The sequence below is a fragment of the Eublepharis macularius genome, chromosome 2 (assembly GCF_028583425.1).
Source record: "Eublepharis macularius isolate TG4126 chromosome 2, MPM_Emac_v1.0, whole genome shotgun sequence".
NCBI lineage: Eukaryota > Metazoa > Chordata > Lepidosauria > Squamata > Eublepharidae > Eublepharis > Eublepharis macularius.
The window spans coordinates 212,214,550-212,325,869 of record NC_072791.1 but is presented as its reverse complement, the minus strand read 5'-3'; the positions used below and the strand labels follow the sequence as shown (position 1 = coordinate 212,325,869).

At 46.1% G+C, this 111,320-nt stretch overlaps 1 protein-coding gene across 1 annotated transcript; it reads left to right on the top strand.

The window, feature by feature from the left end:
* Nucleotides 1-2,545: 2,545 nt before the first annotated feature.
* Nucleotides 2,546-106,580, top strand: PLEKHM3 (pleckstrin homology domain containing M3). Its single transcript, XM_054972020.1, has 8 exons — nucleotides 2,546-2,769; nucleotides 14,288-15,133; nucleotides 25,705-26,628; nucleotides 43,647-43,792; nucleotides 59,416-59,609; nucleotides 78,842-78,905; nucleotides 92,510-92,667; nucleotides 105,602-106,580. Exons 2-8 carry the CDS (start codon nucleotides 14,536-14,538, stop codon nucleotides 105,777-105,779), a joined length of 2,262 nt encoding a protein of 753 aa, XP_054827995.1. The 5' UTR covers nucleotides 2,546-2,769; nucleotides 14,288-14,535; the 3' UTR covers nucleotides 105,780-106,580.
* Nucleotides 106,581-111,320: the final 4,740 nt, after the last annotated feature.

The following is a 111,320-nucleotide window of genomic DNA, read 5'->3' as shown; positions in this document are numbered from 1 at the left end:
ACAGTCACATAGGCACCTGGACACCAGTTGTAATTCTGGGAGATCTCCAGTCACCACTGTGGAGGCTGGCAACCCTAAGTGATGCTATGGCATTATGCACTGCGATATCAGCATGCCTCACTCCCAAAAGCTTTTAGGGGTTGTTGGAAGACAGGTGGTATGGGGAGATGGGGGTAGGGCAAATGGCACTGCTGTGGGTGAGACTAAGAAGACCTGGACTTTCCTACCTGAATGGGTGCTAACCTGGGTTTGCTTCAATTACTCCCAAACCATTACAACAAACCTGGTTTGGAAAAGATCACAGGAAAGACGGGGAAAACTCAGGAGGTGTATGGAAGCACCCTGATGCTGTGGGAGGAACCCACTTCCAAAGAGTATGCAAGCCGTGCAAGCAACCCGTATGTAGTGTAAATCACCCAAATCGCCTTGCTTCTAGAACTCCCTGTTTACCTTTGGACAGGTCCACTATATATTATGCAGTGGGTTAGCATGTGGTCAGTTCAGGACTGCCTGGACTTTGGAATGGAATTGTTACAAACATGCTGCTGGCGCTGGTTCAGAAACTTCCATAAATATACCATGCAGCAGCACATCTGGCCTGACCCACCAGCTGGCCAAGCATCATGCCTGCCTGTATTCCACTGATGGATTTCATTCATTCATTCATTCATTCATTCATTCATTCATTCATTCATTCATTCATTCATTTTTAACCCGCCTTCCCCGCAAGTGGACTCAGGGCGAGATGCAACATTGATTAAAATACAACTTAAAATCAATTATAAAAACAGATCAAATACTGTGCCCCTTTCGGGGCAACCAGCGGGAGTGGACTCTCCATACCCCTTGTAGAGGGAGACTGGTGGAAGGCTCGACAATGATGGGCTAAAATTAGTCTCCACCATATGCCTGGCAGAACATCTCCATCTTACAGACCCGCCTAAATGATACAAGATCCTGGCAGGCCCAAGTGTCGTCAGACAGAGAGTTCCACCAGGTTGGGGCCAGAACTGAAAAGGCCCTGGCCCTGGTAGAGGCCAGCCGAGCCTCCCTAGGGCCAGGGACCACCAGTAGATGTTTTCCGGTTGAATGAAGTGCTCTCTGGTGCACATACAGGGAGAGACTAGCACTCTGGTACTAGTGAGATCAGACAGCTATCAACAGAGATTCATTATATAGTCTACTTGTGGCTGTCCTCATACTCAAGACTGGAGACCCATTAATGGATTAAAGATTACAAGTGAATGATTGTAGGCCTCCATCTCCAGGAGAAGGGCAATTGCTTGGGGACAACTCTATCCAGGCGTGCATTCTCTTCCCACCCTGAGTCCAATCTTCTATATGCAAAGTTCTGCATGTTCTGTGGATACTCAATCAAAAATCAAGGTCAAGTCAAAGAAGAATGATAGGACAATGTCATGTATCTACCAGTATTGTTCGGATACAGTGGCTGCTACCTCCCACGCCCACTCGTAATACCAGTATGACAGGCTCAAAATCAGATGACAAAGCCTCGCCTGGGAAAGAAGGCATCTCGATGCACTGCAGGCAAAGTTTTAGCTTACTGAAGTTCTGAAACTGCCAAAGGCACCGAAACTGCAATGGGCAGGTGTGGGGGGAGGGATAGAAATTGGCACTACAGCCAGAGCTTTGAATACTGTATTTTAGGACAAGTCTGTAAGTCAGATAAAGCTTGGTTCCACTGTCACCATTTCCCCACCCCACTACAAAAATATTGAGATTGGCAGTTCTTTGAGACCCCATGTGGTATAGTGGTTAGTGCATAGGACTAGAATCTGGGTTCAAATCCAGAGCTGTCATGCAGTTTGTTGGGTGGCCTTGGTTCCGCACACTTTTGCAGTCTAACCCACCTCACAAGGTTATTGTGAGAGTAAAGTGCAGAAGAGAGAACTGTGCGCTCCCTGAGTGAACACCTTGGAGCAAAATGTACTGGACAGATTCTTTGGAGAGGGCATGCCTTCAAATATTCCCTCTCCTTGGGACTCTAGGGGGATTCTCGGACATCAATTTGCTATATGCTCTCTATGCTTTCTTGCTTGTATAAACCAGGCTGATAACCACACCGAGCTGGCAGAGGCCAGGAAAAGCACCCTGCGTTCCCCTTCCTATTAGCAGGTCTCAAGAACTAAGTGCAGCTCCCTTCACTAAAGTTACGAGGCTCTCGTTTCCTTTTTAGGGCACATTTTAAATCGTTGCAGGGAGCAGGGAGGAAGAAAAGGCGCCATATCTAAAAAAATCCCAGGGAAGAAAATAGACGTTTAATTTAAAAAATGGGGGAGATCTGCTTGCTCTTTCCTTTATGAACTGTTCCTCATGTTTAAGGCTGTTTTTATAGGCGATTGCCGAGGGACAATGCATAAAGGAAAGGGTGGGGGATGCACACCGGAACCTTTTTTGTCGGCTTCCCTTTCCTGCGGCTGCACGGCGGCTTTTAGCAAGCGCACGGGCGCAGACGGATTGTAAACAGAGAAGTCCGAAGCGGCTGAGGGAGGTGGTTGCCGGAGGAGAGAGGGGCGGTCGGGGACGAGGCCGCCTGGCTGCCGGGAGGAAGGCCGCGCGGTGCCTCGGAGGCGGAGGGCGTTGGAGCCCGGGGCTGTCATTGTCTCCGCAGGGGCAGGTGCGTCGGGAACGCCGTCCGGGTGTGCTCCTGGCTGCCCTTGTTCTCGGGGGAACGGGCTGGGGGCGTTCCGTTGGGAGACCCGCCCTGCTCTCGAGGCCGGCCTCTGCTCGCCCTCCTCTGCCCAAAAGGTGGGTTTTTGTGGTGGGCTCATTTTGTTTTGGGGGCTTCTTAAATAGTCCCAGGTCCGGTCCTCCTGTGGGTGTCGTTCTAGCCGGGCTTGCTTAACAAAAGAGCCCTGACAGGGACAGGAGAAGCCCCACTCAGCTATAAAGTTATGTAGGTGAAAGCCTGGGTTTTATTCATTTTTCAGCCATGTTCTGTGGTAGCTGCCTTTGAGATGGGCGAGCAAGATCTGGGGGTTGGCCTTGAAGGTGCTCCTGGACCCGAGTCTTGCTCTTCCACTGCAGACCAACACGGTTACCTTCCTGAAACTGTCTTTGAGATTGGTGTGTGTGGTATAACAACAACAACATTTGATTTATATACTGCCCTTCAGGACAACTTTACAAAGTATGTTGTTATTATCCCCACAACAGTCACCCTGTGCCGTGGGTGGGACTGAGAGAGCTATGACTGACCCATGGTCATCCAGCTGGCTTCAAGCGGAGGAGTGGGAAATCAAACCCTGTTCTCCAGATTGGAGTCCTGCCACTATTAACCACTACACATTCAAAATCTTGAGCCAGAAGAACTCAGACTTTTTTTTTACAGTGCTTTCAAAGTACGTTCTCTTGGTATGTTAGGGCTGCCAAGCCCCCTTTGGGTAATTCCTTGAGATTTGGGGAGGGTGTGGGTTGAACAGAGCTCTCAGAGGAGTATAATAATAACTGTGCTTACATCTAGACAGATTAGTGCCACACTCAGAGTGGTGAACGAAGTTATTCTTATCCCCACAATACAGCTAGGGATCTGGGGCTGAGAGAAGTGGCTTACCCAGGACCACCTACAGATGTCATGGGAGTCACAACATTCTGACTCAACATTCTGACAGCAGCATTCTGACTCACAACCCAACCAGTTAACCACTACGTTACAGGAGTGCCCTTATAATAATAAGTACACTTAGATGCCACTCTTCTAGACGTATTAGTGCCAATTCAGAGCAGTGAACAAGGTCAGTGTTATTATTCCCACAATACAGCTCAGGAGCTGGGTCTGAGAGGAGTGGCTTACACCAGGCCACCTGCTGAACTCATGGCTGTTGTGGAAGTTGAACCAGCAGAGTGCTGGCTCACAAACTACCCCCTTAACTAGCATGCTATAGCGTGCAATAGACTCCACTCTCCAAAACCGCTATTTTCTTCAGAGGAATTGATCTCTGTTGTTTGGAGATCGCTCATAATTCCAGGAGAACTCCAGACACCACCTGGAGGTTGGCAACTCTTTCCCTCAGCTTAGCAGGTAATTTTGACTTCTTTGATGGCACATTTATTTCAGCTCCAGAGAGCAGACAGTTAAGAGAAAGACCACTTATGATAACTGTCCCAGAAACATCTGTAAATATGCATTTATTTTTCATCTGTAACTGTTTAGTGTTGGGCAATTTTATATGATTTCAGGAAAATGGATGTTTGGGACTGCATTTCTAGGTAATGTATATCTTACACACAGCGGTCATTTCGTAGAAAAAGAGCTGCAGGAATTCATTAGCATAACTCATTAGCTTATGTCATGCCCCCTTGCCATCACCGGAAGTGTCATTAGCATAACTGATTTGCATATGCCTCATCCCCTGGCATCACCTATCCTGGCTGTTTTGGACCCTATCCTGGCCATTCAGGGCTGAAGTTGGGCACAAAAGGGCAAAAGGGGCTGAAAATGGCTGAAAAGGGGCCCAAAATGGTCAGAATTGGGCCGCTGCTGAGTGGGAGAGTGAGCCACCACCTGACAGAGGCCCGATCCTGGCCGTTTCAGGACCAATCCTGGCTGTTTTAGGCCTGCTTCTGACCATTTGGGGCCCAATCCAGGCCAAAACGGGACCAAAATGGCCAAAAATCAGGTGGGCGGGGCCACCTGACATGTGACCTCTTTGGAGAACTACTGGCACTGCGTTCCTGTGCGTTCCCCCTCAAAATGAGCCCTACTTACACAGGACCAAATATGTTTTAGGGTTGGCACACAACTTAGTTCTAGCAGATTTTGTGACTTGGTTCCTAATATTTTTCACTGCCACAAATTCTTTTGTAATAACCAATAAAATAGAAAAATGCAAGATTAGCATAATATAAATGTATTTTTTTGCTTCCGTTATTTATAGTCTGCCTTTCTCATTGAGACTCAAGGCAGATTACAAGGTGTAAGTCAGTGTAAACAAATAGCATGAGACATCTCGGGAATCCCCCTGGATTTGCATTGCTAACTAGCTGAAGAATGCGTTTCTGAGGATGCTGCACCTCCAAATAGGCTTTGAACCACCCAAATACATCTCTGAAACCAGTGATGCATGAGCTGTAATAGTCCAAAACTGATAATGGGGCGCAGCCTCCTCAAATCTTATTCTTCAGCCACCTAGCAGCACAATACGGTGGAACTCCTAGTGTAGCTATGTTTGTGCAAAATCCAGGCTTTGCTGTTGGACAGGACAAGAAGGAATTGCAGACAGGGAACAGGAAATTAACTTTAGCCTTGCAAATAAAGATTTGATGGAATTTTATTACAGTTGATATATGTTATATTGTACCACTAGCAACCAAGCCCATTCTTTAAAAAATAGGTTCTAGAAAACAGCCTGCAGCTGAGAGCAGGAGCAGTCCAGGGCTCATGGCACCACTCTAAAAGCGCTAATGCATTCCACAGCATGCCAAAATTGGGCCGGTGCAGAGTGTCAGAGCACTCCAGGGCCCGTTGCGCTGTCCTGGCAGTGTTCCTGCGCTCAGCAGTGGCCCGATTTGGCCTCAAATGGGCGGAAATTGAGCCAGTACAGAGCGCAGGAGCACTCCAGGGCTCATGGTGCTGTTCCAACAGCGCTCCGGTGCTCTTGTTCAAGGCTGAATTGGGCCCGTTTGGGGCCGAAATTGGCCCACTGTGGAGCGCAGGAACGTTGCTAGGGCAGCAGGCCCTAGAGTGCTCCTGCACTCCACAGTGGGCCAATTTCTGCCCCAAACAGGCCCAATTCAGATTCAAATGGGCTGAAATCAGCTCAGTGTGGAGCATGGGAGTGCTGCTCCTGCGCTTTGCACCGGTTGGATTTCCGCCCATTTGGGACCAAAATCAGGCCAATGTGGCGTGCAGGATCACTCCAGGGCCCACTGCGATGCCCTGGTCTGCTTGGGGCCAGGCTGGTGGTAGTGTTGGGCTGCGCTGGACTTTCCCACGGCTGCTGCAGAGCCTAAGGAGGGGCACGCCAGCGCATCGAGCCTCCCCACATCCTCCTAAGCAAGCAGTATTGGTGATGACTCTTTATCCTTGTGTAGGCCAGAGTGTGCCTGCGCAGAGTTAAAAAGGGAGTAGTCGCCAATACGGCTTTTTATATAGTAAGATTCCTACAATGTGTTTTTTGGAGTTCAGAAACTAAGCATTGGACCAGGTCCCACTGAATAGCACCTTGCATGGTAGCATCTTCAGGGACATATGATCTATTTTGGGGTGTGGAGCTATTTAAATATTACCAGTATTTGTGGCTGGCTTGGAGAATAAAGAACCAGGAATTGCAAACAAGAAATTGGAATCAACTTCTGTCTCATCTCTTATTTATGGGCAGCTCTTGTGTAGATACCAGCTAAACTGTCTTGATTTATTTACCAATACAAAGTCAATTTTCTGCTGTGGAGACATGGCAAAGGAATCTATTTTTTAAAAGCTAATGCATTAAGCCCATAGAATTGGGGGCAAAGCTCTCTCAAGGGTGGCCAGAGGTAGGTTTATTTTTTAAAAAATTGTGGACTAGTAACCTTTGCTGTCTGCAGGCTGTTTGGATGTAACTCCTTTTCTTCAAGAAGGCTAATTCATGTTGACCATAATAAAGAGTTTAAGTTTTCTGAATTAGGTTCATTTGGAAGAGAGGATCCCTTTGGCCTTCCCCTCACTTGTGCTGCATGTGATCACTACCCATAAATCTGTCAATGTCATGATTTTTGAAAAACTTCCCTTGAAATAAGAACTGGAATAATCAACAAAAATGTAATGTTGGCATGTAATACTGGACTGTCACTTGAATACAGAGGGACTTACTTATGGGGAAACGTGTAGACGCATCCCTGTTAGTCAAAGACAAGAGGGAGTTACAGCATCTCTTGAAGTTACCACATTGATTAATTTTTGAGTTGCTCCTCTCTCTTAAACCAATAAAATACAAAAGCCTTGATGTTAATCTTTCACCCTTTGCCTTCTTTTCTGTGGCGGATGCAGAAACCATCCAACTGAAATGGTTAAAAAACTCTAGCAGGATTGTTCTCCAGTCTCTCCCTGGGGTTTAATGACCTCATCTCTAGTAGCTTCTGTTTCCATGCTTGTATAACTTGCTTTTGTTTTGTGCTGAGCTTAGATGACGCTTCAGATTTGCCTCTGGAGCCTGAAGAAAAACCATGCACGTGTAAAGGGTCGGTTTGTTTTTAATTTAAGTCAGCACATTTCTGCATTACTCAAGTGCACGTTCTGGTAGTGAAACAGGAAGGGATGATCTGGGAAGTGAAAAAGGCCACTCAGTGGAGGAAACACAGCCGTTATTTTCTCCTTCCAGAGTAGATGCAAGGCAGTAGAGGCTGTTGTTTGGCAGGGATGGGGGCAGGTTTCTTCATGCTTGCGTCCCACCAGCTCAGATTCTGGTTGCTGTCATGACCTCTCCTGACTAGCCGACTGATTCTGACTCACAGTACTCAAGAGGAAGAGCCTGAGTAGCCGGGACCCGGGGGACCAGAAAGGGCCTGACACTCCAAAAGCCCCTGCTGACCATGCTCCGGCTGTGCCAGATGCCATCCTGCCAGAGCCTGCAAGAGAGTTCCTGCCACCGGCCTTTGAGATAGTCACTAGCAGGGCCTTTTTTTCAGCTGGAACGTGGTGGAACGGAGTTCCGGCACCTCTTGAAAATGGTCACATGGCCGGTGGCCCCGCCCCCTGATCTCCAGACAGAGGGGAGTTCAGATTGCCCTCCGCGCTGAGCGGCGTGGTGGTATGGGAGGGACTCGGCTTCAAAGCTGCATCAGTTCTGGTAGATGATAATTTCAAGAAGGCCAGGTAAGGTACCGTACCCCCAGCCCTACCCAGCTTCTGAGCATTACTGTGCTTGTATATGTACTCAGGGTGAGGCACACACCGCCACTTTGGAAAGGTTGCTTTCCCCCATGAGTCATGGTTTGCTGCCTTTGCACTGAGCCATTTCTTCCTTTCCATAACTCCAGGCCGTCCGGAGCAGCTTCAAACTGGAAGTTGTGAAGGAGGCAAACTGCTAATCACTTGTGATGGTTTCTGTTCAGGAGGCATGAGGGCACATCCCACTGGTGCACAGAGAGAAAAAAGGCTGAGAAGTGTGGTCAGATCTCAGTGGAACTGTACAAATCGTTGTTTGGCAGCAAGGAGGAATACCTTTCGCATTGAACATGGTGTTGTTTCCATGTGAGGGGGCTGGTTTTCTTTAACGGGACCTCTTCTGTGTTTTGAGTAAGGAGACTGAAAATCCTGCTGTACTGTTAAGTTATTTTCTTATTGAGACTTCAGCAATTAATCTTGAGGACACTTTCCTCCAAGGAAGCCCCACTGAATAGACTTGAGTAGGGCTCTGAGTAAACCTGCTTAGAATAGCTCGTAGAGGGCTGCAGTAAATATCTTGTGTTCTGAAAGCTCCCGTTTTTCTATTTGTGCATCATTCACTGTTTTTTCTGCCCATGACTTGGCTAAGAATGTGGAATGCCTCCAGCCAGAGCTCATACCTTGGAACTCTAGTTAGTCTTTAAGGTGCTGTTGGACCTGGATCTTGCTCTCCAGTGACTCAGGTTCCCATTCCTGCCAGTTTCCAATGAACGTCATGTGGCTTCCCAGAAATAAACTAAGTGGATCCCACTTCCTAGTAGTTGAGAACCACAGCCATAAACTGCAGCCTGGGGTGGTGCAGCGATTAGAGTTTTGGAATAGGATCTAGGAGACCCAGTTGGAATCCCGACTCTGCTATGGAAGCTCACTGAGTGACTAGGGGCCAGTTGCACACCCTCAATCTAATCTATCTCACAGGGCTGTTGTGAAGATAAAAATGGAGGCAACGAGGCCCATATAAGCAGTTTCAGGTTTCCATAGGGGAGAAAAGCAGGGTGTAAATGAAGAACATGAATCAATAAATAATAGCGTCGCCAATGGATAGGGCTAAACTGACTCTGATACCAGCGACAGGGGTTCCTCAAAAGGGTACAAAATGTTTCTGAGTTTAGAACTGCAGGAGTTTGGCTGTAGTGATGATGTGGGCATATGTTTTTATTGGTCATCCTTTTTTTCAGAGGAAAATGGGTTACACACTTTTTCAGGATTTCCCTAATAAAAATAACAACAGTATGCTTATATACTGCCCTTCTGGCCAGATTAATGCCACACTCAGAGTGGTGAACAAAGTCAGTGTTGTTGTTAAGATTTGGTCCTTGGGACTCACTGCATCATGATGTCGTAGTGTATTTGTTATTGCATTACCATGCTGAGCCTCCACTTTGTCATTTACAGTCAGAATGTGTCTTCTGGCTGTGAAATTGTTTTGGACAAACTTGAATGAATGATGCAGCGGAACTGAAACAAAGTTTTATAAAGGAATCGGTAGGATACCTGCCAACCAAAGTACCAGATAATGAAAGGGGTTTGAAGCAGACCTGCGGAACTGATTGGTTTTGAACTAGCTTTAATTGCCTGTTTAAATTTGTGGGAATCAAATACAGTGTCTCTGTGCAGGGGATATTTTGCGACTGCTTGAGTTACTCGTTTTTGTTTATTGGCTGGAGCAGCACGTCTAGCGCTCTGTCTGAATTACAAGCAGTAAAGAGATTGTCACAGTTTCATTGACACTGGAATCCTTTCACAGGCAGCAGTTGAAATGAAACCATTACAAATCAGGCGTGTAGCTACTCACTGTACAGATCTTGACCCCATATTTATCCACTGGGCTGACTGATTAAGATACCTGTATAAAAAACTAGCTTGATACCCATGTTTTGCTACGGTATTTAACTACTTTAAATCCAGTTATAATGCTTATGGGTATGTAACATTTTTTTAGTTGGTTTTGTAGTATAATAGCATAGTACCAACTGTCTCTGGGGGGAGGGATGAGGTGTGGAATGTTGTTACCCCCAATCAATCTGCATATGCAAATGACCTTGAAAGGCTGGCCCAATCAGGGAAGAGTGGCCAAGCTGGTAGTGGGCGGGGGCGCAAGTGGGCAGCAGCTTGCCAGCCATTCAGGGAAGCTGTATCCCTTTGGGAAAACACATTTTATCCCTTTTTACCCCCTTAGTGGGGGGATTTCTTAAAATCCCTTCTTAGTGGGTGTTTACATCATGAAAGGAATGTTCTCCCCAAATTTCATGTTTTTAGGTCCAGGGCTGGGCATTGATGAGTCAGTCAGGACACTTGTCTTTATCTATCTATCTATATGGACTAGCTTGATGCTCGTGCTTCACTACAGTATTTAACTACTTTAACTCCAGTTATAATATTTATGGGTATGTAACATTTTTTGGTGGTGGGGGGGGGTGAGTTGGTTTTGTAGTATAATAACATAGTACACAAGCTTCACAAAGGTGTTTAAATAAAGTGAAGCATGTTGATGCCTAAAACTGATGAAGTGAATTTCGAAATGTAACATTTATTGAAGAGATTTTTAAAAGGAAAAGATTGTAGTGCAATAAATAAAGTGAAAAATACGTACAACCTTTTTTTTTTTTCCTACTGAAGGACCTCTTTGTAGATCTCATTGGTGATTTTCCCCTCAGGATCACCAGGCTGCTGGGTGAGCTCACTCTGGAGCAGGCCACATAGAACTGCCCATGTGAGAAGCAGTCCTCCCTCAAGTCAATTCTTGCCACCTTCAGTATCGGCCCCTGGGACTTGTTGATTGTCATAGCAAAGCAGACCTTGAGGTGGGACTGCAGTCTCTTGAACTTGAAGAGGTTATCTGATGGTATGAATGGTATGCGTGGTATGAACACCAACTCTCCCCCGCCCTCCGAGCACAGCCAATAAACAATGTTGCCTCAGTGATGTTCCTGTGGAGGGCTTTCACTCGTAGTCTGGTGCCATTGCAGAGTTTGGGTGAGCTGCAGTTCTGGACCAACATCACTGGATGATGCTGCCCACCTTGATGAGAAGCTTGTGGGCTGGGAAGCCAGGAGGGTTGAGCATGTTGAAGAACTTCACAGGGTAGTGGACCGCATCATCTGTTTGCACCACTGAATCCACAGATCTGTACTCCATTTCTGCCCCTTCAAGGGAGTTAAGTTGTGTTTCATTAATGATGGCAGCCTTGTCATTCTTGGGGGTCAGAATGGCAAGCTTGCACAGCCTGTCCATGGACTACTCCCTGATAGTGGAGATATCAGGGTATATTGTGGCTGTTAGGTCTGCTAGGGTCATCACTGCTGTGCCCAGGCCTGCAGGGATGGTCACCTTTCCCTTGGACTCGGGACTTGCTGGTACTTGGCCACTGCTGCTCAGTGCACCGCAGGAGTATGATGTGCATATTTCTTTGCTGCATCTCTAAGTTGCTTCCTCCTTTTAGCATCGGTATATCTTGCGCAACATCTGCCAGGAGGCTTCTTGGAGCAGTAAGAGATGATGGCTGCAAGAGTTGTGAGGTGGAGTTGGACTGAGGGAGGGATGGTGTGGTGGGCACTTCGGCAGGTTCATGTGAGGGATTTGCATTGAAATGGACCCTAGAAAGGTTGTGTACCATCTCCCCACGAACATTTAAAAACTCAGCTGCCATACTGACTTTTATATAAAATCCCTTTTCAGGAGTCTTGTACTGTCTTTCTTCAACTGTCTGCAATTTCCTTTGCCTAATTTTTACCTCAGAACACAGAGTTCCACAGCTGACCCATCAGCCTGCCAGCCACACAGGAAAACCAGGCCCCACAGGGAGATTGGCAACCCTAGACTGGGAGGTGTATTTTTACCTCAGGACACATTCAGTGATGCCCAGTAGCAGGTATATACTCTTTAGAATGTTGGAGAGATGACCAATCAAGGCCGCATATGCAAATGACCTCAGGGAAGAGTGGCAGTTGGCTGGGGATGGGGAGCACCCTGCCAGCCACACAGGGAAGCTGTATCCTTATGGGAAAACACTTTTTACCCTTTTTACCCCCTTAGGGGACGAATTTCTTAAAATCCCTTCTTAGTGAGCCCCTACATCACAAACGGAATGTCCTGCCCAAATTTCACGCTTCTGGGTCCAGGGGTTTGGGCTGGGATTGATGGGTCAGTCAGGACACTTGTCTTGAGAGAGAGAGAGAGAGAGAGAGAGTGCTGGCCTGGAGAAAAATGGCTGCTTTGGAGACTATGGCATTATACCTGAATTTCCTCCTTTCTCCAAAAGCCGCTCTTCTGAGGCGCTGCCTCCAAATCTCAATTTCCTTAACCAGACTTGGCAACCCTAGGTGCTACCAAGCAACGCAAAGTATTGGTTTCTTGCTCTCCTGTTTTCTTGAGCTTGTGAAACGTTCCAGGCATGAGTTTTTCCTCCCTTTCTGATGAGAATAGATAGTCTTTCCGTTTCCCTCCCTTCTGCTGTTGCTCTGCTCTATCTGGGTTCAAAGGAAGATATTTGCCCAGTGCAGTCCTAAATTTGTCTGGACGCCTGTGTCCCTTTTAACAGAGGTCTAGAATGCAAGGCTGCAGTTGTGCAGCTACGACTGGATGTCTGATGAAATCCTGATGTTTTAAACTTTAAAGAGAGGGAGTGCAAATGAGCTTCTAGACTTCATAGTGCAGAGGCGGGGGTATGGAGATGAAAATGTCAAGGGAATTTTTATAGAAGTATAGACTGTAGACAACAAATGGATTAGGATTGTATTAGGAAACCCCGAGAATGAGTGGAATGGATACCTTGGACCAGTCATCTACTCTTAGCCAGACCAGTCTCACAGGGGAGGGGCAAACCACATATGCTACGCTGAACAGCAGGCTAAAAGTGTCCCAAATAAATAAGGAGAAATAGCTCCTGCCTTTCTCCCCGTGGGTTCCTTCCAGGTATCGCTGATGGCGTGCCCTGGAAGTGCTGCTTCAGTTCTTCTGTTCTCCATCCCTGTGGCTGTGGGGTGTGTTGCCCTGGACTTGTCTTTGCGAGCCTGTATAGTTGAGGTTCTGGGATGAGTGTGTAGGTGCGTCTGGCCGGACACGTTTCCTTTCAGTGATTTCTCTTGCCTCTGGTCATATGCTTCAACAATCAGTCTGAAGAGCAGGAAGCTACTGACATGATGCCAAACCAGTGTGATATATTGGCGAGGGTGGCGGGTTTGTCCAGGAGGAAACTCGTGCAGTCCCCACTCAGCTATTTATTTCTGTAGCACATTTTTATTCCACTTTTCTTCCAAGGAGGTTGGAACAGCATACTTTGTTCTCTCCTCACAACAACAGTCCTGTGAGGAATATTAGGCTGAGAGCTTGCGATTGGCCCAACCTCACCCAGCAGGCTTCATGTCTGACTGGTGGTTTAACAGTGCAATCCTATGCAGAGTTACTCCAGTCTAAGTCAGTTGAAGTCAATGGGCTTAGACTGGAGTAACTCTCCATAGGATTGCACTCTAAATCTGGTTGCCAGCACTCTATTACCACACTAGTAATGAAGTTCACTGGATGACCTTCAGGCTAACTTTTGTCTCAGCTGGACCTTCCCCCACAGTGGTGTCAGATCAATCCCATTTTATCCTCTGTGCGTTATGGATGACTTGGTTAGCCAACTTGGTTGGTTGTGGCAAAAACAACAACGGCAGAATTGTGGAGTGCCTCTTGATTATGGCAAGAGACTTTACACACACGTCTGCTTCAAGTGTCTAGTCTGATTATGTAAATTAAACTCAGCATTTTAGGCAAAGGATGAAATATAAACCTGTCAGTCCCAGTCCTCCACACCCTGTCATTAAACAGCCTATTTTTTTTCTAACTCTGACCGTCTTCTTAATCTGCAAATTATTGCTCTTGTTCTGTCAATGCTCCATCCTTTACAATATAAAAAGCAAGAAATCTGGCAGGCTACTGACATGTGGAACAGTTTTGGTTACCATTAAAACAGCATTTCTTTATGAAATCACCGCTCCCTCCCAAACTCTCAAAATCTTCCATACCCCATTGCAGTACCTAAAACCCTCAGCAGGGACCGAAAGCAGCTTACAGTATGATTCTGCACTCCTCCATATCTATCCTCACAATGACAGCCCTGTGAGGTAAGTTGGGCTGAGAGAAAATGGCTGATTCCGCACATGCTGGATAATGCACTTTCAATGCACTTTATCAATCGTTTGAGGTGGATTTTTTGTTCCGCACATGAAAACATCCATTCCAAATGATCTATAAAGAGGATTGGAAGTGCATTATCCAACGTGTGCGGAATCACTCAGTGACTGACCCCAGGAGCTTCCGAGACAGACGGAGGATTCAAATCCAGATCCTAGTCCAGCACTCTAATCATTACACAAAAACCTAATATCAATAATACAATTTTGTGTTATGTTTTTGCAGGAACATCCAGATTGTGTGGGTCATTTCAGCTAAACAGCCCGTGCGCCTCTCCCCCCACCTTTGTTAGAAAGTTTGGAAAGCAGTTTTTCATGGGCACACTTCCGAACGGAAGTCGACTCCTCCTGACGTCACATGCCAGAGCTTCCGCTAGTTCTTTTGGACCCTTCCCTTCTAGATAAAGGCCGTTGCCGACTCTCCTGGAACTCGCTGAAAAACCAAAACTCCAATTCTTCTGACCCCGAAACAAAATGGAGGCTTTAGAAGTGGAGGATATCAGCCCAGCCTTGGAGGTAACCGAAGACTTTTTTAACACCTTCGATGCCAAGCTCGAGTGCGTGCAGCCGCCAAAGGTTTATGGGATCCAGGAGGTTCCGGAACTTGTTGGGCATGAAGTGTTTAATAAGATTGCAGCCTGTGGAGACTTCAGGAGCATGGCCTCTTTAGGGGAGAACAGCCTCGTTTGGGAACACTGCAAAAACGGCCTTCTGGAAGCCCAAGTGGAGAAAGCGTTTCCTGCCAAAGAGCGCCTTGGAGTTCAGAGGGGAACAGTTCCTGACAACCTTTCCTGGGTGGAGCAGAGGGAGGAGTCCACTTTTAACATCTTCAACATAGGCCAGAGGAGGAGGGAGCGGCCCCACTCGGTGAACGACATCATAGTGCAAAGCGAGGAGGTGGCCTTCAAGCCAGGCCATAACCGGTCCCGGTCCGATATCAGCCACATAGACTGGGGGGTGGTCTTAAATGGCACACCTCCGCAGCAACCCTCTAGTCAAGGCAACAGAAACCCTAAGCTTACATTCATGCCAACTGGATTTCAGAAAGGAGAGGACATTCAAGGGAACACTGGTAAGTGTCCGTGCCTCCCTGCAACTGGCTTTTCTGTTCAGTGTTTATCTTCTCTGTAATGAGGAAGGCAGTACAGTCAGGAGGAGAACTGGGGTGGGGAGGGGCCATGGCTCAGGTGGTAGAGGATCTGCTTTGCATGTAGAAGGTCCCAGGTTTGGGGGCATCTGAGGAAGCGGATGGGCTGTAGATTCAGGACAGACAAAAGGAAACCTTTCGTTATTCAACGCGTGATTAAAATGTGGAATTTGCTGACGGAGGATGTAGTGATGGCCAAAGGCATAGACAGCTTTAAAAGGGGATTGGACAGATCCAAATAACAGTGCCCGTAGGCCTCGGTGTTATGCTGTTGGCCCTCCATAGCAACTGGGGGGGCCGCTGTGTGAGACGGGATGCTGGACTAGATGGACCCCTGGTCTGATCCCGCGGGACTGCTCATATGTTCTTAAGGGTCTGACTCAGTATAAGGCCACTTCGTGTATATACGTTATGACTTGTGAAGCCAGGCTTTAGAACCCAGCTCCATCGTGGACTCAGTAAGTCGTTTTAGGCAAAATGTTCTCTCTCAAATCTTGATTTCCTGTTCTTGAAACAGGGAAAATAACTCTGTCTCTGAAAGTGTAATAGTTGTGAATATTTCTTTGCTGAGAGGGCCAGAGAAATACTAGTTTGGCTTATGTTTGTTCAGGTTTGGTACCAAGGGCAGCCAGTTCTGAAACCTGGATCAGGGACACTAGCCACACCCTTTAGAAGTGTTTGGCGAAGATTCTTTTCCCAGTAGTTTCTGTTGTGAGGACTGAAGAAATTATGTAAAAAAGCCAGATGCATCAGTCTGTATGGTCCCTTGGACGCCAAATCCCGAGAGATTCTGTATCAAGAAACACGGGGCGTGCTTTGGCATACAAAGGATCATGTTTTCCCGGTGTGTTCATGTTCTCTACCCTCACTCCATATTTACTGTGAGAGCTTACGTGTACATAGAATTGCCAAGAATGGCAGGGCTGAAATGTTTCTGTGGCTCTCCTGCCCAGTGGCCAGAGTTAATAAATGCAAAGAAAAAATCGGGGTAACAGCTGGCAAGGGCTTGTGTATGTTTGCTTCCTACTTCCTGAATTTTCTGTTCTGTTCAGAAATACTTGAAATTGCAAGCCCCAGCCTCTTGCAGAAGTGACTTAGCGGGGAAGGGAGAAGAAAATTGCTGTGGTGACATGAATGGGCCCAGGAGGAGGTGCTTGCTGCTAACTTAGGGGCAAGTGACCCAAACTCGAGCAAGGTTGGGGGGAAAGGGGACCTCCCATGGATCTCAGGTAACCTAGTGATGCAACATCACACAATCTAAAGGTTAGTTGCCACTTACACATGGGGGGTGTTCTCAACAGTGACAGTGGTGTGGGTCCAGCCACTCTGCTCAGCAAGGTTTGAAGCCCTCCTCCAGCCCAAAGATCCTGGAGGAAGAGCCACTTAGGTTGGTGAAAAGATCTCTAGGCTGAAGGAAGATTTCCAGTTTGGCTGAGCAGAGTGTCTGGATACACTCCAGTATTTGCAGTATAATCCGAAACAGAGTTACTCCTTTCTTAGGGGACTGATCAACTGGCCTTGATCATACCTTATGTCAGGGCTTTTTTTCAGCGGGAGCGCGGTGGAACAGAGTTCCGGCACCTCTTGAAAATACTCAGCGATAGTGCTTGAAAATAACATGATTTCAAAGACTCCCGTGTGTTTCTTCCTCATTTCCCTCTTGAGCGTTCCACCACCTCTTTTCCCAGAAAAAAACCCCTGCCTTATGTTCAGTCGTAAACACTATCCGCAGTGCATGCCTGCAGTGCAGTCTCCACTTGTGTAACAGCCCCAGCTCCTTGCCAGCTAGTCACTTTTTGGCACTTATGGAATGAAGGAGGCATTCAAGAATTGCAGAGGAGCAGGAACTTTGAAAGAGAGTTAGATGCTTCCATAGAGGATCAACTGCCGTTAGTCGTGTGATCGAAATGGAACCTGCATGTCTGAAGGCAGCGTACCTCTGAATATCAGTTTCTGAAGGACCAATAACCAAGAGAAGTGTCTTGGTCCTTTGGCAACTGGTACTCAGAGGTAGACTGAATACCTGCTGCTCTATGCCATTCTTCTAAGGCTGATTCCGCACACGTTGGATAATGCACTTTCAATGCACTTCATCAATCGTTTGAGGTGGATTTTTTGTTCCGCACACAAAAAAATCCGTTCCAAATGAACTATAAAGAGGATTGGAAGTGCATTATCCAACGTGTGCGGAATCACTCTAAGTTTCCCAGAGAGAGAACCCGGGACTAGACGGAGCTTTGGCTGGAGCCAGTAGGCCCTGCTTTACATCTTCACATCATTTGCAGACCAGGACACCAACGTAATAAGATAGCAAGCCCTAGAAACATCTCCAGCTTTCCTTTGACTGCTTTCTAATTTCTTCTTGTTCAGCACTGGGGGAAAAGAACATTAACCCCTCTGAGCGACTGTTTTCAAAATGCAGCCAGCACGCACACAGAAAATTATAATAAGATATAATACAAACAAGGCAAGGAGTATAATCTTCAAAATGAGAAATCCTGTGCTGTTCTTAGCCGGTGTTTTTTTCTTCTGTTTCTTCTTTTGGTCTCCGTTTCTCAAGAAATTCCTTTAATAAAAAAAGAAGAGGCCACCCTAGATGTGGGCTATTTACTGTGATTATCTCCTATTTGCTGTGATGGGCTCCAATTTGCTTGATTTAATTTCCTTGTGTAGCGATAGCAATGGGAAACGTGGCCCAGAAAGCACTCAGTGGGGAGGTATTATGTGGCGTTGGTACCTCAGGCAGGTGAGGTGGCTGGGCCGAGGGAGCGAGGCAGGCTGAGTGATGGCAGGCCCAGGGGGAGGGGAGGGAGGTGGTGGTTGTGGTTCGGCCTGCCTGCGCCAGCAAACCCTGAAGAATATGTCCAATTTTGAATTTTAATTAAGCTGGCTGCGGGTATTGTCCTGGTTTGAAGTGGGAACAGATGAAATCAGTTCCTGGGAGCTGTAGAGAAGAGATGGCAGAGAGAATGCTTGCCTGTGAACAGTTTGGGGAGGAGGGGGGGGGGTTCTGTTATTCAACAAAAGCCAGGCAAACCTCTTTAGTAGCAGGAGGGAGGGTAGCGGCAGGGGTGGGGGGGGAGAACAACAGTTACGAATGTGGGAGAAACTTGAAGTGTCATCTGTGCTTGACAGAAAGGAGAAGGCCCAGGCCAAGTTGATCGTGGGGCTGCAGCAGCCATGCTGTTTCGTTTATTGGATTAGCCGTGACAGAAGATGGCTGTAGAATGTGTACCCATTATCTGCACTACAAAGGGATTAGTGTGGCTTTAAAGGAAATTAATGGCTTTCTGAGCTAACACAGAAATCCTAATTAATATCGGGGCCAGAGATGGGAAGCAAATAAAATTGGTTTTTCTTTTGCACTCTTTTTCATCAGTCTCCTAATACACCCCCCCCTCTCTCTTGCATTTGGGTTGAATTTAATTACTCTCCCCCTCTTCTGCAACTTATTTGAATCAGACTTTCTTTTTAAACCTTTTTATGAGGCATACAGTACTATTCATGTGCCGAAAGTTGACTTTTTTTAGATTTCTAAAAACATTTCCAATGCCATATTGGCTTACTTATTTGATATTTATAGTCCGCCTTTCTCGCTGAGACTCAAGGCAGATTATGCCGTTTTAAGTCGAGACTATCAACAGCTGGGTCATTCTGTGAGCAATGTAATATGGTATGGATTGTAGAAATTTGAAAACAAGCAAAAATCTAATAACAGAGTTGAAACAATGCCAAAACAAAGCATAAACCATTTAGCATGGCGTATTTTACACGACACAGAAGCTTACTTGCAGCGGTATTACAGTTTGCAGTAGTAGTTTGCAGTTTCCGTACCATGCATCTGACGAAGAGAACTTGATTCTCGAAAGTTTATGCTACAATAAAATTGGTTAGTCTTAAAGGTGCTACTGGACTCTTTTTGATTTTGCAGTAGTGTAGTCTACAGTCCATGTCCCTTACCAAATGCATCTCTCTGAACCATTTCCTTACAATACAGCCCTGCTACCTGTGTTAAGAAAGGCCTCCTGAATAATCCCGTTTTGCGTAGTTTGCAGAAAGCCAGGAGAGCGAGAGCCTTCCTAGCTTCCTCGGGCAGGCCGTTCCATAAGGACCACAGCAAGAGAGTGTGCGCGGACGGGCAAATGTTGATTCTGAGAAGGCCCTGCTTCTGGTGAGTGAAGCTGCTGTGGCAGAGCACAGGGAGAGAAGCAGTCCTGCAGATACGAGGGGCGAAGACCCCAAAGGGCTGCATATGTGATGGCCAAAACCTTGAACTGAGCCCAGTAATAATGCAGAGAAGTTAGCCGTGTTAGTCTGTAGTTGCAAAATAGTAAAAAGTCCAGTAGCACCTTTAAGACTAACCAACTTCATTGTAGCATAAGCTTTCGAGAACCACAGCTCTCTTCATCAGATGCATCTGACAAAGAGAGCTGTGGTTCTCAAAAGCTTGTGCCTCAGTAAAGTTGGTTAGCCTTAAAGGTGCTACTGGACTTTTTACTATTTTGCAATAATTGATGGGAAGCTACTGGAGCAGCGGTAGAATGAGAGTAATACGCATGCTCCACCAACTTTGGTCTCTGACCTCAAGTATGTGACGGAAAATGTTGCCTAGTACCATACTAGCTCTGCCTAGTAACTGTGTGAACAACTGTTGACAACTATTTCTTCATAGACAACTTCTCATATATCTTTTTCTTATCACGTAAGGGAGAGACTTGAGGTGGCCATAGCATACCAGAGAGCCAGTTTGGTATAGTGGTTAAGAGCGGCAGGACTCTAATCTGGAGAACTGGGTTGGATTCCCCGCTCTTCCACTTGAAGCCAGCTGGGTGACCTTGGGTCAGTCACAGCTCTCTCAGAGCTCTCTCAGCCCTACCTACTTCACAGGGTAATTGTCATGAGAATAATGATAACACATTGTAAACCGCTCTGAGTGGCCATTAAATTGTCCTGAAGGGCGGTATATAAATCAAATGTTATTATTATGGTGGTAGGGCTTGCTGAATTTCTGGCCTTTATTTTAAGAGCTTTTAATTGGCCATGTAAAGTCTCTGTGCATCGTGCAGACAACTGCCAATCATGCCCATGTTTCAAAAATGAAATCCAGGTTTATAGGGGCGCAACAGGGAAACAAGAGCTCATTCCAAAGGCCGATCTTCTTTGTTTTCTGACATTTAGTAAGAAGAGAGCACAGAGTACTAGTCCTTTCACTTTAACTGACAGAGCTACAAGTTAAGTCTGTACGCTTGCAAGATTAGTTTTGTTGCAGGTAGAGACTTACTGTTGTGGGGGGGGGGGGGCCCTCACTGGTGATGTCACTTCTGGTGTGGCTCAGAAGTAGGGGTGTGCAAGCCAAAAAATTTCGGCGAAAGCCGAAAGCCGAAAGAAGAATCTCTTTCGAATAAGCCGAAAGCCGAAACGGCCAGCCGTTTCGGCTTTCGGCTTTGTTTCGGCTTTGTTTCGGCTTTCGGCTTTTTCAATGGGAAAATGCCTCCGTCTTCCCGGACGTCTGGGGGAGGCATTTTCCCACCGAATTAGCCCAAAATTGGTAGGGACCTTCCTCTAACCCCTCTCTAAAAACCCCCCAAGTTTCAGACCGATTGGACTTTGGGGGGCCATGTTATGGCCCCCCAAAGCAGGTCCCCTATCCTCCCATAAGAAAGCGAAGGAGCAGCATATTGTTAGCATGCTGCTGCTCATCTTCTTCATTATTTCCTATGGGGAAAAAATGAAGAAGCAGGCTTCCTTTGCCAGGGGTGGCATTTTGCATGCAAAATGCCCCCCAACCCTCTGGGGCCCTTCTCCCACCCTTCCTCCCACCCCCCACCAAGGCTCAGACTGCTCCCATTTGGGGGGGCATTTCATGGCCTCCCCAATAGGTGCTCTTTTCTCTACCACTGACAGCTGGGGGAGGCTTGTCTTGCCAGGGGTGGCATTTTGCATGCAAAATGCCCCCCAGCCCTCAGGGGCCTTTCTCCCACCCCTCCTCCCACCCCCCCACCAAGGCTCAGCCTGCTCCCACTTGGGGGGCCATTTCATGGCCTCCCCAAGTAGGTCCTCTCAGCCCCTAAAGTCCACCCCTTACAGCCCCACACAAACCCAATTCCCCTCCAGCTGCCACACACAGACACAAATCCCCACATTAGCCCCTCACAGACCCAAATCCACCCCCACCTGCCCCACACCCATAACCCCAGGAACAGGCTGGCAAAGGCCAGCCCTCTCCCTTTGTTCCCTATGCTGGGAACTTCACATCAGAGAATCACACAAACACAACTGCTGTCAAAAACGGTGAAGTGGGTTGTATTATTTTGTGTAGTACACTTCTATCATGCCCTTTGGTGCGCCCCCCTGCTGTGTATCCTAAAACTGTTCAAGAAATAAAGTGTTTTTGACAGGAATTGTGCTTTTGTGATTCTCTGATGTTAAGTGAGTTGTGTTATTTTTGTGTAAGATACTGCTGCCATGCCCTTTGGTGTGCCCCCCTGCTGTGTAACCTAAAGCTGTTCAAGAAATAAAGTGTTTTTGACAGGAATCGTGTTTTGTGATTCTCTGATGTTAAGTGAGTTGTGTTAATTTTTCTGTGTGGGGGACTGCTGGTGTAATGTGTCATAATGCTTTGCCTACTTGTACTTTGAAAGGGAGAAAATAATTTTTAAAAAACTTTATTTTGTTGTTCGTGTTTTATTCTTTGTTGCGCAGTTGGTTCCCATCATAGGGAACAATGGGGCTGGCTGGCCAGCCATCTCTGTAGGTGGTGGGGGAATTTGAGGGAGGGTGTCTGTGGTTCAGGTGCTCTTTCACAGGGACCAGCTGGCACTCAGAAGTGTGCCCACCATTGTGGCACCCCTGGGCTGTGCAGAATTGCCCAGGGAAAGAGAGTTTAGAAGTTCCCAGCATAGGGAACAAAGGGAGAGGGCTGGCCTTTGCCAGCCTGTTCCTGGGGTTATGGGTGTGGGGCAGGTGGGGGTGGATTTGGGTCTGTGAGGGGCTAATGTGGGGATTTGTGTCTGTGTGCGGCAGCTGGGGGGGAATTGGGTTTGTGTGGGGCTGTAAGGGGTGGACTTTAGGGGCTGAGAGGACCTACTTGGGGAGGCCATGAAATGGCCCCCCCAAGTGGGAGCAGGCTGAGCCTTGGTGGGGGGTGGGAGGAGGGGTGGGAGAAGGGCCCCTGAGGGCTGGGGGGCATTTTGCATGCAAAATGCCACCCCTGGCAAGACAAGCCTCCCCCAGCTGTCAGTGGTAGAGAAAAGAGCACCTACTTGGGGAGGCCATGAAATGCCCCCCCAAGTGGGAGCAGTCTGAGCCTTGGTGGGGGGTGGGAGGAAGGGTGGGAGAAGGGCCCCAGAGGGTTGGGGGGCATTTTGCATGCAAAATGCCACCCCTGGCAAGACAAGCCTCCCCCAGCTGTCAGTGGTAGAGATTAGAGCACCTACTTGGGGAGGCCATGAAATGGCCCCCCCAAGTGGGAGCAGGCTGAGCCTTGGTGGGGGGTGGGAGGAGTGGTGGGAGAAGGGCCCCTGAGGGCTGGGGGGCATTTTGCATGCAAAATGCCACCCCTGGCAAGACAAGCCTCCCCCAGCTGTCAGTGGTAGAGATGAGAGCAGAGCACCTACTTGGGGAGGCCATGAAATGGCCCCCCCAAGTGGGAGCAGGCTGAGCCTTGGTGGGGGGTGGGAGGAAGGGTGGGAGAAGGGCCCCAGAGGGTTGGGGGGCATTTTGCATGCAAAATGCCACCCCTGGCAAAGGAAGCCTGCTTCTTCATTTTTTCCCCATAGGAAATAATGAAGAAGATGAGCAGCAGCATGCTAACAATATGCTGCTCCTTCGCTTTCTTATGGGAGGATAGGGGACCTGCTTTGGGGGGCCATAACATGCCCCCCCAAAGTCCAATCGGTCTGAAACTTGGGGGGGTTTTAGAGAGGGGTTAGAGGAAGGTCCCCACCAATTTTGGGCTAATTCGGTGGGAAAATGCCTCCCCCAGACGTCCGGGAAGACGGAGGCATTTTCCCATTGAATAGCCGAAAGAAGCCGAAACGTTTCGGCTTTTTTTCTTTCGGCTAGCCGAAACGTTTCGGCTTTCTCTGAAACGTTTCGGCTAACCCAAAAGAATCCGAAACACTTTTGTTTCGGCTTTCTTTCGGCATTCAGAAAGCCGAAACGCACATCCCTACTCAGAAGTCATGTCATCGTGTAGGAGCAACATGTTAACATTAGCCCCAAATGGGCAAATGTAGGATGGGGCCCCTATATGATGATATCACTTGTGGCTTGTGCCGGAAGTAATGTCATGGAGTTAGCTGGGTGCCAATTGTGCCCCCCATCTCCCCCGTTTTCCTCTGCCGCTCAACTAAGGGCCAAACTACAAGTGACGCCTTACATAGGTTGGACACTTGTCAGCTTACCTCAAATTTTGATGGGAAATGTAGGCGTCCTGGTTTTACAGCTTGGTTCTCCATTACAGCTGCAAGACCAGGATGCCTACATTTCCCATCAAAACTTGTGAGAAGCTGACAAGTGTCCAACCTGTGTAAGGCGTCACTTGTAGTTTGGCCCTTAGTGACAGCAGGCAGCACGGGGGGGGGGCAGGAGCTGTCCCAATGAAGCAGGAAATCTGGTTTCCCCAGTTGCAGGCAATTTCCATGCAGGTTTTTTGGACACATTCAGTGCTGTTGGGAAGAAGGTAGGGTTTGGAGTGTGTGTACGTGTGGTTTACTTCCCTGTACCACTGTGGCACATTTCTGCACGTGGCCTTGCCCTCAATCTTTTCCAAAACTGAAGTATATCAGTGTGACAATTTTACAGCACCAATCCGGTGATAATCAGAAGTGAAATTCTATTTTATTATTCTATTGAGCTACAAATTAAGCTACTGATGCTACTGATACAAGTTTTTAGGTTTGTTTTGTTTTTAGGTTTGAAGCTTTTAAGTTTCTCCAAGATTGTTCCAGACTGTAGCATAGCGATGAAGTGGTTGGGTTGCTAATCAGTGCTCTGCTGGTTTGACTCCCACGACTGCCATGAGCTCAGCAGGTGGCTGTGGGTAAGCCAGTCCTCTCTGCCCAGCTCCCAGCTGTATTGCGGAGACAATAATACACTGACTTTGCGCGCTGCTCTGAGTGGGGCACTATTCTGTTTAGAAGAGCGGTATATAAGTTTTCACTGTTGTTATTATCCGTGGAGATGACCATCCCTTTCCCACTTTATTTCTGAAAAGTACTAGTTTTCCTATCATGGGACTGCATTGCTCAGTATATTCTGCTCTGCTGGAAATAGTTTCACTGGCAGTATGTCCAAGTTACTTCTAATATACTTTCTGATGTTCACGGCTGCAGAGAGATGTTGGAAAATGTGACTGGGAAAAGTTAAAAGATTAGGCCTCAAGAAGCAAATGGAACCCCGAATGCACAGAACCCCGAATACACAGAAACACAGAGCAGGGAGACCAAGGGTCATCTAGTCCAACCTCCTGCGCACCGCAGAATAGTCACAGTTATTTATTTATTTATTTATTTAATTACATTTTTAGACTGCCCTCCCCGTCAGATGGGCTCAGGGTGGTTTGACAACAAATTAAAAACAGTAAAAACATTACCTCCCTCCACTGCCCTAGTGACCCTTGCTCTATGCCCAGAGGAAGGCAAAAAACCTCCAGGACCCCTGGCCAATCTAGCCTGGAGGAAAATGCCTTCCTGACCCCTTCCTGAACATGACGTTCTCAGTTAGATGACTGGGTATTTCATGGGCTGACTTCACTCTCCCCCCCACCACTCTTTTGTGGATGATTGTTTCAGAATAAGTGTAGCATGTATACAATCTGTCTTTTGAAGGTCTTCAAAAAAGTATCCAGGTCCTGTGTTTCACCTACAAAGCACTGCATATTTCATATTGCTTCCTAGGCAGTTACTCCCCCTCCTTTGAACCCGTTCTGTATAGATCTGTGCAGGGCTTTTTTTCAGCCGGAATGTGGTGGAACGGAGTTCCGGCACCTCTTGAAAATGGTCACATGGCCAGTGGCCCCGCCCCCTGATCGCCAGACAGAGGAGAGTTTAGATTGCCCTCTGCGCATGGCATGGAGGGCGATCTAAACTCCCCTCTGTCTGGAGATCAGGGGGCGGGGCTACCAGCCATGTGACCATTTTCACTGCGGGCAATTTACATTTTTAAAAACTCCTCCCCTTGTTTCAGCTGACCCAAAGTGACGTCATTGTGTGGTCCTGGGAGCATGCGCGCACTTTGCACGTGCACATGTGGTACCCGGGGCGCCACCTCCCACCAGGAGTTGCCCCCTGTTCTGGCAGCCCACTGAGTTCCACCACCTCTTTTCCCAGAAAAAAACCCCTGGATCTGTGGCAGATTGACTTCTATGCAGACAAACCCATTCCCACCTCTCTGGACTACTGTGAAATTGGTGGGAATAACAGCCCATCTCCCAGACTGACCACTACAGGGAGAACTTGAAAGCATTTTATGTTTTGTTCTAAATTCTCTTTCAGAACACAAGGCAGCGTTCTCAAATATCTTGAAGAAAGGCTACCTAGAAATTAAGAACCATGATGGCTTTTGGCAGGCCTGTTATGCAGAGCTCTCTCCCTGCAAACTGTACCTGTATCACCTTGACAGAAGCGGCAACCAAACTCTTCCTACCATCTACCTGCTTGTGCATTTCCAAAGCATCAATGTGGAAACCAAGGTGGTTGACGCCGTTCTCTTCAACAACTCCCATCTCCAGCTCAAGGCGGAATCGCCGTGGGAAGCCTTGGACTGGGGACAGAAGCTTTGGGAAGCTGTGCGTTCTTCGGTGCCATCTTTCCTGAAGCCTCTGGGACAGGTGGAGAACGCGCAGAAGTTAGATAACGCTCAGTGTGGCCTCGCTCCGAATCCTGGCTCGTGGAAGGAACCTCCGGAATGTTTCCAAACGACTCCTTTGGCCCCAAACATGAAAGACTACCAAACTGTCCTCAAATCCGGGACTCTTTACAGACTGACGCTCCAGAATAACTGGAAAGCGTTCCATTTTGTGCTCAGCCAGTCTTTCTTCATGGCTTTCCAGCCTGGCGGGCTTGACGAAGACCCCATGTTCAGCTACAGCATTGACACGTGCCTCTCGGTCCAGGTGGATGTTCTAGACGATTGTGACTCTTGCTTTCAGGTGATCTTTCCTCAAGACGTGCTCCGCCTACGTGCGGAAACCCGCCCAAGAGCTCAGGAATGGATGGAGGCCTTGAAGTCTGGCGCCAATGCGGCTCGAAGCCTGGGTCCAAACCCGCAAGTGACGCTCCGAAACAAAGCCCAAGACCTCTCTAGTGGGAAAGAGCTGCGGAGCATCAAGCGCCATTCGGTGACCACCAGCTTTCTGAGCATCCTGACCACCTTGTCTTTGGAAAGAGGGCTGACGGCCCAGAGCTTCAAGTGTGCAGGTAAGCAAACACACAGAAGGTACGCAATGGCAGGGCATAAGAGCTCTCAGCTGACTTTCTCTTGATCTCAACCCCTTGTGGGACTTGTGCCTTTCTGTGTGGGACTTGTACGGACCTGTTCACGAATGCCTGTGCCAAGATTCATTTCAGGGCAGGGCAAGCGTGTAGTCTTGCGAACCATTCAGACTTGTATTCCAGTTTCTGTCCTGCTCAGCATCAGCTGACGTTCACTCAAGGGTATGGGCGACTGGGGAAAGTCCCTTCAGAGCATGTAGCAGGGGAAGCAGTGGCGTAAAGTCTCAGCCATGCAGAAGAGAGAGGAAGATTTATTCACCTCTTGCTGCCTGCGCGTGCATTCTTACCTTGGTCTTCCACCGAGGAACTTCGGGTTCTGCTTACCATTCTCCCCTTTCCCCGTTTTCTCCACACAAGAACCCTGAGCGTGGTAGGGCCCAAGGTCACCCGGTGAACTTCCATAGCCAAATGCCTGCGTTTCACCCATCCTAGTCTAGCTGCCGCACCAGCTGCTGTAGTGGTTCTGCAGAGCATAGTAGGCTGGAGCCAGCCGCGGTTTACCCAGAGTGCAAGGATGAGGGGCGTGCTGGGCAAGCGAGAAGGCAGCACTTGATGAGTCCCTTTTATTGGAAAGGTAAGCTTTAAAACCTGTTTGCCTGTAGCTCTAATTACAGGGTTTGCCTGTGAGAAAAGCACCAACCTTCTGAGTCGGGCATCGATCTTGGCAGACAGTTTCCAGAGCTTGCAGATCTCCCCTTAACAAGGCATTTGCACTTCTTCAGGCAGCCAGCAAAATAACACACAGACGAACTTTCCCCGTTGCTAACACCTTATGTCTTGAAATACCTTTGTTGTTTCATTCATCCTGGCTAATGCTTCTCACTTTGTTTCAGATTTCTGTAATCCAAGTCCTATTGCATTGCTTAGTAGGTGCTTCATCCTATGGATTGCATTGATTTACACTGTGTAATCTGCCTTGAGTCTCAGTGAGAAAGGCAGACTATAAAATATAAAATAAAATATAGGGAGTTTCCCAGAGCAGCAGTGGCTGGAGCAAATGACGGTGGCAGTAGAAATGGAACAGAAAGTGCTGTCCGCGCATAGAGTCCACTTAATCTCATATTGGCAGGCAGAGCCCATTGCAAGCCATAATGTTTCTGTTTTTTTAAGATGTGGCTATTGAGAGAGGCCTGATCCTGGGGAGAAACTGGGAAGGAAGCTTGTGCCCTGTTTGCTACGCCCAGGGTTGTAGCCATGATTTCTTCCAGCAGGGGGCAGTGTCAGTAAATTATTTTGGATTTTAAGGATAACCTATTTATGTCCAAGACGAGTAGCCGTGTTATGTCCAGTTAAGCCCAGTTCAGGCAGAAAGATTCCCCCCCCTTTTCTTTTGCCGCTACTCATTCCCTATACACCCTAAACAGAGAAATGTAGTGGAAACTAAGTGTACCCAATTCAGCCATCAACATAACAGGCAAACAAGTCATGCCGTTCTGTTAGCAAAAATCAGCCGGGCACATCTTCACGGAGCCCTAGTGGCAAGTCCATCTTATCTTATTTATTTACATTATTTATAGTCTGCCCTTTTCACCAAGACTCAAGGCAGGCGTGATGCCCTCCTGGCCAGGGGAGCCACCCCCCAGGGATGTGCCCTGGTGTATCCACGTTGTCGAAGCCACACTCCAGAGATGCCGAGGTTGCCCTTTTTATTGATTTGCTCAGTTCTGATCACTTTCCAAGGTTTACTGTCACCATGCAGCTGGGCTGGTTTGTCCTGTAGTACCTCCACCTGCTTTCCCCCAGGTTCTCAGGCCTGCTTCCCTGCTGAAGCCCTTTTCCTGGTCCCGGTAGCTCCTCACTCTGGCCACCTCCTCTTCTGGCAGGGTTGCCACCACCCGTAGCTAGGCCATCTCCCCAGGCCTGGCCCAGTGGTGGTTGTGGCCTCTCGTCCAGTACTGCCACTTTTCTGGTCCAGGGGGGTCCTGGGCCTCTGCCCACTGTGGAGAGCTCAGGCCAGCTGTGTGCTCTCCTTCCCAGTTCCTAGCTAGTCCCAGCCAGGCACTTCCGTGCTTACCTCCTTCGTCTGGGCTCTTTTATCCTCCTCCTCCTGGATCTGCCCAGATCCTGCTGCTCTGGGCCCGCATCTGAGTAGGCCTTTTCTCCCAAGGAGGCCTTTGCCTTTGCATAGGCGTTTTCTCCCTCGGAAACGGGCCCTGGTTGCGCTGCCTCCTGACTGCTCCTGCCCTGCTCTTACCGAGCCTCCAGGGCTCCTCTTTCTGCCCTGGACCAGGGCTCCTAGCATGCTTGGAGCAGTGCCCATGTTCCTCCCCTTCTCCCCTGGGGCTCAGGTGCCCAGGAGCATGGCAGCAGGTTACACAGGGTAAATCAATGCAATCAGTAGGCTCTGATATGCAGTGTAAAAGGACTAGGAGTGCAGAAACCTCGATCTCCTCCCTCGTCGTCTTCTGCCTCCAGCCTCTTAAGATCTTCTCCTGTTAAAGGAAAACTTCAGAATGCTTGGTGGGGTGGGGGGTGCGGGAGCTGGTGAAGGGGCGGTCTTGTTTCAGCTTGGATGGAAGAGAAGGAGGCTTGCTCTGCTTTCCTTATCTCGGTAATGGGCTCATTGCAAACAGGCTGCTGGGTCTGGATGCAGAGGAGTTAGCCGTGTTAGTCTGTGGTAGCAAAATCAAAAAGAGTCCAGTAGCACCTTTAAGACTAACCAACTTTATTGTAGCATAAGCTTTCGAGAATCAAGTTCTCTTCGTCAGATGCCTGATACAGAGACTGGTCAAATATAGAAGAGGAGGGGGGGGGAGGGGAGGAGAGAGAAGATGCAATTAGGGGGGGAGAGGGAGGATGCTTTTGGTTTTTGTTTTGTTCTGGTTGCATCTTCTCTCTCTTCCCCTCCTCCCCCCTCCTCTTCTATATTTGACCAGTTTCTGTACCATGCATCTGACGAAGAGAACTGTGAGAACTGTGGCATCACGCTAGCTGAGGTCCCTCCCCTTCCCCGGCTCTGCTCACAGATCTTCAGGAATTCCCCCAACCCGGAGCTGGCAACTCTGCTGTGTTTGGAGAAACGAAGGGTGCATAAATAACCCCAGGACGACAGAACAGCTTTTAGTGCCAAACAGGTCTTGAACCCGGTATTTCCACGACAAACCTCTTGCCCTCCAACCAGCCTTTACTTATTGCATAGCCTAAAATCACTCCCAACTCTGCAAATACAAGGACTGCCATATTTGCTGTCCTTCTGATCTCAGCTGGCAAGAGCCCTGTACGTCCCAGTTGGTGCTGGGGGCCCTTCAAAACTACTGCTGGATTTTATATTTTCACAAAAAGTAATAGGCTGTCTTTTTTCCAGTAGCCTTGGGTGTAGCTGGAAATTGGGGTGGGGGGGGGATTTGCATCCACCACTGATGCAACACCTCTGCTACATTTTAAGACTTTTCTTCTTTGTTTATTTAACTATTACCCTGACCCTCCCCCCACATACATATTGGGGAATCAGGCCCCCAGTCCTATCTTCAAGGGGTATATCCTGGCCTAGTGCTGGCTGCTGGCAGGAGGGAAAACCCAGAAGTGCTGTAAGACGCACCAGAAACTCCGGCAATACCATCGTTTCTGGCAATTTCTAGAGCCACCCTATGTCACTTCCAGGTTTTCTTTGGGAGTCACATGACAACCTGGCTGATGTTGCTGGATTTTTTTAATATCCTGCCACTGCTTGAGAAGAGTAGCAGGCAGTTAAGGCTGCCAGCCTGAGCTGGCACAGCTCTCGCAGGGGCACAGAATGAGGTTGCTTGAGAAACTCCTGGAGATTTGCAGGATTTGAGTCTAGTTAGGGCTTCCTTTTTGGGAAAAGAGGTGGTGGAACTCTCAAGAGGGAAATGAGGGAGAAACACATGCACCCCCCTTACAAAACAGCCATTTTCTCCAGGGGAACTGATCTCTATCTGGAGATCGGGGGGCGGGGCCACTGGACACGAGAGGTGCCGGAACTCCGTTCCACTGCGTTCCCGCTGAAAAAAAGCCCTGAGTCTAGTGGCACCTCAGAGACCAGCAAGATTTCCAGGATAGAAGCCTTCAAGAGTTAGAGCTCAGAGGTATCTGATGAAGGGAGCTTTGACTCTCGAAAGCTTATATTCTGGAAAACGAGTTGGCCTCTGAAGTGTCATTGGACTCAAATGCTGCTATTCTGCTGCAGACCAACATGGCTGCCTACCTGGCAACTATCCTGAAGATTTGGGGGTGGAGCCTGGAGAGGGTGGGGTTTGAGCAGAGGTGGGAGCTCAACAGAGATGTGGTGCCATAGAGACCACCCTCCAAAGCTGCCATTTTCTCCAGGGAACTGACATCTGTGGTCTGGAGACCAGGTATAATTCTGGAAAAAACTCCAGGATGTACCTGGGGGTTGATTGCCTTTCCACAAAGAGCTGAGGGTTGATTCCCACCCCCACCCCCCCGGGTTCTGGTGCACATGTCCCAAGGCTGAAAGTACACATGTTGCCTGCCTCGTTCAGACAAAATGGCAACCACATGTATCAAGAGAATTGCATGTAGTGCATTCTCCCCATACATACAGCCTTGGAAAAGAAGTTATGCGCTGGTACGGTCTGCTGTCTTACCAGCCTGCCCCGATTTTTCCCCTCTTCTCACTACTCCCCGGCCCCTCTTTTGTTCTACTGAAGAAGAGTTCTAGCAGACTCACTTTGTTGTCATGTATTAGTTGAACCGTACTGTTGCACTCCACGACCACTGCTCATGGACCAAGGCCCCTGCCTCCAAGTTTTGGCCGGGCCCAGCTTTGTATCCCCAGCACCATGTTGGCTTTCTGTGCTGGTCGTTTCTAGTGGTAAATTTGACCAAAGAGGAGTCTTGCGCAAGCGCCTTAGGGTCCGAGTGGGAATCAAAGAGGAGCTGTTGATTTGCTCCTACGGGAGCTCTGCCGTAATTCTTATCCTCCCACGTGCCTAGGAAGTGCTGGAGCATTTTCAATAGGCTCTTGATGCTTTTCCAGTGTTCACCTAAGAGGGGACTGTACACTTCCTAGATCGCGCTGATATTTCTTCCCACGAGAGAGTGTGTGTGGGGATAGCTTATGTGATTTACATGTTAGCAGACCTCCTCGGTCCTCTCGCAGGTATCTTGCACAAACAGGCGCATCTTTTGCTGATGCAAGAGTAGAAGTGGAACTGATGAGTGGGATCCGCGCCCCCTGTCTCCCTCTGGCCAGTAGGGAAGGGGCAAGGAAGCATTTCTGAGGTTCCCGAAGGGAAGAGCAGAATCTGGAGCTAGTTAAATCCCGACAGTAGTCCTTGTAAGTAAGAATGGCTCCAAACTGACTTCCTGGTCACATTAAAGCTCAGGAGCAGCAAGTCCCCACTGTGTGGTTGTGGGTCAAAAGTAGTTGCCGGGCTTCTGCGTTGTATCTTTTCTCCCCAGGTTTAAAAGCTGGCTGCTGATTTAACTTCACGGGGGTGGCTGTTTAACCTAGCCGGCCTGCTGGTGGTGGTTGGGCCTGGTAGGCCTCAGGTCTGCCTCTTCCCGCTCTCTGCCCACAGGGCACCCACCCGCACCCCCACAGCTGCAAAAAAGAGGGGCGAGCTTTGTGGAGGTAAGGAGGGGGGGAGGAGGAGGAGGAGGAGGAGAAAAGTTTTGCTGCAAATTCTTCAGCCCTTTAGTGCAAATTCCTGTAATTACCGTCATTGTGTCCCATCTGAATGGCCCATAAGGCAGCAGAAGCCTTTCCTAATTGAGACCTTACAGGAGGTACAAATCCCTCCTTTGTTCGGCCTGACAAATTAGTGCCAGAAAGTGGCAGGGTCCGAGTGGGAATCAAAGAGGAGCTGCACAAAGATGAGACTTAAGGCTACAGTAATAACCGCTCTTGTCCTGCCGGGGAAGGGGAGGGGGGGGGAAGGCAGTGTTCAATGGGGGGAAATGAAGGTTTTGTTTTGCTATGCATTCCCTTGACATGACGGTCCCTTAGGGCTGCTTTATTTATTTAGGAAAAGTGATTAAATAGTAATACAACAGCCTGCTATTGTCTCTCCCGCTGCCCCCCACCCTCCAGACCCCCCTTGGCTAATTGATTGACAATGAGACCTCTGAGAGAGGAGTTTGCTGGAAGGAATTGATGGGGAGAAGGGGTGTGTGTGTGTGTGTGTGTGTGTGTGTGTGTGTTTCTCTTGTTTTTTGTTCTTTCCCCTTTTCTTTCTTTGTCTCCGTTTGGGGAGGGGGGAGGGTTTGTGGGATTTTGGTCTTGCTTGAATTGCACTCTACATTTTCTCTCACTTTTTAAAAGATTTTTTTTTAAAAAGCTCCCAGACAAACAGCTGACGCTCAGAAGGGGGTAAAGAAGGACGTCTCTTTCGAGGAGTTTATCTTGGGCACCAGCGAGCATTTTCCAACCGCCCGTGAAAGCCAGGGCAGCCATGTCAGGCTGAGTGATAGGAGAAGAGAGGAAGGGGAATGCTGGTTATGGGCAGGGAATCAGAAAGGCCACTTTGAAAAAAGGAGCACAAGTCTTTTTTGGCCAGGGATCGAAGAACTTGAAGAGCCCCGGGGGATCAGACCAGCTGGTCCAGCGTCACACAGGGGCCAACCAGTAGCCACGGAGGGCCAGCAACCAGGGCGTAGAGGCCGAGGCCTTCCTTTGAAGTCGCCTCCTCGCTCTGGTATGCTGAGGGTTGCTGCCTCTGAATGTGGATGTCCCCTTCAGTCACCACGGCGAGTAGCCACTGATAGACCTGGCCTCCATGAATCCATCTCGCCCTCTTTTAAAACCATCTCTGCTCATAGCCATCGCCACGTCCCCTGGCAGCGAATCCCACAATTTAATTATCTTCTGCAGAAGTTCCTTTCGTCTGCCCCGTAGCATGGCTTCATTTACCTCTTTCTGCTATAACAAATGCCTTTTTTTTTTACTTCTGTGAATACATGTCATCGCTCAGAGGGATAGCCATTTTTCTCTGTTGCGGTCATGAGTCAGAGCTCACGTCATCAGGTGTACGAAATGTACATCCGTAGCTACGGCTGTACATTTTATGTATCTGATGAAGTGAGCTCTGACTCATAAAAGTGCACACTGGAATAAATTTTATTAGTCTTCAAGGTAGTTGCCTGGTATCCTCATCACATCCGATCCAGATGGGTTAGGACAGGGGTTCCCAACATGGTGAGGTTCCCAACAGTGGGTGGGGCCAGGTGATGCTTTTTCCCAGCAGGTCTACTGATTGGCCACTGGAGATCTGGCTGGTTGTGCAGCTTAAAAGGCATCCTGTTAAACAAAGCTTCTGCCTGAAATGTTGAAAGATTACTAGTAGAATTCTGCATAACCTAGCTCCCTGACATTTTGTGGTCGGCTCCATCTCCTGTAGCAGCCATTTGTTGCTGTGCTCACAGTCCTGTGTCAGAACTTCAAAAATGCCTGCAGACTCAAAAAGGTTGGAGACCCCTGGTTTAGGATCTTAGGATATGGCCCTGAGCAATTTAAAGTTATTTCGGTAGTAGGGTTACTTTTGGTATAACGAGAGAGCCTGTGGCATATTTGCTTGCTGTCCTTCCATCCATGGATTTATTTAACCACAAGCCTTTTTTTAATGAATTCAGCTATACTATTGAAGGATACTTTCTATGGCAAGGAATTCTGTAAACAAGCTCCAAAAACATATTCCTTTTACATATGCTCTAAAGGGAATTATAAGTAAAAATTGTTCTGGCTTTAGAGGTGTTGGGGACCCGTGTGAAACTTTATGGAGGAGCTACAGTAATGTTAGTGGCAGGACTGGTGTTAAGACATGCAGCAGTATGGTCCAAAGAATGTTTACTCAGAAGTAAGTGCCAAAGACGTCCAGCGGGACTTACTTCTTCGAGTTTGCTTAAAACGGCAACCTCAGCACTGCAGGAGGAAACGAACGTCTCATTGTATGTTTCGCTGGGTAAACATATAACGGAAGCCTTCGCCCACTGGTTTAGTCTCTCGTGAGTTCATACTATGGAACTCATCACTATATGACTTGTATGCTATTTTTATGTTGGTTACTTAAACGTTTTTGGATTTAAATGCAAAATGCTTCGTTCACACCCTGCGAAAAGCTTCCTGTTCCCCCGTCACATATTGCAGTAATCAGCAGGAAAGAAAGCGACCCTTAGAGAGAAACGAAAACCTCTTAAACAGAACGAACCCGGCAAGCCAAGTTCCCCTTCGGGAGAATCCACTTGGAAGCGAAGCCTTCGCTTACGTGGTTCTTTGGAGAAAATGGCTTCAGAGAGACAATGCATGACTTATGCTAAGCTAGTTGTCACCTGCAACGGGTGGCGAGTGTCAGGTTCGCTGGCTGCCCGCTGCAGTTGTTAGCTAGCTTAGCATAACAATGGTCTCTGTATTTTTCCTGATTAGATTCGAGTTTTGTCCTTACTTTTCACCTCGTAGTTCCTGCCTTTCTCATGTCTCCTCGGCCCTGCTGTCTTGCTTTACTTTCATAAAGTAAAGTGTGCCATGGAATCACAACCAGCTACTGCAGTTTCCCCCCTCGTGGGGTTTTTAAGGCAAGGCATGAGAAGAGGTGGTTTGCCATTGCCTGCCTCTGCATAGCAGCCCCAGTCTTCCATGGTGGTCTCTAGGGTTGCTAGCCTCCAGGTAGTGGCTGGAGATCTCCTGGAATTACAACCAGTCTCCTGGAGAAAATGGCTACTTGGGGGGGGGGGTGGACTCTATGGAATTATGCCATGCCAAGGTCCTTTCCCTCCGCAAACCTCACTTTCTTCAGGTTTCACGCCCCAGATCTCCAGGAATTTCCCAACTTGGAGCTGGCAACCCTAGTGGTCTCCCATCTGACTACTGACTGTCTTCTTAGTTTCTGAGGTATGACAAAATTGGGCTAATTTCACCTGTTAGGGCTGCTGGGTTTACTTGCATGTCTCTATGGGAAAAAGTCTGCATAGCGAGGATCGATTCATTGCATCTAAGGAAGCGGACCCTTGTCGAAGAAAGCTTTTGCAGGAACAAAATGTTGTCAGTCTTTAAGGCGCCACCTGTTTGTTTTTGCCGCAGTAGACTACTGTGACTACCCCATGGAATGATTGCCCAGTTCGAGTATGTATGAGAGGAGGGAAAAGATCTCTCCGTGCCTTAATGCTCTGTTAGAAAGAACCCTTCCTCTGCAGCTCAAGCACGTGAAAATTGTCCTTGCTCTCATTGGCTTGAACTCAGGCCAGAATTTCTGTGGGCACAAGGATTTCTGCCCACAGAGTATAATCCCCCCTTCCCGCCCCTGTGGCAACCTGGAATGCCCCCCAAAAAGTTCAGGGGAATGCAGAAGGCGGGGGAATGCAGAAAAATCGTGCTCTGTGGGCGGAAGACCTTGTGCCTGCAGAAATGCTAGTCTGGATCTGAGCCATTCTCATCTTCCGAACAGCGTTACTCCTGCATCCCTACCCCAGGCACATCCGGCAAGTGAGGAAACCCCTTTGGAAAGTGTTCCTCCTCACCTTGTGTCACCTTCTGTCATTATCAACAACCTTGCAGGTGTGAGTATGTGTGCGTGGGCAAGGTTGTGTGCAGGTTTTGCAAACCCGATGTTGTAAAAGGCCGGCAATAAAAAGCTAACTGGTTTCAAAGGTGAGGGTTTCCGCTGTAGTCCACTCACCTTTGCAAGATAACCAGGTGTAGTATTTTGTGCACAGATTTTTATTAGCTTGGATTTCAGAGTTTGCAAACATACCTTTGGGTAGGCTTTGATTTGTTTTCCTTGTTAAATGCAATGCAAATTGGGCAGCAGTAAGAATGGCAGCAAGAGATTGCCTGGCCATGGTTGCAGTTTACAAGGCAAAGCCTCTCGGGAGACTTTAATGCAGCAACGCACATGCCGTGCTCTATCCTTTCCCTTAGAAGTTAATTGTGCATACATATATCGGATCCTGTTATACAGAAATTATTCTGAAGATGCTTCCTTATATCTGTGGCTGCTTCTGCACACGTTGGATAATGCACTTTCAATGCTCTTTAGTGATCATTTAGAACTGGGAGTGATTCCGCACACGTTGGATAGAGCACTTCTAATCCTCTTTATAGATCATTTGGAACGGAGTTTTTTGTGTGCGGAACAAAAAATCCACCTCAAACGATTGATAAAGTGCATTGAAAGTGCATTATCCAACGTCTGCGGAATCAGCCAGGGTTTTCGTGTGTGAAACAAAAAATCCACTTCCAAAGGATTACTAAAGTGCATTGAAAGTGCATTATTCGATGTGTGTAGAAATGCCCTGTATCTGCTCAGCGCTACTCAAACATCATGTTCCTCAGGGACAAACTGCGCTGCTGTGTTTTCATTTCCCACTCCTGTGTCTGTATGATCAGATACGTGTTGTGTGATTTCTGTGCTGAAAACCTAATTCTCAGGTGTGGAGGGAGGGAGATTTGAATCGGGACTGCAGCACATCGGGAGAAAGTTGTAGACCTTCCCCACCGCGTTGCTTTCCTGGCCTTCGAAGGGTCCCAGGGTGTTTCTGCTGCTCTGAATCAGCCCCCTTCCATACCTGGGAATTAAGTTCCCAGCACAGATCTTGCAGGACGGGAGGAAAATGTAGCTAGGCCCTTGGAGCTCAGGGGCAGAGCCATGTGGCTTGTCCTCCACTGCTTTCTACCACTTTCCTGAGGAGCTGCTTCTTTTCTGATGCATCAGAATTTGGTGTGCCTGGGAAGAGAGGAGGCGAGAGGAAGCTCCATTCGCTGCCCTGCCCGGCCCGGCCTTTGCATCAGATGCCTCTTCCCAGAAGTGCTGTGGCAGGAACCGTTTATCCTTAACATGGCAGGTGTGACACTGAATGCTGGAGGTGAGAAGTTCGTCAGACATGACTTCCTCAGCTCAGAGCTGCCTGACGGGGTGAGGGTCAAGGGAGGAGGAAGCGCTGGGGTCCTCGACTTCTTGAATCAGCTATTCAACACGTTGCAGATTGGTATCCAGATACATGCTGGTGTTGCCCATTTTGCAAGCATGGGAATGCCAGAGGGTGCCACAGCCAGCCGAGAAAAGGCATTCCTTCCTCTCAGGAGGGAATCCTGCTTATAGCCTGGTGCTGGCTGTCTTGTCCTGGGTAAGCGCTTAAAAGACAGTTCACTGAAGAAAGCCCTTCTGGCCCATGAAAAAGGGACCCTCTCTGAATCAAACTACTTTAAATCAAATAACTAGGTGTTGTACAAAAAGTATAATCGGCGACATGTTGGAACCTTTGTTGTTTATACCTGATAACCAGGATTTTTTTTAAAAAAAATATTTTGGTAGACAGCTGGAATTCTATTTTTCTGAATATCTTTTTAGAATGTGTTTTTAATTTATTGTCTCTAAACATGACTCTCTCGGTTTAGAATTGCATAAGACTGGGTGATGGTCATGAACGATGTTCTAAAGAGATCTTTGTAAGATCTGTTGAATGGTTGAGCTTGGAAACAGTAAAGGACTTTTGTTTCCCTTTTGTTTTGGCCCTGGTGCTTGGAGAGACGCCTTTGGCAGAGGCAGATTATGCATTTTGAACTACCTGTGATTATTCTCCTGAAGTGTGCACACAAACACGACTGTATTAAAGGGGGAAGGATAACCCCAAGGAGAGCTCTTAAAATGACTGCTTCTTTGCAGTTTAATGTTGCATGCCTTGCCTTTGCCTTGGGAGAACTGTGTGTGTGTGTGTGTGTGCGTGTGTGTGTGTGCGTGTGTGTGTGTTCAAGAGTGGGTGTGGCAAAAGGAGCCCCCCTACCACTTAAGGTGCTTACCAGCAGCTCAACAAAGTAGGGGCAGGAGGAGGCCTTCATGGTGGAATGCTTATTGGGTGCTGAGCCACAGGCAAGAAAGGGGCCATCAGGAGCTGCAACGTGGCCTGGTGCGGCATGCCTAGGGTGGCCCTGGTTGGCTTGCACTGTCTGTGGGATCGAACACTGGGCAGGGCCAAGGGGAGCTGGGGGCTCGTGAGGGGACACTAGCACATATCGGGACACAACCTAAAAGGGCAGGTGAGGAAGCAACTGGGGCTGGACTGAGGGGGGGAGGAGAGGAGAGAGGAACACAGGAGCTGCCTTTCCAGCAGGCTGTGGCTGCTTTGTCTCTTCCACCCCTGAATAAAAGTGCAGACTTGATAGGCAGCCGGGCTCTGTCCCCTTATTGTACCAGCACTCAAAGAGACCCTGCTGCAGGCATGGCCCTTCTGTCTCTCCGTCACCCGCTAGCCTGCCCTGCCACCCCTCAGTTGCCCAATGGTCCCAGTCACCGTTAGCCCTTGACCTTGTGCGTGAACCTTATCCTGCCCCTTTCTGCTCTGCCTGACACTCCCAACTTCTTCGCTTACTGCTACTGGACCCTCCAGTGCAATCCCTGCACTGGTATCTCATAATCATTATTATTTTTCATTAGTCATTACTTTTTTATTACTCTTATGTGTCATGACACCTTCCTGCCCGCCTGCCTTCCGAACTGCCAATGGCAAGTTAGAAACTCTGGGTTGGATCCTAAGTAACACCAGCACATTGAAGCCTGTGGAGGGGGCCTTCCCTGCCTTCACCTCCCCCCCCCCAAATCCTGCTCCACAAAGTCGAGGATTTTGTGGTGTGAAGGTCAAAGTCGGGGTCTTCAGGAGGAGGAGGAAAGCGATCTCTCTCCTTTCTTCCGGCAACAAAAATGCCATTCTGTAAACGGCACCTTAGTATCCATCCCTATATTACAGGTAACTCTCTGGTTCAAGATCTCTTTGTCAAAACCCTGTATCCTCAGTCTGTTTGGGGTTCAGCCCAGATATTGGTACCTAAATGAATGTTTAACTCACGTAGAAGGTCCTGGGTTTAATCCCAGCCATTGTCAGCAAAAAGGATCAGTTAGTAAGTCAAGCGTGAAAGGCCTCTGCTGTGGAGACCTGGGAGAGCCACTGCAAGTGAGAACAGACAGTAGTGGTGGAAAGTGCCTCCACATTACATCCAACTTATGCCAACACTGTCAGGTTTTGAAGGCAAGAGATTTTATTTTATTTCAAATTTCTATTCCGCCCTCCCTGCAGGTGGGCTCAGGGCGGATAACAACCTATTAAAACACACTAAACATTTCATCTACATTAAAACTTTAAAACAGCAGCATATTTCTGTTAATACACATTTTAAAACAGGATGGTGGACAGCCTTCACAGGGAGGGTTAGAATTTTATACACCGCTTTTTTCAGGCCGGCGGAGGCCCAGCCTGAGCCATGTTCCTGGCGGAACAATTCTCTCTTGTGGAAGGATAATAGGTCCTGCTGGGCCTTGATCTCAGCAGACAAGAGCGTTCCACCAGGTGGCCCTGGCTCTCGTCGAGGCTAGGTGGGCCTCCTTGGGGCCAGGGACCACCAACAGCTGTTTGTCCCCTGATCGGAGTGTCCTCTGGGGAATATATGGGGAGAGATGGTCCGCACAGGGCCTTATCGGTCAATACCAGAACCTTGAATCTGATCCGGTACTCCACTGTCAACCAATGCAGCTCACGTAATATCAGTGTTATAGGCGCCTTATTTGGCACTCTTGTAATAACACGCGCTGTTGCCTTTTGTACCAGATGTAATCTCGAGGTCAGGCTCAAGGGCTGCCCCGCACAGAGCAAGTTACAGTAATCTAGCCTAGAGATGACCGTTGCCTGGATCACTGTAGTTAAGCCATGGGTTGGTAGGTAAGGGACAAGTTGCCTGGTCTGCCGCAGATGGGAAAAAGAGGATCTGACAACAGAACAATAGAAGTAGTTTGCCACTGCCTGCCTAGACTTTCTTGGGGGTGTTCTGTCCGAGTACTCACCATGGCCGACCCACAATAGGAAGAGATTGGGCTAGCCTGGGCCATTCAGGTTGGGGCAAGACTAGACGGTGCTGACTTTGAAAGATAAACAGGTCGACTCAGGACAAGGCAAGCTTCATGTGCCCAAGTTGGACTGTCTGAGCAGAGAGACGCTTGCTTACTCAGTGCAGGCAGGTTTCAGAGTGTCACTTACATCCCTAAAATTGGTGATGAGGAGAGAATATTTTCCATTAAATATAATGGTGTTAAAAAAAAAAATCGCCCAGGAGACAGTTGCACTCGAAGCGTTTGAATCCAGGCCGTGTGTTCTGCAAAAGCTCTCAGCCTTGTGCAGAAGCTCTGCCCCCATGTCTCTTTCGGTCGGGTCCTTCTTTATTTTTTTGCAAATAGCTTAATTGACGTCTGCTTCTGAATCACATTTATCACTGCGCATCACTTTGAACCTCGTCACATCAAAGGAATCAACTGCTTTCATAACTTGATATGAAGGGGGGGTCATAGAAATAAATGCCCTTGTAGTATAAAACCTGGAAAGGGAAGAAAGCACAAAATGTGTACGGTTTTATAGTTCAACGTGTTGGGTGGTGGGGGTGAGAGAGAGAGAGAGAAGTGGCCGCAGCAAATGGGAAACCGTTTTCTTGGTTTGGCATTGTTCTTCTGAATTAAAATTTTCTTTATTTAAACTATAAACTACACACCACAACACAATAAACAACAAACATAGAGAACAAGAAAAAACACACAATTCTAAACATAACACACTAACAATACATATATCTATAAAATTAAGAGGAAAAGAGAGAAAAAAACCCTAAATTACACTACAAGTTGCATTCCGATTTTCTCCGCGACAAGTATATATCATTTCTAGAGTCCTACTTATTCTAAGTTAGTCACAAAACCCCTCTTTTTTTCTATTGTTCCTGTTTCTTAATCCATAAATCCAGATGTCATCAAATCCTTGTTAACTATTTCATGCAAAAAGTCTATTAACGGTTTCCATTCAGTCAAGAAGTTAACTAATGTCCTTTCTCTAATTAATGCAGTAAGTTTTGCCATTAACGCAAACTCCAAAACTTTCGTCAACCATTCCTCCACTGTAGGCAATGTTGTAGTTTTCCACTTTTGTGCATAAAATACTCTTGCTGCTGTAATAAAGTATAAGAACAGAAGAAACTTTTTTCCAACTGGCTGCCCATTATTCCTAACACAAAAGTCTCTGGTTTCAGCTGAAGTTTAATTTTCAAAATCTTCTGAATTGGTGATTGTATCTGCAACCAAAAACTCTTTGCTTTCTTACATGTCCACCACATATCAAAAATGTCCCTTTGTGTTTAGCGCATTTCCAACATACATTTGACGCCCCCTTATACATTCTATCCAATTTTTCAGGAGTCATATACCAATGATACATCATTTTGTAAAAATTTTCTTTAATACAGGAGCTTAATGTAAATTTCAGCCCTTGCGTCATTCTTCTAAAGTTTGTCGTTTGTAAATCACTGAGCTACCCAGGCTGTTTCCACACGTCTTACCTGCCTGCAGAACAGTGTGCGAAAGACCCAGAAGTCTTCTCGCGCAAAATCGTGCCAGGAAGACACTGTTATCCGGAAGTTTTGCACAATGTTCCGCAGGCAGGTAAGACGTGTGGAAACGGCCCCAGCCTCTTGTGCACAGTATACTTTGCGACCCAGGTCAAAAATGTGTTGTCAAGGAAATGGAGGGCAAGTTACAACTCAAGTGATAAACAGATGGTTATGCTGCACGAGAACAGGTTTAGCAGACTTTGCTTGCCTGAAAGGGGTCATGTAGTAAAGAGGAAGAAGAGGGCCTTCAAGTAATGCAGAATGCTGAATACAACATGATATAGAATTTGAGTTTTAAAAGCACTGGTTTCTAGTCCTCATGGTTTCTAGTTGTCTCGCTTTGAAAACATGTATGCCATTGCTGTGAGAAGGTCCCTGTTTTACAGTGAATGTGCTCTCCAGTCGAGTTCTCACCTTTGCATACTAATCATCTGCAGCCATATTGCCAGTCGCCCCCATTCCCCAAAGAGAGATCTGTGAAAACTCAAATAATCTGGTTTGGAAAAAAGCAGATCTAATGCTTTCTTGGCTGAAAGGGGTACCATGAGTATTTTCAGCCTCACTACATACTTACCGAGTCAGATCAGGGTTCTCAGGTATGCATGTTCTGCAGCTGAAATTGTGCACATTTCCGTTTTCGGACAAAATGGTGATCACTCATATTGGGTTGATTGTGTGTAGCATGCACTCTTGATACGCACAGTTGTTGGGCTTGCAATACATGTGACCATAACAACTGAAACAGTCTAGAATTTATGCATAAAAACTAAAGGAACAGGTCACTGATTTGTATATTTGATTACCACAATTTGAATTTCTTGAAGCTGTATTTAATCTCCATGATGCTTGCTTTGGACCTTTTCTTAGCAGAGTGTATGACCTCTGGTGGTTGGTGCATACCGAACACAACTAGAACAGAAATAACTTCTTATTGGTAGACATTTACTAGCTTTCTGCTAAGAACATCCTTCTCCAACCCTCCAGTTTGCTAAAAGTCTGATGCCAGATTTGATTTCTAAAACAAATGGAGCAAGCTCCCTAAACAAATGCAGTGTTCTAACACTAGAGATGGTCATACACGTTGTGTAGTGGGGATTGAGGGAGTGAGAGAGAGAGTGGTTATTACCAAAGGGGAATAACAATAACAATAATAACAGCACTTATATACCAATCTTCTAGACAGATTAATGCCCCATTCAGAGCAAAGTCAGTGTTTTTATCATCCCTGGGACTAAGAGGAGTGGCTTGCCCAAGGCCACCTACTTCAGTGGTAGTAGTGGAATTTGAACTAGCAGAGCGCTGATTCACAACCCAACCACTTAACCACTGTGCAGGAGCACTCAGGAGGAGAAGAGGGAAGCTTATGAATTTCTGGGTGCTTTTTCTACATGTGAATCTATTTATGGAGAAACCTCCCTCAGTGTCACTCCATAGGGCCAAACTACACAGTACAGTCCTAAGTTCCACCACCTCTTTTCTCAGAAAAAAAGCCCTGTGTAGTACCGAAAATGCATCTTAATGTGGTCTTAGGGAATCTTATGTCTGAGATTTAAGATGTAAGAATCCAGCCTTTTTTTAAAACAATAATCTTGTCTTTCCCCCTCATTGGCAGGCTGTCAGCGTTCCATAGGCCTATCCAACGGCAAAGCAAAGGTGTGCAGCTACAGTGGCTGGTATTACTGCTGCACTTGCCACGTGGACGACACCTTTCTCATTCCTGCGCGGCTGGTTCATAACTGGGACACTTCAAAATACAAGGTAAGAAGTCAGTTTGGCAACAGTACTATCAGGAGTGTCCTCTCCATGACCTTAATAATGAGTAAAAATAGAAGGTAGACGTGAGCCTTGGAACTCTGGACACATTTCTGTTTTAGCACAAGTTTTCATGTGCTAAAGTCTGTTTCATCAGGTGCACCTGGTAGGTCCTTTACCAGGTAGATGTTTATATTTGAGGTTATAAAGTTTTTTTTTTTAAAAAAAGGCTCATCAAAGGGTCACAACAGTATGTTGGATTCTCAAAAGCGTGGTAAGGTTAGAACTGGATCCCTTCTGGGTCAAGAACTTGAGGCGTGAACTGGGAAGTCACCAGTTCATATGTCACCTCCGTTACGAATTTTCTGGGAGGCTTTTGGCAGAAGTCAGACAATGGGGGGAAAAGCGGACAGGAGGAAAATGTATTCATTTGGAATGTGGTGTTGCGGGAGAGTTTTACAGATACCGTCGACAGCCAAAAAGACAAGCCTGAGTTCTCCCTAGAAATGAAAATGACGAAACCGAGGCTCTCATACTTTGGACACATCATGAGAAGACAAGACCCCCCCACCTAGAAAAGTCAATAAGGTGGAAGGCATTGAAAAAGAGGAAGACCCAATGTGGGATGGCTGGACTCAATAAAGGAAGCCACAGCGCTCCGTTTGCAAGACCTGAGCTAGGCTGTCAGTAAGAGAAGGTTTTGGAGGTTGTTAATCCACAGAGTTGCCATGAGTTGGAAGTGACTTGACAACACATCACACACACACTTCAGCAGACACCCCCACCCCCTCGTGTGAAGGTACTTATTCAAAGTACTGTGAAGTACTTTGAATAAAGCACAAAATAATGCTGATTTAGTTCTGGGTCTTCCAATTGCTATTGAATTGGATTATTAATTTAGCTGTTGCTAGTAAACCCCTGCAGCCGTAGAATGCATTCCTCTGTGTTTTTAGCGTTAATGCTTAGACTTACCAGATAGGGCCACGTTTGGCATGGCCTCAGGAGATCTGTGAAGAAAGCTCCTGCTTGATTTTTTTTAATTCTGTTGTGGTGGGTCTTAATTGCAGGGCTTTTTTCCTGCCAGAACGCGGTGAAACAGAGTTCCGGGACCTCTCGAAAGTAATCACGTGTCTGGTGCCCCAGCCCCTGATCCCGTTTCCTCCCCATTTGCAGCCCAAGGCACCTGGCTCTTTCGCGGCACGCTGAGCCTCAGCGTCGGCGAAACAGGACTGGGCCCCACGGCCCAGCTTGCCGAGGAGGGGCTGCCTCTACTGCCATTTTCTGGAGCGCTTCCCCCAGCTGGAGGCAGAAGGGAGCTTCCCCGTCTGTGAGAGTGTGCCGGGCAGCGAAGCTGCAGGAGAGGCCAGTCAGTGCAGAAGATTTCCTGTCCCGGGCATGGAGACCAGGCGCTGGCACTTCCCCTTCCTGGTGTTCCTCCACTCCCGCACTGCTCCCAGGCAACCTGAGCTTGCTCAAGCCAGAACGCAACTGACATTGTGGATGCCGTCCCTGGCCAGCCAAATGGTGAATCTGCCCATCCCTTCCTTGTTCCCTGCACTCCCCGCAGGTCTTGCTTGGAGGCGTCTCTCCAGCCACGGCTTGCCTGCCTTTCTTCCTGCTCAACCCCCCTGCAGGCAAGGGTGAGGTTGGGGGAGGAGAGGGTTTTCAGCAACGTATAATGCCGTAGAGTTAAGGTTGCCAGCTCCAGGTTGGGAAATCCCTGGAGATTTTGGGAGTGGAGCCTGAGGAGGGTGGGGTTTAGGGAGGAGCTTCATCAGGGTATAATGCCATGGAGTCCTCCCTCCAAAGCAGCCATTTTCTCAAGGGAAACTGATCTCTGTGGCCTGGAGATCAGTTGTGATTCCGGGATATCTGTGCCTGCCTGTGCCACCTGCCGTGCCAACGGGGCGGCCAGCTCACAGCTCCTGCTGCGGCTGTTGGCCAAGGAGCGCGCCAAGCTGGTGACGGTGGCATGGGCAGCTGCGCTGGAGGGCTGCCATGTAAGGGGCAGGGAGGCAAGCGGGCCTGAATCGTGGGAGCGCTGCCAGGGGGCGGCCGCGCCCTGCATGATGATGTCATTTCCATGAAGTGACATCATCACATGGTCCGGGAGCATGTGAGCACGCAGTGCCAAGGGCGCCTCCTTCTGCCGAGAGTTGCCCCAGTGCTGGCAACCCACACTACGCCACTGAGATCCACCACCTCTTTTCCCAGAAAAAAAGCCCAGCTTAATTATGTGCACATAATCCAGAATATGGCCAAGACACAGGTAGTGGAGGGCTTCAGCATTTCCCCAGTGCTATTTTGCAGACCTCAGTCCCTCTCCTTTCCCATACCCCCGTTGTTGTTTGCCCGTGTGGACTAGCACAAAATGTATAATTCCCTTTACAACAAACAACAGCTTCTGAGGGTGGGGCTAAATTTGGGAAAACAGCAGGGAGGAAAAGAGTTGGATTCCTCCCCAGGCTGGTTCCTCTCCGCCACTCCTGGCCATGTTTCTTCCTCTGTTAGTACAAGATAGACACAATGGCGCAAACTCAGCTGTTGTGATGGAAACAACTTGGAACAGAGTGATGATCTCTCAAGGACTGACATCTAAGTGCGGCTCGATGCCAGCTTTCTACCAGAAGGGTGACGCTAACCAGTTTTCACAGTCAGCTTCTTGCTTACTAGTTCATGATTGTTCCAGTTTTTGCCATGCCAAAATGTAACATGGAAGTAGTATTTCAAACTTTTTTTAAAAACCTTCTCAATTTCGAATGTAAATAGTAGTAACAAATGTCTTGCAACTTTGGCACTGTTTAATCTAAGTACAGAAGGAACTGAGTGGTACGTCTGTGGGCTTTCCTTGCTGGCTCTCATTGCTGCTACCAGATGGAAATTAAAGCCTGTTGCTTCTCTCTCCAGCTATTCTGGGGTGTGTATAGAAATCAACGTATGCCCCCTAGCATGGACCTTATTTGGTAATGTTGATACAGCGAGGCATGGCTTTTGATTTGTTTCTTCGGAGTTCCCTGTGCATGTGTAATGTTAGGGGTGTCATACGTATCTTCCCATTGACTGGCTAAACATCTGATTCATTCTGAAAGATACAAATTTAGCAAAGAGCTGAAGTTGGTGAGTCAGTATACTGCTGAATTAAGAAACTTAGTGTATGGTATTTAACCTCCTATTGAGAATGAACTCTCATTCTGTATACTTAGCAGACCTGAGTTCCCTAGAACAGGTAAAAAGTGCGGTTTTTCATTGTTTTACTGTCTAATTGGATACCACAGACAAAAGCTTAGAAACATTGTAAAATGTTGGCCCTCTTCTCATTGTGTGCACTGTAAAAATAACACTGGAGTGCCCTGATTTGTTTAATGAGCTGCATTGGCACTATAGCTATAGGCAGACCTGCTCACCTTATGCTCTTCCAGGCCAAACTCAACCTCCCAGTTATGTGTGGCCCAACTGAAGCTTGACAGAACTCAGTGGGTTGTATTCGTTTTGCCATACACTTTAGAATATGGGTGATATTGTGCTGACCAACTTTGTACTTGGTGGTGGAGAGTGCCCTCAAGTCACGCTGCTTCAGATTCAGGTTTCCAGGTTGCTTCGGTATGCTCCATAAAGATTCGGAGCATACTGAAGTGACGAGGGAGGGGGGAGGCTTCCCCCATCCTTAAACACCCACACCCACCCTTTAACCCCATTCCCCACCCCACTTACCTTGTGCAGCCAGGGCCTTCCCTGCTGCTGCTGCAGCTGGTGCGGCTGGCCGGCAGAGAGGGCCTTCTCTCCTGCTGCTGCAGCCGGCGCGGCTGGCCAGCAGACAGGCCCTTTCCTCCTGCTGGCACCGCGGCCAGCATGGCTGGCTGGCAGAGAGGGACAGCCTTCCCTTCTGCCGGTGCCAGGTAAGGCGGGGGAGGAAAGGGTGGGAGGGAATGGTTAGGTTTAAAGGGCCCTGCCACTTCCGAAAGGGCCCTTTAAACCTAACCCCCCGGTTCCCCCGAAGCATTCTGAATGCTTCAGGAAGCTTTGCTTCAGGATTTCTGAATCGGGGCCAGCATGTTGGCCCCAATTTGGAAATCCTGAAGCTTTCTGGATCAGGTCCAATTTGGATATTTTACCCAAATTGGATTCACGAAGCACACACCCCTAATGGCAACCCCTGACAGGGTTTTCATGGCAAGCGACTAACAGCAGTGGTTTGCTGTTTCCTGCCTCTACAACCCTGGTCTTCTTTGGTGGTCTCCCATCCAATTAGTAACCGAGGATGACCCTGCTTAGCTTCTGAGATACGATGAGATCAAGCTCACCTGGGCTATCTAGGTCAGGGTAATTTTGTTCTTAGCAGGCCTGAATTTAGGAATATTTAGTTGTTATGATTTTGATTCTGCTTCATGAAATGGTAAAACATGCTAAAAATGATTGACTTGAAACATATAGTTACATTTTGTATGAATTGGGCCAAATGTGTATTTTCTAGCTTTGCTACATGTGATCAGAAACCTACAAAAACCCTGGCTTCCGATTGCATGTACTATTTTTATGGATGCCTTTCAACCTTATGGTACTCAAGGTGGCTTACAACAGACACAAAAAAATACATTAAAATACCTCAATTTAAAATCACAATCTAAAACTATTAAGAAGATGCAGTTCATTGTCGGTTTTCCTGTGCAGTTCCACATGGGACTGCGCACACGCAGGCCTGCCGAATTCAGAGGTTCTTTAGCTAAAAACCACTAGGGGACGCCCTCGCCTCCCATTGCGCATGTGTAGCCACTTTCCCACTGAAATGGCCCCTAGGGAGTTGGGGCGCCCCTTGCTACCCTCAGTTTCTCTTTTGCCGCTGTTGCAAGAAGTTCCAGCAGAAATCGCTACCGATAAGTAGAGATTTCTTCATTACTTGTGCTGATCTTCTAGTGATATGGCTGATAAAGAACTATTTAATCATTGCTCTTCTTGCAGTGCCAAAATGACCAAGACATATGGCCACTTGCTGTGTCTTTTTTGTTTGGGCAAGACTCACAGTACTCCGTCTTGCAAGCATTGCTTGAATTTCACACCCAAGGCCAGGTTGGAGAGGTCCAGTCATCTAAAGGCCTCGCTGTGGCAGAGAGCCATAGACGCAGCAGATGCAATGGCAAAGGTTAAAAAATCAACCCAGGCAGTCACTCCGGGAGCGTTGGATCTGACTACTTCAGTTCCAAAACCATCGACTCCGCACTCCCAGGCAGGCTTGAAAACTTCAGGGAGCCAGTCGTCGCCCCTGACAGCTGAACCGTCAGGGTCATTGGATCCGAGCAAACCGGAACCGACCCCTTGGAGCTGGACACCTTCGGTTGCACCTGAGACAGCTGCCTCGACGGATCTGACTCACGAGGGCTCTAAGACCCCTCGGAGTCAAGCGTCATTGTCATCGGATCCACTGGGTACCCAGAGTTTGGGTACGGATCCAAGACCACCTTCCTCATCGGATCCAGCAAGAACCAAACACCGTAGTAGTAGTAGTAGTAGTAGTAGTAGTAGTAATAGGTTTATATACCACCCTTCAGGACAACTTAATGCCCACTCAGATAGGTTTACAAAGTATGTTATTATCATCCCCACAACAAACACCCTGTGAGGTGGGTGGGGCTGAGAGAGCTCCAGAGAGCTGGGACTAGCCCAAGGTCACCCAGCTGGCTTCAAGTGGAGGAGTGGGGAATCAAACCTGGCTCTCCAGATTAGAGTCCCATGCTCTTAACCACTACACCAAGGAGGCTGGGTCAACACCTAACCCTGTGGCTTCTCACTCAAACCAAGACCCTGGTGCAACAGTGCATGTCTCTGAAAGCGAACTGCCTAGAAAGAGGTCAAAGAAGATCAAGCACATGGCTCCAGAGAGCTCAGTGACATCTCCTCGAGATGAAGGCCGGGTCGAACGGGAGATCCTAATTGTGAATCGCCCACCGACACCAACTGAGCACTCAAGATCCCTCTCAATCTGTTCCAAGTCCTGGTCGGTCCTTTCCTCAGAGGAGGAAGGAGAAATTCCCCATAGGAGAGAATGATGTTCCCACTCTCCTCGGGACAAGCGATACTACTCCCATGACTACAGGTGGAGACTCAGGGAGCCATCCTCTTTCAGGCTGGACACGGGCAAAACCTTTTATACTGAGGTTTTCTCGAGGGAACCATCACCTGCTCCCCTGAGATGACATCATTCTTTTTCGAGTTCCACGATGGCCTTTCAGTTCTCTGACACTGAGCTCAGCGTGGAACCACTCCAGGCGAGGGACAGCCCAAGCCCTCCTTCTGAGCCTTCACCAATGAAGCTGTTGGCACTACAGAGGATGTGTCGCCTACTGATGACTTCAGATCATACACCGAACAGCTCCTATGGATGGCTAGAGCCCTTGAAATTGATATCTCGTCCACTGAGCAAAAATCCAAAGATAAAATTCTCCAACACGTATACTCTGGCTCCTCAAACAATGTCTCCTTCCCTATATTCGAAGGCTTTGCCAAATTGATGAACACTTTAAATTTAAAACCGGCATCAGCTCTGGCCACCACAAAGAGAGCGGAAAGTCTCTACAAAACTAAAGATGATGCTTGTCCTCATCTTTCTGTACATCCTGCTCCTTCGTCCCTTGTCACCGAGGAGATGCAAATGCGTCAGAGACAAGGTCCACATTCGACACTTGATAAAGAAGGGAGGAGGCTAGACGCTCTGGGTAGGAAGGTTTATTCTTTAGCGGCTTTGAACATCAAAATAGCCAATTAGTCTGCCGTGATGGGTGCTTATCAGCTCTTTCTGTGGAACAAGGCTGCTGTCTTCCTTACCAGATTACCTGAGAACGAGAGACCCTTCCTGAAGGTCATCTAGGAGGAGGCGGTCAGACTGGCAGTCAGATAAACGCCGGTAGAAATATGGCTGACACCTCCACAAGGTCTTTGCTCTCGGCGGTGGTCCTGCAATGGCATGCCTGGCTAAGGGCCACAGTGCTCTCAACTGAGACCAGGAATAGAGTAGAAGACCTCCCTTTTGAAGGGAAAACTTTTTTCTGAGAAAACGGACAAGTACTTCTCGCAAAAGCGAAAAGATAAGACTCACAGCTTGCTCTTATGGGGTGCTCCCTCAAATCCAGCAAGGCTCAGGAAGAGGGCAATATAGATCTCAGTTCAGGGCGAGATCTCACCATTTCCATCCGCACCCAGGGTATTCGTATCCTGCCCAGAAAGCCTACCAGAGCTCCCAAGGCTCATTCTCGAGAAAAAAACACAACAACAACAGGCAGAGGCAGGGGTCTCAACATCAACACCCAAAAGACCAATCTTCATCACAAAAACAGTTCTGACTAGAACAGGGACCAGAGTCTTATCTTTGGGAACAGGCTGCACAGTTTTTTTCGCAGCCTGGTGTTCTATTACCAGTGATATCTGGGTATTGAAAATGGTCTTTGATGGTTATAAAATTGAGTTTATGCGTTCTCCTTGCATGAGCCTCCCTAATTTCTCAGACTCGTTAACTCATACGGGGTTACAAGCAGAGCTACAAGCTCTTTTAGACAAAGGTGTGATACAACGGGTGTCCGAACAGGACTCTCAGTTGAGTTACTACTCCAGACTATTTGTAGTAGAAAAGAAGGATGGGGGTCTTAGACCTATTCTTGATTTACATGCATTAATGAAGTCCATCCTTACATGTAAGTTTCATATGACAACTTTGCATACTGTCATAACATTTATTGCTCCCAATCTGTGGTCCCCAGTCCTTGACCTCAAGGATGCGTATTTTCATATTTCGATTAATCAGGCTCACAGAAAGTTGTATTGTCGAAGGCCTTCACGGCCAGAGAACGATGGTTGTTGTGGGTTTTCCGGGCTGTATTGCTGTGGTCTTGGCATTGTAGTTCCTGATGTTTCGCCAGCAGCTGTGGCTGGCATCTTCAGAGGTGTAGCACCAAAAGACAGAGATCTCTCAGTGTCACAGTGTGGAAAAGATGTTGGCAGGTCATTTATATCTACTCAGGAGGGGTGGGGTTGAGCTGAGTCATCCTGTAAGAGTTTCCCAGGGTGTGGAATGCTAATGGTGGGAGGCTTCACTGTATCCTGAGGAGGTTCTTTTGCATATGGATTGGTGCTTGATGTGCTAATCTTCTCTGCAGGGCTATTGTCGGGTGTAGAGTGTTTTGTTAGCCTGGTGTTTTTCAGAACTGGAAACCATGCTCTGTTCATTCTTAAGGTTTCTTCTTTCCTGTTGAAGTTTTGCTTATGCTTGTGAATTTCAATGGCTTCCCAACAACCATCACAGAAAGTTCTTAAGGTTTATTTTTGACAAGATTTATCAGTATAAGGTTTTCCCTTTCGGCTTGTCTTCACCATATGATATGTTGTATCTACCCATATTTGGACAATTAGCTCATTACTGGGCACACTGAAGAAGATGTGGCTAGACAGGTCCATTTGTCGTGCCACACGTGCCTGAGACTGGGGTTGTTTGTCAACCAGAAAAAGTCTAAGCTTATAGGGGCAGTGTTCAACAGGAATTACAACAGGGCCTTTTTCACCTTGGAAAGAATCTAAAAGATTCATGGTTTGATTGGGAAGTTTAATCATTGCAGATTTCAATCTGCAAGGGATATACAGACGCTGTTAGGATTTATGGCTTTGACCACTGCGGTTGTACCATTGGCTGGGTTGAAAATGAGGGAGTTACAGTTATGGTTTCTGTCTGTCTTTGAGAATGACAAGGACCCACAGGACAGGAGGTGGTCTGGACCATGAATCCTTAGGAGACATATTCCAGTTTCACTGGTCCAGCCACTTCTGCTATCTGTTCCTGCCAATTCCACTATTGACAAGGGTAGTGAGCAAATTACAGGCAGACAACACAACAGCCACTGTCATAGCCCCTTACTGGTCCAGACAACCCTGGTTCCATGGGCGGATGAGACTACACTCTCAGATGCACCACCTTCCGACGGAGCCAGACCTGCTGTCTTGGAGAGGAATTTTTCACCACAACATCCCCAAGCTCTGACTGACAGCTTGGTTAATAGTTCAGGAGAAGGTTTTTCGGAAGGGGTTGCCCAGGTCCTCCTCAATGCCAGGAGATTGTCCAACGAGACAATCATATAGTTTGAAATCGGAAAGATTCAGGAAATGGGTAGAGGACAAACACTTAAACTCTATTGATTGTTCTAGAGTTTCTTTTATTTTTTTGAGCGAGAAGGGTTGTCCAATTCTTCTATTAAAGTTTACCTCGCAGCGATCTCAGCTTTTCGGGCCCCTATAGATAAAAAGACTATTTTTTCTCATCACGCATCTAAGCTGTTTTTGAAGAGCTTGAACAACATGTTCCCACCAGTGACAGCAGTAGTCTCTCAGTGGTCTCTTCAATTAGTTTTAGCTAAACTTATGACTAAACCATTTGAACCTATGGCTACTTGCCACCTAAGGTTTCTGGCCATGAAGGTGACCTTTCTAGTAGCTGTCACGTCTGTGAGATGAGTGAGCAAGCTAGCGGCTCTAAGTGTAGACCCGCCGTTCCTTAAAATTCATTCAGAAAAGGTAGTCTTACATACTAAATTTGAGTTCCTGCCTAAGACAGTTTCTAAATTCCATGTTTCCCAAGAGATTGTTCTGCCTGTTTTCTTCTGCAGTCAGACTTCTGATGCGGAGAAGGCCCTTCACACCCTGGATGTTTGGAGGGCACTCCTTTTCTACCTAGATCAGGCATGATTCACAACATTTTGCTTGTTTTTCAGGCCCTAAGAAAGGGAAGAGAGCTAGCCACAGACTATAGCAAGATGAGTGGTACAAACTATACAGTTGTGTTACAGAAATGCGAACTTACCCTGTCCCCTGAAGGTACATGCCCATTCAACCAGATCGTAAGCTTAAATTATAACTTGTTCGCCCTCCTCTAGCACATTACTGACTCCAAGCACTGATTCAGAACATCGATAGCAACCTCAGAATTAGGTGAGAAAGAAAGGTAGAGCTTGGGTATCACCCACATATTGGTGACACCGCAGCCCAGTCCTCCTGATGACTTCTCCCTGGGGGACAAGATCAAACCTGGCGGAACCCCACAGGTCAACGGCCATGAGGCAGAGCAGGAATCCCCCAATGCTTCCTCCTGGGACTAACCCTCCAGATAGGATCCAGACCACCATAACATGGTGCCCCTTCGTCCCGGTGCCAAGAGGCCACTGCGATCGATAATCTTGAAGGCTGCTGAGAGTTCCAGCAGAATTGGCAGGGTCATATTCACCCTGTGTAGTTTTCCGTAGAGGCCATCAACCAAAGTGACCAAAGCAGTCTCTGTTCCAAACCCCAGGCTGAATGCAGGTTGAAATGAGTCCGGAAAATTAGTCTTTTCCAAGAGCCCCTGGAACTGAGAACCTTGTGCAAGAATGGAAGATTGGAGACTGGCCAAAATGTCTCCAACGTAGGACAGCTCAGGAAGGGTTCCCACCCCCCAAGCAGGTCTAATTATTGTCTCCTTGAGCTCAGGGGCACAGCTGCTCTTACCCACTCAGCCAGCCCCCCTCTGGCAGCTTTTATCAGCCAGGAGAGGCAGGGGTCAAGAACTCAGTTGGTAGGTCTCACTTTGTACAGCTAGGACCTTTGTGGGGCTAGGATCTGGCTGCTTTAAAAAAGCTGTCAATTTGCTTCACAGGGAAGTCATAAGGATTAGTATCTTTTCATCCGAAGAGTTCATGGGTTGTTCATCCCATTAAAAAAAAAACTCTTGCCTTTCTTCTGAGACGCTCAGAGTAGCATTCCTGGTATCTCACTGACTGTTTTACCTTCCCACCAACCCTCTGTGGTGGATGGGCACAGGTCACATAGGGAGTTTCATGGCTGAGCAGGTATCTAAAATCAGGCATCTCACACTCTGAACTGCTGTTCATCGTCGTGTTTTCTGTGCAGGCACACACGGGGCGCATGTGTGCTTGCACAGAAGAACACTTGATGAACATCAGTTACAGGTCGGTGCGGCCCTGTTTTCTATACTAGCTCTCACATGAGCTTGAAGAATGTGAGAAAGATGCACAAGTGCTTTGTCATTGGCAACCGCTCTCCTGGCTTCTTAGGTCCATGGTCCATATACACATTTAGTTTTCCAAAGTAATATGGACTCTAATTTTGTTTCGTCCCAAGTGCTGTAATTTCTCCTCCAATAATGGCTTCACACTTTCATTACTATTTTTATCAGTTCCACATAAAAACACTTTTAGAAAACTAAGTGCATGCAAATCAATAGTATCTGGAGAGATCCCAATATGCTGCTTTCAGGAAAGAAAGAAAGAAATTAGCTGTATACTCTTGAGAATTGTGATATTTTCGTCTTTGCACATATATATTGTATCCCCCAGGCTCTACTCACAGTTGTATTTCTTGGTCATTTTTTAAAAGCCGACAAATCGATGGCAACATTTATTGCAGCTTGTGGGTCTTGCCATCTGGAGAACTGTAGAGTTTCACTCATTTTATAGCCTCGCCTGTATTTAAAATGCACAGGTGCATATCTGAAAGCACGTGCAAGCATTTGCTTGTTGTTTCATGTCCAAATAATTATTCATTGTGTTTACATTTGAAGTCAGTTCTCACTATTAATAAAGAATTTATTTCTTGATTCTAAAGTAATACAATTTCCTTTGGGCACCTGCAAGCTACACTTTTGCTTATTCTCAGAATTGTTTTGTTATGTGGGAACGAAACTAATGTTCGTGAAGTGCTTAGAAAAGCCCCCTGTGAATTGTGAGGTATGATTATGTCGAGTTCCTCTGTGGTTTAGTGTAACCATTTTGTGTCAGTCTTGGGATCTGGATTTAAAACAGTATAAAGAAATCAGATAATCTTAATTTTAGAAGTCTTCACATGATAATCATTGAGCTTGCATTATGGCTGTAATAGATCAATGCCACCATTTTCATACTGCCTTCTCTCATTCTCAGAACTCTGCTTTTCAGTTGAATCAGTTCACACATTCCAGTGTCTAGTCTCAGGTTACTTGAATTCTGTTCACAAAAGTTGGAATAGTATAATGGCTGTCAGGACCCATGTTTGCAGTGTGTTCTGAACTGGTGACCCCTGAGAGATGTCATCTCATCATGTGCCACCACTAAAGGATGAAATTGCAGAGAGATCAGGAAGCATCTTAACAACAACAGGCCAAATGGGTTAGGTAATACAACTTGATTCTTATAGAAATTTCCAGGTCAGAGTTATTTGCTGGCCAGAGGAATTAGGGGGTCTGCTATCATATACAGATCACCTTTGCCACTGCTCCCCCCCCGGCAATTGATGGAGAGTAGGGGAGCTTACTGGGTTGTTGGGGGCTTGCCAGCGATGCCATTATGTCGCCAGTGACTTACTGATGTCACTCTCTGTGCACCTGGAAGTGACATCAGTGCATTGCTGGAGGATGCCTGGGACACTCCACTATTCAAGCAAAACTCTATGGTTAGAGCCCAAATATCAGTGTGTCCCTGGTAGTCCCCCAGTGACACACAGACGTCACTTCCAGGTGGACAGGAAGTGATGTTAACACTAGGGGTGTGTGCTTTGGGTTTCTGGTTTGGGTTTTTAACCTGAATCGGGCCTGATTTGGAAAGATTTGGAATTTGGCCCAGCATTGCTGAGCCAATTCGGGAATCCCGAAGCAAAGCTTTCCAAAGTGATTCGTATCGCTTTGGGAAGCTTCGTGCAAAGCGGCAGGAGCCACAGCACTTTTTTAGCTATTTGCATTTGCAAACAGCAAGAAAAGTTTCAAACTTCCCGCCCCACTGCTTTTTTCATCAAATGGCAAGAAAAGTGCTGCTTTGAGCTTCAGTGTGTTCACCCCTAGTCAGCACATCAGTACACTGCTGACATTCCTCTTGTCGCTCACAATTTTTCCCCACCAACCAGCTGAGCTTCAGTGGGAAGTGTTCACTGGTGTCAGGGAATCCCCTGCTGCCAGCGGGGGAATGGCAAGCCTACCTGTACTCTCATATAAGGTTGCACCGATTTCCACTGTTGGGACTTGGAAGAGCCCCCCCCCTTAAAGGTGCCTAAACTCAATACCAGCAAGTACCACCACCAGAAAAAGCCTCTAGCATTATTCTGTCTTCAGCTGCCTGAGAACCAGTCCTCACAATGTCTAAGAATGTAAGCTATGAAATCCATAGTTCAAATCTTCTTGTCTGCTAACTTACTTTGTTGCTGAGGCATGCCTTTCTCCTGTTCTCCCTCCTATGATATAGAAATAATAATAGTAGGATTCCTTATTTGGCATATTGTAAGGATGTGTGCGAACACCTGAAATGCTGTAATAGTAATAGTATTAACCACCATCGATTGGTCGAGTGATTACTTACACATGTGAATCAGCCTGTTTGTTTTTCCTGCAATGCACCATCATTGTTTCTCGGTTCCTTATTTCATAAAATAATGAATCATTCCCCACCATGAGCCTCAGGGAGCCATATTTTTGGTGCCCTGAAATATTATGGACTGTTGGGAGAAAAAAAAATTCTGCTAATGTAGACACGAACCCAGAATGGTGGGTTTATGACCAGTAGCATTCCCACTGAGATATCCTCTGTTCTTTTTGTTAGCGCTAAGGATATTTCAGTGGGAATGCCATTAGTCATCAGTTTTCTTCCTCCCTTAAAGTTTTAGAGACTAGCTGGTTTACTGTGGTATGAACAGTCCTTAAGTCTTTGCAGGGCTTTTTTTCTGGGAAAAGAGGTGGTGGAACTCAGTGGGTTGCTCTCGGAGAAAATGGTCACATGGCTGGTGGCCCCGCCCTCTGTCTGGGGATCAGGGGGCAGGGCCACCAGCCATGTGACCATTTTCAAGAGGTTCCGGAACTCCGTTCCACCACGTTCCAGCTGAAAAAAAGCCCGGAGTCTTTGTATCACTGAATATAGGAAGAAGGCTAACAATTCCTCGCTTATAGAAGTCAGTCCGAAGCAACTCTTCTTTTTCTCTGGCGTGTGATGGAACACAGAAATAAAGAATGAAAAGTATTCTTCCATCCTCTTTCCTCTATAGGAGTTAGGAAAGCAGAACTTTATTCTCGGATTATTGTAATTCAGTCATTCTTGGCGGTCATCGTATGGAGCAGGAAGGGAAAATGTGAACATGCTTGCCTCCTTCTGGTCGTACGGTACAGTCTTCTGTGAATTACCCCGTATCTACACTCTGCCTCGCTGCGTGTCACGTCACTCATGCAACAGTTTAGCAACACAGATCCATGGTTTTTAGAGGCAGTTCTGGTTTTTCCTTTTAAATCACTACTGCAAGTTGAAGGCCTGACAGCCCCATGCACAGTAATATCCTTGTATGTCCCGCTGTTTCGAATGGAAACCGTACTTGGGTAATAATATGCGAGAGTGTTTGATGTTTAGTTTTTATATTCTGCTGTAAACAATGAAGAAATGGCATTAAAACTGTGGCAGCTGATGAATGAATGGACTATTTCAGTGCCGTTTGTGGCTCTTGGACAACTGGAAAATCATAATCTTTAATTTATTTATAATCCCACCTGGTTTTTTAAAGTACGGCTATGTAACTGTTAGGCAGGCAGCAGAAAGGTAGTGTTTTTGATAACTTAAGGGTGCCCTTTTCTCCCTCTTGTGCCTGTGTTAACATGCAAAATTTTCATTGCGCCTGAAGCATCTCTGGATTCTTTTAAAACTTCTTCTCTTATACTCCCCTGCTTCTTCATTTATTTATAATTCTCTGTTTGCATCTGATGGAGGTCCTTGGGTGTTTAGTCCACAACAAAAAAAAATGAAGTTTTATGCGAGAACCTCCAAGTTGCTTCAAAGACAGAAAGAAAAAAGAGTCTTCAGCTTTGTAGAAGCTCCACCAGTGACTGTTTTCAGAGCCAACGTGGCCCAGTGGAAAAGAGTGTACTAGGTTTGGGTCTGAGAAACCTGCCAAGAACTTTGTGGGTTTTGTATAGGCTGCTGTTTGGCTCCAGTACTCTAAGACCCTGAGAAGCTGTCGACATGGATCCACCCCAATGGAAGAAATGATCATTGACTCCCCTGGGACGTTCCATATAGCCCATTTCAGTTCTGGACCTCTCCATATCTCAGCCTATATAAGAAGTCACCTGCACTGGGTGGTGGCTGTGTGAATAAGCTGGAGGTTGGGGTGCAGGCTGATTGCAAATAAAAATTAAAGCTGTTCTGCAGCTACAGCCCTGTCTCAGTTTCTTTGGTTATTGGGGCATCTGAAAACATACGCAGCTCTGTTACTCTGCATCCATAGGGAAACATTTGTAGGCAATAGCCAAATAGCAGGGTAGAAGTAAGCAGTAATGACTTTTTGTGTGTGTGTGTAATAGTATATTCTGTAGAACCTTACATGAAGAGAATACCTTAGTTACCTGAATTCTCTGTCTCCCCACTAGCTCCAGTATCGTTGTTATTACTTTAAAGATTACTTCAGATGTCTAAATAATATTCCAAGTGTTACCCAATAACAAAGATGTATCAAGATAAATTAGGTTGTGTTACAGGTTTAGAATGCTTAAGTGAAAACGAAGAATGTGGCTAAGGAAAAAGAGTATTGATTGCCTGTAAGCATTTAAAAGGCTTTATTAGAGCTGAGATAAGCTTAATGGATCTTTTTTCCTCCCCTTGTAGGTATCGAAGCAAGCCAAAGAGTTCCTGGAATATGTGTACGAAGAGCCCTTGATTGACGTCCAGCAGGAAAATCCTATGTTGTACAGACACGTTGAGCCGCTGGCAACTGTGGTCCGCCTGAGACAGCAGCTGAAATCCCTCCGAGCTTATTTATTCAGCTGCCGAGCAGCGGTGGCCGAAGACCTGCGAAGGAGGTAGGGAGCAGGGGTGGCAGACGAGAACAAACTTCCTTGGGGGCTCCTTGTCTCTCCCCCCAACCCTTTCCTGGCCTGTCCGTCTCTCACTTCCTCTTCTTAGTTCCCATGACCCAGCAATTAAAGTGTTACCTATTTGCATCTGCCAAGGAGTTGTAACTGGATACTTCCAATACAATTCAATTGTCTACAGAGATCTTTGGCTCATCAGCATTTCGGGGGTGGGGGTGATATTAAGAAGAGAAAGCCTTAACAGCCCTGTAAGCAGAATGAATTTAAAGTGTCCATGGTGAGATACAAATGTGTTTACTTATCATCGACCAACTGTGCAGAATCTGGAAATGAATTATAAAAAGGAATATATGTGTGTGCTATGTGCCTTCAAGTCACTTCCAGCTCAAGGCAACTCTACGAAATAATGACCTCCAAAATGTCCTATCATTGCCAGCCTTATTTTTATTATTTATATATTGCATACATGCCATTTATAGTCCGCCTTCCTTTCTGGAACTCAAGGCAGATTACACAGAGTAAGTCAATACAGTCAACAAGATGGGACAGCCAATATGATATGTATTGTAGAAATTAGGAATCAACTAGAAATCTGAAAATAAAACTAAAGCCAAAACAGGTTCAACGATTTAAAAATTACATAGTAGGACCCCCAGAAGGCAGCATGAGCTACACACAGTAATATAAGCCACACTCGTAAACCTTTACCCAAGTAGTTTTTTCTGACCCATTCTGTATGGCACAACCTTGTCACCTGTATAGAAAAGCCCTCTTGATAAATTCAGTGTTGCAGAGTTTGTGCAAAGCCAGGATGGTGGGGATCCTTCCTGACCTCCTTAGCCAGGTCATTCTGTAAGTGGGGGGGGGGGCACAATGCAGATGCGCATGCCTGGGCAGCTGCTGGTTTTGCCCATTTGCCAGGTGGCAGCCACAGCAGGCCCTGCTCAGATGAGCGAAGCTGCCATTGCAGAGTATTTGAGGGAGGGGCAGTCCCGCAGATATGAAGCACCGAGGCAGTGAAGGGCTGTGTCATGTGATAGCCGTTACCTTAAACTGAGCCCGGTAACTCATGGGCAGCTGGTGGAGTGGCTGCAGAATGGGTATAATAGGCATGCTGTCCAGCTTCCAGTAATAGCGGGTCTGTGGTGTTCTGCACCAACTGGGGTCACCAAATTGACTTTTAATGGCGAGCTATGTAAAGTACATTACAATAGTCTAACCTGGATGTTACCATGGAGTCAATCCAGGTGGCCATATCACCTGTGTCAAGTTAGGGGGCCATCTTCCAGGCTTGTCTGTGAGCCAAGCTACAAGTGACGCCTGACACAGGTTGGACACTTGTCAGCTTCCCTCAAGTTTTGATGGGAAACGTAGGCATCCTGGTCTTGCAGCTGTAATGGAGAGCCAAGCTGTAAGACCAGGACGCCTACGTTTCCCATCAAAACTTGAGGGAAGCTGACAAGCGTCCAACCTGTGTCAGGCGTCACTTGTAGCTTGGCTCTGTGTTGAGAGAAGGCTTTTTTTTTTGCAGCGGCTTCTCTTGCAGCCGTGCTGGATCTAGTATGACCCCCTAGGATCTTAACTGAGTCTGCAAGGGTCAGCTGAACCCTAATGAAAGCAGGGAGCACAATATCCTTCAAGATCCCTGCCTTCCTAACCAGCCTTACCTCTGTCTTTTCAGGGTTTTATTTCAATTTGTTCCCTTTTAGCCAATTAACCATAGCAGCCAGGCAGCGATTCAGGACCTCTACTTCAACGCCAGGAGATTTGGATGAGGAGATACAGATCTGGGTGTCCTCAGCATGTTGATAACGACTGGCCTCAAAACTACAAATGATGTGTCCGAAGGGCTTTATATAGATATTGAAAAGCACGGGGTTATGATTGCTCAGTGGAACCCCATGCTGATGATAATAACTGGTCTGCAGCTGCAACTCTTTGAGTGTGATCCATGAGGAATGATTTGAATAGTTGTCTGAAGTCTAAATATAGTGGTCTTTGCTACCTGAGAGCCTTTAATGGGCCATGGGGAACTTGCTGTATAGAAAGTGTGTTCTTTAAACGAGTAGCAGGAAAATGTGACGGTTTTAGCCTATTTATGGTTGTGCATTTACGAAGAGGATTACTGCTTGGGAGCACTCGCGTTGGAGTAGGGTTTGTGCCTCTGCAGAATAATTTTGGTACTGGGTCTGTTTGAGCTGCCAATGGAAAAACAACCAACAGCAGTTCTTTTGCCCCAAGAGGGCCACAGTTAAAGGAAGGCGGACTTACCTATGCTCCTATTCTCCATGGCTTCGAAGCCTAGCTAGGAAGGACGGATGGTTTCTGCACACCTTTCCCCATGGCGCACACAGTAAAATCCAAATAACCCACCCAAACACTCTGTAGCCCTGTTCACAAGTTACAGTGAATGGATGTGGAATCCTTGTACCGTGAACACTAGATTTTTCTTCATATGCGTGATGAGTAATTCCCATGTTCAGCAACGTGTGATTTGAACCCCATATTTACCCACATTCTGGTTCCCAGTTTTATATGTGAAGTGAACACACATCCTGCCTGTACGTTTAAGAAACATCCAGTGTCTGCGTGTTCACTCTGACTTGTAAATGGCGCTTATGTGTGTTCATGTGTGTTTGTGTTTTACTTCGTTCAACAAAATTCAATCAGAGCTTTGGAGAACCAACCTCATCCCTGGGTTCTGTTTTCTTGGTCCTACCTGAGCATGATAAAACGTTGGCAATTGGCTTTTTTTATAGATAGAGGATGCCTCTGACACCCTCCATAATCAGTAGCCCGGTAGGGAGCGGGTGGAGAGGCAGTGTTAAAAAAAAAAAAAAGGTTATCTGCTCTTTTTCCTTCAGCATCTTAAAAATAAAGGGTAGGGAGGTGATCTTTGCTATTCAGGAGACAGCACATGTTGGTGCCTTGATTAAAAATGTCAAGAACAGCTAAGGAAAGATATTCCTGACAGCAAGGTGCCAGACGTTAGTGAGCAAAGACCTGCTTTGAATGTGCTTCTGTCTGCGTGAGAAAATTCGCGTGGAGCAGTACTGCGCGCAGATAAATAAAGCTGGAGCTATGAGACAAGGGCACAAGAAATATTCGGTACTTAACTACTATGCTCCTGCACATGCATCTTTAGTCAACATTCTCTTTTTTCTGAGCTTCCTACTGGTAATAGTGTCTGCTTCAATTAGTATAAAACTGAAGGCGGGGTTGGCTTATGAAGATCGCAGTTCAGGGGGAAGCATCAGAGAAAGAAATTACCGCTTTGATTAACACCAAAGCAAAAAAAAAAGGAAAAGGAAAAAAAAAGAGAATGTTCTGATTAAAATAAAGAGGCAGGGAGGGCCCAGCCAAGTCAATGAAGAGAGTCAAAGAAAAGAGATCAAAGGAAACAAAGAGAGAAAAGCAACGGGCCTTGAAGCCACGGGCATGGGGGGGGGACTGTGGATACTAGTCGGGGCATGAAGAGCAAGAGCTGATGGAAAAAGGTGATAGAAAAGGGTCTGGAGGAAACTGTGAAGAGGCATTCAGGGGAGCCGAAGAACAAAAGCAAACCTGAGAAAATAGGAGCCATCAGAAGCTACAAAGGGGTGAAACAAAGGGGGATTAGAGGATGAAGAAGCAGCAGCCGTGGGGTGGGTGGAGGATGGAAGATGGGTGGGGTGAAGTTAGGATGTGGATTCTTTTAGAGCTAAAATTATCAAAATTTGTTAAAAGCCATAGTGATGAGAAACAAGCGGGGTGGGAAGCTTTCTTCCTACCGCAGCCTTTAAGAAGGGGTGGGAGATATCCTTTCACATTCTTAAGAGGAATCCAGACTTCTTGTTATAGATTACATTAGAAAGAACACCCAGACATACAATTTTTACAGGCATATCTACGGCTAGTTTCGTATAATCTCATTCCTTGTCAGGTAAACTGAAAATAGCCTTGGACCTATAAAACCATTTCAGATAACATGCACACACGATCTGCAGGATATTATAGGTGCTTTCAGACTCCCACAACTGTCCTCGGCACCTCTGTGTAAACCCAATGACAAAGCAGGGCAAAACTGGTTTGCCGTTCTGGGTTCTAGGCAAATGACGGCTTGCCCAAACCCTGCCTCGCCTTTCTTGCATTTAATGGCAAACAGTGGCTTGTGCCAGTCCATGGGTTGCCATAACATCTGAACTGAAATTGTTCAAGACAAGCAGAGGGGGATTGAATGGGAAGTAAACTTCTGACCTCAAAGGGCGAGGTGGTCATACCCTTAATGGTTCTCAATGTGAAAACACCCTGCAAATAAATAAACTAATACATCAGAGAGAGAAGTTTGCAGATTGAGCTGATCTACCAGTTTCAAGGAATTATTTGAAAATGTAACTTGGAAGTAGTACTATTTTATTCCATATGGTTCCAAGTGGTTCAGTTCATTCTACCGCCTCTGCACTGAAGTATCTCATCAGAGCCAAGCTACAAGTGAGGCCTGACACAGGTTGGACACTTGTCAGCTTCCCTCAAGTTTTGATGGGAAATGTAGGCAGCTTGGCGGAATGTTGGAGAAGTGACAGTTGAAAAGTCCATTGGACAGCAGTCGGAGGGCCAAGCTGCAAGACCAGGACGCCTACATTTCCCATCAAAACTTGAGGGAAGCTGACAAGTGTCCAACCTGTGTCAGGCGTCACTTGTAGCTTGGCTCTCAGGATCACCTCATTCAGCTGTTCATGTGTGGCCCAGGCCTTTCTCTGTGCCTGTGGAGAATTGCCAATATTTCCCTTCAGTTTACGCCACAGAAAGCACCTGACGGCTGTGACTGGATTTCTCTTTTTACCTCATGGGGCATGTGCGTCTGAGCAAAGTTGTATCCCATTTTCCATTTTCTGTCTTGAAGATGAATACATCTTGAAGATAAATACATCATAAGTAAATACATATCATTCTAACTGTTTCACAGTCTTTAAATAGTGGCAATGCTGTTACATGTCTAAAGAATGTGAGGTAACGTAAAGGTTTGCTGTTTGTTTTTTCCTTCCTGGTAAAATTCGTTTTGCTGCCGCTTCTTCGTCTCACTGTGCAGCTAGCCAGCAGTTCTGAAATACTATCTTGAGGTTGTGTCAGAATGTATATAAACAAACTGTTAATGGTGCTGTTTAGAGAGAACTAAGAGCATACTGATTAATCATGATGGCACCCTGTTGCTTTTACAGCATGAATAGCCTTTCGCTGAAGGAAAGAGAAGAACAAGCTGTGTCGATTTTTTTCCCCCTTCCAGTTTTTATTACCATCCCTGCCCTTGGGTGTTTCTGAAACTCATGGTAAAATGGTTACCCAGGCTGTGTACTGAATTTACCTTATAAAACTCTCATTTATCTTGTCCTTGAATCCACACGTTAGGTGATACAAACCAGTTTTAGAGTTACTGTATTCTCTTTCAATGTAAAAATGTTTACAACACTGACAGGGCCCTGTTCTTGAAGTTTCCCAGATGCTTATTGTATTGATTAGTTCCAGCTAAGGATCTAGCTGACCATGTGAACCTGCATTATCGGGTCATTTCTTAGAAAAAGAGCTGGAGGAACTCATTAGCATAATTCAGTCACATAACTCATTAGCATATGCCACGCCCCTTGCATCACTGGAAGTGTGTCATTGGCATAACTGATTTGCATATGCCACACCCCCTGGCGTCACCTATCCTGGCTGTTTTGGACTCAATCCTGGCCATTCAGGCCGAAAAGGGGCCCAAAATGGTCAGAATCGGGCCGCTGCTGAGTGGAAGAGTGGTCCACCACCCATCAGGGGCCTGATCCGGGCCGTTTCGGCCCCAATCCAGGCTCAAACGAGCCCAAAATGGCCGAGAGTCTGGTGGGCGGGGCCACCTGACGTGACCTCTTTGGGGAACTGCCGGAACTGTGTTCCTGTGCGTTCCCCCTTGAAATGAGCCCTGTGCATTATCCTGAATCAGACCACTGGCCAAGGTCAGTATTGTCTACTTAGGCAGTGGCTTTCTAGGGTCTCCGTTGGAGGATTTTCACTTCACCTACTACCTGGTCCTTTTCACAGGCAAGGCTGGGGATTGACGTGTGATAATTCTGCATGGCAAGCAAATGCGCTACCTGTGAGCCACATTCTCTCCCCAGATGACTGCCATGTGAAGACCCTTGTTAATGCATGAGGAGCAGAGGCAGCCTGTGACTAGCTGGAGGTTTATCTTAAATCTTAATAGAACAGTATTCCTCCCTAGAGCACTCAAGACAAGCTTGGGAGTCCTCGTGTGGCATCACAATGGAGCACAGAAAGGCTGCAGTGTCACAGAGTTTGCCAGCTATGGTCAAGCCAGACATTCTCTCTCTGCCTTACTCAGAACTCGGGGGTTCTGTGGCAGTGTAGGTGCAGCGGGGCGTGACCTATAGTGGCTCCTTTTGATAGTGTGGTGCATATCCAACCATCTGTGGACTTTGCGGAGCGGGACTTTTCCACCTCATCCATTTCCACCTCACCCCATCCTAGGGCTGCCCCCCAAGCTCCTCTGAAAGTTTGTTTGTCAGTGGACCTGCAGGAACCACAAAGGCAAAGAGGAGGAGGGGTTAGGGAACTGGTTAGAGGACTGCACCCAGAGTGGTGGTCAATGGCGTTTCATCAGATTGGAGGGAGGTGTCCAGTGGGGTGCCACAGGGCTCGGGTTTAGACCTGGTACTTTTCAATATTTTTATCAGTGATCTGGATGAAGGGGTAAAGGGGCTACTCATTAAATTTGCTGATGACACCAAATTGGGAGGAGTGGCAAACACCCAGGAAGATAAGAGTTAAAATTCAACAAGACCTGAATACTCTGGAGAAGTGGGTGGTTGTGAATAGGACGCAATTAAACATAGATAAGTGCACAGTATTACATCTGGGCCACAAAAATGTGAAGCACAAATACAGGATGGGAGATACACTTCTGGGCAGTAGTGTATGCAAAAGAGATCTTAGGGTAAGAGTGGGCTGTAAACTAAATATGAGCAGTCAGTGTGATGCTGTAGCAAAAAAGGCAAACTCAGTCTTGGGTTGCATCAAAAGGGCCATTGCATCGAAATTGCAGGAGGTCATAGTCCCTCTCTCTACTGCCTTGGTCAGGCCACACCTGGAGTATTGTGTGCAGTTCTGGAGGCCTCACTTTAAAAAGGATGTGGACAAAATCGAGAGGGTGCGGAAGAGAGTGACGAGAATGATCAGGGGTCTGGAGACTGAGCCCTACAAGGAAAGGCTGAGAGCCTGGGGAATGTTTAGTTTGGAAAAGAGGAGATTGAGGGGGGACCTGATTGCTCTCTTTAAATATTTGAAAGGCTGTCATTTGGAGGAGGGCAAGGAGCTGTTCCTGTTGGCAGCAGAGGATAGAATTCGAAGCAACGGGTAATTGTTACCAGAGACAGTAAAAAGCACCTTTTCTCTCTGATCAATCTGTTGTGAGCCACAGCCTCATTGAAAAACTGAGCACCGATTTCTGTCTTACCTTTGCAGGAAAGGAGTGACAGACTTGCACAAGCCACTCTTGGGTCCACACACTTGCACAAATATCTTATGTGAATTCATCTGATTTGACAGTAACGTCTTGTGCAAGGAAGCTGGCTTGTGTCTTGCAGACCAATTAACTGCCAACCAGAGTTTCAAGTTTCGTAATTCACAGATCTGTACAGGAACAATGTTTACATGTAACTAATTAATGTTGGATGTTGTCAAATTCGAACACTCCACAGGAGCAGCTCATGGAAATCTGTCATCCCAGGTTTCCAGACGGGCAAATCAAAAAAAAAGAAGCTACAGTTTGTATCATGAGAAATGCAGTAAACACCAAATTTGAATGAATGAATAAAACTTGCACAGAAACTTAAAATATTTGCAAATAGAGTGCTTCTAAGGAATATGGTTGTGTTTCTATAGCTTCAAAAAAAGCAAATGTAATTGGTCAGTCTTTGGTGGGAGGGGTTGAGATTAGAATATACTGGCCATTTTTTAAATGATGAATGTCACCCCCCCCCCCTTTTTTTGTAGGACAAAAATCCTACTGGGATTCAAAATTGTTTCCACTAGCAGAAAGCATTGTTTGAAAAATTGACTGTACGCACACCCAGTGTACACTTTTCACTTTAGGAAATCCTTGCGGCAATCTTTAAAAATGCACCTGCAAAAACAATAAATGCCTCCTGTTGAATCAAGATGAAAGGTTGGGCATTTAAATGCTTCATGCCCCATACTTTATTTTGAGGTATGAATCCGCATGATTGCTAAAAGCAGTCTCTAACAAAATTTAGCCTGTATTAGGACAGCCTAATATGACGATTACTGTTATAGATGTAAAAGGAGGAGGTCTGCCTGGCCTGTACCACAGCCAGGGCCTTTTCGGTCCTGGCTCCGACCTGGTGGAACTCTCTGTCTGAGGAGACTAGGGCCCGGCAGGATTTGTTATCTTTCCACCAGGCCTGCAAGACAGAGATGTTCCACCAGGCATTTGGTAGGGGCTAGGCTGTCCTCTCGCTGGCCATACCACTGAAGACCTTCTACCACCCATGCAGGAAAATGCTGTATTTTAATATTTTATACCCGCCAATTTTAATTGTTTTGATATAATGTTTTAATGCTTTTATAATGTTTTTACTGTTTTAAACTGTTGTTAAACCGCCCTGAGCCCGTCTGACAGGGAGGGCGGTCTAGAAATGTGATAAAATAAATAAATAAAAGTAACATTACCTTTTATTTATTTAAACATTTTTAAGTTGCCTTTCCACCCAACTTAGGGTCTCCAAGGTGGCAACCAATAAAAACATTAAAACAAGTTCAAAATGTATGTATGTAAACAATTAAAAAACAAACAGACAAAGCACATAGAAGCATAAGAGGCTCAGTGAGGGAATGCCAAACAAAACAAAACAGTCTTCACCTTAGTGGTGGAAGACAAGGATAGAGGGGACAGTTGAATGTCCCTGGGGTGGTAGTTCCATAGTTTTGGAGCCACAGCTGAGAAGCGTAAGACTGGAAGCTTAGCGCTTTGCCTGGTCAGGGATGGAAAAGTGATTTTTTGACATCTCTGAGACAACTGGAAAATAAATATATATATATATATATACAACCAAACTGGAACAAATTACGAATGCTGTAGCTGGGAATGAAGAGGCATCTGTAATCACGGGAGACCCCGGGAACTGTGGAAAGGGGTTAAAGACTCCTCCGTGGTCTTGGTACTGCAAGGAACTTTGTACTGTGCATAGAGGGCTTTTCTACAATGGTAAAGGGTAGTTCTGTACAGAGTAGTTGGTTAAAGGTTAACTACTTGGTTAAAGCTTTAGGAGACATGGTCCGTCCTACTGTGTATGGCCCATGCTGCTTGTTGCTGTAATTAGAATCCTACGATGTAATTTTCTACATTGTTTAACAAATCATATTAATACTTACGTTTCAGATTTCTGGTTGATTCCAGATAGCATTGTTTATTGGATGTCCCATCCTGTTAATTGTATTGACCTACTCTGTGTAGCAATGATGACGATGATGATGCTGATGATGATGATGATAACTTTGCTTATATACCGCTCTTCTAGACAGATTAGTGCCTCACCCAGAGCGGTGAACAAGTTAGTGTTATTATTATCCCCACAATACAGCTGGGGAATGGGGGCTGAGAGGAGTGGCAAGTTTATGAAAATAAAGTTCTTTCATTTAAGCTATTCTGTATAATTTCCCTACTTACTGTTAAATTATAAGGGGGGGGGGTTTGTGTTGTCACAACTTGAGGGAGGAGTGAATGTTGATATTGGCTTAGACATCCTAGCAATGTTTTCCACTTTCTGAACAGGGGGTCAGTTTTTGCTGACTATTCTCCCCCCCCCCATACACACATCCTCCTCCTCCCCCCACTGATTCCAGGGGTCCATTGACCCAGAATTGGAGGGCACAAGGTGGTTTGCAAGCGGGACAAAAGGGAGGCTGGACATTTCTTTTCCACAAGCAGGGCAGAACTGGTGTAATCTAGGATCTAGGCCATTTCAATTATTTTTATGCAGGCTTCTTCAAAGTATTTATTTAAAAAGGCATAAAAGGTTTAATGAAAATAATATTTAAACAGCAGAAGCAAATAGCATATGCTTGGTGGGGATAGGATGGAGAAGCTGCTACCAGCAGTCCTGGGAGGACAGCAGGATGGCTGAATCTTACTTGTCAGAGAAGCTGTTGATAAAAATTCTGATGCCTCACCAAATTGCTTTTATTATGGGTGTTTGAATCTCTTTCTCAAAAATATATATCCCCCACTGGTACAAGAACACTTGATTAATTTGTCCCTCCCTGCCACCTGCCTTGATTTCTCTACGCTGCCCTGTCAACGATAGAATGTTCTCGGTGCTTATCACATTTGTACTTTGGCTGGTAGCATGAGGTTTAGGTAGGTTTATTTGTAGTTGTTTTAGCCTAGCTGTCAGGGTGTTTAACTCGTTGGGGGAAAATTACTCATAGCCCGTGACAAATGGCCTTTTAAATGGCCTCAGAGTATTTATGGCTAGCAAAGCAACATAGCTGCACACCCCTCCTCCTTCGCCTCAGATGCAGAAAACAAAATCTTATCTGCGGTTCAGTTTGCAGTAGAAGCGTAAGCGATAACCTTTTGTTTGGGCAGATACATACCTGATCAGGCCAAGAGGTGAGGGTGGATGAAATGTCTGGTTTTATCTCGTGTCACTGTGGTGCTTCCAGTTAATTGCCAGGGGAATAAGAAACTAAAACATATGGTCTGCTCCACATAGCACCAGTACCTTTATGTTCATTGAAACTACAAACCTTCCATGTTTAGCCAGTAATATTTTTATATACACTATCTTGATGCCCGTGCTTCGCTACGGTATTTAACTACTTTAAATCCAGTTATAATACTTACGAGTATGTAACATTTTTTGGTTTGTGGGGTTGTTTTTTTTAGTTGGTTTTGTAGTATAATAGCATAGTACCCGAGCTTCACAAATGTGTTTGAATAAAGCGAAGCGTGTTGATGCTGAAAACTGATGAAGTGAATTTCGAAATGTAACATTTATTGAAGAGATTTTTAAAAGGAAAAGATTGTAGTGCAATAAATAAAGTGAAAAATACATACAACCTTCTTTTTTCTACTGAAGGACCTCTTTGTAGACCTCATTGGTGGTTTCCACCCCAGATGCTAGGGTCACCCGGCTGCTGGGTGAGCTCACTCTGGAGCAGGCCACATAGAACTGCCCATGTGAGAAGCAGTCCTCCCTCAAGTCAATTCTTGCCACCTTCAGTGTCTGCCCCTGGGACTTGTTCATCATCATAGCAAAGCAGGCCTTGAAGGGGAACTGCAGTCTTTGAATTTGAAGGGGTTCTCTGATGGTATGAGTGGTATACATGGTATGAACACTGACTCCCCCCACCCCAGCACTACTGGTGAACAATATGGTCTCGATGATGTACCTGTGGAGGCTTTCACTCATAGTCTGGTGCCATTGCAGAGTTTGGGTAGGAGGAGGTTCTGGAGCAGTATCACTGGAGCCCCCACTTTGAGGAGAAGCTTGTGGGCCGGGAACCCAGGAGGGCTGTGGGTGTTGAGGAACTCCACGGGGCAGTGGACTGCATCATCCATTTGCACCACTGAGTCCCCAGATCTGTACTCCATTTTGTGTGAGTTAAGTTGTGTTTCATTAATGATGGCAGCCTAGTCGATCTGGGGGGGTCAGAATGACACGCTTGTACAGCCAGTCCATGGGCTTCTCCGTGATAGTGATGATATTGGTGTATCATGTCTGCTAGGGTCGTCACTACTGTGCCCAGACCTGCAGAGATGGTCACCTTTCCTTTGGACTCGGGATACGCTCCTAGGAGTTCAGAGAATTGCCCAGCAGACACCTCACCTCTCAAGTGGACCCTCATGTTCTTTTTTAGTGAGAGTTTCCTGATGAGGGGCCACAGATCCAACACCTTGACACACACGGTAACCTCGTCAGCTTGAGTTCCCCTTGGGACTACTGGCAGTCTGCCAGAAATCTCCAGCCAGCAGCACTGTGACTCCCCACATTGCTCTCTCGTTGCCCCTGACATCTTTGAGGGTTATGCTCAGTGCCTCAAAACACCCCTTGTGCGCCATGGTGCTCTCATCCCAAACGATGAGTTTACAGTTCCAGAGCACTTGGGCCATGTTGCTTTGTTTTGAGAGGCTGAACAGGGGTGTTTCTGCATGGATGAGGTTAAGAGGTAGCTTGAAGGTAGTGAAGGATCATATGCCGTGCCTGAGTGAGCCTTGAACTTCCATGGAAGTGAGCGCCTCTCTACTTGTCTTCCAGGATTGCTTTGCTCATAGAGAAACTGTGTTGTGCACCTTGGGGTGATCTTGCTGGTACTTGGCCACTGCTGCTTGGTGCACCTCAGGAGCAGGGCGTGCATATTTCCTTGCCGCATCTCTAAGTTGCTTACTCTTTTTAGTGTTGGTGTATCTTGCACGACGTCTGCCAGAAAGCTTCTGGGTGGCAGTAAGAGGTGATGGCTGCAAGAGGTGTGAGGTGGAGTTGGACTGAGGGAGGGGTGGTGTGGTGGGCACTTCAGCAGGTTCATGTGAGAGGTTCACATTGAAATGGACCCTAGAAAGGTTGTGTACCATCTCCCCATGAACATTTAAAAACTCAGCCTCCATACTGACTTTTTTATAAAATCCCTGTTCAGGAGTCTTGTACTGTCTTTCTTCAACTGTCTGCAGTTTCCTTTGCCTGATTTTTACCTCAGAACACAGAGTTCCACAGCTGACCCATTAACCTGCCAGCCACACAGGAAAGCCAGGCCCCACAGGGAGATTGGCAACCCTAGACTGGGAGGTGTATTTTTACCTCAGGACACATTCAATTACTGGGAGTCATTGAATGTGTCCTGAGGTACTGCATGTGTCCTGCATACTGTTTAGAATGTTGGGATGATGACCAATCAAGGCCACATATGCACATGACCTCAGGGAGGCTGAGTTGGCAGTTGGCAGGGGGGGAGGAGGAGGACCCTGCCAGCCAGACAGGGAAGCTGTATTTCTATGAGAAAACACATTTGACCCCTTTTTACCCCCTTAGGGGGTGAATTTCTTAAAATCCCTTCTTAGTGAGCCTCTACACCACAAAAGGAACGCTCTCCCCAAATTTCACACTTCTAGGTCCAAGGTTTTGGGCTGGACGTTGATGAGTCAGTCAGGACACTTGTCTTTATATATTTAGATTAATTATTGTATTTACCCAAAAGGTGTTTTTTCTGCATGTACCATCAAGAAAAAGAAGTGGTCCACTTATATTTGCATTCACATCACAAACACCAGTTTGGTGTAGTGGTTAAGAGCGGCAGGACTCTAATCTGGAGAGCTGGGTTTGATTCCCCACTCCTGCACTTGAAGCCAGCTGGGTGACCTTGGGCTAGTCACGGCTCTCTGGAACTCTCTCAGCCCCACCCACCTCACACGGTGTTTTGTTGTGGGGATAATAATATAACATACTTTGTAAACGGCTCTGAGTGGGCATTAAGTTGTCCTGAAGGGCAGCATATAAATCAAATATGATGATGATGATGATGATGAACATTTTGTATATACAGTTTGCGTGGGTGTCCACCTTCCTTTGGGATAAATATGGTTGCAAGCGGGATGCTAGATTACAGGGGTTTTCAAACTGTCTTCCTTCAAGGAAACATTTCTACATTGCTTCCTCTTCTTCTAGAGAGATCCATACATCCCAATTTTGACTAGATATCGAGGCCCAGTAGAACTTCTAAGAACTTCCATAAGCTCTGAATAATCCTCTTAAATCTTATGTAGAGCACCATTGTTCCTTAATAAGCATTACCTTGTACCATTTGGGGCTTTTCCTTCTGCTGTTGTGTTCCTTGGGGCACCTCTCCTACTTTATTGAAGGTGATATACCCCCACCCCCCCTAGACTCTAGTCCTAGTTAGGCGCTGATGATTCACAGTCATAGTCACAGAATATTTAGAGTGGTGGGTCTCCCTCTGCCCCATCTGTTAAGATCATTTGTCTTTGTGTTTAAGAACATAAGCATCAGACCAGCAGTCCATCTTGTCCTGCCTCCCATCTCACACAGTGGCCAACCAGCTGTCCTGGGGGGCCAACATCAGGGCAGAGAGGCCGAGACCTTCCCTCCAGTTTTGACTGGTATTCAGGAACCTACTGCCACTAGAGGTGGAGGTTCATTCTGTTTGCCGTTTTAAGATATTTTGAAATCTATGTATACTCTGTAGCATAGGAGGAGGAATGCCATTCCTGTGCTCAGCTTTCTTTGAAGAAAATTTTTGCAATGCAGTTCCTGTCGAGATGTGAACTGATTTCTCAGAGTGAATATCTGTCAGCGTTTGCCACGACTACCTTCATGCAAAGTACTATACTGTGACTAACTGAAGTGCTATGTCTGAAGTGCCTCCATCTGACCCTTTGAACATGCTTGCAGTGCTACCTTTCAGAGCACTCAGTGCATGGACGCAACTGCCTCTGGCCATTAGATGCCGCATCTTCAGGGCAGCGAGTCCCCTTTGTTCCTTTTGATTTTGATGAGGTGAACTTAATGCACTTGGAATGCTCTCCTCAGTCATTCGCTTTCCTTCCACCACAAACCAGTAGGGCATGCTTTCACAATAAATAGGGGTTCCTTTTAAAAAAAAATCCAACCAAATTGGACAGGCCTTTGTTGTTAATGCCCCTCACATCCCAATTTCCATGGTCATTGGAATGTATGCATCTCGCTGTTACTCTCTTCCTGATTGTACACTTTATTGCAGCATACATGTGTACTCAGTACATCCCATCCTGGATAGAGGGAAAGGAGGGGGCAGAGAATTAGGGGTGTGCGCTTCGGGTTTCCGATTTGGGTAAATTACCCAAATTGGACCCGATCTGTAAAGATTAGGCATATTAGGGAAATCCCTAATCAAAGCTTTCCGAAGCATTTGGAATGTATTTCCAAATTTCCCCCCCCCACTTCGGGTCACCCTACAGAGAATGTGGATTGGATGTTTGTTCTTTTTCAGAACAGAATTGGAGGGAAGGACAGATGTGGTGATGATGATGATGATGATGATGATGATGATGATGATGATAACAACAACATTTGATTTATATACTGTCCTTCAGGATGACTTAACACCCACTCGGAGTGGTTTACAAAGTATGCCATTATTATCCCCACAACAAAACACCGTGTGAGGTGGGTGGGGCTGAGAGAGCTCCTAGAAGCTGTGACTGACCCAAGGTCACCCAGCTGGCTTCAAGCGGAGGAGAGGGGAATCAAACCCGGCTCTCTAGATTAGAGTCCCACTCTCTTAACCACTACACCAAACTGGCTCTCCCAAATCTGATGTCCTCCCAAATCTGTGCCAATGCTTGTTTACAAGAGGCAACTTAATTGGCAGGTCTGCTCATACCTAGGAGCCCCGTGGCGCAGAGTGGTAAGCTGCAGTACTGCAGTTCAAGCTCTGCTCACGACCTGAGTTCGATCCTGGCGGAAGCCGAGTTCAGATAGCCTCGAGTTCCTGCTGGCAACCCGTCAGCAGTTACCTTTATTATATTAGAATCTTGCACAGCACAACAAAAATTATATATTTGAGTTTTACAAGATGCAAAGGAAAGAGGCGGAACGCAACTGCCCAATCTAAGACTTTACCATGCTTGGTGTGGCTGAAGGAGTGGATGACGCTAAAGAATAAGAAATTACTAGCCCTAGAGGGATATAAAAAAATATTTGGATGGCACACATACTTATGGCATGATAAAGTAAAGGCGAACTCGATGTTCCTGCATCACTATATACGGAGAAGTTTATATATAATCTGGAAGAAGTATAGAATCTATCTGGAAGAAGGAACCCCTTTGTGGGTAGTTCCATATGAGGTGATAGATCCGAGAGCTGTTGATAATGAGCAACAATGTTTAACTTATAAAGAAATAACTAGAACTGAAGAATCTAAACTCAGAATAAAGACTCAGGAGGAACTATCACCTTACTATGATTGGTTCCAGTATAGACAGATTAGAGATTTATATAACTCGGACTCTGTAAAAGGAGGTATACGAACAGAAAACTCGGAACTAGAGCAGACCCTTCTTAAAGAGGACAAGAAAAGAATATCTAAGGTATACCAAGCACTGCTGAAATGGTATACTGAGGATGAAATAGTTAAAGGACAAATGGTGAAATGGGCCATAAATTTCAACAAAGAAATAACAATGGAGGCATGGGAATACTTGTGGAAGACTACAATGAAGACAACGACATGCACTAGTATTAAAGAGAACATTTACAAAATGATTTACCGTTGGTACATGACACCAAAGAAGATTGCGCTAGGGAATTTGAACACTTCTAATAAATGCTGGAAATGCAGGAAGCATGAGGGCTCCCTCTACCATATGTGGTGGACATGTGAGGTAGCTAGGCAGTACTGGGGGGAAATAATAAGAGAAATGAGTGAGATTTTACAATTTCAAATTAATAAGAACCCAGAACTCCTGCTACTAAACTTGGGAATGGAGGGAATTCCAGCCCATCATAGGACGTTGATATTTTACATGACGGCAGCAGCTAGACTTTTGTATGCGCAAAAATGGAAAATACAAGATGTGCCAACCATTGAAGATTGGATCCACAAATTGCTGTATATGGCAGAAATGGACAAAATGACAAGAAAATTGAGAAACCTGGACTCAGGACAGTTTAACACAGACTGGGAGAAGCTGAAACAATATTTGGAGAAGAAATGGGAGGTGGGAGGAGAACTGTGGCAGTTTGAGAACTACTGAAGTACAATAAAATGTAGAGGGGGGTGACTTTACCGGGGAGGAGAAGAGGTAAAAGAGAATTTCTAAGCAGTTATGATATTAGATTGATATATATAGAATAATAAATAGAATATTGATAGAAAATAATTAATCATAAGGGTTAACTATAAGGATTGATTAACTAATAATATTTTCTTTTTGATTCCGTACAGTGTACCAAACTGAATATGTTTATTTGAAGTTGTATATGAGTCAAATTGATTGATATCATATATAGACTTATGACTGAAGGGGAATAGAAATACTAATGTAAACAAATATAACTAAAATAGAAAGAAGAAGATAGAATGAATAATATATAGAGTATAAGTTAAATTGGCTGAATTATATGAATGTATGGTTTACATCGTTTATGATATATAGAAATATTTGAAAGTGAAATAATGAAAAATGGGATAAATTGTTTATCCATTATGGAAAAAGGGACTCATAGTCAGGGTACAGAGTATTAAAAATAGTTAAAGAAGTATTGCTTAGAATAAAGGGAGAATATATATTTGTTAGATAGAGGAATATATAAAGAGTAAGGGAAAAGGGATAAAGGGTTGGAAAACTGTTGGAAGTCAACAAAATGGGGGGGGAAGGGAGGGGGTTAGAAATTGGGAAATGGGAATATTGACTGTAATGTGCAAACATTTGATCCTAACCCAATAAAAATTTTTTCAAAAAAAAAATTATATATTTGAATTGGGTTATGATGGATGTTGATCCTCAGATGATGTGAATTTGTATTATGCTTGTATTAATGATTCTTATGAAAGTGCTTTATTTAACAAGTTGATATATTCATATAATCTAGTTAGTAGGGTGCGGTTTATACAGTTTGTTTGCGAGTTCAGATAGCCGGCTCAAGGTTGACTCAGCCTTCCATCCTTCCGAGGTCAGTAAAATGAGTACCCAGTTTCCTGGGGGTAAAATGTAGATGACTAGGGAAGGCAATGGCAAACCACCCCATAAAAAGTCTGCCAAGAAAACGTTGTGATGTGACATCCCCCCATGGATCAGTAATGACCTAGTGCTTGCACAGGGGACTACCTTTACCTCATACCTATTTTCTGCATTTTGGGGGTTCTATGTTTTGGGGTTTTCTATTTTCTGTGTTTTGGGTTTTTTTTGCAAATATGTATTGAATTGATGAAAATGAAACATAGTTTTGAGGGGAAAAGTGTAAACATGAGTGTGAGGAGAGGAATCAAGGGCCAATTACCAGTAAATGTATCTTTTCAGGAAATTAACAAAAGAAAATTGAGTGGAATGGTAAGGGCAACATATGTCAAACTAAAGATCTACTCAAATACCACGACTCCAAAATTTAAAATGAAGCCATTCATTGTAAAGTTTGAGGCATTTTGTGAATGGTATAAAACTTTTATTGGTTAGTGCTGTTTGTTTTTAAAATCCCTGGAAATTTCAAAAACACTCTGGGATATGCTCCAAAAGACAGGTATCTAGGAAGACTGTGTATACTTATGGAATCATTTCTGAAGTCATGTTTGTTTCTCCACATTTCATGTTTCATGCATTATAGTTTGCTATTTAAATTAAATTATGACATGATCCAGTATTTCCCATCCTCCAAACAGAACCATTTTGGAGGAGCAGAAGATACAACTCCAAAGTTCACTCTTTCTCCTTTCTGCCATAAGGCTACTTGAGTGAAGACAGAGAGCAAATGGCACAGTGTGTTTAAGAGCATGGCCTGAGAGAATCAGGAGGTACCAGAGGTCATCTTGTTCATTATGATAGTTTCCAGTGGGTAGCTGTGTTGGACTGCAGTAGAAGAGCAAGTTTTGGATCCAGTGCCACCTTCAAGACCAACTAGTTTTCCAGGGTGTGAGTTTTCGACAGTCAGAACTTCCATCTTCAGATGCATTTAGGAGTCGAACTAGGTAGGGTTTTTATCTAGCCAGAAAGTGGGAAGGGTATTTAAAGTATCAGTGTAAGGTATAATTATATTGTAATTAGCTTGATAAAGCAGGGGTGTGAAGGTAGAAAATCAGCATCTGTGGTGAGGGAAAAACTCAATGTTTGAGTTTATTTGCAAATTTGCAAGAGTGGACCCCTCCTCACCCTGGGCTTAATAGGGACATTGGAGTATTCTTTCACTACAGATGCTGATGTTCTGCTTTTCGTACCTCTGCACTATCAAACTAATTACAGTATTATTACACCTTAGCTGGTCTTTAAGGTGATATTGGACCTGAATCTAGTTCATGATGAGCGTTTGAATCATCCTCAGTCAATTATTGGGGTATGTATGTGTTAAGAATTACTGAGAAATGTAAAATGTTTTGAGCACTTAATGCTATATAAATGCTATAAACATTTGCACTTGAAAAAGTGTGCAAGTGCTCAATTTATATTGTATGTTTTTATTTAGAATTTTCCCCAGAGAGTACCTTCTCCAGCAAATCCACCTATATTCCCTTGCAGACCTACAGCAGGTAAGTTATTTCAGTTTGCTCAGATACTGTACTTTTGAGAGAGAAAAATGCTAATTAACAATTTTTCTGTGTTTTGGTGAGTTTTCCCAAGCTTAAGAAGAGACCTCTTCAGTGTAATAAGTGAGAGCCACTATCTTAGCTATAATTATTTATTAACTTTAATGTAATTTTAGAATAAAATATGGCATGGTCCTCATTGGCCTTCTTGAGTGCTGGGGAAGGCAGATGCCTACCAGCTGAATTCATTTGTCACGGAGAGAGAAGCTTGCTTCGGCTAGCATGTTGCTTTCTAGACTCATTGCACGTTTTTTCTCCTGTTTTTCCTTCACAGAGCTCAGGGCGTCATAGGTAGTTTTCCCTTCTTTCTTTTAGTCTTCCAACAACCCTGTGAAGTAGGTGAGGCTGTTCTTGAGCAGACACGGGCACGAATCGAAATAAAAATCAAATTTCGTAATGAATCAGACTGATTTGTGTTTCGCGAAATGTGTTTTGTGGTGCTGTGGTTTTCACGAAATTCACAACTTTTTGGCCTGATTCGTATGATTTGTGATGCCAGACAGGCTGGTGCCGATCCATTGATTCCCTAGGCAACATAGGCCCGGAATGTCTGCAGACCTTTTGTTGCCATTGGAAACCCCAATCTTAGCCCATATAACCTTGATAGGCAGCTCTCCTTGCCAACTGGAGAGCTTCCATTCTGCCCTATACAGCGAGGAGCAGGAGGGTTAATCCCTTAGGCAACTGAGGAGATGGGCCTTCTGTAGCCATGGGAACACCAATCTCATCCCTCCAAACCTGTTAGGAAGGTCTGTCTGCCAACCACAGACCTCCTGTTCTGCTCTATGTGAGTGTTATATAAGGCACCTCTCTCTGCCTCGTGCTTTTAGTTCCAGTAGACAGAGAGAGGGGAAGGATCTGTTGCTGGGATTTGGAGTGAGAGAGAGTGAAGTTGGGAGCTTTGGGCTGGATTTGCTGCTGCTTCAAAAGAGACTGAAAAGCCTCTTTCTTATTTTCCTCACTTGTCCTTGCTGGGAAGGCCTTGGGGTGAGGGTGCCTTTTTTCCTCCACCTCACCCTAGTCCCAGGCCTTTGCCTGGCTCTGGGGCCTAGCTTGACTGAGACCTCTCTTACTTTTTCTTTGCTTGTCTTTGTTTCTTCTTAATTCTTTTTTTCTGCCCTTTTGAGGGCTCACGCTCTTGTTGTTTCCCTTGGTTTTATTTTGTGCACCTCTCCCACCTGGGCAGGTGTCTGTGTGGTGGTTTTGGGGCCCTCCCCCAAACCCAGTCTCAGGGCCACTGCCTGGGTCTGGGGCCCAGCTTTGTGGGTTCCAGTTTTGCAATCCAGCACTTTGCAATCTTGGCCAAACTGGCAGGGTGTGTGGAAGAGAGCTTGCTGAAGTCTCCTTGCGAGTTTGGCATCTTTGGGTATGAAAGGAGCCATTGAAGTGCCTCGGGTTCTGACGAATCATAAAACTAACAAATTGTATCGCAAAACGGGAAGTTCGTGCTTCACGATTCGTGGAATGTGACAAAACACGAAACTCTCATTTCGTTTTTCCCCTCCGTTTCGTGCCCATCTCTATTCTTGAGCCTCTAATATGACTGTTGCCCCATATGCTACTTTCACCCCTCCCAAGAGTATGCCATGAACTGTCAAACTGTACAAAAACATGAAACAAAAAGAAGTTCCTCAACCCTCTCTCTCTCTCTCTCTCTCTCTCTCTCTCTCTCTCTCTCTCTCTCTCTCTCTTTTGCTTATACTTTGGTTGGCACTTAAAATAAAATAATTACAAACCTTATACTACCTGAATAAAGGTATGGCTGGGGCATCGCTGTGAGCATCTAAAAAAGACAGGGATTTTGTGGTCAGTCTGGGGTCTCTTTTAAACGAGCAAATTCCATTTCCATATTTTAGGATTTCATAGGATGCCATGTGTCTCCCTCCCACGGCATCATGCCTAGAAACCTGCTTTGTATTTTTATACGAAAACATAGATTATTTGGAACTCCCAGGGCAGCTTGTCAGGTTCTGTGTTTTCTGTTAATGCAGTCTGATCTGACAGTTTATCAGTTCGAAAAAAAAATCTGGAATTTATATTATATTCATGTCTATTGGACTGTAACTGTCTTTTTAAGATAGCTGTCTTGTGCATGTCCAAATGTTGCTGCTGCTTTTAAAAAAAATCTACTTCCTTTCTTTTTTTTTAATCTACTTCCTTTCTTATGTTAACGGTCCTGCAGGCCAATAAATTAAATATCATTTTTAAATGATCATCTACGAAACATCCATTAATTATTCGTGGTTCAGGCATGCATGTAAACTGATGAGCAATAGTTAATTAAATTACTGTGCAGAAATTTTGAAAAGGAAGGAAAATCTGCTCACAAACCACTTCTTTTCTTGTTAAGCTATAGATGTACCTTAGTATCCTTTAGCTCTGTCTGAGAGCCAGTTTCATGTAGTGGTTTAGAGCAGCAGGACTCTAATCTGGAGAGCCGGTTTTGATTCAGCACTCTTCCACCCGAAGCCAGCTAGGTGACTTGGGTCAGTCACAGCTCTCTCAGGGCTCTCTCAGCCCAACCCACCTCACAGGGTGACAGTGCCGGATCTAGGGTTGCTGGCGCCCAGGGCAACCCAAGTCTGCCCCCCCCCCGTGCGTGCGCAGTGCGCGCACTCCTGGCGCTACGTGATGACGTCACTTCTGTGACATCACGCAGGGCTGGGTGTGCTGCCCACACAACAAGTGAGCTGCCCTGGCGCACGGTGTGCTGCGGAACTGGCGGCAGCAGCACGGGCGGCTGAGAGGAGGACTGGGAGGCTGCCTGCGCCATTCGCCCGCCCTACTGAAGGGGCGGCTGGCTTGCTGTGCGCTCCATGTCCTGCATGCCTGGCAAGCCAGCCACCCCATCAATGGAGCAGGCGAATGGCACAGGCGGCCTCTCAGCCCTCCATGCAGCCGCCCCCGCTGCCCCCGCCAGCTCCTGCGCGTTCCCGGTGGCTGGCAGCTGCACTTGCCGCCCCACGCTTTGGCGGTGCTGGGGGCAGACTACCCCCCTGCCCCCACCCCCCCGTCGATCTGGCCCTGCGGGGAGATTGTCATGAGGATAATAATATCGCACTTTGTAAACTGCTCTGAGTGGGCATTAAGTTGTCCTGATGTTGTTGTTAATACCACACTTCCTCCCAAGAGCTTGAGCCAGTACAAGGATCTCCCCTTCCCATGTTATTCTGGACGGAGAGGTGGTGTGTGAGCGAGTGAGAATTTGAACCTGGGTCTACTGGTCCTACTGGAACACTTTCCTCTCTAGGCCACACAGATCAGCAACCTGTGGGAGCCCCACAACAGGAGGCTTTCCCATCTTTTTTGTGGTGAGACGTAACGATTGCAGTAGGATTCGGGAGATCCAGGTTTAAATCCTCTATCAAGCACTCCTCTTGCAGCGGCTTTCGGCCAGCCTGCCTAACCTGCACAGTGGTTGTGAGGATAAAATGGAAGTGAGGAGAACCGTGTGCATCGCCCTGAACTCTTTGGAGGAAGGGCAGGGTAAAAATAGAATAGGAAGCAGAGAGAAAGAAGGAATCGTTCGTTTAACAGGTTTCGCTGCAGGCTCCTGCTTGCGACGCCCTTTACAGACTTTCATTTGGAGGCTACCAATAATTTGTGCATTTGATGAAGAGTGCTTTGGCTCTTCAGAGCCTATGCCACAATGAATTTGTCACGAGCATCTTGAATACTTTTGCTTTTATTAATATGTTCTCATTTGATGATTTTCATTTCTTGCAATATATTCCACTAAAATTGCTTCTGGGTTTAAAGGTAGGATGCAAGCTGTTATTACCGATAGATCTATCACTTTCTGTCCATTAGATTTCCTTTTATGTCATGAGGGTCAGCTGCCTTGTGGTTCTCCCTGCTGACTTAGAGCTGAGCTACAAGAGACGAACTACACGAGGAGGAGCACGTGAAGGGAGTCGCAATGTTAGCCATGAAGCTGAGTTTTAAAAGAGATTGGAAGGCTTTGTCAATTTCCCTCTCTACAGAACCAGGGAGATCTGCTCAGAAGGTTTGTTTATTTCCTCTTTGCCTCTTAGAAGGGGGAGGTGAAACTGACAGATCCTTTGGCAGGCAAATAGGAAATTAACAAATCCTCTGAGCAGCCATATCCCAGGCTCTGCAGAGAGGGGAAATTAACAAAGCCTTCTGATCTCATTTAAAACTCAGCTTCATGGCTGACATTGCGACTCTCTTCACGTGCTCCTCGTCATGTAATTCGTCTCTTGTAGCTTGGCTCTTAGACTATGGAACTCACTGCCAGTGGATGTAGCGATGGCTACTAGCCCATGTTCATGGGGGCCAGGTCTATTAGTGGCTACGAGCCATGGTGACTAAAGGGAACCTCCACGTTCAGAGGTAGGAAATCTCTAAATGTCAGTTCCAGAAGAGGCAACATCAGGGATGGGCCTCGGCCTCTATGCCGGGTTTGTTGGCCTTCCATAGTAACCAGTTGGCCTCATGGTGGGCTAGCTGGACTGCTGCTCTGATCCAGGAGGGCTCTTCTTACATGGACCAAAATGTAACATTTTAAAGGTCCTAAATAGTAAAACAGTAGAGAATGTTGGCAATAGAGGTGTCTCTTTCCATAGATATTGAGACAGTGATCATTTGTTTGAGTTGTATAGTTTATATGGCATATAACCCATTTTAATATCAAGCAAAACAGTTTTCCCCTGTATTAGTGAGCCATGTGAATGCAATGTAAATGCAAGTTGAATTTAAAAGCTGCATGAATGAGCAGGTGTTTTCCCCAAGGTGGTAGGTTTTCAGTGTAATTATAGCACCTTCTAAGATAAATCTCCCACACAATAGCCTTTAATGCTTTTGTGCTCTGTGAATAGGGTGATACAAATTGCAAGGCAGGGTGTTAAGCAAAGAGGACTTCATTTTGGAAACCCGACAGACTTCTAGAAAGTAATATTGTCTCTTCCTCTTACGATTCAGAAAGCACCTTGAGTGCAAATGAGAAAACTGCAGCAAGACTTATCTTTAACCAAAGAAAGAACAGATACTTCAATAAAAAGTTTGCTCATTCTACTTCCTATTGAATGCAACCAAGCTTATTTATTTCACATTTCTAGTCCATTTTTCTCCACAGGATTCAAGATGATCGACAATTTTTTAAAAAATCCTAAAGTCACAATGAACACAATAAAGCAAGAACTAATCCACCATCAAATGTAAGGCTAGCTATACAACATCTGACCATCATAAAATGCCCTCCAGAACAATATGGATAGATGAACAACATGGTTGCAGTGGGACATCTTGTGAGAAGCAGCCCTGCAGCATTTAATAATCTATTTATGGGCATTGTGGTCCTCCTTTCTCACCAAGACTCAAGGCGGCTTACACAGGGTACATTTATGCAGTCAATAGGGTGCGATATCTAATTAGCAATGTAATAGGACTAGGATCACAGAGTCTGAAACAAAGGTTAAGCATTAGACATGAAACAATGCAGAAAATAGTGTTACATAAGTAGAAAACAAAGCAGTGAGATGATACATACAGCAAACGGATAATACATCCTATACACAGTCCCATTCCCTTTATTAAAGTACCTTCCAGAGCCATTTTGTTATTCAGTAGCCCTCTTACCTTTGTACTTGGTTCAGTTATAAGATCTCACCAGGTTTTCTCTGTCCTTGCTGCTCCTTTATTTTTTCACTGTGGCACTAGAAGATGAGGAAACTAGTTAGGAGTATTCAGATCAAACAGGAGGAAAAAAAGGTGATGAGGAAGGACCTATACTTTCTTTGTTGACCGGAGTCATGGTCACTGAACTCTGCCTCTTTTCAAAAATCCTCAAGGGGCCAGCCTCTTGTAAAAATTATAAAATCTTCTTCAGCCCAGATCGGGCCTCAGTCGGCTCAGAACGGGTAGCTGCGTCACAAGGGAGCACTCCACAGCCGGCAGCGGCCGGATTCTGGCCATTTTGGGCCCAAATTGGGTCAAAATGGGCCCGAAATGGCCCAGATCAGCTTGGACCGGGCTACTACTGCTGCATGGGAGAGCACTCCCCCACCTGGCAGCAGACAGAACCTGGCCGTTTAGGGCCTGATCCAGGCCATTTTGGGACCAAATTGGGCCAAAATGGCCTGGATTGGCCTGGAATAGGCTACTGCCACATGGGAGGGCATTCCCCCACCCAGCAGCAGCAGCCCGATCCTCGCTGTTTCAGGCCCGCTCTTGGCCATTTGGGGCCATAATTGGGCCCTAAATGGCTGAAAGGGGCCCCAAATGGCCAGGATGGCTGCTGCTGGGCGCGGGAGTGTTCCCCTGCCTGGCAGAGGCCTGATCCTGGCCATTTTGGGACTAATCCTGACCATTTGGGGCCTGAAATGGGCCCGAAACGGCCCAGATCAGGCCCGAGTCAGCCTGGAACAGGCCTCTGCTGGATGGGGGAACCCTCCCGTGCCCAGCAGTGGTCCGGGCCCAAAATGGCCCAAACAGACCATTTTAAAAATACCCACGTGACACTAGTCACGTGGGTATTTTAAAGAGGTGCTGGAATGTCGTTCCGGGGCATTCTGGCTCAAAAAAAAGCCCTGTTTGTATGTATGTATTTAGGGCCTGTTGCTTTCTTATACTGTAAGCTGCTTTGAGTCCACACTCAGTGGAGAATAGTGGAGAAAATCCAGAGATGTATAGGTCTGTGTCAACAACGTCATGGTTGGAAGAGGGATGAAGTCATCACAATTACACAGCAACACTCGGAGATTCCCTGCCAGTGCAATAGGAAGGGTCGTTGGTCAGCAGGTTGCCAAATGCTAAAACATCCTTGCTTAGTCCTTGGTCACATAAACCAGTCTTTAAAAAGCAAGCCTGCAATCCTATGCACACTTATGTGTAAATAAGCCTTAAAATGGCACAGTGAGTATACTGAACTTTAAAAAAATATATATTGGTGCTTCCAGGAATGTGGGGGTCTAAAAGTTTGGTTGTTTCTCTATATCAAAAGCTCCCTGCACGTGAAGAGTTACTACATCAAGGAATAGGCTCTGCTAGAATCTCTTTGCCTTATGTGCTAGTTTTCTGCTTGGATTATTTATCTCAGGCAACAGTGACCTGCGTATAGAGTGGGGCTGACTTCCAGCATAGCTTGGTTTGTAGTATTAAATATTGGGATTAAAATAAGTAGAATAATGTAATACATTTTAATGGATTAGCTCTTGTTTAATACCTACTGTAGGCTTAATCCTTCCACAAAAGGGTGTGTGTATGTTTCAGCCCCGAAATGGAATATTTGGAGTGGCCACCAAATGTGACTAAAACAGTTTTGTTAAAAGTTTTTGCTCTGGTCTCTTAGGCCTGTTGCACAACTGGGAGTGAGCTGGTCGCTTGCAGGATTTTAAACTTCAGTTGGTTCAGTCCATCCCAAAATGCCATGTGCTTTTTCTTATCTCATTTTGTCCTTCAACGGTTCTTCTGTGATGTAGTTGACCGTGCAGCCATAACTTGTTCTAAGGCCAAACAGAGAACTTTGTGCCTGAGCTGGGAGCGGGGTCGTTTGATGGTTCTCTCATTGTAGGGTGTAAGTGAGGCAGAGATGAAACAGCAAGAAAGACCGCTGGAAATATTTATTTGCTGTTAGTGAGTTTAACTTATTAACCAAGACTCAAGGTTGGCAGTAGGCAACGGGCAGCCAAGGGTCAAGTAAGGTTGCCAGCCTCCAGGTGGTGGCTGGAGATCTCCCAGAATTGCAACTTATCTCCAGACTACAAAAATCAGTTCCCCTGGAGAAAATGACTGTTTTGGAGGGTGGACTCTATAGCATTATATGCCACTGAGGCCCCTCCCCAAACCCCACCCTCTCCAGGCTCCATCCCCCAAATCTTCCGAGATTTCCTGACCTGGACCTGGCAAACCTACTTGACTGTGTAGAACCTCCACATACAATCAGACATGGGTCCTCATCCCCTTTGCTCATCTCTAAATGCAGGTTATTTTTTCACCTGTGGCCACATGCAAGTGACCAGAAAATGGAAGGAATGTACAGTTAGGTTGTGTCAAGCCAGGCCTCTCTTTCTCCTGGGCCTGAGTAAATTCATGCTCTGTGGTCGAGGGGGCTTAACACCCTCTGGCAGGGCTTGTGCCAAGGACTGGCCCTAATCACCTTGCTGTGGATGTAGCCAAGAGCGCTTCCAAATCTGACACTTCACGAAGAAGAAAGGAGTTAACTGCCGGCCCCTTCTAAGGCAACTGTTTCTTAATCAATGTTATCTTCACGGAAATAATTCAAATTGTGAATGGACGGTTGAAATTACAGCCTCCGTGTTGACTGAGAAAGAGCCTTATCGTGGATAGGATGATAATGATTAACACACTGATTTACAAGGGTGGGGTCATAAGCTATTTGCAGACTCGCACTGTCTTGCCAGTGGCAATAGAGCCTTGGTATGTAGGCCTGGTAACCTCTTTCACATCAATGATTAACCCTAACCTGCAACCTCACAGGGTACTGTTCAGCCCCATTAAAATTAAGGAGGGTAAATGCCGGTTTAACCTCTGTTTGTTGACGTACATTTGCCTTTTCCACAAGATACCTAGCTCAAGGTTAGCTGCCTTGAGGTAAAATCATTATACCTCAAAGTCTATCTTTAAGGTAGCTAAGCAGGGTCAGCGTAGCAACTAAAACTTAATATTCTACTTCTCAAGGATATTCTATGCTGTTTGTTTATTTTGGCCTGCACATTTTTGGGATTCCTGGTCTTCAATTTATTACCTTTGAGATCTCTTGTATGTGTGCGTGTGCATGTGTGCGCTCTCTCACGCACGTATGTGTGTGAAGATCTTGCTGCCCTCATTATTTAAGCAAGTGCTGTGAGAGAGATCCAGAGTCCACCAGAGGCTGAAATGTTATATTATCAGTAAAGTGGCTTGGGTTAAAGTCTCAGCCCAGCCCTGATCAGACCAAGTAGGTTTGTGTTGCTTATCTCTCAACTTCAGCTACTTGTTACTTCAGATTTGCCAAACATCCAGTCCGGATGCTGTAGATCCTACAGGCTGCTAGAAGTGGTTTTGCACTCCACCGAGACCTTAAGATTAGAAAATACTTTGCCACATTGATGCAGCAGAGTTGCCTAGACTTGTATGCTGTCATTCCCCCACTCCACAAAGAATGTAATTCTTCAAATCTACACTTGTTCTTGGTAACTTCTGTTGCTGGCGTTGAGACTTCCCTTTAACAACTGGGCGAATTCAAAGGTGTCATGTCAACGTTCAAGTATCATGGCGCCTGCATTTCTCTCAGGGCTACTGGTACTGTTTGAATTGGCCATATGATTAACCATTCAAATGAACCCTTAGTGAGCTTATTTTAGGTACAAACCTGCTGTATATGTCATGCGCTGTTGCCTTTGGTGGGACTTCTGAGAGAGCGATAATGCACAGGAGTGCCGTTCTGTTGAGGCGAGTTCAGACAGCATAAGTCATATTTATTTGTTTACTCACTTTGTTTACACCCTGCCTTACTCCAGACCCAAAGTAGCTTAGAACTTTATCCTCGCAGTAGGTATGAGTGTGTGATTGGCCCTAGGTCACCCCAGAAAGCTTCCTTGGCTGGGTGGGGATTCAAACCTGGGTCTCCAAGATCTTAATTTGACGCTTTGAACATTATACCACACTGACTTTGTGTCTTGCATCAAGTTTTCTTCCCCTGCGTAGAATGCTAATTGTACAGTGGTTCTTTTAAGCGTACACTCCAATGCTTTATGAAAATACAGAGATAAGATTCTTTGCATAGTGCAGATTTCAATGAGACTTCCTTAAGGAGCTGTTTGTACTCATAGCTCCTGTACACAGTTTCTGTGTTTGTGTAAATAGCAGCTCTCCGCTCTGTGTGTTTCCAAGCAGCAAAACAGACCTCTTGGTGTGGTGGAATGTTATAGTCACTAGTAGGCAACAATATTTGTACAACATTTTGTAAAACATGTTTGTTAAAAGTCGCGGCATGCTATTAAATCATTAGGATGTAAAAAAAAAAAGTATTAAGTGCTGAACTGAAGATTATTGTATATCGGACTAAACACTCAACTTAAAACATTAGGAATTGCCGTTTTTAGAAGCACTTTGTAGATAAAGTTGGCACTCAACTTTTCATCATGATCTAGCGTATATAAAACAAACCCTTTCATTGACTTGACATTTTGCCTTTCTAATATTCCTTAATAAAGTAGAATTATAAAAAAAACCCGAGTAGCAAAAATCATTCCTCTTTCAGGCTAAAGGACAAGTCATAAGTATTCTGCATCAACATAATTCAGAACGATCACTTCCTGGTTTTGAAAATGCACTAATTAAATCAGGTCCCATCAGTTGGGCCACGTCTTCTTCCAAGTGTGTGCTCACTTTATACTCCAGGCGATCTTACTCACAATTGCAACCTTGTAATGAGAAATACAGTTCGGTTGCCCCCAGACCTCTGGACCAAGAAGCACCTACTGCATTTATCTTTAGGTTAACTGAAACCTGTGCTTAGCAGGAAGTAAACTGCCATCAGTGTTCAAATGCTGTCTTGTAAAAAGGCTGATAACGTTTGTGTGGGCAGATTTTGTATCAACTGCTAGGCATGGTCTGCAGTAGTATTGGCCTGCTTACGCACCCTCTCTTGTTCACAGACACCCCAGTTCCCTTAACATTCACTCCACTTTCTTCCTTTCTCCAGTATTCTATTCCAAACTATTCTAGACCCTGCAAAATCTTCTTGTTGAGTTTGTAGTAACACCTGAAAACGGGGCATTGCCGCACATTGCATTTTAAACAGTTTATTGGTATAGCACAGGAGTCTGCAGCTTATGCCTCCAGAGCCAAATATGGCTCTTTAAAAAAGAAAATCAAATCTTATCAATTACAGTGCATTAGGATTCTTGAATGAATAGTATGTGAAGGTAATGGCAGGGGGGAAATTTTGTGGGACTAAAGAGCTTCCACTTTACAGAATTTGAAATGATAGAGATGAACAGTATTCCAAGTGTGAACTATGTGATTATTTATGTTGATGTATTAAAAATTTGCAAGGGATGCTCCTGTGCCTGTTTATTATTGTGATACTATGTGTGAGTCGCTTCTTAATAAAGGTCTCACAGTCACAACAACCTTATGGGTCAACATGTCAGTTATCAGTAATGCTCTTCGTCTTCTCTCTCTCTCTCTGAATTTTTATGTAGTTTGGCTCTTAAATTATAAAGGGTTGTTGGCTCCTGTTGTAGCCTGTTGGCTACACAGTAAATTTGAACACGGGGAGAAACGTGATTATGGTTGAAGCAGAATTCAGGTCTCCTTACAGGAGATGTCTTTGTTAATGAGCAAGCAAGTCTGCTATCACAAATACGTCTGCCATGGCCTTACTTTTTAAAAAAACACAATATCCTCTTAACACGTTTAGACTTTTGACCTTCATTACCTGATTTAAGGAAGGAGACTTTTTAAAATTGCTCTCGAGTCTGACTGGGGCAGAATGTCTTATAACAGTAGCAGAGTGGCGGCCTTGAACTGCATCTTCCTTCTGTCTTCCATACGAAGACCTTTCTGAATTGTTTAAGGTTCAGTATGGGAGGGAACCTTTCTATAGCAGGACACTGTGAGGGCATCACCTTACCCTTCAACACTAACAGAGGTCTATTCGACATGACTAGCAATAACATTCCTGCTTCCTGCCACTGCAGATGTTCTGAAAAGAATGGATGCTTTTCAGCATTTCCATTTCATGGCAGCAACTCAAGCAATTCCTGTGAACTTCCTTTCCCAGCTACGTGTTTTCCCATTCATCATCTGTGCAGCAGGTTAGGTTGTAGCCAGAGAAATAAGCTTCACACAACTGAAATAAAATCTCTTTTAAGTTCCTGGCTTGACTCTGAGCCTTATCAGTATTGTGTCGGTTTCTCGGTCCCTCAAAATATCAGTTCCGCGTAGCGTGTGGCTTGAAACAAAAAGAATATTAACGGGGATAAACTTGGCATATTAAGATAGCACATATTAAAAGGTGGCTTTCCATTTAAAGAGACCATTGCACGACTCCTAAATAATTTCTTTTTAAAAATGTGAACGGTATCATATCTTATGATCTTAATTAAGCTCGAGAGCAGGCAGATTGTCAGGCATCTTTTGAAAAGAGGTGACAATTGTGTGGTTATATGAAAGTTATATGTAAAGTTTAGTAGGTGGGGGATATATACATTAGTTACAATAATAAAATGGTTGTTTTATGGAGAGCAGTTGAAACATCATCCAGGGCTGATTCCGCACACGTTGGATAATGCACTTTCAATGCACTTTATCGGTCGTTTGAGGTGGATTTTTTGTTCCGCACACAAAAAAATCCCTTCCAAATGATCTATAAAGAGGATTGGAAGTGCATTATCCAATGCGTGCGGAAGTTGTGTTAAATAAACTCCCCATTTGTTCATTTAGGTATGTCATTCTTCAGCCAATTTCTGCAGGGAATTCTAAGAGTACCATTGTAGCTTAGAGTCAGACTAACATCTCCATAGTTACAAGGACTTCAACTCATGAAGCCCAGTTCTCCTGCTCCGTTCTCATTTGGCAGCCCAAAACGCTCCCCAAAACCCTGTTCCTGGGGTAACAACTGCCTTGGAACAAGATCTCAGGGGGCATTACACCATGCACGTGGAAGTGTTTGTACCCGTGGAAAATGGTGGTCTGGATCAGTCCCTAATAAACGTATGTTCTTCTGATAAAACCTAATATAGCCATCTAGGGTTTTCTTATCCTTCTTTGCAGTAGTTGGGTCAAGCTTCTCAGTCCAGTGTCCACGGAACAACAGCAGGAGAGGCTGAAGCTCTAGGCCCCCGTGAGGGCAACTCTTCCCACTGCAGGACGCAGACACTGCCTGCTGAAATTTGCTTCAGATATTTTGTTTTCTGCTCCATGAGTTGTGGAAGTGGATAAATATTGTTTATATTCTCATAGTAAAATCAGCTTTATTACATGATGGCATTGCAGTCATTCATGAGGCAAGAATGGACTCAAGTATATGATGATCAAATTCTAGGGGAAAGCGTGCCTTTGAGCAAAAGATTATGAATTAAATACTAAAAATTAACTTTGGTCTTTGTTTTAAACATGACATGTTTTTTTTTAACCTAACCTGGTTGTGGACAACTTCAGAGGTGAAAAATTACCTCTGGATATTGATTGATGTAGGTAGATTTTAGCTGTATAATTCAGCCTTTAACTTTAAGTCAACGTATTGTGTGACCCCCCCCCTACCCCATGCTTATTTATTTTATCAAATTTATACCCTGCGCTCTCTGCAAACGGGCTCAGAGTGGCGACCAACATAGATTATATATTAAAAACTGTAAAGAATTGCATGCTTGATTCTTGGGGGAAATAAGCTTTGATTCATGAAAACTTCATTGCCTTTAATGTGCTATTGGACTCAGATTTTGTTCTGCAGAAACAAAACAGACTACCCTGGCTACCCACCTGCAACTATGTTTGGTTCAGTTTGCTAATAAAAGACATTAAAATCTTGTGTGTTCTAGTGTTGATTCTTTCACAATCTTGTTTCCCTTGTCTTGCAGGTTATTGAAGGGAAACTGGCCCCTTTCCTTGGTAAGGTAATCAAGTTTGCCTCTTCCCATGTGTACAGCTGCAGCCTTTGTAGTCAAAAGGGATTCCTCTGTGAGATCTGCAATAATGGAGAGATCCTCTACCCCTTTGAGGACATTTCAACAAGCAGGTAAAAACTGCGATGCATTCGCTTCTGTGCTACAATTCTCATTCTGTAGAAAAAGCTTGGACAAGAAACATGACCCGTTCCCCTTCTTTCTGCATAAAGATCTTTCCCCCTTCCTCTCAAAATTCCCCCTTGAATCCCTCTCTGCCTGGCCAGATAAGGCTATCATAATTCAGCCCAATATTTTGCTAGTGCTTCTTGCCTGGAACTGGCTAGCCAGGGAGTGGAGTGCAGTGACTTGTGTTACATTTTGAGTGTGCTTTTACTGTGTCGAAGTTGATCAGGTGGGAATTTCAGTGCACATACCTGTCTTTCAGAGGGATCATGGTGCCTTCTGATATGTTTCCTAGGTGCCTACTTGCTTCTTGAGTTTTGGGGGATAAAATCCAGTGGGTCTTGAATGGAACAAAGAACGGCAGGGTCACTTCCTGCCAGCTGACTGAGTAGCCAACCACGAGCTGGCCAAGCCCATCATGGCCATGCGCCCTCCGCTTGGTCACAGGCACAAACTTCCTTACGTCTCTGGGCTTGGAAACTTCTCCTTGTGGCTATTCAAGGACCAGACCTTCACTTTGCAGAACTAAAACCAAACATTGTGTTGTCTGCAGTGTGAAGAGTCGATCCTGTCCTCTAGTACATGGTTGCTGTCTTGTGGTAGCCACCCACTGCCCTTTTTCAACGTTTCCAACATGCTTAAGAAGGTTGGAGAGCCCTTGGTCGGTACCTGTTTGAAACGGCACCGTGTGTCACCTTTGACACCTGAGAGTCCCAGCAAACTGCAACTTCCTGCCATTTGTCAAATGTGTTGCACTAAGCATGCGTCATCCCGTCAGATGCTCTTTTTGTAATTTGTAAAGGGGCTTGGAGAGAAGAACTGTGCCACCCCTCTGGAAGCACCTTCAGAATATTGTCTTTTAAAAGAGTCTTAAGATAAATACTTTCCCACAGTGTGTGCAAAACAAACCTGATATTCTGAAGGAAATACTAGAGGGCTGTTACCAGGGCTTTTTTTCTGGGGAAAGAGGTGTTGGAACTCAGTGGGTTGCCCTCGGAGAAAATGGTCACATGGCTGGTGGCCCCACCCCTTGATCTCCAGACAGAGGGGAGTTTAGATTGCCCTCTGCACCGCTGGAGCGGTGCGGAGGGCAATCTAAACTCCCCTCTGTCTGGAGATCAGGGGGTGGGGCCACCAGCCATGTGACCATTTTCAAAAGGTTCTGGAACTCCGTTCCACTGCGTTCCAGCTGAAAAAAAGCCCTGGCTGTTACCATACCTTTACTGTGGGTCATCCTATATTTGGTGAGCTCACTGTCCAAACTTCCTCTTGCCCACTAAGAAAAGATGAGAGGCATTTCCAGTTAAACCTAGTACAGTGGCAGTTGCTGGGCAGGGCCCAGAGCGTTACACAAGGTGGAGGGGCTGTCTAGAACACCTCCGTGGGCACGTTCCTCATGTGACACCTTTCATTAGCAAATGAGCCACCACAGAGTATACACCACAGATACAACTTTCATATTCCCTTGAATTTCTGACTTACTTACTTACTTACTTCTTTGATATCCTGCCTTTCTAACGAGTGGAAGCCCAAAGTGGCTTGCATCATTCTCCTCTCATCTATTTTATCCTCACAACCACCCTGCAGGGAGAGTGTGACTGGCCCAAGGTGAGCTTCCAAGGCAGAGTGCCGATTTGAACCTGGATCTCCCAGGTCCTTGTCTGATATTCTAACCACTACACCACGCTGGCTCTTATTGATTGTAGTTGTTCATCTGTGAGTTCTCAAAGGCTTATATGGCAAGGATAAATTCTTAGAACCCACTAGCAGTGTTGGGAAAGCTTTTTGTCCACTAAGAGCCAAGCTACAAGTGACACCTTACACAGGTTGGACACTTGTCAGCTTACCTCAAGTTTTGATGGGAAATGTAGGCGTCCTGGTTTTACAGCTTGGCTCTCCATTGCAGCTGCAAGACCAGGATGCCTACATTTCCCATCAAAACTTGAGGGAAGCTGACAAGTGTCCAACCTGTGTAAGGCGTCACTTGTAGCTTGGCTCAAAGCAACAGCGAGTGTTGTTTCTGGTACATTTGGGAGATTTCTGTGCCTGTGAAGCCAAGGCCAGCCTCTCCTGAGATTGCCCGCTCCATGCAATTGTTTGCCTAGTCTGTCCCTGAATTTGTTCCAGGATTTTTTTTAATACAAAGTCAAAACCATGAACACAGATTAAACAAGGTGTGCTACAGAATTATGTAAATACTAGCAAAAAAAGCCTTGCAGAACAACCACTTCTTGAAAAGAAAGTTATGAATGATAAAGCATAAGAAATGAGATTAAGGCTCTATATGACAAAGAGCCTGAGGAGGACAAAGAAAGGATCAAAGCATTTGATACAAGAAATGAAAGCTTTGCCCGTTAATTTGCAAGCAGAATGTCTGATGCCTTACTGTGGGTGAACGCTGTGCATTGAAATCGCAGGCTGATCACGCCAGAATTCTGAAATCCTTCCAGAATTTTGTAATAGTTTTGAGATCGCTGAAATCTGAATACTTCCTGTAGTGGTACTTTGGAAAATATCTCTCTGTTTGCACAATGCAAGTGGTATTTACTGGGATTGATATAACTGTGTCATTTGCAAAATACTGGTTGATACTGCTGGGCCCAAAGGAGTAGTGCTTAGGGCTGTGCACGGGTGGGGAGATTCGGTAAATCCGAAGGTTCAGGAATCGCTTCTGTATGCTCCGTGAAGATTCTGAGCATACTGAAGTGAGGGGGGGGAACTCCCTACCACCCCCACCCACCCTCTCGGGGGCAACCCCTCTACCCCCCACCCCTCTGGGGAGACCCCTCAACCCCCACCCAACCCTGGGGAGATCCCTCCAACCCCCACCCACTTACCTGGCGGCAGGAGGGTCATCAGCTGGGCGGCGGCAGCACAAGGCAGTGCGGCCTGGAGCCAGCCGGCTCCTCTGCCGCTGCCGCCTGCTTGCGGGGTGGTGGGGAAGGCTAGAGCTGCCTCCTCCAGCCGTTCCTGCCCCTCAAATGGCCGTGGCACGCCGGCAGCACGCCGGCCATTTGAGGGGCAGGAAGGGCTTTCTCTGCCTCCTCCAGCCCTTCCTACCCCTCAAATGGCCACCGTGCCACCACCGTGCTGTAGCCATTTAGGGGCAGGAAAGGCCAGAGGAAGCGGCTCCGGCCTTCCCCACCACCCTGCAGGCTTGGGCGGGGCGGCAGCAGAGGAGCCGGCCTGGAGCCACCGCAAGGTAGGTGGGGGGGAGGTGGGGGGTTGATGTTTAAAGCCCCCCCCCACTGCTTGCAAGCAGTGGCGGGGCCTTTAAACAAGCCCCGAAGCTTTCCGAAGCATTTCTGAATGCTTCGGAAAGCTTTGCTTCGGTATGCTTCAGGAATACTGAAGCTTGCCAAATCGGGTCTGCTTCGGATATCTTTACCTGAAGCGAAACCCGAATAGCAAAGCCCTAGTAATGCTTCATTAGCCCAGTGACTTGGCTTTATCCATCTTTTTTATTTGCTAGTTAATATGAAATATTTCTCATTTCTCCATTGGACATTTTTTTCCTTTGCCAGGATTTGTGCTCAAAAAGGTATAATCTTTTCTAAAGAAGCTTCCCAACTAAGATTGCTATCTGGCCAAGTTTTTGAGTTTGGGCTGTTAAAGTAATTAGCTTATACAGAATGACTAACTTTTCTTTTAGTCCTAAGGCAAGTTGCGGTAGGCTGTTAATGGCACATTTGTACCTCCTGCATCAGAGTAAGCATTTGATTTCCCATAATATGGGGGCTGTGGGGGGCTTCAATTGTCCTTTTTATTGTGGAGGAAAAAGTAAAGAAAACTTCCTATCAAATATCAGAATACCAATAGAATGATATGGTAGCAGGATCTCGTTCCCATATTTAGGGTCAAATTGAAACAGGAGTCCAGTGACACCTTAAAGGCTAACAAAATGTGTTCTAAAATAAGCTTTCTTAGAGCTCATTTCATCAGTTCATATTTAAGAACAGTTGTTATTTATGCAGGATTCAGAAGTAGCATTCTTATGTTAACTACACCTGGCCTTGTAATTCATGGTATGCCCAGCAGTTTATACATTGACCCCTCATATCCTAGGCCGGAGTTAAGAATACAGTGGGCCGTTTTGTAATTCTTGCTGAAGATTTAGTATATCAGCTTTAAAGTTACATAATAACAGTTACCTGCAGCGGTCCCCATTGTCCACTTTCTGAAATGGGCTGCCTTGGCAAACCCAAGCTTTGGTGTTGTTTGCCAGAAAGAGCCAGCTCTTCCCCCTGAGAAAACTAGGTTTTTGTGCTAGCTAAGCAGTCTTCATTGTTTTGGTTGCAGATCTTACAAATTTATAGTTTTGTGCATATTTTGAAACGGTGAAAATATTATCTATTACAATATTGTCTGTAAATCTTGGGGGGGGGGAGTTCTGTTGAGAACTATGGGGAGCATTTGAGTTTTAGATAGCCCCTTTAGCCCCATTTGTGATCAATGGTATGGTAGAACAAGGATACACAGGAGTGAAGCTCTGGGACTTTTATCAGTCCTGGACAATGCCATCATCAACTGGAGTTCCTGGCGGAGTCGAATGAATGCTAAAAAGCAGTGTGCGCTCTCACCTGCTCCTGGGCTTCCCCCTTCCCTAGAAAACTAATTTCACGTGAGAAGTGGTGAAGCTAATACGTCAATCACTTCCCAGTTTTAAAAAAGGAAACTCCTGAAAGAACCCGGCAAATCTTCCTTAATTTCAGAAATGCCCATATATTTCCCTCCCCTCTCATTCTCTTAGTATTATCCTTCTTTCCACGCTTTTTTTCTGGTAGGAAAAGCTCATTTTTCCTTTAGAAAATGTATCTGCCTCCTCTTTAGATACCTGCTTGAGGCAGATCACAAACAATGCAATAAAGTAAAAAAAACAACAATGGAGGAATTACCAGGGCTTTTTTTCAGCGGGAACACGGTGGAAAGGAGTTCCGGAACCTCTTAAAAACGGTCACATGGCTGGTGGCCCCGCCCCCTGATCTCCAGACAGAGGGGAGTTTAGATTGACCTCCGCACGGTGTGGAGGGCAATCTAAACTCCCCTCTGTCTGGAGACCTGGGGGCGGGGCCACCAGCCATGTGACCATTTTCTCCGAGGGCAACCCACTGAGTTCCATCACCTCTTTCCCCAGAAAAAAAGCCCGGGGAATTACCAATATTCAAAACAAGCCAGGGGCATACAAACAGCCTCAAAGAACATTCACTCACCTCAAATGTTATTTATGACAGTCTTGAAGCTAGAAATGGATTCTTAAAAACAGCTTTTAAAAGATGGAACCCCTCCTTTAAAATTCTGGGTATGAAATGTCTTGGCTTGGTGCCTGTTAGAGAGTAAGATATGTGCCAGGCAAGCCTCAAGGATGAGAGCATTCCAAAAACAAAGTGATACCACTGGAAAAGCCCTGTCTCTGGTTGCCAGAGCCCAGGGCTTGGGGCAAGGATCTTTTCCGGCTTGCTGGACAAATACTGCAAAGTTGTTAAAATCCAAAGAGAAAACATCTTTCAATTTTTTAAAAATTAGGATCTGGTGATGCCAGAGGGCAGCGTTGGAGCGAAAATGACGACTGAAATGTGGTGCGCTCTGCACCAGCGTCTGTCATAAACAGGGCTCATTTTGAGGGGGAACGCAGTTCTGGCAGTTCCCCAAAGAGGTCACATGTCAGGTGGCCCCGCCCACCTGACTCTCGGCCATTTTGGGCCCGTTTCAGCCTGGATTGGGGTCGAAATGGCCCGGATCGGGCCTCTGACAGGTGGTGAATCACTCTCCCACTCAGCAGCAGCCCGATCCTAACCATTTTGGGCTCAATTTCAGCCCTGAATGGCCAGGATTGGGTCCAAAACAGCCAGGATACGTGTCAGGGTGTGTGGCATATGCAAATCAGTTATGCTAATGACACACTTCTGGTGATGCCAAGGGGCATGGCATATGCTAATAAGTTCTGCTAATGAGTTCCTCCTGCTCTTTTTCTATGAAATGACCCCTGGTCATAAATATACCTATATAAATAAAGTCTGAGGTGCTGTTTTAATGTCCATTTTAAAATTGTGGCTTGAAGGGCATTCAGTGAGGTTGCTGCACATTTGATGGGTAGCAGTGGATTACAGATTAAGAACTCCTGAATCATAATTAAAATAAATATTAACATATCTGTCTCACTGGGAAATTACTGGTGCCTTCATAAACTTGTTACTGCTCATCCGCATGCCTGTATTCAGCTGCACTCATAACCAAAATGAATGAGGCTCCAGTTGTATTAAGTAAGTGTAAAACCCGACTTTTAAAAATCTTTATCTTCCTCTATGGGAGGAGACAGTATCATAACCCCGCCTGAATGGCCTCCCCAAAAAGTTGTTTGTACTGTTATTAAAGAAGCTTCCTCCATTCAGAATGTTCTCGAATGACTAGAAAGTAAAATGTGTTTGTGTACCTTGTTGCTTGCATGCCTTGACCTTCTGGCTTGCCAGGGAAGAACTCCTATTCTGGGAAGGGGTGTGTGTGGTTAGAGGAGGTCCCACATAATTCTGGGTCTTCTTGAGTGAAACCTGCCAGAGGTTCAGGATGTGGCTTCCGCCATCCTGTAATACATGAGTGATGATAAAGGGTGAAATCTCTTAAAGAAGTTGGCTTTCTTATGGGTCCATTGGCAGATGTGATTTCTAGTCTGTGGTAGAGACAGATAAGTCTTGGCGAGGACTTCTCTCCCCCCACCCCCCGGCCCTGTTTTCAAGAGCCAGAGTTTCCATTTGCAGGTGTTTGCTCTGCATTCGTTTTTGTCAGTCCTTGAGCAAACAGAACTGAATACCTGGATAAGGCACTCATCGGGCTTTGAATACACACATATTACATAGTCCTTTCTTGCTAATCTGTGTGACACATTCCTTTGTTGGCCAAATGGTTCCAAAGCAAACACAATCATTTCACTTCATTAGCTGGGGTTGGTGGCCTGTGCCTGGCAGACTCCTTCCATCTGCTCCAACAATCCATAACCCCCCAAGTTTTCTGTCTTAGCACTGTTACAAATGCCCACACAAATCATTACTATTATTATTTTTAATCGCTTGTTTTTTTTCTGTTTTAAAAACGCATTTCCCTTCCTGGATTGAAACACAAAAAATACCATTGGGTTATTCTTATCGATGGGTCATCTTGATTTTACAGTTGTTACCAAAAAGTTTTATGCAGAGACCTGAGCACAGTGGCAGTAGTTGCTGCTAGCATAGGCAGCCCACCCCCCACATCCACCCACTCTGTACATGGCCCTTCTCACACTACTTGCGTGCTTTCGGAACATTGCGAAATGTAGCACAAAAAACGAGGAAGATAGCGTCTTCTCGCGAGAGTTTTGCGCGACATCGTGCAAAACTCGCACGAGAAGACACTATCTTCCGCGTTTTTTGCGCTACATTTCGCAGTGTTCCGAAAGCACGTCAATAGTGTGAGAAGGGCCCATGCTTAAAGGCACTTTGTGGCTGCTACACAGAGCTGAATCCCGTCTCATTATCCACTTCACGTTGTTCCAGCAGTGTCGCCTCTCTTTCTCTGCAACACAAGATGAGGCTAAATAGAAAGGCAACAGGCCGGTAGGGGCTGCCTGTTTGTGTAGGAAAACTTCCATGGAGGAACTTCCAGCACCTCATACTCCGGTACCTTGCCTCCTGCACCATGCAGGTAGAGAGTCCAACAATGGGATTACAGGATAGACTGTAACCCAGAATCCCCACCAGCTGATTCTGCGCCTGTCAGGTGGCATAAGGGACCCGTGCAGCTTCTGCTCTTTTATCTGAGCATCTCATCTCAGAGCCCCGTGGCGCAGAGTGGTAAGCTGCAGTACTGCAGTCCAAACTCTGCTCACGACCTGAGTTCGATCCCGGCGGAAGCCAAGGTTGACTCAGCCTTCCATCCTTCCAAGGTCGGTAAAATGAGTACCCAATTTCCTGGGGGTAAAGTGTAGATGACTGGGGAAGGCAATGGCAAACCACCCCATAACAAAAGTCTGCCAAGAAAACGTTGTGATGCGACATCCCCCCATGGGTCAGTAATGACTCGGTGCTTGCACGGGGGACTACCTTTACCTTTACCTACCTCATCTCCTAGTGAGAGAGCAGTCCTGGCTGCTGCTCCAGCTCATCCGAGTTGTCTTTACAGGAACCCAGCCTTCTTTTGCTTGGTTTGGGCTGTTGCATTTCCTCTGTTCATCTGCCTGATGGTTGTTGTTTTGAAAACCTGACCCTCTGGCCCTGAGTTGGCCTACAGCCTGCTCCCTTGTGACCTCGGAGCGCTTGTCCTGTTACCACTTTTGAGGCTCCTGAGAACATTGAATTCAGTGTGCACACACCCACCCCCTGCCTGGGTATCCTGCAACTTCAGCACATACTCATTGCATTCCACATTCGGTTTTTGTGAGCATTAAGTCCCACATGATGCTCTCATAAGCAGAGAGAGTTGTAGGGGGAAACACATCTTCTGAGATTAATGTTTTAAGAACACATTGTATGTGCATGGCAGCAGAGCATCTGGAAATAACTCATTTCTGTGGCCTGTACTTTATAGTTGTTCTTAATATCCGTGAATAACTTTTAGACAATCATCTTGTCCTGTTGCAGAGCATGCGTGTTACTGTCCAATGTGGCAGAGCATGCACAAACACATCACGATGTGCAGGTCAGAACTGGTGACTCTGTGGCTACCAGGCAGAAATGCTGCAAGGAAGCTGGTTAATAACGGAGGGTAGGACAGAGCGACGGGGAAGTTTGCCAGGGCTTGATCTCCCACGTCGGTTATGCCCATGTAGGAGGGCCATTCTCAGACACGCACCCTTTAGCCTGAGGCCCATTAAATGGGAAGGTTTCTGCTCAGATGTCCGAAGGGACTTCTTTCCCCCAGCACCATCTGAATCAGTGGACAACAATGCACCATTGCACCCCAGCAGCAGCTGTGAGCGTGGGAAACCAAACAAAAAAATGGCTTGCTTCTCCTCTGCGGGACCACCACGGGCAAGCCGGGCATGTGAATCAGTCTGTAGCTGCTTGTTTCAAAGTCCCGGTCATTTTACTCTGCTGTGTGTCATCTTTAAAGCAACAAAAGCCACCCTTGCCTTTTTGCTTCTCTTCACAATGCTCTTGGATATGCACTCCAAAGGATCTGAGGGGAGGAGCACAAAGGCTTCACCCATAATGGGAGTTCTGTAAATAAATGGGGGTGAGGCCTTTGTTTTGAGGATCAGCCTCTCCCCTAGCACAGGTGCTCCTCCTGGCTCTCAAATGTTTGAACAGCCACCGATGCTGCTTTGAGTGTCCTCCACCTTGGCACGATGGGGTGGGCAGGTGTGCGTTTGAGTCTGCAGCTGAAATCCTGGGAGGTGCTGCAGACACCGTGAGCACCTCACTGTCTTTCCCAAGGGAAGGTCAGCTTCAGCTTAGAAGTCTCTCCCTCGTTTTGCGAGTTCAGTTTAAGTTCGGGATCCTTTCTCCCCTTGATTTACCACTGAGCTATAATCACAGTCCAGAATTTTGCTTATAAAACCCAATATCTGGCCACTTACTAATTCCATATTGTCTAGTCTACCCCCCCTCCCCTCCCGATACAGTTTTGGGTTCGTTCTTAATTCACACATTACGTTTTTTTAAGGGAAGCACTCTTACCGATCGGCATGGGGCTCGCCCAGGCAAGAGACCAGCAGTGGACTCCCTGAGCTGGCTAAGGCTTGTTTCCACCCGGCTGCCCGCGGTGGCTCATGCTGCTCCTCTTCACTGCTGTCACAGCCTGCCTTGCCCAGAAGGGCCCCAGTTGGAGGGCAAGCCAATAACTGTAGCCGTGGCTGCTGCAGTTCCTCATCTGGGAAGAGGTCAGTAGAGGTGAAGGCGGCAGTCAGGAGGAAGAGGGGGAGCCAGCATCCTGCAGCAGTAATTTCTGGCAGGGACACGCTCTGGAGGTGCCCAGGGCTAGCAGCCCTTGCTCCCGTCCTGACTGCTGTGATGCTTAAACATACACTTAAGACAGCAAAGTGCCGTCACGCAAGAAACTTGTGCCTGCCAAAATAGGCATCCTACAGGCACTCTGAGGACCTGCAACTGGCAGCTGGTGATTTTCTGGGCAAACCTGAGATTGTATAAAATTTGGAAAAAGCATTAAAAGAAGGAGAGATTCTGGCTGGCGATGGAGGTGTGGGAACAAACACCAACATCCCTGGGGAGGGGTTGGAAAATGTGCAGAGTACAAGCATTTCATCTCTGGCATATTGGAAGCTCCATGCCGATGGCCACCGCTTGTGTCCATTACCAGCTTTTAGCCGAATTTGCCCACAGCTTTTTTTTTGTTTGCTTCTTAGCCCAGGAGAGCCTGACCTTGTCAGATCTCAGAAGCTAAGCAGGGCCAGCCTTGGTTGGTAATTGGATGGGAGACCTCCAAGGAAGACCAGGGTTGCAGAGGCAGGCAATGGCAAACCACCTCTGTTAGTCTCTTGCCACAAAAGCCCCACCAGGGGTCGCCATAAGTCAGCTATGACTTGAGGGCACTCTCTACTCCACAGAACCGTGAAAGAAGAAAAAAGAAGTGCGTGATCCGCACGTTTTATTTTATTTGTTTGTTTGCTTGTTTATGTCATTTATAGTCCACCTTTCTCACTGAGAGTCAAGGCAGATTACACAGTATGAGATGAGTACAATCAGTATCAAGTACATTTCAGTACAGTATCAGGGACATTTCCATAAACAATGCCATAGGGTAGATAGATACAAGTTTAAAAGACATAGCATTAGAAAGAATCCAGTACAGAGTAGAAAAAATACTGAGACAGAACAGAATCGATTCTAGGACTGACATTAGACAACAAGGAGCACAGGTGGTACATAGGAGTACATATTTAAAGCAACAGGTAATATGTTTTGGTGAGAGGTTGGTGAAATTGGTTACAGCCTACCAGATTCTGTACTGAATCCTTGTACTGAGTTTAGTTGGTTTGGGTTTATATGAAACGCACACAAAATCTTGTGGGTCTCACAGAGAATCAGTTGAGGAGGTCTCTGAGCCATTTGGGTATTATTGCCCAGCACGGCTCTCTCGCCTTCAGCACAGCCACTCGGATCCATTTTGCAAAGCCAACGTCACCACTCCCCCCCCCTCCCCGGTTACCATGACGTTGCTGTGAGCTGGTTGGCCACATGATGAGCCCTGTACAATTTCCACTGCTACGGCATCTTCCATTGGAGGCTAGGTCCATCACACCACCTGGACTCACCTGGACACACCCTCCCTCCCGATGGTTTATGTCCATTCTCCTGATTTTAGGAGGCTTCTGTTTACATCACTGCAGGGAAGTTTGCATAGGCATGCTGCTGTTTACAATCAACAGCTGCGTGGAAAGGAACCACTCCGTCTCCTGTGCACTTTCAGTCCACGTCGCCATTGTGGACTCGCCCAGGGGAGCTCCGCGCTCCAGTGTAAAACATCTCTCCTGATCAGTGCCTGTTTAGCATCCAGGAGAGGAGGATCCCAAAATATCATGTCCAGTCATCTGTTTTCAAGTTTACTCTCCATTTCATTTCCTGTAATAATTTACTTATTTATTTATTCACTTTTGATTTCTATTCCGCCCTCCCCGAACTGGCGGGCTCAGGGCAGATTACACTCTGCAAAACAACACACTAGAAAAACTTACATTTTACAATTTTACAATAAACAGACTGCAGCTTGTTTTAACCTTAATGGTTACAACTTCTTTCTGACGTCCTCTCTGGTAGTAATAAATAGCACCCCCCTGGCCTGCCTTTCTCAGGTTAGACATACTCCTTCAGTCTTTTCTTGCCGTCCTTGTGCTGCTATTTGCTAAAGTTGCAAATAAGGAACGAGTCCCATCAAACTGGAAATTGCTTCCAAGTCAACATGTATAGGATTGGGCTGCTATAGAAAAAGAATCTGCTCCTGCTGTCCGTTTCACTGGTCTTGGTTTGGGAGAGAGCAGGAATAAAACTCAAATGGAACATTAAGTGAAACGAAGATGCTGATTTGTGGAAGGTTCTGGGATCTCCCTGGTAGTAATCCTGCCTCCCCCTCTCCTCTTCTCCTCTTACCAAGGAATAAACTGCTAGTTGGTGTTGCAGAATCAATCCCTTCCTACATTGCAGATTGTTTGAATGATGAATTTGCTCTTAAACTTCAAAACCATCTCTCTCTCTTTTCTGTCCCTCTTTGGGTAACAGCGGCAGGTTTGCTTCACTCTTCCATAATCCTGTAGGTGTCCATTTTGACAAATTTTTGATACGCTTGGACATTCTCCAGTTGACTGTGAAGGCTGGTGGGGAAAGGGAGTGGTCATGAATAAATGCACAATTGATGCTCTCATCTGGCATTTAAAATAGAATAAATAAATAAAAGTAAATAAATGCATGGCTTCCGGCATTCCCCAAGGAATTGAAACTCACTAATGAGGGGGTGATTGGCTGGAGAAAGTCAGCATTAGTGTCTGATGGGGATAATTAAGATTTTAAAGGCCTCGCTGTTTTTTTTTTTTGGCTGTGATCTAGGCCTTTCTACTGGTCCCTGGACCTGCCCCAAAGAACAGGTAAAATGCTGCAATGAGGTTTGTAAAAAAACTATGATAGACACAACTGGACAGAACAGCTGGACTCCTGCATACAGTTGTGCGAGCTGTCTACAGGATTGCACGCTGCTGAACCGTGGACAGAATAAGCAAACACGGAAGCTGTCTTTTCTTCCCATTGTAACTCAACAATATCTGAGTATATCTTCTGCCTGCAGGTTTCTCTGTGTGACTGGTACTGGAGTGGCCCAGTCCATAATTGTTTTAAATTATGCCTATATTCTCCAATTGTGAGGGAAGCTAAAAACTTGTATACCAACATCTGATTTTTGTGTTCCCAGATGCGAGAGCTGTGGTGCCCTCTTCCATTCAGAATGCAAAGTGAAGTCTGTCCCTTGCCCCCGGTGTGTGCGGAGGGAGCTCCAGATGAAGCAGAAGTCTTTCTGGAGAAGGTTGAACATGGACGAAAGCCTGGGCGAGTCTTGCAACACGTTTGAACTGTCTTACCAGAACACTTGACTTGAAGGAAAACGTCAGCAGTCTGCAAGGATCCCTTTACTACTGTGGAAGAAACGTTTCTGAGGCAACTTTGCTCCACCGGCAGAATCCTTTACTGCAAAAAGCTTAGCTTTGGGGTTATGGAATATCCAGGGTTGAAGGTACCAAGAATGAGCAGAGTTGACAGAGGCTAAATTGCATTCGAGAAGTCCAGGTGAAGCAGCTGGTCTCAAGCCAAATGTAGTTTACTTGAAATATATCCTAGTACCTTTGCACCTGCTTTTCTGGTTAGAGGCATCTGCTGTGTGTGTATTATTTATTACTGTACTTCCAAGTGGAAGATTTTGCAGAATGAGCCTCGGCAGCAACGATATTTAAAACTCATAGACTACTTTGGGAAGCGCCTGCGAATTAGTGGAGTTTGCCTCCAGTTTAGAAAGTTGCTTTAACAAGCAGCGTGTAAGAACACTCTCCCCTCCCCCAGGGTAAACTTTTGCAAATCTTTTCGGTTACAAGATCAGCTTCTCAGATGAGTACAGAAATGCACAAAGTCCGTTCTAAATACAGAAGCAGCACCTGTTTTTAAGACGAGTCACTCGGAACTTTCAACCTGCACAACATTCCACTCCCCTCATGTCATGTTCTTGTTATGTTCACACCTCTGACGCAAATGCTACCGATTGACCTCTTTCGATGTTAAGTTAGGACATATGACGAGTTTAGTATTAGTTTTTCTGAAATCTTTTAAAATTTCTTCCCTCCGTGAGCACAATAATGATGTGGTGCGTTTAGGATATCACAGGCTGGGTGCGGGGGTGGTCTGTCTTTATGCTGCTCTGTCTTTTTGCTTCTTTGTGGCATGCGCAAATGCTTCTTGCAGCAAGCGCCAGACCCTTGCGTATCTGGCTCTTAACAACCGGGCGTTTCTCGTGCTGCTTCCAGTTTTGGTTCTGGAACCAAATGCACAAGACCCAATACTCAGAGTGCAGGCTTTTATCAGATGATGTGATCCTAAGTTGGCCGTTTGGAGAGCTGGTGGACACATTCCTAGCCATGTGCCTTGCCACACATGTGGAATGCTCAACGTTGTCTTCTTTCTGAGGCCCGTGTGCGTGGGACTTGGGTATGTGTAGCTGCCCCACATCTGAGTCCCTGGAGTCCCCAGCCTAGGAAGCATTTGAAGAAGCTACCTGCACTTCCCCTGGCCAAGAGTAAGCCTGTGCCCTCAGAGGCACCTGGTTTGTATGCCAGCTTCCACAGTCATATGAATGAAGAATCCCGTTCTTCATGTCCGTTGGAGTTCCCCATTGATCTGTGGAAAATCATAGCAGGCAAAGGGACTTCCAAGTCTCCAAGCAGTTGCCAGATCAGGGCTGCTCTGAAAAACGCAGAGGAAACCTAATAGATTGACCACACGTGTCTCTCGTAGAATTTTATGAGCCTGGTTTTTTTTCACCATTAACAGCCCCCAAGAGCCTTTCTTATCTTGTGCATTCAGTATCTCAATTTCTTTTTTTAGTTTCCCACATGTATGTAGTTATTATATTGGCAAGAAGCAAATGCCTAGGTATGTGCTGTAAAAACAGTACATGTCCACATACCTTGTTAACACAGTACAACCTGTTAACACAGGCAGGTTTGCCATGTTGAGCCCCTTTGTCTGGCTTCAGCACCTTAGGATTGAACTGGACACAATATTAGAGAGCGGTGATTGGATCGCCTCTTTTTAAATGTCTCTTAAAAACGGGCAATCCTAAAGGGCATATCTTACTCCACCGACCCCACTTTTTGCGTTCCTGATGTAAATCCTCCTTCTCCCCAAGCTATTCCTTGCCCTTCTGAGGAAAATTTAGATGCACTGGTATTTTAAAATGGAAAGATCCTAACACCAAACTTTAATGTGCCTTTTAAACAGGAAGAAAAGTAAAGCATCCAATAAAAATTTGAATGTTACGAGCCAGAGAGGAAGCCCAATGCATAATACAGACAAGTGATAGGGGAAGTCTTTTAGTTAACTGATATTGAAATGTAGTGTTTCTGTAGTTAAAGCTTTAAGGAAAAGAATAGCAGCATTTAAGCACTGCTGTTCGTATGGCATTCCCCCCACCCCTTTAAATATGGGGGTGACTCTTACAAGTCGTTCCTGGTGTCTGTATAGGTATGAATGTCTCCTTTGTTGTTGTAAGTAGCCCCGTGACACAATTGTAAATCTCTGGAGCCACCTCAGAAGTGTTACGGTCTGTGCGATCATCCATTGCATACAGGTGTCTGTGTGACCATCCATTGCGTACATTACACATTGATATAAGCACTTTGTAAGTGTATTAAGATATATGAGTGAACTGTTCAAATTTATCCCCTTGGAAATATATAACTTCAGAAGCCAACCCTCGTGTGCTAATAGAGAAAAGACATTTGAAAACAATATAATGCAGTGATATGAGTCATGGGTAGAGGTGGGCACAGACTGGGAAAACTCCACAGACCACCGGCCTGTAGTCCATCAATTTTCACAGACCACAAACTTTCCACGGACCAGCCCCATTCACGGACCGGTTCATCCATGGTCATTGGTCCGTGGTCCATCACTTCCAGCAGCCCTGGCTCTGCCCCCTTCATACCCAGAGAGTCCAAACTCGCAGAGAATCTTCAGCAGCCTCTCCTCTAACCACCCTCCAAGTTTGGTCAAGATTGCATTTTGGACGTCCGAGTTACAGATTCCCAAAGTGGTCGCCCCCAGGAAACTTCCAGTAGATACTGGAGTCGCAAATGCCAATTGACTTGCATTGGCTAGCAGCACCAACAAGATGCAATGAGGCAGAATCAAACAGAAGAGGGTGGAGGAAGAGCCCCCTCACTCACCACACATACACCTTTCCAGCCATTGCCTTGGGAATTCATTCTTGCTCCTTGCTCGCATAGAGCAGAATGGGAGCTGTCTGGTTGGCAGGCAGAGCTGCCTGTCTACATTTTGAGAGCTAAGATTGGTGTTGCCATGGCTGCAGAATGTTTACCCCTCCATTGCCTAGGGAATTCATCCTTGCTCCATAGAGCAGAATGGGAGCTCTCTGGTTGGCAGGCAGAGCTGCCTATCAAAGTTTTGAGGGCTAAGCTTGGCTGCAGAACATCCACCCCCTCCCTTGCTGAATGAGAGCTCCGTGGTTGGCAGGTAGAGCTGCCTATCAAGGTTTTGAGGGCTAAGATTGGCTGCTGAACGTCCACCCTTCCGTTGCCTAGGGAATTCATTCTTGCTCCTTACTCCATAGAGCAGAATGGGAACTCTCTGCTCGGCAGGCAGAGCTGCCTATTAAGTTTTTAACTGCTGCAGGAGGTCTGCGGATGTCCTCGCCTTTGCCTAGGGAACTGATAGATTGGCGCCAGGATGTCTGGACTCACGGACCATGGACCAATGGACGGCCCGAACGGACCAAAATTTGTGAAAAAGGTGAGTCCCATGAACTGTGTGTTTGCAACCACAATCCAGGCTGGACTGTGCAAAATTTTGGTCCGTTTTCCGGACCGTGCCCACCTCTAGTCATGGGAAAAGGAATAATAGCCATTTATAGACATACATAGCACACTTCACATTAATGTTTGGCTGTGAAGCATCTGGATTCCCCTGGTTGGTTGAAACAGAGAAGTATGTGCCAGTTTGACAAAGCACTTGGCTGCTGTTCTCAGCTTCTGCTAAGATGAGAACACAGTTGCTCTTCCTTTGGTTTAAGTTTTGCTTTGGTGTATAATCCCTTGCAAAGACCACCCAAGGAAACAAGCAAGTATTGCATTTCACAGGCACCTTGTCAGTTGCCCTATCACACCTGTGATTTGTCAGGTACTGGTGGAATACATGCAGAAGGTTTACTGAGCACTCTGCAGAGATGAATGGGATTTGTCTCTTCATATTTGGGGCACAAATGCATGAGATGAGGAATCTCTTCTCTTTTGGCTGAGCCAAATAACAGCAGGACCCTCCATCGCTTGCATTGTAACAGCAGGCTACAGCGTCTCGCTCTCTAATGCCTGAGGATAGCTCTGGTGGCTTAAGATAAAGAGACAATGCAATTAGCATTTTTAAATTTTTAATACGTGGCTGATCTTGTTCTTTCTGAATGCCAGTCCACACATTATGAAGTCCTCATCTTCCCCACATGGTCAGTCAACATACAGTCAGTGAGTTCTGTACTCAGAAGTTAAATTTCCAGCATAGCATCGTGGTTAAGCATAGCACTTTACTGGTTTGACTGCCACGACTGCCATGAGCTCAGCAGGTGACCTTGGTTAAGCCACTCCTCTCAGCCCCAGCTCCCCAGCTGTATTGTGGAGATAATATTAACACTGACTTTGTTCACCGCTGTGAGTGGGCAGCAATCTGTCCAGAAGAGTGCTATATAAGCATGCATGAGGCCATCAGTTTTTTCAGTGGGGCAAATTTTACCTTCCTGAAGCTGTTTGAGGTTGGGGGACTCCTTCAACCCCATTTCCCACTGCATACTGTGGTTCTGATCCAAAATGAGTTCTGAGCATGATCCTCCAGGTGCATATCAGATTGAACAGGCCCCGCAGAGGTTGTGAGGATTGAATACTTTGTGAATTGGCCCTCAGGCCTCTGAATGAGAAAGGAAGGGTTATGTTTTGCTGAATTTATTCACTTTTTCATGCCTACTGGGGCAGTGACCTACGCCACACAGTGTTGTCAGCTGGGGAGAACAGACAGGAGGGCTTTAGGGAGGTCTCTGTGCCCCCATTAAGGATCCACATAACTTTCTGCCCATTGCATGTCCTCGAGAGACTAGCGCTTTCAGACGTGAGCACCTCTGTGTGGTGGTAAAGCCAGTTGCCATGAAGCAAATGTCAAGATTGCAGATGGGACTTTTTCTAGAGGCTTGCTTATTAGGCCTTCTTAGATTTTAGCCCCCTTTTCATCTTTCAGCATTTTCAGATCCAAAAAGATCTTGCCATTACTGTTGCAAGAGTTATGCTGCTGCGACAAAAGGCAGCATCTTCTACCTGACAGGTGGGGCAGAGCCATCCACCTTTGTGCCGTGGAAGAGGGCTTGGTACTCCTCTTTCCCTCTCACTGCTGTTCATTCACAGTACAAGGTTCTGCCAGAATTTGGCACTCTGGTAGCTCCAGGGCTTTTTTTCAGTGGGAACACGGTGGAACAGAGTTCCGGCACCTCTTAAAAATAGTCACATGGCCAGTGGCCCCGCCCCCTGATCTCCAGACAGAGGGGAGTTTAGGTTGCCCGCTGCGCCAGCAATCTAAACTCCCCTCTGTCTGGAGACCAGGGGGCGGGGCCACTGGCCATGTGACCATTTTCACCGAGGGCAATTTACACTTTAAAAAACTCCCCCCTTGTTTCAGCTGACCCAAAGTGACCTCATTGTGCGGTCCTGAGTTCCACCACCTCCCCCCCCCCCCGCAAAAGCCCTGGGTAGCTCCCAACTCTGTGTTCACCCCAGCAGGGACTGCTATGCTGCGAGTGGGCTCCCAGGCTGATCCCTTTGTGTTGGAGCTTGAAAGGTTGGTGTTGGATGGATGGAAAGAACAGAAGATGAGCA

What these genes read in the sequence shown, in the direction of transcription:
- PLEKHM3 (XM_054972020.1), top strand. Translation starts at nt 14,536, where the DNA reads ATGGAGGCTTTAGAAGTGGAGGATATCAGCCCAGCCTTGGAGGTAACC. An exon ending in GGGACACTTCAAAATACAAG is followed by an intron (nt 43,793 to 59,415) that starts GTAAGAAGTCAG and finishes CTCCCCTTGTAG; the next exon opens with GTATCGAAGCAAGCCAAAGA. An exon ending in GCCGAAGACCTGCGAAGGAG is followed by an intron (nt 59,610 to 78,841) that starts GTAGGGAGCAGG and finishes GTTTTTATTTAG; the next exon opens with AATTTTCCCCAGAGAGTACC.